The sequence below is a fragment of the Ranitomeya variabilis genome, chromosome 2 (assembly GCF_051348905.1).
Source record: "Ranitomeya variabilis isolate aRanVar5 chromosome 2, aRanVar5.hap1, whole genome shotgun sequence".
NCBI classification, from domain to species: Eukaryota; Metazoa; Chordata; class Amphibia; order Anura; family Dendrobatidae; genus Ranitomeya; species Ranitomeya variabilis.
In genome coordinates this window covers 631,458,698-631,602,876 of record NC_135233.1, presented here as the reverse complement: position 1 = coordinate 631,602,876, position 144,179 = coordinate 631,458,698, and positions in this window count along the sequence as shown.

Sequence of the window (144,179 nt, the reverse complement as noted above, 5' to 3'; positions counted from 1 at the left end):
TTGGGGAAGGGTCCTGTGACCAGAACATTAGTGTTCACTCTGCAGTATTGCAGCTCTGTGACGCAACAGAGGTTCGCCTTCTACATACCGGGTGAAGTTAACCTGTGTATGTTCACATTATACCGCCATATAGTCTGTCATTACTTAGCAGCAGGTTCCATCTCTGCACGGTGGACCCCAGGCTGCTATCGCACCTCATATTTCTCATTATATTATTTGATGCGTTCCGCCAGCTCTAACAGGGTCTGGTTAGTAATGGCGGACGAACAGCGACTGCAGCGGTACATCCGGCACCTGGAGGGCAGGTTGGCGGCTCACGAGCGCACAACCTCGGCAGTGGATGTTACCACAGTAGCTGTTCAGGCTGCTAGAGTGGCTGCAGCTAGTTTGTCCACTGCCACCCCTGTTCCAACCTTATCCCACCTCCCGCTGCCAGATAAGTACTCTGGCGATAGTAACTCATGCATGGGATTCGTGAACTAGTGTGCGATACACCTTGAGCTCCTGGCTGCATGTTTCCCCTCCCCGCAGGCTAAAGTGGGATTCATTATATCTCTCTTGTCAGACAGGGCGTTGGAGTGGGCTACGCTGCTGTGGGAGTGTGATGATCATGTGGTGCAGAGTGCTCTGCAGTTCCTGAGCACTCTGAAACAGGTCTTTTTAGGTCCTCAAGTCACCCATGATATGGAGGTCCAACTGCTGGCACTGACACAGGGCTCATCCTTGGTCAGCCATTTTTCCATCCACTTCCGGACTTTAGCATCTGACCTGGAGTGGCCGGATAAAGCCCTCATCCCTGTATTTTGGAGGGGGGCTGTGTGAAGGACGCTTTAGCCACTAGGAAGATTCCTGCCACACTGGAGGAGCTAATAGCTGTATCAACTCGCATTGACCTTCGTTTTAACGAGCGAAGGTTGGAGCGAGCCCAGTGTAGGCAGAGGTTTCGGCTGGCTCCCACCTTCGCCATAACTCTGGAATCTCCAGTCCAGGCATCCGAGCCACATGAGGCCATGGAGGTATCACGAGCGGGATCTAAGTCCTGGACCGCTCGTGCACTCAAGGTCTGTCATGTCTGCTGGAGGTCAGGACATCTGCATCCAGATGTCCCCAGCGGTCGGAAAAACGTCAGCGTCTAGTGGTTGTAGGAGGATGTACACTAGACAAGGCGACGTTTTACTCCAAACTGTCCTTCAAGGGGACAATTTCCATTGGCCTATCCACTCTTATGGTAGAGCTTTGCGTGGATTCCGGAGCGGAAGGCAATTTTATGTCATCTGCCTTCTCCCAACGGCAAGCAATACCCCTGGTGATGCTCGTCAAACCTGTGACCGTACGAGTGGTAAATGGGTCAACACTGCCCTCACAGATAACACACCAGACTATCCAATTTACTTTATCCATGTCTCCATCCCATCAGGAGATTATCTCCCTGCTAGTCATTCCCGAGGGAATTGATGAGGTCCTGTTAGGGATACTATGGCAATGGTTCTTCTTCGTGCAGAAGAAGAATTGAGAATTACGTACCTGCATAGCTGCAGGGGTCTTAACGCCATGACTGTTAAGAACAAATACCCTTTGCCTCTGATATCTGAGCTATTCGATAGGTTGCGGGGAGCGAGGGTATTTACTAAGCTTGATCTGCGGGGTGCTTACAACCTGATTCGCATCCATGAGGGGGACGAATGCAAGACGGCATTTAACACCAGGGACGGGCACTATGAATACCTGGTGATGCCCTTCGGGCTCCGTAATGCTCCTACCATTTTCCAAGACTTTGTGCATGAAATCTTACGGGATATGCTCACCATCTCGGTTGTAGTTTATCTGGATGATATTCTCATCTACTCTCCTGATATAGACTCCCTCTGGAGAGATGTTTGCAAAGTCTTCGACCTCCTACAGATAAACTCCCTCTATGCCAAGTTGGAGAAATGTGTGTTTGAGCAAGAGGCTATATCATCTCTGCCCAGGGATTGGCCATGGATCCTGCCAAGCTACAGGCTGTGATGGACTGGCAGGAACCCCATTCTCTTAAAGTGTTGCAGCGCTTTATGGGGTTCATTAATTATTATCGCCAGTTCATTCCCCACTTCTCAACTTTGGTAGCTCCCTTGGTTGCCCTCACCAAGAAGGGAGCAAATCCCAAATTGTGGTCAGAGGAGGTCTCCAAGGCCTTTCTCTCTATTAAGTCACACTTCACTAGTGCTCCCATTTTACATCGCCCCGATGTTGATAAACCATTTATCATGGAGGTTGATGCCTCTTCCGTCAGTGCTGGAGCAGTCCTCTTCCAGAAGGATGCTCAAGGTCGGAAGCATCCTTGTTTCTTCTTCTCCAAGACCTTCACACCAGTGGAGAGGAATTATTCCATCGGGGACAGGGTGTTGCTCACCATGAACTTGGCCTTCTCAGAGTAGAGACACCTCCTGGAGGGGGGTTGTTTTCCCTTCCAAGTTTACACTGACAACAAAAATTTGGTGTATCTACAGACTGCCCAGCAGGTAAATTCTCGCCCGGCTAGATGGTCCCTGTTATTCTCCCGGTTCCATTTCACCCTCCATTTTCTCTCCAGGGAGAAGAACATTCGTGCCGATGCTCTCTCCCGCTCCGTAGTGTCATCAGAGGAGAAGAAGCCTCGGCTTATTTTCCCTTCAGAGAGCTTGAGAACTGTGGCTCCAGTTTCGCTGGAGTCTGTGCCCCCAGGCAAGACTTTTGTTCCACCTAATTTGCGACCGGAGGTTCTCTCTTGGGCTCACTCATCTAGGGTGGGTGGATATTTTGAGACCAAGAGGACATCTGAGCTTCTAGTGAGGACATACTGGTAGCCGCATATGGCCCGTGACCTCAGGGACTATATTCGGGCATGTGTCTCCTGTGCCAAGAATCGGTCTCCTCTGCTATGGCCTGCTGGGTTACTTTACCCCCTGCCGGTGGCAGACAGGCCCTGGGAAATGGTTGGGACAGACTTCGTGGTGGGCTTACCCAAGTCTCGTAGCTGCATCGTTATCTGGGTAGTCACCGACCATTTTTCCAAAATGGTGCACTTGGTGCCTCTTTCATGGCTAACTTCTGCACGGGCCTTGGCGGTGTTGTTTATTATGCACGTTTTCCGCATACACGGTATGCCAGACAAAATACTGCACGTCTGTTTACAGCTGCCGCTCCAGGTTCAGCCTTTGTAACCAGTATTGATCAGCGGCGAGCAGTCGTTCCAGGGACTAAGTCCAGCTTTTCGTCTACTGAGCATGCCCGTGGGATGACCTCTCATTGGAGGTCGGAGGTCACATGCTCAGGTCCTGTTGCGGCTCAGATTGGACCACTAGGAAGGTCCCGGAAGGCTACATCTATAAAAGGCTCGCATGGCCGCTCGGCCATGCGCTAGTATAGAACTGTACTTGTGTGTGGATGTGTGACTGAATCTGGTGAAAGCTCCTAATCATACCCATTCCTAGCATTGTTGCATGTTGGATGAGTGAGCTATCTAGCGCCAGACTCTGCCATCCAGCTCTAGGCACGAGCATACTACGTCTTTCAGCAGTCACTGCCAGTGCGGCACCGTGCACAACTAGTGCGCTTTCATGGCCCATCGCCATGGTGGCATCTGCCAGAGTGGTGCTGTACGCACATAGTGCAGTAATTCTTTAGTAAGAGTAAAACACTGGGCAAAACCGTCAATGAAAAAGACCTGGGTGTATGGGTGGATGACAATCTCACATTTAGTGGCCAGTGTCAGGCAGCTGCTACAAAGGCAAATAAAATAATGGGATGTAGTAAAAGAGGCATAGATGCTCATGAGGAGAACATAATTTTACCTCTATACAAGTCACTAGTTCGACCACACTTAGAATGCTGTGTACAGTTCTGGTATCCGGTGTATATGAAACACATAGCTGAACTAGAGCGGGTGCAGAGAAGAGCGACCAAGGTTATTAGAGGACTGGGGGGTCTGCAATACCAAGATAGGTTATTACTAGTGTTGAGCATTCTGATACTGAAATATCGGGTATCGACCGATATTCGCTGTATCGGCATTCCGATACTGAGTTCCGATACTTTTAGAATATCGAATACCGCAATTGGAAGTTCCAATAATGCAATGAGCCAGTTTGATTTTATTCAGCCAATGAGGATCCTAAGAAGTGTGGGCACATCCTGTTAGGTATGTTAACTAATGGCATGTCTGTGATTGGCTGCTGAAATGATGTCATGATGCACTATAATGGAGTGTGGGCGATGTGTGGGCGGAGACTGCGTGTCTGTGTGTGCGGGCCTGCCGGGGGTCTGTGCGGGCTGCCGGGGGTCTGTGCGGGCCTGCCGGGGGTCTGTGCGGGCCTGCCAGGGGTCTTTGTGTGTGTGTGTGCAGGCATAGTCCGATGAGACTACAAGTCCCATTGGGCTATGCCTGCTGCAATGACAGTGATTGACACATTAGCCAATGATGGGACAGTAGTAGTCTCATCATCCGGCTAATGTGTTGAATGTAAAAAAAAAAAACCACAAACATACATACTACATACAACATACTACATACATACTACATACATACAACATACATACTACAGTTGTGGCCAAAAGTATTGACACCCCTGCAATTCTGTCAGATAATACTCTGTTTCTTCCTGAAAATGATTGCAATCACAATTTCTTTGGTATTATTATCTTCATTTAATTTGTCTTAAATGAAAAAACACAAAAGAGAATGAAGCAAAAAGCAAAAACATTGATCATTTCACACAAAACTCCAAAAATGGGCCAGACAAAAGTATTGGCACCCTCAGCCTAATACTTGGTTGCACAACCTTTAGCCAAAATAACTGCGACCAACCGCTTCCAGTAACCATCAATGAGTTTCTTACAATGCTCTGCTGGAAATTTAGACCATTCTTCTTTGGCAAACTGCTCCAGGTCCCTGATATTTGAAGGGTGCCTTCTCCAAACTGCCATTTTTAGATCTCTCCACAGGTGTTCTATGGGATTCAGGTCTGGACTCATTGCTGGCCACCTTAGAAGTCTCCAGTGCTTTCTCTCAAACTATTTTCTAGTGCTTTTTGAAGTGTGTTTTGGGTCATTGTCCTGCTGGAAGAACCATGACCTCTGAGGGAGACCCAGCTTTCTCACACTGGGCCCTACATTATGCTGCAAAATTTGTTGGTAGTCTTCAGACTTCATTATGCCATGCACACAGTCAAGCAGTCCAGTGCCAGAGGCAGCAAAGCAACCCCAAAACATCAGGGAACCTCCGCCATGTTTGACTGTAGGGACCGTGTTCTTTTCTTTGAATGCCTCTTTTTTTTTCTCCTGTAAACTCTGTGTTGATGCCTTTACCCAAAAAGCTCTGCTTTTATCTCATCTGACCAGATAACATTCTTCCAAAATGTTTTAGGCTTTTTCAGGTAAGTTTTGGCAAACTCCAGCCTGGCTTTTTTATGTCTCGGGGTAAGAAGTGGGGTCTTCCTGGGTCTCCTACCATACAGTCCCTTTTCATTCAGATGCCGACGGATAGTACGGGTTGACACTGTTGTACCCTCGGACTGCAGGGCAGCTTGAACTTGTTTGGATGTTAGTCGAGGTTCTTTATCCAGCATCTGAACAATCTTGCGTTGAAATCTCTTGTCAATTTTTCTTTTCCGTCCACATCTAGGAAGGTTAGCCACAGTGCCATGGGCTTAAACTTTTTGATGACACTGCGCACGGTAGATACAGGAACATTCAGGTCTTTGGAGATGGACTTATAGCCTTGAGATTGCTCATGCTTCCTCACAATTTGTTTTCTCAAGTCCTCAGACAGTTCTTTGGTTTTCTTTCTTTTCTCCATGCTCAATGTGGTACACACAAGGACACAGCACAGAGGTTGAGTCAACTTTAATCCATGTCAACTGGCTGCAAGTGTGATTTAGTTATTGCCAACACCTGTTAGGTGCCACAGGTAAGTTACGGGTGCTGTTAATTACACAAATTAGAGAAGCATCACATGATTTGTCGAACAGTTCCAATACTTTTGTCCACCCCCTATTTTATGTTTGGTGTGGAATTATATGCAATTTGGCTTTAGGACAATTCTTTTTGTGTTTTTTCATTTAAGACAAATTAAATGAGGATAATAATAACAAAGAATTTGTGTTTGCAATCATTTTCAGGAAGAAACTGAGTATTATCTGACAGAATTGCAGGGGTGTCAATACTTTTGGCCACAACTGTACATACATACAACATACATACAACAAACTACATACATACAACATACATAACATACTACATCCATACAACATACAAAACATACTACATCCATGCAACATACATACTACATCCATACAACATACATATAACATACATACAACATGCTACATACATACATACTACATACATACAACATACATCATACATACTACATACATACAACATACATACTACATACTACATGCATACAACATAATACATGCAACATACATACAACATACATACATACTACATACATACAACATACATACTACATCCATACATACTGTACATACTACATTCATACTACATACATACATTCAACATACATACTACATACATACATACTACATACATACTACATATATACAACATACTACATACATACAACATACATACTACATACAATACATTCATACATTACATACATATAGACATACAGGAGGGAGGTATCCTTCCACACTGTATTCCTCTGCCACTGTAAAAAATAGTCCCTAGTCTCACTTTTGACACTGCTGTGTGAGAAAGTTCCCACACAGCAATTGCCATAAAATGAGACCAGTGAACTACAGTAACCTCTCAGTGATGCACTGCAGGAGCCAATATCTCTGTAATAATTATAGGGGATAACTCAGGAGACTCTTTGCGCGGAACAAGACAACTACAGGACACAGTTTTATAAGTGGTAAAGTCTATATTATCACACGGTGATTCAAACAGGTGCAGAGAGAAACTCAAGTCCACAACACTTGGTGTAAATATTAAACGCAGCTTAGCAGTCTATAGGAAACTTCAGAGGAAAATGCAATCAAGCAGAAAGTCTATGAAGCACAGTTATTCTTGAGGATACTTGACACGAATAAGTCCTTGGTAGTTCAAAACACAGATAGATATGCTATAAGGCAGTTCAAATCATATCTTAGCTCAACCAGGGAGGCCTGGTTAATAGCCTCAGGTTATTTCAGAGCAGAAACAGCTTACATGTCCAGCAAATGCAGATGGAAGTAAACACGAGTAGCAGATGAAGGAGGATTACTGGAAACCAATGTATGCAGCAGGAACTCAGAAAAGAGTAGCAGGATCACCACACAGGTTCACAGGAGCAGGTATATAGCCAGGGAGTAATCAGAGGTCAGGAGCTGGATGCAAGGCAGAATACTCTAGCACAGACTGAAGACTGGGGTGGAGTTTTATAGCAGGAAGACACAGTGCACATGAGACCAAAGACGCCATCTTGGGAAAGGGCAGTAATGCACAAAAGGTAATAAAAAATGTTCAGAGTCCTGACAGTCTCCTGTCAGTGTGTCACTGGACGTCCTATAGTGCAGTGACATCACCCCTGTTCTATAGGGGAGATCGTCGTGGGACACTCGTTATTAATTGGACTGTGTCAGACAGGGAGTATACGGTTTATTATTTTACGTTTTTTGCAGGTGCTAAAGTATGGTAAGTATGGTTAAATTAAGAATAATAAAATACTTTTTTCTGGTTGTGTCTTTATTTTGTTTTTAACTCTTTCACTACTCTAGGATTAATAATGGATAGGTGTCTTATTGACACCTCTCCATTATTAACCCGGCTTAATGTCACCTTACAATAGCAAGGTGACATTAACCCCTTATTACCCCATATCCCACCACTACTCGGGAGTGGGAAGAGAGGGGCTAAGTGCCGGAATTGGAGCATCTTACAGATTGCGCCATTTCTGAGGCGGCTGCGGACTGGTATTTGTAGCCGAGGGGGTCAATATCCATGGCCCCTCTCTAGGCTATGAATATCAGCCCGCAGCTGTCTGCGTAGCCTTTCTGGCTATAAAATATAGGGGGACCCCACGTCATTTTTTTTGGGGGGGTCCCCTATTTTAATAGCCAGTAAAGGCTATGCAGACATCTGCGGGCTGATATTCATAGCCTGGGAGGGGCCATGGGTATTAACCCCTTCCCAGGCTACAAATATTGGCCCCGGCCGTCGGCTTTCTCCCTCTGGCGCAGAAAATTGCACGGGAACCTACGCCATTTTTTGTCGCGTTTTTTTCTTTATGTTCATTAATCAACATCGGCCTATCTATGTATATATCTATCTATAGATATATCTATAGATACATAGATGTTTCTATCCATATATCTATCTGGCTAATTTCACACATCAGGTTTTTGCCGTCAGGCACAATCCGGTGAGTTTTTAAAAAAAACTATCCTTTTTTTCTGCTGGATCCGTTTTTTCTCATAGAGTTGTACTAGCGCCAGATTGTGCCTGATGGCCACACGTTTCATCCACTTTTTGCTGGATCCGTCAAAAAAGCTGTTTCCGCCGGACGGAAAACACATACAGAGCAACAGTTTTTCTGTCCGGCGAAAAAACACACAGCGACGGATCTGGCGAAAAACGTATGAAACTGAGATGTGAAATGATGAATCCGGCCTCCGAGTCCGTTTTTTCATGCAAGTTTCCATTCAAATCATGCCCATTTTCTGTTTATTTATTTATTTCCAAAAACTGCATCAAAACTGCGCAAAAACCACACCAAAAACTGCATCAAAACTGCACCGGATCCGGCAAAAAACTGTAAGAGCAGTGAGACTATGGAACTCTCTGCCGTATGATGTTGTAAGGAGTGATTCATTACTAAAATTTAAGAGGGGAATGGATACCTTTCTTGAAAAGAATAATGTTACAAGTTATATATACTAGATTCTTTGATAGGGCGTTGATCCAGGGAACTAGTCTGATTGCTGTATGTGGAGTCGGGAAGGAATTTTTTTCCTCAATGTGGAGCTTACTCTTTGCCACATGGAGTCTTTTTGCCTTCCTCTGGATCAGCATGTTAGGGCATGTTAGGTTAGGCTATGGGTTGAACTAGATGGACTTAAAGTCTTCCTTCAGTCTTAACTAGTGTTGAGCGATACCTTCCGATATCGGAAAGTATCGGTATCGGATTGGATCGGCCGATATCAGCAAAATATCGGATCTCGCCGATACCGATACCCGATACCAATGCAAGTCAATGGGACGAAAATATCGGAATTAAAATAAACCCTTTCTTTCCTTGTAGGTTCATTCTACATGAAGGAAAACAACTAAGAATAAGGTAGGATGTATTGGGGGAGGTGGCGGAGACATTAAAGGCATAGAGGTTTAGCCCAATTCATCTTCTTCTTCATCTTCTACCTATTATTTTTTTTTGTTACATTCTTCATATTCTTTTTATTCAACTAGTATTCTTCTTCATTATCTACTTCTTCATCATATTCTTATTTGTGACAGGCATTCCTGTAGTTGTTATCTATAAAAGTTTGAAGATTACACCTTCCATTCTGCCTGTCACAAAAGAGTTACATTTGTCCGTGTTCAGTTTGGCCTGCAGCATCAGGCTTTATCCAGGGGCACCACGAGGAGGAACGGACTCACCCCCATACACTGCTTAGTCTTCTTCTGCTTATAATTTAGATAATATCTTTTGCTCTGATATTTAGTGTTATGCTTAATGTTCTTCTGCTCTTTGTTCTGCAGCCTCTTGTTCTTCTGCTTCTCGGTCTTCCATGTCGTCGTCTCCAGGGTCGTCGTCTCCGGGGTCGTCATCGTCGTCGTCATCTCAGTGGTTGTCGTCTCTGGTGTCGTCGTCATCTTAGGGGTGGTCTTCCGGGTCGTCGTCTTTAAGGTCTTGAACTTGGAAATGTAGCAGAAGGTACAAGAAGGCTGAGAAAATGCAGAGAACCAGCTGATGGAACTGGAACTCAGATGGCTAACCGAAGGTCCAAGAGCAAATGGAACTACCGAGGACCAGCTGACGTTACTGGAACCCGGTTACTAAGCAGGAGGTACCCGTGCCAGAAAGCACTACCAAGGACCACCTGACGTTGGTGGAACTCGGATACCCAGAAGGAGGCACCTAAGCCAAAGGCTCTGCCCGGAACCAGCTGACGGTACTGGAACCAGGATGGGGAGCAGAAGGTACAACAGCAAAAGACACTGCCAAGAACCAGCTGACGGTACTGGAACCCGGATGGGTAGCCGAAGGTCCAAGAGCCAATGGAACTACCGAGGACCAGCTGACATTACTGGAACCCGGTTACTAAGCAGGAGGTACCCGTGCCTGAAAGCACTGCCAAGGACCACCTGACGTTGGTGGAACTCGGATACCCAGAAGTAGGCACCTAAGCCAAAGGCTCTACCCGGAACCAGCTGACAGTACTGGAACCAGGATGGGGACCTATTCAAGATTGTCTTCCTAGAGCCCCAACTTGTGGTGTTGGAGCAAAGGGTCAGCAGGGGGAGCAGAGTGTAGGCCGAAGCCTGCACTGGAGGCAGCTTTGTGTCTGCGTGGCGTTTGCAGGACACGATGCCGGCTACACAGCAGGGGAACAGCTGGCGTTGCTGAACCCCACTGACACATTGGCTGGTGTTTTTCTCTGTGCAGCCGGCACTTCTGGGCACCAACTGGCGGTGTTAGAGCCCAGGGTCAGCAGGAGGAGCAGAGTGTAGGCCTCAGCCTGCACTGGCGGCAGCTTTGTGTCTGCGTGGCGTTTGCAGGACACGTTGCCGGCTACACAGCAGGGGAACAGCTGGCGTTGCTGAACCCCACTGACACATTGGCGGGTGTTTTTCTCTGTGCAACCAGCACTTCCGGGCACCAACTGGCGGTGTTAGAGCCCAGGGTCTGCAGGAGGAGCAGAGTGTAGGCCGAAGCCTAATTGAACCAATTTTAAAGGTAACCTTTAACCCCCCCTCAGGTGTTACAAACTAGAAGAGCCACCTTGTGCAGCAGTAATGCTGCACAAGTCAAAGGTTGCTCTTTTAATTTTGTTCCTTGCACACGCTGAATGAAACACGTATAAAATTTAGCCCCTTATACAGTCAAACTGTCTTGGAGGCGGGAGTTCCCTTCTTAATGAGATGCAGCACAGCTGTCAAAAATAACACCTTGGTGCTGGGCGCGGCCTCCTGAGCGTCACATTTTGCTGTACACGAGTCTGCGCTGTTGTGTTATCCCTTGGCCATGCGCTGTTAGCGCTGCCCGTCTTCTGACATCATTTGATGTCGGCCGGTGCAGTTCACGATGCCCATGAATCCCAGCCCCGCAGTGTCTTTTCATTTATTCACACTGCGGGGCTGGGATTCATGGCCTTGCGCAGTAAATATGTTCGCCTCTCCCTCGTGTCCTCACACCTGCTTCAGACTGTGCGGCGTCAGCTGATCCCTTATCGCATGCCACGGCCATGAAGCCGCACAGTCTGAAGAAGGCGGAAGGAGATGAGTGACAGGCGAAGATATGCACTGCTCATGCCCATCAATCACCCCCTCGCAGTCAAAATAAATAAGACACCGAGGGGCGTTGTGTCGGGCAGGGCGGCCGCAGAGGCGCAGCCAGCCAACCAATGATGTCAGAAGACGGGCAGCGCTACCAAGGGGGTTGCTGCGTGTCATTACAAAGGAATTTCACACCGCAGGGACGGTGTAATGGTCTCAGGGGACACATTTTATACGTGTTGAGTTCGACGTGTGCAAGGAGAATAACTTAATGAGCCACCTTGTACAAATGCAGCATTACTGCTGTACAAGGTGGCTGTTATACATACAAACACCTGGGGGGGGACAGGTTCCCTTCAATTTCAGTTGTTGTGTCTGCGTGGCGTTTGCAGGACACGATGCCGGCTACACAGCAGGGGAACAGCTGGCGTTGCTGAACCCCACTGACACATAGGCTGGTGTTTTTCTCTGTGCAGTTAGCACTTCCGGGCACCAACTGGCGGTGTTAGCCCAGGGTCAGCAGGAGGAGCAGAGGGAGCAGAGTGTAGGTCGAAGCCTGCACTGGAGGCAGTTTTAGGTCTGTTGTGTCTGCGTGGCGTTTGCAGGACACGTTGCCGGCTACACAGCAGGGGAACAGCTGGCGTTGCTGAACCCCACTGACACATTGGCTGGTGTTTTTCTCTGTGCAGCCAGCACTTCCGGGCACTAACTAGTGGTGTTAGAGCCCAGGGTCAGCAGGAGGAGCAGAGTGTAGGCTGAAGCCTGCACTGGCGGCAGCTTTGTGTCTGCGTGGCGTTTGCAGGACACGATGCCAGCTACATAGCAGGGGAACAGCTGGCGTTGCTGAACCCCACTGACACATTGGCTGGTGTTTTTCTCTGTTCAGCTAGCACTTCCGGGCACCAACTGGCGGTGTTAGAGCCCAGAGTCAGCAGGAGGAGCAGAGGGAGCAGAGTGTAGGCCGAAGCCTGCACTGGAGGCAGTTTTAGGTCTGATGTGTCTGCGTGGCGTTTGCAGGACACGTTGCCGGCTACACAGCAGGGGAACAGCTGGCGTTGCTGAAGGCCACTGACACAGTGGCGAGTGTTTTCTCTGTGCAGCCAGCACTTCCGGGCACCAACTGGCGGTGTTAGAGCCCAGGGACAGCAGGAGGAGCAGAGTGTAGGCCGAAGCCTGCACTGGAGCAAGTTGAAAGGGAACCTTTAACACCCCCCCAGGCGTTTGTTGCTGAAAGAACCATCTTGTACAGCACTAATGCTGCAAAAGGAAAAGGTGGCTCTTTTAATTATGCTCCTTGCAAACGCTGAACTAGACACTTATGAAATGTGTCCCCTCACACCATAAAACTGTCCCGGAGGTGGGACTTTCCTTCGTAATGGGACGCAACACAGCCATCATTCCTACCCCCTTGGTGCCGTGTGCCGCCTCCTCAGCGTTGTTTGATTCTGTCCCAGAGCCTGCGCTGTTATGTTATCCCTTGGCCAGGCGCACTTAGCGCTGCCCGTCTTCTGACATCATTTGGTGTCAGGCTGGCTGCGCCTGTACGGCCGCGCTGGCCGAGATCCCGCCTCGCAGTGTCGTCTAATGTAACCCCACTGTGGGCCTGGGATCCATGGGCATGCGCAGTGCATATCCTCGCCTCTCACTCCCCTCCCTTCTTCAGACTGTGTTGTGTCACGGCCGTGGCATGCTATTAGGGATCAGCTGACGGCGTACAGTCTGAAGAAGGCGGAGGGAGATGAGTGAGAGCCTGAGGTGAAGATATGCACTGCGCATGCCCATGGATCCCAGGCCCGCAGTGTGATTAAATCAGAAGACACTGTGAGGCGGGATCTCGGCCAGCATGGCCTTACAGGTGCACCCAGCCTGACACCAAATGATGTCAGAAGATGGGCGGCGCTAAGTGTGCATGGCCAAGGGATAACATAACAGCGCAGGCTCCGTGACAGAATCAAACAACGCTGAAGAGGCGGCGCACGGCGCCAAGGGGGTAGGAATGACGGCTGTGCTGCGTCACATTACAAAGGAAAGTCCCACCTCCGGGACGGTTTAATGGTGTGAGGAGACACATTTCATAAGTGTTAGGTTCAGCGTGTGCAAGGAGCGCAACGAAAATAGGCACCTTTTCCTTGTGCAGCATTACTGCTGCACAAGGTGGCTCTTTCAGTAACAAACGCCTGGGGGGGGACAGGTTCCCTTAAATTTTAGTTGTGCCAGCGTGGCGGGCGCATGACACGTTGCCGGATACACAGCAGGGGAGCAGCAGGCGTTACTGAACCCCACTAACACATTGGCGAGGTGTTTGGCTCTGTGCAAACAGCACTTGCGGGCAGCAACCTGCAGTGTTGGAGCCCAGGGACAGCAGAAGGAGCAGAGTGTAGGCCGAAGCCTGCACTGGAGGCATGTAAATGTCTGTTAGTGCGCCAGCGTGGCGGTCGCATGACACGTTGCCGGATATACAGCAGGGGAGCAGCTGACGTTACTCAACCCCAATAACAAGGCAGCAAGTGTTAACTGTGCTGCCAGCACTTCCAGGCACCAACTGGCGGTGTTAGAGCCCAGGGACAGCAGGAGGAGCAGATTGGAGGTATTGCCGCACACACAGCTGGGGAACAGCTGACGTTACTGAACCCCAATAACAGAGGAGCGACTGTTGACTGTGCGGACAGCACTTCCAGGCACCAACTGGCGGTGTTAGAGCCCAGGGACAGCAGGATGTCATGATCTCTGCAGGCAGAGATCATAGCAAGCCTATAGAGGGACAAGCTCTCGGAAGATGGAACTATACTGACCATGAACTAAGCCTGCCGCGCAACTAGAAATAGCCAGGTAGCATTTCCTAATTATCGCTAGATGCCCAGCTCTGGCCTAAGACCTAAATAGCTAGCAGAGGGAAAAATAAGACCTGGCTCACCTCTAGAGAAATATTCCAAAGAAGACAGTAGCCCCCCACATATAATGACGGTGAGTTCAGATGAAACAACAAACGCAGCAGGAAAATAGTCTTAGCAAATTTGAGGTCCGCTTACTAGATAGCAGAAGACAGATAGTATACTTTCATGGTCAGCAGAAAAACACTAACAAAACACCATCCAGAGATTACCTTAAACTCTGGCATTAACTCATAACGCCAGAGTAGCAATCCCTGATCAACGAGAGCTTTCCAGACACAGTAACAAAACTTCAGCTGTGAACTGGAACAAATAGGCAAAACAAAACATGGACAAAAGTCCAACTTATCTAGTAGTTGTCTAGAAGCAGGAACAAGCACTGAGAGGCATCAGATAACATTGTTGACCGGCAAGAAACCACCAGAGAAATGAGCTTAAATAGCGACACCCACTACTGATGGAACCAGGTGAAACAGGAAAGAGGATGACAAGTCCAATTCCACAAGCGGCCACCGGGGGAGCCCAGAATCCAAATTCACAACAGTACCCCCCCCTCAAGGAGGGGGCACCGAACCCTCACCAGATCCACCAGGGCGACCAGGATGAGCCCTATGGAAGGCACGAACAAGATCAGAAGCATGAACATCAGATGCATTGACCCAAGAATTATCCTCCTGGCCGTAACCCTTCCAGTTGACCAGATACTGGAGTCTCCGTCTGGAAACACGAGAGTCCAAAATTTTCTCCACAACGTACTCCAACTCACCCTCAACCAACACCGGAGCAGGAGGCTCAACTGAAGGTACAACAGGTACCTCATACCTGCGCAATAACGACCGATGAAAAACGTTATGAATGGAAAAGGACGCAGGGAGGTCCAAACGGAAAGAAACAGGATTAAGAATCTCCAATATTCTATAAGGGCCGATGAACCGAGGTTTAAACTTAGGAGAAGAGACCCTCATAGGGACAAAACGAGAAGACAACCACACCAAATCTCCAACACAAAGCCGAGAACCAACACGACGATGACGGTTGGCAAAACGCTGAGTCCTCTCCTGGGACAACTTCAAATTGTCCATAACCTGCCCCCAGATGTGATGCAATCTCTCCACCACCGCATCCACTCCAGGACAATCCGAGGATTCCACCTGACCGGAGGAAAATCGAGGGTGAAACCCCGAATTACAGAAAAACGGGGACACCAAGGTGGAAGAGCTGGCCCGATTATTGAGGGCAAACTCTGCCAATGGCAAAAAAGCAACCCAATCATCCTGGTCAGCAGAGACAAAACACCTCAGATATGTCTCAAGGGTCTGATTAGTCCGCTCGGTCTGGCCATTAGTCTGAGGGTGAAAAGCAGATGAAAAAGACAAATCTATGCCCATCCTAGCACAGAATGCCCGCCAAAATCTAGACACAAATTGGGTACCTCTGTCAGAAACAATATTCTCAGGAATACCGTGCAATCGGACAACATTCTGAAAAAACAGAGGAACCAACTCAGAAGAAGAAGGCAACTTGGGCAGAGGAACCAAATGGACCATTTTAGAGAAACGGTCACAGACCACCCAGATGACAGACATCTTCTGGGAAACAGGCAGATCTGAAATAAAATCCATCGAGATGTGTGTCCAAGGCCTCTTAGGAATAGGCAAGGGCAACAGCAGTCCGCTAGCCCGAGAACTACAAGACTTGGCCCGAGCACAAACGTCACATGACTGCACAAAGACTCGCACATCTCGTGACAGGGAAGGCCACCAGAAGGATCTTGCCAATGCAGAAGAATGTACCTCAGAGATGACTCTGCTGGTCCAATCATCCGGAACAAACAGTCTATCAGGCGGACAACGATCCGGTCTATCCGCCTGAAACTCTTGCAAGGACCGCCGCAGATCAGGAGAAACGGCCGACAAAATTACTCCCTCCCTAAGGATACCTGTGGGTTCAGAATTACCAGGAGAGTCCGGGTCAAAACTCCTAGAAAGGGCATCTGCCTTAACATTCTTAGAACCCGGTAGGTATGACACCACAAAATTAAAGCGAGAAAAAAATAAAGACCAGCGCGCCTGTCTAGGATTCAGGCGTCTGGCAGTCTCAAGATAAATCAAATTTTTGTGGTCAGTCAATACCACCACCTGATGCCTAGCCCCCTCGAGCCAGTGGCGCCACTCCTCAAACGCCCACTTCATGGCCAAAAGCTCCCGATTCCCAACATCATAATTCCGCTCTGCGGGCGAAAATTTGCGAGAAAAGAAGGCACAAGGCCTAATGACGGAGCAGTCGGAACCTTTCTGCGACAACACTGCCCCAGCTCCGATCTCCGAAGCGTCAACCTCAACCTGAAAAGGCAGATTCACATCAGGCTGACGCAACACAGGGGCAGAGGCAAAACGGCGCTTAAGCTCCTGAAAGGCCTCTACAGCATGAGGGGACCAATTAGCAACATCAGCGCCTTGTCTGGTCAAATCAGTCAGTGGTTTAACGACATCCGAAAAACCAGCAATAAATCGGCGGTAAAAGTTGGCAAAGCCCAAAAATCTCTGAAGACCCTTAAGAGAGGAGGGCTGAGTCCAGTCACAAATAGCTTGCACCTTGACGGGATCCATCTCAATGGAAGAGGGAGAAAAAATATACCCCAAAAAGGAAATTTTCTGGACCCCAAAAACGCACTTAGACCCCTTCACACATAAAGAATTAGACCGCAGAACCTGAAAAACTCTCCTGACCTGCTGGACATGAGAGTCCCAGTCATCAGAAAAAATCAGAATATCATCCAGATATATTATCATAAATTTATCCAGAAAATCGCGGAAAATATCATGCATAAAAGACTGGAAAACTGAAGGGGCATTAGAAAGACCAAAAGGCATGACCAAATACTCAAAGTGGCCCTCGGGCGTATTAAATGCGGTCTTCCACTCATCCCCCTGCCTGATCCGCACCAAATTATACGCCCCACGAAGATCAATTTTAGAGAACCACTTAGCACCCTCTATACGAGCAAACAAATCAGTAAGCAATGGCAATGGGTATTGATACTTAACAGTGATCTTATTCAGAAGCCGATAATCAATACATGGTCTCAAAGAGCCGTCTTTTTTTGAGACAAAGAAAAACCCAGCTCCCAAGGGAGAAGAAGATGGACGAATATGTCCCTTTTCCAAAGACTCCTTTATATATTCCCGCATAGCAGCATGTTCCGGCACAGACAGATTAAACAAACGACCCTTTGGATATTTACAACCCGGTATCAAATCTATGGCACAATCGCACTCACGGTGCGGAGGTAACGACCCAAGCTTGGGTTCGTCAAAGACGTCTTGATAATCAGAGAGGAACTCAGGGACTTCAGAGGGAATGGACGACGAAATAGAAACCAAAGGTAAGTCCCCATGAATACCCTTACATCCCCAGCTCAACACAGACATTGCTCTCCAGTCCAAGACTGGGTTGTGAGACTGCAACCATGGCAATCCCAGTACCAAATCGTCATGTAAATTATACAGCACCAGGAAACGAATAATCTCCTGGTGATCCGGATTGATACGCATGGTTACTTGTGTCCAGTATTGTGGTTTATTATTAGCCAATGGGGTGGAGTCAATCCCCTTCAGAGGAATAAGAGTCTCCAAAGGCTCTAAATCAAAACCACAACGATTGGCAAAGGACCAATCCATAAGACTCAGAGCGGCGCCAGAGTCAACATAGGCGTCCGTGGCAATGGATGACAAAGAGCAAATCAGGGTTACAGACAAAATAAACTTAGACTGAATGGTGCCAATGGAAACATATTTATCAAGCTTCTTTGTACGCCTAGAGCATGCTGATATAACATGAGTAGAATCCCCACAATAGAAACACAATCCATTCTTCCGTCTAAAATTCTGTCGCTCGCTCCTGGACAGAATTCTATCACACTGCATACTTTCTGGCGTCTTTTCCATAGACACCGCCAGATGGTGCACCGGTTTGCGCTCCCGCAGACGCCTATCAATCTGAATAGCCATTGTCATGGACTCATTCAGACCTGCAGGCACAGGGAACCCCACCATAACATCCTTAACGGCATCAGAGAGACCTTCTCTGAAAGTTGCCGCCAAGGCGCACTCATTCCACTGAGTAAGCACAGACCATTTACGGAATTTTTGGCAGAAAACTTCAGCTTCGTCTTGCCCCTGAGATAGTGCCATCAAAGTTTTTTCTGCCTGAAGTTCCAAATGAGGTTCCTCATAAAGCAAGCCCAAGGCCAGAAAAAACGCATCCACATCGCGTAACGCAGGATCCCCTGCTGGCAATGAGAAGGCCCAATCTTGAGGGTCACCCCTGAGCAAGGAAATCACAATCCTAACCTGCTGAGCAGGGTCTCCAGCTGAACGAGACTTCAGGGACAAATAAAGCTTACAATTATTTCGGAAATTCTGGAAGCTAGCTCTATTCCCTGTGAAGAACTCCGGCAAAGGAATTCTCGGCTCAGATACCGGAGCATGTACCACAAAATCTTGTAAATTTTGTACTTTCATGATGAGATTATTCAAACCCGCAGTTACACTCTGGAGATCCATTATTGTCAGGTGCACACAGAGCCATACAGAGATTAGGAGGAGAGAGAGAAAAAAGACTGCAGCAAGGCAGACTGGAGGAAAAAAAAAAAAAAAAAAAAAAAAAAAAAAAATTCCAGCAGACTTCTTATAACTCTCCTTTCTCAACCTGGGTCTTTAACACTTTATTGGCCGGTCAAACTGTCATGATCTCTGCAGGCAGAGATCATAGCAAGCCTATAGAGGGACAAGCTCTCGGAAGATGGAACTATACTGACCATGAACTAAGCCTGCCGCGCAACTAGAAATAGCCAGGTAGCATTTCCTAATTATCGCTAGATGCCCAGCTCTGGCCTAAGACCTAAATAGCTAGCAGAGGGAAAAATAAGACCTGGCTCACCTCTAGAGAAATATTCCAAAGAAGACAGTAGCCCCCCACATATAATGACGGTGAGTTCAGATGAAACAACAAACGCAGCAGGAAAATAGTCTTAGCAAATTTGAGGTCCGCTTACTAGATAGCAGAAGACAGATAGTATACTTTCATGGTCAGCAGAAAAACACTAACAAAACACCATCCAGAGATTACCTTAAACTCTGGCATTAACTCATAACGCCAGAGTAGCAATCCCTGATCAACGAGAGCTTTCCAGACACAGTAACAAAACTTCAGCTGTGAACTGGAACAAATAGGCAAAACAAAACATGGACAAAAGTCCAACTTATCTAGTAGTTGTCTAGAAGCAGGAACAAGCACTGAGAGGCATCAGATAACATTGTTGACCGGCAAGAAACCACCAGAGAAATGAGCTTAAATAGCGACACCCACTACTGATGGAACCAGGTGAAACAGGAAAGAGGATGACAAGTCCAATTCCACAAGCGGCCACCGGGGGAGCCCAGAATCCAAATTCACAACAGCAGGAGGAGCAGATTGGAGTTATTGCCGCACACACAGCTGGGGAACAGCTGACGTTACTGAACCCCGATAACAGAGGAGCGACTGTTGACTGTGCGGACAGCACTTCCAGGCACCAACTGGCGGTGTTAGAGCCCAGGGACAGCAGGAGGAGCTGATTGGAGGTATTGCCGCACACACAGCTGGGGAACAGCTGACGTTACTGAACCCCAATAACAGAGGAGCGACTGTTGACTGTGCAGACAGCACTTCCAGGCACCAACTGGCGGTGTTAGAGCCCAGGGACAGCAGGAGGAGCAGATTGGATGTATTGCCACACACACAGCTGGGGAACAGCTGACGTTACTGAACCCCAATAACAGAGGAGCGACTGTTGACTGTGCGGACAGCACTTCCAGGCACCAACTGGCGGTGTTAGAGCCCAGGGACAGCAGGAGGAGCAGTTTGGAGGTATTGCCGCACACACAGCTGGGGAACAGCTGACGTTACTGAACCCCAATAACAGAGGAGCGACTGTTGACTGTGCAGACAGCACTGTTATGATCCTAGTGGCAAATATTCAAACAGAACTTAGCTTATCCTGAAGAGGCAGAAAACGAGATAATCAGGAGTAATCAGAATAGCACTGAATACATTGACAGCCGGCAACAAGTGGAAGTGAAGCAGAGCTAAATAGGAGCCTCCCTGATGAATAACGAGGCAGCTGATCCAGCAGACCCGCAGGATAATAAACCAAACCACCAGGGGGAGCCAAAAAACCAAAGTCACACAATACCATCTGTGACCACAAGAGGGAGCCTGAAAACGGAGTTCACAACAGTACCCCCCCCTTGAGGAGGGGTCACCGAACCCTCATCAAAACCCCCAGGGCGATCAGGGTGAGCCACATGGAAGGCACGAACCAAATCGGCCGCATGAACATCAGAGGCGACAACCCAGGAATTATCCTCCTGACCATAGCCTTTCCACTTAACCAAATACTGAAGCCTCCGTCTAGAAATACGAGAATCCAAGATCTTCTCCACCACGTATTCCAATTCTCCCTCAACCAGCACAGGGGCAGGAGGCTCAACCAAAGGAACCACAGGCACCACATACCTCTGCAACAACGACCAATGGAACACATTATGAATAGCAAACGATGCCGGGAGGTCCAAACGAAATGACACAGGGTTAAGGACTTCCAAAATCTTATAAAAACCGATAAACCGAGGCTTAAACTTAGGAGAGGAGACCTTCATAGGAACAAAGCGAGAAGACAACCACACCAAATCCCCAACGCGAAGTCGGGGACCCACACAGCGACGGCGGTTGGCAAAGCGCTGAGCCTTCTCTTGTGACAGCTTCAAATTGTCCACCACATGATTCCAAATCTGATGCAACCTATCCACCACAACATCCACTCCAGGACAGTCAGAAGACTCCGCCTGACCCGAGGAAAAACGAGGATGAAACCCTGAATTACAAAAAAAAGGCGAAACTAAAGTAGCAGAACTAGCCCGATTATTAAGGGCAAACTCGGCCAATGGCAAAAAAGTCACCCAGTCGTCCTGATCAGCAGAAACAAAACATCTTAAATAGGTTTCCAAAGTCTGATTAGTGCGCTCGGTTTGGTCATTCGTCTGAGGATGGAAGGCCGACGAAAAAGACAAATTAATGCCCATCATCAGCACAAAAGGTCCGCCAAAATCTAGACACAAACTGGGATCCTCTGTCGTAAACAATACTTTCAGGGATCCCGTGCAAACGAACCACATTTTGAAAAAACAGAGGAACCAACTCGGAGGAGGAAGGCAACTTAGGCAAGGGCACCAAATGGACCATTTTAGAAAAACGATCACACACCACCCAAATGACCGACATTCTCTGAGAGACAGGGAGATCTGAAATAAAATCCATGGAAATGTGCGTCCAAGGCCTCTTCGGGACAGGCAAAGGCAACAACAAGCCACTGGCACGAGAACAGCAAGGCTTAGCCCGAGCACAAATTCCACAAGACTGCACAAAGGAACGCACATCCCGCGACAAGGAAGGCCACCAGAAGGACCTAGCCACCAAATCTCTGGTACCAAAAATCCCAGGATGGCCTGCCAACACCGAAGAATGAACCTCGGAAATAACTCTGCTGGTCCATCTATCCGGGACAAACAGTCTCTCCGGTGGACAACGGTCAGGTCTATCCGCCTGAAACTCCTGCAGCACTCGTCGCAAATCTGGGGAGATGGCAGACAAAATCACCCCTTCTCTGAGGATACCAGCTGGCTCTGAATCACCAGGAGAGTCAGGCACAAAACTCCTAGAAAGAGCATCAGCCTTCACATTCTTCGAACCAGGCAGGTATGAGACCACGAAATCAAAATGAGAGAAAAACAACGACCAACGAGCCTGTCTAGGATTCAGCCGCTTGGCCGACTCGAGATAAATCAAATTCTTGTGATCAGTCAAGACCACCACACGATGCTTAGCTCCCTCGAGCCAATGTCGCCACTCCTCAAATGCCCACTTCATAGCCAACAACTCCCGATTACCAACATCATAATTCCGCTCGGCAGGCGAAAACTTTCTTGAAAAGAAAGCACATGGCTTCATCACAGAGCCATCAGAGCTTCTCTGCGACAAAACAGCCCCCGCTCCAATCTCAGAAGCATCAACCTCGACCTGGAAAGGAAGGGAGACGTCTGGCTGACATAAGACCGGAGCCGAAGAAAACCGGCGCTTCAGCTCCCGAAAGGCCTCCACAGCCGCAGGAGACCAATTAGTAACATCAGAACCCTTCTTGGTCAAATCCGTCAATGGCTTAACAACACCAGAAAAATTAGCGATGAAGCGACGGTAAAAATTAGCAAAACCCAAGAACTTCTGAAGATTCTTAACAGATGTAGGCTGAGTCCAGTCATGAATAGCCTGAACCTTGACTGGGTCCATCTCAATAGCAGAAGGAGAAAAAATGAAACCCAAAAAAGAGACCTTCTGGACTCCAAAAAGACATTTTGAGCCCTTCACAAATAAAGCATTGGCACGCAGGACCTGAAACACCATCCTGACCTGCTTAACATGGGACTCCCAATCATCCGAAAAAAACAGAATATCATCCAGATACACAATCATAAATTTATCCAGATATTCGCGGAAGATGTCGTGCATAAAGGACTGAAAGACAGAAGGAGCGTTAGAAAGTCCAAAAGGCATCACCAAGTACTCAAAATGGCCTTCGGGCGTATTAAATGCAGTTTTCCATTCATCACCCTGCTTAATACGCAAAAGGTTATACGCACCACGAAGATCTATCTTGGTGAACCAACTAGACCCCTTAATGCGAGCAAACAGATCAGATAACAATGGCAAAGGATACTGAAATTTGACCGTGATTTTGTTTAGAAGGCGATAATCAATACAAGGTCTCAAGGAACCATCCTTCTTAGCCACAAAAAAGAACCCCGCACCAAGAGGGGAGGAGGAGGGGCGAATAAGTCCTTTCTCCAAAGACTCCTTTATATAACTCTGCATAGCAGCATGCTCCGGCACTGACAAATTGAAAAGTCGTCCCTTAGGAAACTTACTACCAGGAATCAAATTTATAGCACAATCACAATCCCTATGAGGAGGTAGAGAACTGAGTTTGGGCTCATCAAATACATCCTGGTAATCTGACAAAAACGCAGGGACCTCAGAAGGAGTGGATGAAGCAATTGACACCACAGGAGCGTCGCCATGAATTCCCTGACAACCCCAACTTGACACAGACATTGCTTTCCAATCCAGGACTGGATTATGAGTCTGCAACCATGGCAGGCCCAACACGACAACATCATGCAAATTATGCAATACAAGAAAGCGAATCACCTCCTGATGAACAGGAGTCATGCACATGGTCACTTGTGTCCAGTACTGAGGTTTATTCGTAGCCAATGGTGTAGCATCAATTCCCCTTAGTGGAATAGGGAATTTTAAAGGCTCCAAAACAAAACCACAGCGCCTGGCAAATGACAAATCCATCAGACTCAGGGCAGCACCTGAATCCACAAAAGCCATAACCGGGTAAGATGACAGGGAACAAATCAGGGTAACAGACAAAATAAACTTAGGCTGTAAAGTACCGATGGTGACAGATTTATCAATCTTTTTTGTACGCTTAGAGCATGCTGAGATAACATGAGCTGAGTCACCACAGTAAAAGCACAACCCATTTTGCCGTCTATAATTTTGCCGTTCACTTCTGGTCAGAATTCTATCACATTGCATAGACTCAGGTGTCTGTTCAGAAGACACCGCCAAATGGTGCGCAGGTTTGCGCTCCCGCAAACGCCGATCAATCTGAATGGCCAGAGTCATTGACTCATTCAGACCTGCAGGCGTAGGGAACCCCACCATGACATTCTTAATGGCTTCAGAAAGACCTTTTCTGAAATTTGCAGCCAGGGCACACTCATTCCATTGAGTAAGCACCGACCATTTCCGAAATTTCTGGCAGTACACCTCTGCATCATCTTGCCCCTGAGAGAGGGCCAACAACGCTTTTTCAGCCTGGTTCTCAAGATTAGGTTCCTCATAGAGCAATCCAAGGGCCAGAAAAAACGCATCCACACTGAACAACGCAGGATCCCCTGGAGCCAATGCGAAAGCCCAATCTTGAGGATCGCCACGCAAGAAAGAAATAATAATCTTAACTTGCTGAACAGAATCCCCAGAGGAACGAGGTTTCAAAGAAAGAAACAACTTACAATTGTTCTTAAAATTCAGGAACCTAGATCTATCTCCAGAAAACAACTCCGGAATAGGTATTCTAGGCTCTGACATAGGACTGTGCACAACAAAATCCTGAATACTTTGTACCCTTGCAGCAAGATGATCTACACTGGAGGCTAAACTCTGGATATCCATATCAGCAGCTGAACTCAGAGCCACACCAAGATTAAGAGGAGGAGAGAAGCCAGACACACAGCAGCTAGACACACGGCAGCAACAAAAAAAAAATATCTCCAAGCTTCTTTTCTCCTGCTTCTGCCATGCAATTAACACTTTAAAGGCCAGCTGTACTGTTATGATCCTAGTGGCAAGGATCGCAGGTCGGACTAGCTAAGTAACTGAACAGACTACTAGCTCTGGGGAAGTGGTAACTAGATTGACCGCAACCTGATCCTATCCGCAAACAACTATAGGCAGCCGTGGAACGTTACCTAAAAAATCCTAGACGTCTCGTCACGGCCTGAGAAACTGACTATTCCTGGAGGGAAAGTAAGTCCTCACTTGCCTCAGTGGAAGACCCCAAAGATATAGAATAGCCCCCCACAAATATTAACGGTGAGTTAAGGGGAAAGCACAAACGCAGAGATGAAATCAGATTTAGCAAATGAGGCCCGCTAATACTAGATAGCAGAAAATAGGAAGGAAACTGTGCGGTCAATAAAAAACCCTATTCAAAATATCCACGCAGAGATTGCTCGAGCCCCCGCACCAACTAACGGTGCGGGGGAAGCAACTCCGTACCCCAGAGCTTACCAGCAAAAAGAAATCACATGTTAGCAAGCTGGACTAGACTCATCATACACAGAAATCATATTGCAGGCAGATGAGCAAAAAATATTCAAACAGAACTTAGCTTATCCTGAAGAGGCAGAAAACGAGATAATCAGGAGTAATCAGAATAGCACTGAATACATTGACAGCCGGCAACAAGTGGAAGTGAAGCAGAGCTAAATAGGAGCCTCCCTGATGAATAACGAGGCAGCTGATCCAGCAGACCCGCAGGATAATAAACCAAACCACCAGGGGGAGCCAAAAAACCAAAGTCACACAATACCATCTGTGACTACAAGAGGGAGCCTGAAAACGGAGTTCACAACACAGCACTTCCAGGCACCAACTGGCGGTGTTGGAGCCCAGGGACAGCAGGAGGAGCAGAGGAACACAGTGTAGGCCGAAGCCTCATTGGAGCAAGTCGAAAGGGAACCTTTAACACCCCCCAAGGCTTTTGTAGCTGAAAGAGCCATCTTGTGCAGCACTAAGGATGCAAAAGGAAAAGGTGGCTCTTTTAATTACGCTCCTTGCAAACACAGAACAGGCATATCCTCGCCTCTAACTCCCCTCCCTCCGGCTTCTTCAGACTGTGTGGTGTCACGGCCGTGGCATGCTATTAGGGATCAGCTGACGGCGCACAGTCTGAAAAAGGCGGAGGGAGATGAGTGAGAGCCTGAGGTGAAGATATGCACTGTGCATGCCCATGGATCCCAGGCCCGCAGTGTGATTAAATCAGAAGACACTGCGAGGCGGGATCTCGGCCAGCACAGCCGCACAGGCGCAGTCAGCCTGACACCAAATGATGTTAGAAGACGGGCAGTGCTAAGTGTGCCTGGCCAAGGGATAACATAACAGCGCAGGCTCTGGGACAGAATCAAACAATGCTGAGGAGGCGGCGCACGGCACCAAGGGGGTAGGAATGACGGCTGTGCTGCGTCACATTACGAAGGAAAGTCCCACCTCCGGGACGGTTTTATGGTATCAGTGGACACATTTTATAAGTGTTAAGTTCTGCGTGTGCAAGGAGCTAAACTAAAATAGCTACCTTTTCGTTGTGCAGTATTACTGCTGCACAAGGTGGCTCTTTCAGTAACAAACGCCTGGGGGGGACAGGTTCCCTTCAATTTCAGTTGTGTTAGCGTGGCGGTCGCAGGACACATTGCTGGCTACACAGCTGGGGATCAGCTGACGTTACTGAAACCCAATAACACTGGGTCGTATGTTTTGACTGTGCAGACGGCACTTCTGAGCCTCAACTGGTGGTGTTGGAGCCCAGGAATTACAGTTCAGGTGGTAGAAAGATGAACACAACAGGAGACCTGGATACTGTAGACAGTCACCCAATTATTTAATCAGGAAGAGGAGTGGCAAATTCCTGCGAGATCCAGGCCTGGTTCATTTTCAGCAAAGTAAGCCGGTCAATGTTATCGGAGGATAGTCGCATGCGACGGTCTGTTAGTACACCACCTGCAGCACTAAAGACACGTTCCGATAATACACTGGCCGCAGGGCAAGCCAGCACCTCCAATGCATACTGGCTTAGCTCTGGCCATGTATCCAGCTTAGAGACCCAAAACTTGAAAGGGGAAGAGCCGTCTGGGAGTACAGTAAGAGGGCAATACATGTAGTCTGTCACCATCTGACGGAACCGTTGCCTCCTGCTGACTGGAGCCGCCTGTAATGGTGTAGACATTTGTGGCAGGCACAGAAAACTGTGCCACAGTTGGGCCATACTGGTCTTGCCTTGGGCAGAGGCACTGCTTCTGCTCCCTCTTTGTGCAGAGCCACCTCCACTGCCTGGATGCACTGAGCTGCTTTGTAAAGCACTAGCAGCACTTCTCTCAGTTGGACTGGAGAAGATGATGGAATTCACCAGTGTGTCTTGGTACTCCCGCATTTTACGCTCCCGGTTCAACGGTGTGATGAGGCTTTGTACGTTGTCCCGGTAGCGAGGATCGAGGAGGGTGTACACCCAATAATCAGCCATGTTGAGAATGTGGGCGATGCGGCGGTCGTTTCTCAGGCACTGCAGCATGTAATCAACCATGTGCTGCAGACTGCCAACTGGCCAAGAAACGCTGTCCCCTGCTTGAGGAGTGATCTCTGCCCGCTCTTCATCACCCCACCCTCGCTGTACACACTGACTACTGGACAATTGTGTAACTCCCTCCTCTGGACGGATGTCTTCCTCCTCCATTGACTCCTCCTCATCCTTGTCACAAAGTGTCCCCTGCCTACGCGTTTGTGAGGAACCACGTGGCGCTGACTGTCCAGAAGCTGATGGAAATGGTGAATCCTCATCCTCCACCTCTTCCACAACATCATCCCTTAGCGCTTGCAGTGTTTGTTGAAGCAGGCAGATAAGGGGGACAGTCATGCTGACTAGTGCATCATGTGCACTCGCCATCCATGTGGAATAATCGAAGGGACGCAAAACCTGGCACACATCTTTCATAGTGGCCCACTCTGTGGTTGTGAATAGGGTTGAGCGACTTTTATTTTTATAGGATCGGGTCGGGTTTCACGAAACCCGACTTTCTCAAAAGTCTGGTCAAGTGAAATCGGCCGATCCTATAAAAAAGTCGGGGTCGGGGTCGGCCGAAACACGAAACCCAATGCAGTGCAATGGGATACTATGGTTCCCAGGGTCTGAAGGAGAGGAAACTAAATGAAATAAAGAATCAAAATCAAAAATATTGATATACTCACCCTCGGACGCGCCCTGGTACTAACTGGCAGGCTTCCTTCCTAAGAATGAGCGCGTGAATGACCTGCGGTGACGTTGCGGCTTGTGATTGGTCGCGAGCGGTCACATGGACAAGCCGCGACGTCATCTAAGCTCCTTCACGCGCTCATTCTTAGGAAGGAAGGCTGCCGGAAAGAAGCAGGGCGCGTCCGAGGGTGAGTATATTCCTATTAGGTATATACTCACCCTCGGACGTGCCCTGCTTCTTTCCGGCAGCCTTCCTTCCTAAGAATGAGCGCGTGAAGGACCTTAGATGACGTCGCGGCTTGTCCATGTGACCGCTCGCGACCAATCACAAGCCGCAACGTCACCGCAGGTCATTCACGCGCTCATTCTTAGGAAGGAAGCCTGCCAGTTAGTACCAGGGCGCGTCCGAGGGTGAGTATATCAATATTTTTTATTTTGATTCTTTATTTAACACTTAAATATGGATTCCGATACCGATTCCCGATATCGCAAACATATCGGAACTCGGTATCGGAATTCCGATACCAGATTCAGAAGATCACCGACCTCATGGCCGACCCCACACAGGGGTCGGGTCGGGTTTCATGAAACCCGACTTTGCCAAAAGTCGGCGACTTCTGAAAATGGCCGACCCGTTTCGCTCAACCCTAGTTGTGAAGTCTGAACGGCGCGGAGTGCGACTTCTTTGCGCCTGATGCAGCTGGTACTCCATTACTGCTTGCTGCTGCTCACACAACCGCTCCAACATATGTAACGTGGAATTCCACCTGGTAGGTAGGTCACATATGATGCGATGTTCCGGAAGGTGGAATCGGCACTGCAGAGCTGCAATGCGCGATCTTGCCGTGCTGGAACGCCACAAGTGAGCACACTCTAGGCGGAACTTGTGCAGCAGTGCATCAAGATCCGGATAGTCCCTCAAAAAACTCTGCACGACCAAGTTGAGCACATGTGCCAGACATGGGATGTGAGTGAGGTTGCCGAGGCCCAGAGCTGCCACCAGATTTCAGCCATTGTCACACACTACCATGCCTGGCTGGAGATTCGCTGGCATAAACCACACATCGCTCTCCTGCTTGATGGCATTCCAGAGCTCCTGCGCTGTGTGGCTTCGATTCCCCAAAGAAATTAATTTCAAGATGGCCTGTTGGCGTTTGGCCACGGCTGTGCTCATGTCGGTCGTAACAGGTAAACGTTCACGGGTCCATGTGGAGGTGGACTGTGACGGCTGCTGCAGCGATGATTCTGAGGAACTTGTGTATGAGGAGGAGTCAATGCAGACAGACTGGATTCCTGCAATCCTTGGAGTAGGCAGGACACGTCCTGCGCCACTCGCACGATCTGTACCCGGCTCAACAACATTAACCCAATGGGCAGCGAGGGAAAGGTATCGCCCCTGTCCATGGTGACTGGTCCATGCATCGGTGGTGAGGTGGACCTTGCTACTGACGGCGTTCAGTAGCGTGTGTTTTATATGTCCCTCCACAAACTTGTGCAGGGCAGGGACGGCTTGCCTGCTGAAATAAAAGCTGCTGGGCACATTGTACTGTGGGACTGCCAATGCCATCAAGTCACGGAATCTGTCAGTCTCCACCAGCCTGAATGACAGCATTTCCAGTGACAGAAGTTTGGCAATGCCTGCATTCAGAGCCTGTGCTCGTGGGTGGTTTGCCGAGAATGGCCGCCTTTTCTCCCATGCCTGTACTACCGATGGCTGTAGACTGGGCTGGGAATGTGAGGAAGACTGGGAACGTGGTGCTGCTGGTGGAATTACAGTGGGTTTCTGGACAATAGTGCCAGAGATTCTTCCATGGCGATCCTGGGAGGAAGCCGAACCAGCTGTGTGTGAGCTGGAGGAAGAGGCAACATGAGCTGAAGAGGTGGTAGCTGCCGCTGTTGGTTGGCCTAGGTCTTCAGTGTGTTTTTGTAACTCCACCGCGTGCCTGGTCCGCACATGCTTCCACATATTTGAGGTATTGAGGTTGTTGACATTTCTCCCTCTTTTGATTTTCTGATGACACACCTTGCATTTGACAAAGCACATGTCATCTGCAACTGTGTCAAAAAAGGACCAGGCACTGCAAGTCTTGGGAGCGCCCTTTTTGACTTTTGGAAGAGACATGCTCCTAACGGGTGCCGAAGTGGAGGCTACAGGCTCCGCAGTCTTCCCCCTCCCTCTCCCTCTTTTGCCCGTTCGGGGAATCTCTTCCTCAGAGCTGCTCCCACCACCTTCCTGTTCCTCACGCCACGATGGGTCAAGGACCTCATCATCTACACTACCCGCTGCCACCAACTGCTCCTCCTGGGTAGTCTCGGCAGCACAGCACGCACCAGAAAGTGGCACCTGAGTGTCATCATCAGATGCGTACTGCGGTGTGGTGACCGGAGGCACTGGCCCACCCGCCTCTTCAGAGTCAGAGAGACAAAGCTGTTGCGCATCACTGCACACTGCCTCTTCTTCCATTTCTCCAATGCTGCTTGGCTGGACCTGTTTCCAAGCCAAGAGATTCAGAGAACAGAAGTAGAGACGGCTCCTGTCCTGGGCTCTCTGACTGCCTGGGCAATTTGGCAGGTGGTGAAGAGACAGATGGGTGCTCTCCAGTGCTCTGTGCCTGAGAGGATGTGGCACTAATTGAAGTCGATGCGTTAGCTGCCATCCATCCGACAACGGCTTCAATTTGGTCTTCACGCAGCAGCGGTGTACGGCGCTCTCCAACAAAGCTGCACATGAAGGACTGTTCCCTGCTGAAACTGGGTGATGATGAGTCACCGGTGCCCGCAGCAGGCACAGAATCCCCACATCCTCTCCCTGCTCCACGCCAACGCCCACATGCCTTACTCCCTGCCTTCTTCATCTTGGTTGACTGATAAAGATAAGCAGAAAAGTACTAAGGGCTTAGTGTGCTTATTCCTGAACGGCTCCTAACAGGTATAAGAAACACTAATTTTCTAAAGTGTGGACTAGACTTTAATATGAGCTACTGTGGCCTACACAACTGTATAGTGGTGTGTTTGATGAACTTTATTATTTATTTTTTTTTTTTTGGCAGAACTGACTACAGGGCGAGCTGCACTCACACGGAGACCGTGCAGACAGCCGTAAACGGCACTGCAAGGCCCAAAAAACCTCCTGTACGTTATCCTATGTAGTGTTTTTCCACAATTTAGCTGGATATGGGTGGAAAGCCACTAATAGGAATTATTTGAAAAAATGTGCAGCAGCCTGCACTATTTGCAAAAAAGGACAATGTATTTTACAGTATGAGGCAGTGACGCACCCTGAGCTGGATACAACCGGCTGTGGCTGCACACAGACTACAGGGCGAGCTGCACTCACACGGAGACCGTGCAGACAGCCGTAAACAGCGCTGCAAGGCCCAAAAAACCTTCTCTACATTATCATATGTAGTGTTTTTCCACAATTTAGCTGGATACGGGTGGAAAGCCACTAATAGGAATTATTTGAAAACATGTGCAGCAGGCTGCACTATTTGCAAAAAAGGACAATGGATAGAACAGTATGAGGCAGTGAACCACCCTGAGCTGAATACAACCGGCTATGGCTGCACACAGACTACAGAGTGGGCTGCACTCACACACACACACACACACACACAGACCTTGCAGATCACTGTGAAAACAGCGCTGCAAGGCAAAAGCAAGGTGATCACACAGCGGTTGCTAAATTAGCCTGGGAAAAGCACAATGAAGCAAATCGCTATCTCAAATGGCCCTCAGTCAGAACACAGCGTCCTATGCCTAACTGAATTCACAGCAGAGTGAGCCAGAAATGGCAGCAGCATTTTTTATAGTGCATCATGACATAATTTCAGCAGCCAATCACAGCCTTGTCAGTAGTTACATGCCCACCATGCTGAACAGGATGTGCCCACACTTGTAATCATTCCTCATTGGCTGAATTCGTGCAGTTTGAATTCTGGGAACTTCCGATTCCGGTATCCGATATGCGGTAAATATAAGAACTCGGTATCGGAATTCCGATACCGCAAATATCGGCCGATACCCAATACTTGCGGTATCGGAATGCTCAACACTAGTCTTAATCCCTTAATCCCATTGGACGTACTATCCCATCAAGGTGACCTGGGACTTAATTCCCAGGGACGGAATAGTACGTCATAGCGATCGGCCGCGCTCACGGGGAAAGCGCGGCTGGGTGTCAGCTGACTATCGCAGCTGACATCCGTCACTATGTGCCAGGAGCGGTCACGGACTGCCCCCGGCACATTAACCCCTGGCACACTGCGATCAAAGATGATCGCAGTGTTCCGGTGGTATAGGGAAGCATCGCGCTATGCTATGGCGATTAGAATACACAGATGTACCAATAAAAATTAAACCAATAATAATAGAAGTTAAAATTCAATAAAATATATATTGTGTATCGGTGCTCTGTGAAAAGTAGTGACTAAACACTCAAGTATGAAACAACCACCACAGTCAAGACATGGAATGCCAGAAAGAGTTGACCCACACAGGAAATAGATATAAAATAGTCTTTATTACAGTGAGTGGCAAAACAAGGGTTATATGTACATAAAATTTGTAATAAAATATACAATAAAAACAAGTACGCGATTTACTTTCAGGACAATAGAAAAAATATATATTTTAACAAAAAAATAAAAAAATATAATATATGGTGCCCTCCAATCTTGGTTAATACAGATAGAAACCAACTTAAAATATAAAATTAAAAATAAGCGGTGACCACCTAAAATTTCAACTCAATAAAAACGCATTAAAGTGCATAAGTGAAAAAATATATAAATACCATATGGTGGTAGTATGTGGGACTCCAAAAATATAAAGGCACACTATTCAATGTGTGCAAAACCACTCATGAAAGCAGCATGTAGCTGCAAAGTGAACACACCGAAAAAAGTGCTGAGTGCAAAGAAATTATTGGGGTATTCTATCTGTGAATTACCTGTGAGGAGGGACGCCAGGTCCTGACACCGCGCACCCCGACGCGCGTTTCGGAAAACACTTTCCTTCGTCAGGGGGTGGCGTTTGTATACTAGAGGGCCTTTTTATATCATATCCAATCTCGTTGTGATGATTCAGGTGAGGCCGGCGCATGCGCCGTCAGGTGGACCCAGAAGTCCGAGCGCCCGAGCCACGTGACAGCCCGCACAGGGACGGAGTACCCGGCGTTGCTAAGACACAGTGACTCGGACGCCAGGGCTCCAGGACGCAGACAGCGCAGGCGCACCACCGGGACCACCGCAAGGAAAACAGCAAAAAAACGAGGTGCTGCTAACACATGGGGAAAACTAATTGAGATAGAACGGAGGCAGATATGTAAATTTATATGTAAAAAAGGGAAGGAAAAAAGAAAAGAAGACAAAGTCTTCATATTGGGATAGAATATATGGTCTCGGAGATGGACTGAGACTCTAAATCTAAATATAGGCTACAAAAGTATAATAATAATCAGATTAGACACAAAAAAGATATATAAAAAGAAAAATGACAAAAAATAACCATAACTAATATGGATCAGACTATTATACAATCAAACCAAAAAGTATATAATAAATTATACAATATATAGTTGTACATAGAATACATGAATATAACAAAATTAAATATAAAAAATAAAAATAAAAAAATTAATATAAAAAAAAGGAAAACAGAAAATATAACAAAAAAAGATACATAAAGAAATTTCATAATAATATCAGTCCAATATCTCTCTTTCTCATTCATAGGAATTATATCCATCATAAACAGCGACGCAAACAAATATTTCGTCCCTTTTCATCTCAGTCAGAACTTTATCGATCCAATCCATATATCTGACATAAAGGTGAAGCCGGCGGTATTACGTAAGTATAATTAGGCTAAAAGGATAAATAAATAATTAGTAAAAAGCCACAGAAATATACAATATATGTTAAAAAATATAAAAAACAATAAAATTGCACATATAACAAACAAGTGGTGTAAAAGACATAAAAATGGAAATATAAAAATAAAGAGAACATTATAAAAAAGGAGCAAAGCTAAGATTTTCATTCAGTCCATGTGGGGACACTGAATTCAACGTCCATATCCATTTCGTTTCCCTCTGTGCTAGTGTCACACTTATTTTACCTCCCCTTTCATTGGGTGTAATCATATCTATACCCTTGACCCTCAGGAGTGATGCCTCACAGTTGTGTTTCAATTTAAAATGCTTGGGAATGGTTTTTAATAGGGATATGTCATCAATCTCTTTGGCTGCTTGGATCCCCAACACATGCTCACGAACCCTTATTTTTAGTTGACGAGTAGTCATGCCCACATAAATGAGTGAGCATGGACATGTGGCATAGTAAATAACGGCTGTAGTTGTACATGTTATGGCCTGTTTAATCTCATAATTCATCGTCCCCTCAGAGTTACAAAAAGTCTGTGCTCTATCAATGTTGGGACATGCCACACATCTTCCACATGATTTACAACCACTGGTGTGTTTAGTATTTGTTAAAAATGATGGTACAACTGGATTATGGGCATAATGACTCTTCACCAAATGATCTTTTAAACTCGAACATCTCCTATACGTAATATTAGGTCCCCTGCCAATATATCGAGCTAGAATGGGGTCGGCTTTAAGAATCCCCCATGACTTAGTTAAACAAGATCTCATTAAATCATTTTGTCCATGATATCTGGTGATGTATCTAACCATTTGATTCGATTTGGAAGTCTTTTGACCATACAACGCTTGATGTCTAGTAATATTCTTGGCACGATTATACCCCTTTTTAATAGAACGTCTACTGTATCCTCTTTCAATAAATCTTTCTTTAAGGTCCTGAGCTTGTTTTTCAAAATCAGTATCATTGGAGCAAATTCTCCTCAACCTCAAAAATTGCCCTATAGGGATAGAGCGTACCATTGCAGGGGGATGTGAGGAGGTACCGTGTAGAAGTGAATTCACTGCTGTAGACTTCCTATAGATATTAGTATTTAAACAGTCATCTTCACCCTTAAAAACACGTACATCAAGGAAGTCCAAAGACTTAGAGTTAAATTTATACGTTAAATGTATATTAGAGTTGTTCTGATTCAAATCTGACATAAAAGACTGTAGTGAAACCTCCGATCCTTGCCAAATAAAAAATACATCATCAATGAATCGCACCCATAATAGGATGCGATTCATCCATGTTTCAGACATGAAGAGGTCCCTCTCCCACAGCCCCAGGAATAGATTTGCATATGCGGGCGCAAATGAAGCCCCCATGGCTGTACCCTGGAGCTGTAGGTAGAGGGACCCCTTAAAAAGAAAAAAATTATGCGACAACGAAAACTCAAGTAACCGTATAGTGAACTGTCTCATGGAACTAGGCATGATTGATGACCCCATAAAGTGTGTGGCTGCACGAATCCCATCAGTATGGCGGATGTTTGTATATAAACTTTCCACGTCACAAGACACTAAAATTGTGTCATTACCTACATACAATCCATCAATTCTTTTGAGGAACTCATTAGTGTCTTTGATGTAGGATGGCAGTTCCTCAACAAGTGGCTTCAATCTGGAATCTACAAATTTATTTATATTTTCCAGAAAGTTCCCACACCCCGAGATTATGGGTCTGCCTGGTGGCGTGGTTTGGCTCTTGTGCACTTTGGGGAGTAAATAAAGTGTGGAAATCGTTGGTTCAGACACCTGAAGAGCCGTAAACAGGTCCTTATTAATTACACCTGCATCCAAGGCTTCCCGAAGGAGGCCCAATAATTCAGACTTAAACTTCACCAGAGGGTTAAACGTCATCTTTTTGTAGTAAATCCCATCTTTTAACTGGCGGAAGACTTCATTTTCATAGAGTTTCTTGGGCCAAATAACTATATTTCCCCCCTTGTCAGCTGGTTTAAATATCACATCAGGCAATTCTTTAAGCCTTTTAAGTGCCAGTTTTTCATATTTATTAAGATTTTCAAGATCCGGAAAGCGAGGAATTCTATCAAACTCCTTGCTTACAGTCTTAACAAAGACATCAATAGTCGAACAGCTTGACAAGGGGGGAAATTTTTTGGACTTGGGTCGAATGCATTCAGGGACCTTACCTCCTATTGGGTCATGGTGCTCTTGGGCCAATTCGTCCAGTATGCCTAGTGCCTCCTGCTCCGCCTCTGTAGGGAATAATTGTAATACAGTTTCATTATGGAAATGCCGTTTAAATAATAGCTTTCTTGCAAATAAATGCAAGTCCTTTACAGCCTCGAACTTATCAAAACTGGCTGTAGGGCAAAACATAAATCCCCTTTTTAGAACATCAATCTCAACATCAGATAAAATATGTGTACTAAGATTGATCACCTTTAAATTTGTTCTGGATTCCTCAGAGAAATTCACAAATCCACGTTTAGCTGATGCATATCGTGGTTCGCGCTTACGTTTCGGTGTAGATATAATAGAGGTTGAGGTGGAGGCGGAGGAGGAGGCACTAGAAACACTGCCCAAACCAGGATTTGAAGAGATGGAATCTGTCCTATTTCTTAGACCGTCCGTAGGGTTGGGTTTACGCCATCTATATACCCTTCCATTCGCAACATCCTTCTGGTCCCTTAACAACTTTTTTTCCACAATTTAGCTGGATACGGGTGGAAAGCCACTAATAGGAATTATTTGAAAACATGTGCAGCAGGCTGCACTATTTGCAAAAAAGGACAATGGATAGAACAGTATGAGGCAGTGAACCACCCTGAGCTGAATACAACCGGCTATGGCTGCACACAGACTACAGAGTGGGCTGCACTCACACACACACACACACACACACAGACCTTGCAGATCACTGTGAAAACAGCGCTGCAAGGCAAAAGCAAGGTGATCACACAGCGGTTGCTAAATTAGCCTGGGAAAAGCACAATGAAGCAAATCGCTATCTCAAATGGCCCTCAGTCAGAACACAGCGTCCTATGCCTAACTGAATTCACAGCAGAGTGAGCCAGAAATGGCAGCAGCATTTTTTATAGTGCATCATGACATAATTTCAGCAGCCAATCACAGCCTTGTCAGTAGTTACATGCCCACCATGCTGAACAGGTTGTGCCCACACTTGTAATCATTCCTCATTGGCTGAATTCGTGCAGTTTGAATTCTGGGAACTTCCGATTCCGGTATCCGATATGCGGTAAATATAAGAACTCGGTATCGGAATTCCGATACCGCAAATATCGGCCGATACCCAATACTTGCGGTATCGGAATGCTCAACACTAGTCTTAATCCCTTAATCCCATTGGACGTACTATCCCATCAAGGTGACCTGGGACTTAATTCCCAGGGACGGAATAGTACGTCATAGCGATCGGCCGCGCTCACGGGGAAAGCGCGGCTGGGTGTCAGCTGACTATCGCAGCTGACATCCGTCACTATGTGCCAGGAGCGGTCACGGACTGCCCCCGGCACATTAACCCCTGGCACACTGCGATCAAAGATGATCGCAGTGTTCCGGTGGTATAGGGAAGCATCGCGCTATGCTATGGCGATATGCTCACCTTGTACTGAGCATCTCCTCCCTGCTGGCCCCGGATCCAAAATGGCCTCGGGGCTGCATCCGGGTCCAGGTGGCTTATAAGTGCTTGCTCAGAACCGGCGCCTGTAAGCCTGGAGCCCTGCATGTCAGATCGCTGATCTGACACAGTGCTCTGCAAAGTGTCAGATCAGCGATCTGTCACTATAATGTGATGTCCCCCCCTGGGGCAATGTAAAAAAGTAAAAAAAAAAAATATTCACATGTGTAAAAAAAAAAAATGTAAAAAAAATTCCTAAATAAAGAAAAAAAAAAAAAATTTTTTCCCATAAATACATTCCTTTATCTAAATAAAAAAAATAACAATCAAAGTACAAATATCTAGTATTGCCGCTTCCGTAATGACCCGACCTATAAAACTGTCCCACTAGTTAACCCCTTCAGTGAACACTGTAAAAAAATTTTTAAAAAAACGCGGCAAAAAACAACCCTATAATTATCAAACCGCCGAACACAAAGTGGAATAGCACGCGATCAAAAAGACAGATATAAATAACCATGGTACCGCTGAAAACGGCATCTTGTCTTGCAAAAAACGAGCCGCCATACAGCGTGATCAGTGAAAAAATATAAAAGTTATAGTCCTCAGAATAAAACGATGCAAAAATAATTCTTTTTTCTGTAAAATAGTTTTTATTGTATAAAAGTGCCAAAACATAAAAAAAATCTAAATGAGGTATCACTGTAATCGTACTGACCCAAAGAATAAAACTGCTTTATCCATTTTACCAAACGCGGAACGGTATAAACACCCCCCCCACCAAAAGAAATTCATGAATAGCTGGTTTTTGGTCATACTGCCTCACAAAAATCGGAATAATAAGCTATCAAAAAATGTCATGTGCCCGAAAATGTTACCAATAAAAACGTCAACTCGTCCCGCAAAAAACAAGACCTTACATGACTCTGTGGACCAAAATATGGAAAAATTATAGCTCTCAAAATGTGGTAACGCAAAAAAATATTTTTTGTAATAAAAAGCGTCTTTTGGTGTGTGACAGCTGCCAATCATAAAAATCTGCTAAAAAACCTGCTATAAAAGTAAATCAAACCCCCCTTCATCACCCCCTTAGTTAGGGAAAAATAAAAAAATTAAAAAAATGTATTTATTTCCATTTTCCCTTTAGAGCTAGGGTTAGGGCTAGGGTTAGGGTTGGGGCTAGGGTTAGGGTTAGGGTTAAGGCTAGGGTTAGGGTTGAGGCTAGGGTTAGGGTTAGGGTTGGGGTTAGGGTTAGGGTTTAATTACATTTACGGTTGGGATTAGGGTTAGGTGTGTCAGGGTTAGGGGTGTTAGGGTTATGGTTGGGATTAGGGTTAAGGGTGTGATTGGGTTAGGGTTTCAGTTAGAATTGGGGGTTTCCACTGTTTAGGCACATCAGGGCTCTCCAAACACAACATGGCGTCCGATCTCAATTCCAGCCAATTCTGCGTTGAAAAAGTAAAACAGTGCTCTTTCCCTTCCAAGCTCTCCCGTGCGCCCAAACAGGGGTTTACCCCAACATATGGGGTATCAACTCATTACAAATTGATCAACAACTTCTGGGGTCCAATTTCTCTTGTTACCCTTTGGAAACTAAAAATTTGGGGGGCTAAAAAAACATTTTTGTAGGAAAAAAATGATTTTTTATTTTCACGGCTCTGCGTCATAAACTGTAGTGAAACACTTGGGGGTTCAAAGCTCTCACAACACATCTAGATAAGATCCTTAGGGGGTCTGCTTTCCAAAATGGTGTCAATGGTGGGGGGTTTCCATGTTTAGGCACATCAGGGGCTCTCCAAATGCAACATGGAGTCCCATCTTAATTCCAGCCAATTTTGCATTGAAAAGTCAAACAGCGCTCCCTCCCTTCCGAGCTCTGCTATGCACCCAAAACAGTGGTTTACCCCCACATATGGGATATCAGCGTACTCAGGACACATTGCACAACAATGTTTGTGGTACAATTTCTTCTGGTAACCTTGGGAAAATAAGAAATTGGGGGTGAAAAGTTAATTTTTGTGAAAAATTATTATTTTTTATTTTTACCGCTCTACATTATAAACTTCTGTGAAGCACTTTTTGGGTCAAAGTGCTCACCACACATCTAGATAAGTTCCTTAGGGGGTCTACTTTCCAAAATGGTGTCACTTCTGGTGGTTTCAATGTTTAGGCACATTAGTGGCTCTCCAAATGCAACATGGCGTCCCATCTCAATTCCAGCCAATTTTGCATTGAAAAGTCAAATGGTGCGCCTTCCCTTCCGAGCTCTGCCATGCGCCCAAACAGTGGTTTATCCACACATATGGGGTATCGGGGTACTCAGGACAAATTGTACAACAACTTTTGGGGTCCATTTTCTCCTGTTACCCTTGGTAAAATAAAACAAATTGTAGCTGAAGTAAATTGTTTGTGAAAAAAAATTATTATTTTTTTAAACATTCCAAAAATTCCTGTGAAGCACCAGAAGGGTTAATAAACTTCTTGAACGTGGTTTTGAGCACCTTGAGGGGTGCAGTTTTTAGAATGCTGTCACACTTGGTTATTTTCTATCATATAGACCCTCAAAATGACTTCAAATGTGATGTGGTCCCTAAAAAAAAATGGTGTTGTAAAAATGAGAAATTGCTGGTCAACTTTTAACCCTTATAACTCCCTAACAAAAAAAAATTTGTTTCCAAAATTGTGCTGATGTAGAGTAGACATGTGGGAAATGTTACTTATTAAGTATTTTGTGTGACATATCTCTGTGATTTAAAGGGAACCTGTCACCCCCAAAATGGCTGGTGAGGTAAGCTCACCGGCATCAGGGGCTTATATACAGCATTCTGTAATGCTGTAGATAAGCCCCCGATGTTACCTGAAAGAGGACGTTAGATTATACTCACCCAGGCACGGTCCCGGTGCGGTCTGGTCAAATGGGTGTCTCCGGTCCGCTCCGGCGCCTCCCATCTTCATTCCATGAAGTCCTCTTCGGGTCTTTACCCCGTGGCTCCGGCGCAGGCGTACTTTGTCTGCCCTGTTGAGGGCAGAGCAAAGTACTGCAGTGCGCAGGCGCCAGGCCTCTCTGACCTTTCCAGAGCCGCGGCATAAAGACCCGAAGAGGACGTCATGGAATGAAGATGGGAGGTGCCGGAGCGGACCGGAGACACCCATGCGACCTGACCGCACCGGGACCGCCCCTGGGTGAGTATAATCTAACGTCTTTTTCTCCTCTTTCAGGTTACATCGGGGGCTTATCTACAGCATTACAGAATGCTGTAGATAAGCCCCTGATGCCGGTGAGCTTACCTCACCAGCCATTTTGGGGGTGACAGGTTCCCTTTAAGGACATAAAAATTCAAAGTTGGAAAATTGTGAAATTTTCAAAATTTTTGATAAATTTCCATTTTTTTCACAAATAAACGCAGGTAATATCAAAGAAATTTTACCACTATCTTGAAGTACAATATATCTCGAGAAAGCAAAGTCAGAATCACCGGGATCCGTTGAAGCGTTCCAGAATTATAACCTCATAAAGAGACAGTGGTCAGAATTGTAAAAATTGGCCCAGTCATTAACGTGCAAACCACCCTCGGGGCTTAAGAGGTTAAGGAGAAAGCCCACATAGGAAATCAAAAATTCCTGTATAGCCAGAGTGTAGTCACTGTAATCCTGGAGATGTCTTCTCAGGATGGAGATAGTCAGATCATGCATCAGGGAAGGATACAGAGCCTCCACATCACAGGAGATGAATATACAGTCTCTAGACCATTCAGTTTTATCCAGGGAGAAAATAAAATGCTTTGTATCTTTTATGTAATCTGGTAGTTTAGAAACCAGTGGTTGCACATACATATCCACTCAGGTACTAAGATTTTCACCCATGCTTCCAATCCCTGCAACTATGGGTCTGAATGTAGGAGGAAAGACTTCCTTGTGGATCGTAGGCAGGGAATGGAAGATAGGGATTATAGGGTGTTCCACAAATAAATTCTCAGACAGTTTTTTATCCAGTGCTCCTATAGCAAAACCCTCAGAAAGCAGATCTTAGTTTTTTCTGTAATAATTCAGTGGGATCATGCTGTAGTCTCCTATAGGTGCTATTGTTATTCAGCATCAACATGTTCTGCTCTACATACTGTATAGACCTGCATTCAATAGAACCACAGCTCCTCCCTTGTCAGCTTTTCTGACTATGAGATCCGGGTTCCCTTTGATCTCCTCCAAAGCTTTCCTTTCTGTTTTACTCAGATTGGGTCTGTTGTGGTTACAAGAGGATTTATTCGTAAGTTCTATCAGGTCCTTCTCTATGCATTCCTGCATGCAATGAATTCCGGAGGGACTGAGAGGAAGTGAGCTGATCTTTGTTGCTTTTTTTCAACCATGGCGATCCTCTCGAGCTCAGTAATCCAACTGATGCATGGGAGAGGTGCCGCCCTTTTGTATCTGTAGGTTTCCTGTCGCTGAAGGGCAGATCCCCTCTCTTGTGGTTCAGTCATGGGCTTCGAAAAATATCGTTACTGGTAGGTAACTATGACTTTTATCCACAAAAATGATCTTTTCGCCCCCAAATTTTTATTTTCCCAAGGGTAACAGGAGAAATTAGACGCCCAAAGTTGTTGTGCAATTTGTCATGAGTACGCCGATACTCCTTATTCTGTTTGGTTACATGGCAGAGCTCGGAAGGGAAGGAGCGCCGTTTGACTTTTTCAATGCAGAATTGGCTGGAATTGAGATCGGACGCCATGTCGCGTTTGGAGAGACCCTGATATGCCTTAAAAGTGGAAACCCCCCACAAGTGACACCATTTTGGAAAATAGACCCCTTAAGTACCTTATCTAGATGTGTGGTGAGCACTTTGAACCCCCAATTGCTTCACAGAAGTTTATACCGCAGAGCCGTGAAAATAAAAAAATCATTTCTTTCCTCAAAAATTATTTTCTAGCCCGCAATTTTTTATTTTCACAAGTGTAGCAGGAAAAATTGGACCCCAAAAGATGTTGTCCAGCTTGTCCTGAGTACACTGGTACTCCATATGTGGGGGAAACCACTGTTTGGGCACACGTCGGGACTCGGAAGGGAAGTAGTGACGTTTAGGAATGCAGACTTTGATGGAATGGTCTGCGGACGTCATGTTGCGTTTGCAAAGCCCTTGATGTGCCTAAACAGTAGAAATCCCCCATGAGTGAACCCATTTTAGAAGCTAAAGCCCCCAAGGAGCTTATCTAGATGTGTGGTGAGCACTTTGAACCCCCAAGTGCTTCACAGAAGTTTTTAACGCAGAGCCTTGAAAATAAAAAATCATTTTTTTTCCACAACAAATGCAACAAATGATTTTTTAGCCCCCAATTTTTTATTTTCCCAAGGGTAGCAGGAGAAATTCGACCCCAAAAGTTGTCCAATTTGTCCTGAGTAAGCTCATGCCCCATATGTAGGGGTAAACCACTGTTTGGGCACACAGCATAGCTCAGGAGGGAGCACCATTTGATTTTTTTAACTCAAAATTGGCTGGAATTAATAGTGGCACCATGTCGCGTTTGGAGACCCCCTGATGTACCTAAACAGTGGAAACACCCCAATTCTAACTCTAAACCTAACCCCAACACACCCCTAACCCTAATTCCAACCCTAACCATAACCCTAATCACGACTCTAACACCAACACACCCCTAACCCTAATCCCAACCCTAACCATAGCCTTAACTACAACCCTAACACTAATCCCAACACTAACCATAACCCTAACCACAAACCTTATCCCAACACACCTCTAATCCTAATCCCAACTATAACCTAACCAAGACCCTAACCCTAATCCTAATCTCAACCCTAATCCCAACCCTATCCCTAATCCTAACCCTAACTTTAGCCCTAACCCTAACTTTAACCCCAACCCTAACTTTAGCCCAACTCACTTTAGCCCATCTCTAACCCTAATGGGAAAATGGAAATAAATACATTTTCTTTATTTTATTATTTTCCCTAACTAAGGAAGTGATAAAGGGGGGGTTGTTTTCTACTATTTTTTTTATTTTGATCACTGTGATAAGGTCTATCACAGTGACCAAAATTAACCAATAGGAAAAATCTCCCTATTATTGCCGGGTGCCAGCCGGCAGATTTCGGCGGGCGCACTGTGCATGCGTCCACCATTTTCTCCGAGAAGAAGAAGCCGGAGGCCCAGGGGACTTCAGGGAGCCATGCAGGGACAATGGAGGTTGTTGTGAATTCCGTTCTCGGGCTCCCTCCTGTGGTCATGAGTGGTACTGTGTGAGTTTGTTCTTGTGCTCCCTCTGGTGGCCTTTAGCGATATGGCTGGTCTTGGCTGGGCGCAGCTGTTTCATCTCCTGCTAGGCTGGGCCTATTTAACTCACCTGGACCTTTACTTGTCGCCTGCTGTCGGTGTATTCAGTCCTGATCCTGTGCTCTCCTGAATATTCCTTTTGACCAGTCTCCTGCTATGAGAAGCTAAGTTTGCTTGTTCAGTTTCTCATTATTTCCTTGAAAACACTTCTCATTATATAATGAGTTCTGCCCAGCTTGCTTTTATGTGATTTTTTTTTGCTTGCTGGTTAGTTCTGGGGTGCAGAGTGCGCCCCTCACATCGTGAGTCGGTGTGGGGGTTCTTGTATTCTCTGCGTGGTTTACTTTTGATAGTTTTTGTACTGACCGCACAGACACCTATCTATTTTCTGCCTATCTAGTATTAGCAGGCCTCATTTGCTAAATCTGTTTCATCTCTACGTTTGTGTTTTCCCCTTGACTCACCGTTATTATTTGTGGGGGGCTATCTAAAACTTTGGGGTACATTTCTCTGAGGCAAGTGAGGTCTTTGCTTTCTCTCTAGGGGTAGTCAGTTTCTCAGGCTGTGATGAGACGTCTAGGTTTTCAGGTAACGTTCCACAGCTGCCTTTAGTGTGTTTGGATAGGATCAGGATTGCGGTCAGTATAGCTTCCACATTCCCAGAACTTGTCCTATATACTCAGGGCATATTTGTCAGGTCAGTTTGAGATCCTACCACCAGGATCATAACAGTACAGCAGGCCCGAAAGTGTTAATGCAGCTAAAGAGGGAGAAGAGAAATCTTAAGGTCATTTTTTTTTTTTTCTGCACTGTGTTTTGCCTCTCTCCTCCCCTTAATCTCTGGGTGGTTCTGTATGCAGCTACTAATATGGACATTCAGAGTCTGTCTTCTAGTGTGGATCATCTCACTGCAAGGGTACAGGGCATTCAGGATTATGTAGTCCGCAGTCCTATGTCAGAGCCTAAAATACCTATTCCTGAGCTGTTTTCCGGAGATAGATCTAGGTTTTTGAACTTTAAGAATAATTGTAAGTTATTTCTTTCTCTGAGACCTCGCTCATCTGGCGACTCTGTTCAGCAAGTCAAAATTGTTATTTCTTTGTTGCGGGGTGACCCTCAAGATTGGGCATTCTCTTTGGCGCCAGGAGATCCGGCACTGCTAAATGTTGAGGCGTTTTTTTGGCGCCTGGAGTGCTTTATGAGGAACCAAATCTGGTAGACCAAGCAGAGAAGGTTTTGCTGGCTCTCTCTCAGGGTCGGGATGAAGCAGAGGTTTATTGTCAGAAGTTTAGGAAGTGGTCAGTGCTCACTCAGTGGAATGAGTGCGCCCTGGCGGCGATTTTCAGAAAGGGTCTTTCTGAAGCCCTTAAAGATGTTATGGTGGGGTTCCCCACGCCGGCGGGTCTGAATGAGTCAATGTCTTTGGCCATTCAGATTGATCAGCGTTTGTGGGAGCGCAAACCTGTGCACCCTCTGGCGGTATTTTCTGAGCAGAAACCCGAGCCTATGCAATGTGACAGGATTCTGACCAGAGTTGAACGGCAAAACCACAGACGTCAGAATGGGTTGTGCTTTTACTGTGGTGATTCTGCTCATGTTATCTCAGCATGCTCTAAGCGCACAAAAAGGGTTGCCAAGTTTGTCACCATTGGTACTGTACAACCTAAATTCATTTTGTCTGTTACTTTGATTTGCTCTCTGTCATCCTACCCAGTTATGGCTTTTGTGGATTCAGGTGCTGCCCTGAATTTGATGGATTTGTCATTTGCCAGGCGCTGTGGTTTTATCTTGGAGCCTTTACAATTCCCTATTCCGCTAAAGGGAATTGATGCTACACCATTGGCCAAGAATAAACCTCAGTACTGGACTCAATTGACCATGTGCATGGCTCCTGTACATCAGGAGGTAATTCGCTTTCTGGTGCTACATAATTTGCATGATGTTGTCGTGTTGGGTCTGCCATGGCTGCAGGCTCATAATCCAGTCCTGGATTGGAAAGCAATGTCTGTGTCAAGTTGGGGGTGCCAGGGGATTCATGGCGATGCTCCTTTGGTGTCAATTGCTTCTTCTACTCCTTCTGAAGTCCCTGAATTTTTGTCGGACTACCAGGATGTATTTGATGAGCCCAAATCCAGTGCCCTACCTCCTCATAGGGATTGTGATTGTGCCATAAATCTGATTCCTGGTAGTAAGTTCCCTAAGGAACGACTTTTTAATTTGTCTGTACCAGAACATACCGCTATGCGGAGTTATATAAAGGAGTCCTTGGAGAAGGGACATATTCGCCCGTCCTCGTCCCCTTTGGGTGCGGGGTTCTTTTTTGTGGCCAAGAAGGATGGTTCTCTGAGACCCTGTATAGATTATCGCCTTCTAAATAACATCACGGTCAAATTTCAGTATCCCTTGCCACTGTTGTCCGATCTGTTTGCCCGGATTAGGGGGGCTGTTGTGAATTAGACTTTTTTGGCTCCCTCTTGTGGTTACTAGTGATATGACTCTGGGATTTCCTTCCCTCAGTTTGCACCCAGCTGGGTCGTTACTTCAGGGGTGTTGCTATTTAACCTCCTGGAACCTTAGTCCAGTGCCTGGCATCGGTGTTATCAGACACATTCTGTTTGCTGGTCCTGGTTCGTGCTAAATTAAGCTAAGTCTTGCTTCTTTGTTTTTTGGGTTATTTGTTTGCTATCATTTTTGTCCAGCTTGTACCAAATGTGATTCCTTACCTTGCTGGAAGCTCTAGGGGGCTGGTGTTCTCCCCCAGGGCCGTTAGACGGTTCGGGGGTTCTTGAATTTCCAGTGTGGATATTTTTGATTTTGATGATTTTTTGGCTGACCATATAAGTTATCTTTCTATATTCTGCTATTAGCTAGTGGGCCTCTCTTTGCTAAATACCTAGCTCATTCTTATGTTTGTCTTTTCCTCTTACCTCACCGTTATTATTTGTGGGGGGCTTCTATCCAACTTTTTGGGGTATTTCCTCTGGAGGCAAGAAAGGTCTTTCTTCTCCCTTCTAGGGGTAGTTAGCTCTCCGGCTGGCGCGAGACGTCTAGGATCAACGTAGGAACGTTCCCCGGCTGCTGGTATTTGTGGTGCTAGGATTAGTTATATGGTCAGCCCAGTTACCACTGCCCTATGAGCTGGTTTTTTGTATTTACAGACTTAGCATTATTCCTGAGACCCTTTGCCATTGGGGTCATAACAGGGGGCCAGTTGATTCACCAAGATAGATCTTCGTGGAGCGTATAATCTTGTGCGCATAAAGCAGGGCGATGAATGGAAAACAGCATTTAATATGCCCGAAGGCCATTTTGAGTACTTGGTGATGCCTTTTGGGCATTCTAATGCCCCCTCTGTGTTTCAGTCTTTCATGCACGATATCTTCCGAGAGTACCTGGATAGATTTATGATTGTGTACCTGGATGATATTTTGGTCTTTTCTGATGATTGGGAGTCTCATGTGAAGCAGGTCAGGATGGTATTTCAGGTCCTGCGTGCCAATGCCTTGTTTGTGAAGGGCTCTAAATGTCTCTTCGGAGTCCAGAAGGTTTCCTTTTTGGGCTTTATTTTTTCTCCTTCTACTATCGAGATGGATCCAGTCAAGGTTCATGCTATTCATGACTGGACTCAACCTACATCTGTGAAGAGTCTTCAGAAGTTCTTGGGTTTTGCTAATTTTTACCGTCGCTTCATCACTAATTTTTCTAGTGTGGTGAAGCCTTTGACGGATTTGACCAAGAAGGGTTCTGATGTGACGAATTGGTCTCCTGTGGCCGTGGAGGCCTTTCAGGAGTTGAAACGTCGGTTTTCTTCAGCTCCTGTCTTGCTCCAGCCCGATGTCTCTCTTCCCTTTCAGGTCGAGGTTGATGCTTCAGAGATTGGAGCAGGGGCTGTTTTGTCGCAGAGAAGCTCTGATGGCTCTGTGATGAGACCATGTGCTTTCTTTTCAAGAAAGTTTTCACCTGCCGAGCGGAATTATGATGTTGGTAATCGACAGTTGTTGGCAATGAAGTGGGCATTTGAGGAGTGGCGACATTGGCTTGAGGGAGCCAAGCATCGTGTGGTGGTCTTGACGAATCACAAGAATTTGACTTATCTCGAGTCTGCCAAACGGTTGAATCCGAGACAGGCTCGATGGTCGCTGTTTTTCTCTCGTTTCAATTTCGTGGTTTCATATCTTCCGGGTTCGAAAAACGTGAAGGCTGATGCCCTTTCTAGGAGTTTTGTACCTGACTCCCCGGAAGTTTCTGAACCGATTGGTGTTCTCAAAGAGGGGGTGATTTTGTCTGCTATCTCTCCTGATCTGCGACGGGTGTTGCAGGAGTTTCAGGCCAATAGACCTGACCGTTGTCCACCGGAGAGACTGTTTGTCCCAGACAGATGGACCAGTAGAGTTATTTCCGAGGTTCATTCTTCGGTGTTGGTGGGTCATCCTGGGATTTTTGGTACCAGGGATTTGGTGGCGAGATCCTTTTGGTGGCCTTCCTTGTCGCGGGATGTGCGTTCCTTTGTGCAGTCCTGTGGGATTTGTGCTCAGGCCAAGCCTTGCTGTTCTCGTGCCAGTGGATTGCTTTTGCCTTTGCCTGTCCCAAAGAGGCCTTGGACGCATATTTCCATGGATTTTATTTCGGATCTTCCTGTCTCTCAGAAGATGTCTGTCATCTGGGTGGTTTGTGATCGTTTTTCCAAAATGGTCCATTTGGTACCCTTGCCTAAGTTGCCTTCCTCCTCCGATTTGGTGCCATTGTTTTTTCAGAATGTGGTTTGTTTACATGGTATTCCGGAGAACATTGTGTCTGACAGAGGATCCCAGTTTGTGTCCAGATTTTGGCGATCCTTTTGTGCTAAGATGGGCATTGAATTGTCTTTTTCGTCAGCCTTCCATCCTCAGACGAATGGTCAAACCGAACGAACTAATCAGACCTTGGAAACTTATTTGAGATGTTTTGTTTCTGCTGACCAGGATGATTGGGTGACCTTTTTGCCATTGGCTGTTCGCCCTCAATAATCAGGCTAGTTCTGCTACTTTGGTTTCACCTTTCTTTTGCAATTCTGGTTTTCATCCTCGTTTCTCCTCGGGTCAGGTTGAGTCTTCTGACTGTCCTGGGGTGGATTCTGTGGTGGATAGGTTGCAGCAGATTTGGAACCATGTGGTGGACAATTTGACTTTGTCCCAAGAGAAGGCTCAGCGCTTTGCTAACCGCCGTCGCTGTGTGGGTCCCCGACTTCGTGTGGGGGATAACGTATGGTTGTCTTCTCGTTATGTCCCAATGAAGGTTTCCTCTCCTAAGTTCAAGCCTCGTTTCATCGGTCCTTATAAGATTTTGGAAATCCTCAACCCTGTGTCTTTTCGTTTGGACCTCCCAACATCGTTTGCCATTCATAATGTGTTCCATAGGTCATTGTTGCGGAGATATGTGGTGCCTGTGGTCCCTTCTGTTGATCCTCCTGCTCCGGTCTTGGTTGAGGGGGAGTTGGAATATGTGGTGGAGAAGATCTTGGATTCTCGTATTTCGAGACGGAGGCTTCAGTACTTAGTGAAATGGAAGGGTTATGGTCAGGAGGATAATTCCTGGGTTGTCGCCTCCGATGTCCATGCGGCCGATTTGGTTCGTGCCTTTCATTTGGCTCGTCCTGATCGGCCTGGGAGCTCTGTTGAGGGTTCGGTGACCCCTCCTCAAGGGGGGGTACTGTTGTGAATTCCGTTCTCGGGCTCCCTCCTGTGGTCATGAGTGGTACTGTGTGAGTTTGTTCTTGGGCTCCCTCTGGTGGCCTTTAGCGATATGGCTGGTCTTGGCTGGGCTCAGCTGTTTCATCTCCTGCTAGGCTGGGCCTATTTAACTCACCTGGACCTTTACTTGTCGCCTGCTGTCGGTGTATTCAGTCCTGATCCTGTGCTCTCCTGAATATTCCTTGTGACTAGTCTCCTGCTATGAGAAGCTAAGTTTGCTTGTTCAGTTTCTCATTATTTCCTTGAAAACGTTTCTCATTATAAAATGAGTTCTGCCCAGCTTGCTTTTATGTGATTTTTTTTTGCTTGCTGGTTAGTTCTGGGGTGCAGAGTGCGCCCCTCACATCGTGAGTCGGTGTGGGGGTTCTTGTATTCTCTGCGTGGTTTACTTTTGATAGTTTTTGTACTGACTTCACAGACACCTATCTATTTTCTGAAGAAAAAGATGGGTAACCAGCGGCAAACAATATTTAAAGTATATCATCTGGAAAAAATTATATGTAAATGGTATATTAAATAATAATACCTTCCAGATAAAATTATTTTTGCCCTACTAATGGATCAAGACAGTTATCCTAAACATCATAGAAGGGGGGGGGAGAGGAAATAAATCCAAAAAAGATAACCTAATGTCTTTAAGTAAAAATGCTTTATTAAAGTGCAAGGCATGGGAACAATGGTGACAACACAGTCACCCAACAAGCATTAAAAACAAGTAGCACACACAAGACACCGGGAGAAAGCCACTGCAAACACCTATTAAACTATTGTTATTATAGCAAGCAGCCTATGGTAACATATCGGGTTAAATAGCTCAAAGCCAGCAAGGCTATATAGCCAGAAAAAGGGCGGCCTGCCTAGAAAGATCACCACATTCCATGAGGAGCAGTGTCACAATTAGCCATACAGTTTATCATACCATGCTGAAAAATACAAGGAGAGGCGATACTAGGCGGTAAAAGTAATTAAATAATACATCACCCGAAGATATAGTGCGCAGCAGATGCAGAGTCCCGGTGTCCGCCCCAACGCGCGTTTCGGAAACCCTTCGTCAGGGGGCGCATGACGAAGGGTTTCCGAAACGCGCGTTGGGGCGGACACCGGGACTCTGCATCTGCTGCGCACTATATCTTCGGGTGATGTATTATTTAATTACTTTTACCGCCTAGTATCGCCTCTCCTTGTATTTTTCAGCATGGTATGATAAACTGTATGGCTAATTGTGACACTGCTCCTCATGGAATGTGGTGATCTTTCTAGGCAGGCCGCCCTTTTTCTGGCTATATAGCCTTGCTGGCTTTGAGCTATTTAACCCGATATGTTACCATAGGCTGCTTGCTATAATAACAATAGTTTAATAGGTGTTTGCAGTGGCTTTCTCCCGGTGTCTTGTGTGTGCTACTTGTTTTTAATGCTTGTTGGGTGACTGTGTTGTCACCATTGTTCCCATGCCTTGCACTTTAATAAAGCATTTTTACTTAAAGACATTAGGTTATCTTTTTTGGATTTATTTCCTCTCCCCCCACCTATCTATTTTCTGCCTATCTAGTATTAGCGGGCCTCATTTGCTAAATCTGTTTCATCTCTACGTTTGTGTTTTCCCCTTGACTCACCGTTATTATTTGTGGGGGGCTATCTAAAACTTTGGGGTACATTTCTCTGAGGCAAGTGAGGTCTTTGCTTTCTCTCTAGGGGTAATCAGTTTCTCAGGCTGTGACGAGACGTCTAGGTTTTCAGGTAACGTTCCACAGCTGCCTTTAGTGTGTTTGGATAGGATCAGGATTGCGGTCAGTATAGCTTCCACATTCCCAGAACTTGTCCTATATACTCAGGGTATATTTGTCAGGTCAGTTTGAGATCCTACCACCAGGATCATAACAGGAGGTATCGGGGGGATGATCAGGGACTCTATTTCTCTTTCCTCTGATGTGCGATCACATCAGAGGAGAGAGAAATTAAACGGCAAATCAGTTTGTTTTTCTTTGTGGTCGCTGTTATACAGTAAATAACGGCAATTTCAACCCCGGGGGTCGGTAAAAACCATCCTGAATCATGTTCTCTGGGGTCTCGGCTACCCCCGACATCCGAGACCCCAGAGAAATTCTGACTCTGGGGTGCGCTATACACTTTTTCCTCAGCGCTGTAGTTTAAGTACCCCAAACTACCGCCTTAAAAGGCGTATCGGTAGTAGTCAAGGGGTTAAATTAAGGTCTGTATTAATAGCAAAAGAAATCCAAACCTATAGGGCACTGTGTGAAATAGAAGTTCTGGAACAAATGAGAAACAAAGTAATTGAGATCTATCAGTCTGGTAAAGGTTATAAAGTCATTTGTAAAGCTTTGGGACTCAGGCAAATCAGTGAGAGTCATTATCCACAAATAGCAAAAACATGGAACAGTGGTGAACCTTCCAAGGCTTGGCCGGCCAACCAAAATTACCCCAAGAGTGCAGCGACAACTCATCCAAGAAGTCCCAATAGACCCCACAACAACATCGAAAGAACTGCAGGCCTCATCACTTGCCTCAGTTAAGGTGAGTGTTCATGACTACACCATAAAAAAGAGACTGGGCAAAAACGGCCTGCAATGCAGAGTTCGATGAAAACCACTGCTGAGTAATAAAAACATAAAGGCTCATCTCAGTTTTGCCCCGATCTTTATGATCTCCAAGACTTTTAGGAGAATACTCTCTTGACTGATGAGACAAAAGTTGAAATATATGGAAGGTGTGTGTCACATTACATCTGGCGTAGAAGCAACACAGCATTTCCGAAAAGGAACATATACTAACAGTAAAATGTGGTGGTAGTGTGATGGTCTGCAGCTGTTTTGCTGCTTCAGGACCTGGAAGACTTGATGTGGTAAATGGAATCATGAATGTTGCGGTCTACCAAAACATCCTGAATAATAATGTCCAGACATCAGTTCGTGACTTCATTCTGAAGTGCACTTGGGTTATGCAGCAGGAAAATGATTCAAAATACACCAGCAAGTCCACCTTTGATTGGCTTAACAAAAACAAAATTAAGACTTTTGAGTGGCCTAGTCAAAGTCCTGACCTTAATCCAATTGAGATGCTGAGGCATGACCTTAAAAGGGCTGTTCATGCTTGGAATCTCTCCAATGTGGCTGAATTACAACAATTCTGCAAAGATGAATGGGCCAAAATTCCAAAGCATTGTAAAAGACTCCTTGCCTGTTAACACTTGATTACAGTTGTTGCTGCTAGTAGTGGCCCAACCAATTATTAGATTTAGGGGGCAATCACTTTCTGACAGAGGGCCCTGTAGGTTTGGATTTTTTTCCCTTTAATAAAGACCTTAATTTAAAAACTGCATTTTGTGTTTATTTCTGTTCAGAGATGAGCAAACCTTTCAAAGATCGGTTTGGTTCCGATTGGCGAACTCCCGATGTTCGAACGTATCTGGACCCCATTTAATTCAATGGGGGGGGGGGGCAAAACCAAACGCATAGACAACACCTTCGGGGGGGGGGGGGTGCAAAAAGCTTCTAAAGCAGCTCAAATTAGAGGCAGACACCAGGAAAAGTGGCATCAATTGATCCAGAGTACAAATAGTATAATTGTGCATCACGGATGCACGGGACAGGGCCTGAGACAAGGCTTGGACCAGCATTTCCAGCTTAAACATTGATCAGTAACAGGTGGATGAGTCACGGGTGTAGGCCTGGAGCTCTGACAGCCGTGACAAATTCAGGCAACACACATGAAGGAGGCTCAACTTGGAGCCCAAACATTTCCAAAAATTGGGAGCAGACGCCAGGAAAAGTGGCATCAATTGACACACAGTAGAAATCTGATCATGGCATAGCAGCAGAGTCAGGCATGGGCCATACATAAGGTAGCAGGGTCTGGGCCAGGATTTAGAGCTTTGAACTTAAGTTTAAATTAAGATGCGGTGAGTGAGGGACCAGTGTAAGCCTGTTGTGCTGGTAGCCCTGATACCTCATGAAGCAGCTCAAACAGTTTTTTTTGCTCAGCCACACTCAGGTGGCACAAATATCAGCTTGGTAGATGACTAATGTGAGGGATAGTAAGGGCTCATTCTCACTTGCAATGAAATTGGACGAATGCAATTTGATTAAAAATGTATCTGTTATTATATCATTGTGTGTTCATCTGTGATTTTTTTTTCCAGCCTGAATCGGATCACGATTGGACTGGAAAAACAATCACAGCATTCTATGATTGTAATTGGAAATCGGATCACATTTGGCAATTGGTGCAAGAAAAAATAAAAATAAAAAAATTGCACAGTACTCAGGCCATGCGTGTGCCATCAGATTTTTTTTCTACACACCGATGTCCTTTGAAAAGTCATTCATCTGCCGTGTACAGTAAAATCACAGAAGACAATAGATATAAAGATGTAGGTCACATATATGTATAATTATTACAGTGATTGTGTAACTTCCTGTATATGTTTTTTTTTTTTAAGAAAAATTATTTTCTGAAAAAAAATGACATGTGATACCTGACAATTTATTAACCAATAGGGGGAAAGCAGACAGATGGGGGCTGATGTTTATGGCCTGGGAAGGAGGTAATACCCATGGAGCTTCCGAGGTTATTCATTTCAGCGCACAGCTTTCCTGAACGACACAAACATTAAGTGTTGCAAGGGGCTAATAGCCAATTTGAAAAAGAGCTTTTTTTTTAATGAACAACCATAGAGGGGGTGGGAGGTTGTCCACCTTATCTCCGCTCCAGTGTGTGGTCTGGGACTTAAATATCTGGCCGCCAGACGCAGTCAGGGTTCTGGAGGGCTGTACAGAGGAACTCCAGCAGTTTGTGTCCTGAGGAGAAATGACTGAACCTGTGCTATCCCTGTGTTTCTCCATAGCGGTCAGCTCTCAACAGATGTATGGACTAACTTTCAAAGAGAAGAAAGAATGTCAGTACACACCCAGTCTGCAGATAAATCAGTCCATTTTTATTTTCTTAACATCCAGAACATTAAAATAAAGTGTTAGAACTGGCGGAACGCACCAAATAATAATATTAGAGAATAAGAGGTGCGTTCGCAGTCCGGGGTCCACCGTGCAGAGATGACACCTGCTGCTGAGTAATGGCGGATGGACACTGGCTCACATGTGGGTTAGACCTCACCCAGTGTGAATGGAAGCGAACTCTGTTGCTTCACAGAGTCGCCATAAATACGCTGTGCCCTGTTAGCAGTCACAGGGTGCAGCTGAAAGACACTAGTGAGATCCCTATGAATCACCCCCACTAAACTGGTGATTGGACTCGCTCTGACCCTAGATGGCTTTTGAGCCCGCGCCTGAGGATGCTCTGAGTCAGATGCTGAGTCCAAGCAGGAGTTCCCACCCTACACTGACCGGCTGTCAGGAAAGCGCACTGATTGAGCATGGTGCTGTACAGGTGGGCACGGCAAATAGATGCTATAACGCGTGATAAGTGTGCAGGTAGCACTGTCGGCCGCTAGGTAGCTTCCACCATTGTCGAGCAGTCATCAACACAAGGAATGGGAATGATTAAGGAGCTTTCATCCATCGACAGACATTCATCTACACACACACACGTTATCAAGTTTATACTAGCATATGGCCGCGCGGCCACGCAAACCTTTTATAGCTGTAGCTCTCAAGGACCTTCCTAGTGGTCCAATAGGAGCTGCTACAGGACCTGAGCGTGTGACCCCCGACCTCCAATGGGAGGTCGTCCTGTGGGCATGCTCAGTATGGGCAAAGCAGGACTTAGTCCCTGAAATGCCTGCTCGCTGCTGATCAGTACTGGCTACAAAGGCAGAGCCTGGAAAGGCAGCAGTAATCAAGCGCACAGTATCAACTTGAGCCAAACACTGGGCCTTACGTCTCCGCTGAGCAGGCTCCACTGTGGCTGGAGGAGAATGGGAGACCGCAGAGGACATAATTCGAGATTCCCCCTGTTCAGCGGCGGGAACTTGACCCCTAACATAAAGTGCGGTAGTGCTAATATTGCAATGCAGGTGCAGGGATTTCAGAAAAAAAGAGAGACATGTCTCAATGATCAATTGACCCACATTAGAAATTTGGTAATGGCACAGCAGTCAGCTATGAGCCATGCATGAGGTACAGGGTCTTGGCCAGCATTTAGAGCTTTGAATTTGCTTAAATTAAGATGAGTGAGGGACCGATGTAAGCCTACAGTGCTGGGAGCTATGATACTTCATGCAATAGTTCAAACTACTTTTCTTCTCAGCCACACTCAGGTGGCATAAGTATAAGCTACTATTGTTAGAAATAGGGTTGAGCGAAACGGATCGGACAAATGCAAAAATCGCCGACTTTCGGCAAAGTCGGGTTTCATGAAACCCGACCCTAGTGTGGGATCGGCCATGCGGTCGGCGATCTTCGTGCCAAAGTCGCGTATCATATGACGCGTTCAGCGCCATTTTTCAGCCAATGAAGGAGGACGAAGCGTGTGGGCAGCGTGATGACATAGGTCTCGGTCCCCACCATCTTAGAGAAGGGCATGACAGTGATTGGCTTGCTTTCTGCGGCATCACAGGGGGTATAAAGGGGCGTGCACGCCGACCGCCATCTTACTTCTGCCGATCTTAGCATAGGGAGAGGTTGCTGCAGCTTCGTCAGAAGAAGGGATATAGTTAGGGAGAGAAGATTAACCCCCAAACCGCTTGTGCTGTAGCGATTTCCACTGTCCAACACCACCTTTTTTTTGCAGGGACAGTGGAGGCTATATTTTTGTGCATCAGCTCTGTAGCTTATTAGGCTGCCTTATAAGGCTCCGATAGCTGCATTGCTGTTTGTACGCTGCTGTGCAAACCAACTGCTTTTTTAAAAGCAAAAATCCTGTTGCTCCTTTCTGCACAGTTATCTTGTTTATTTGTCCACACTTTTGTGTGCAGCAGTCCTTTGTATTACTGCCATACTTGTCCTGAGATCATTGTAGGGAGATTGAAATTGTACTACAGTCCTTGTATTTTTTCATATATCTTCCAGCCACTTTCTGCCACTTACATTGTGTTGTGTTATACACTGGGCCTGAGTTTTGGTGCAGTCTCCCCCTCAAAAAAGGGAGATTCAAATTGTCACAAAGTGGATATACGTCAGTTCTGTTAGTTTGTCGTATATCAGCCAGCCACGTTCTGCCACTTACATTGTGTTGTGTTATACACTGGGCCTGAGTTTTGGTGCAGTCTCCCCCCCAAAAAAGGGAGATTCAGATTGTCACTAAGTGGATATACGTCAGTTCTGTTAGTTTGTCGTATATCAGCCAGCCACGTTCTGCCACTTACATTGTGTTGTGTTATACACTGGGCCTGAGTTTTGGTGCAGTCTCCCCCCAAAAAAGGGAGATTCAAATTGTCACAAAGTGGATATACGTCAGTTCTGTTAGTTTGTCATATATATGTAAGCCAGCCACGTTCTGCCACTTACATTGTGTTGTGTTATACACTGGGCCTGAGTTTTGGTGCAGTCTCCCCCCCAAAAAAGGGAGATTCAAATTGTCACAAAGTGGATATACGTCAGTTCTGTTAGTTTGTCGTATATCAGCCAGCCACGTTCTGCCACTTACATTGTGTGGTGTTATACACTGGGCCTGAGTTTTGGTGCAGTCTCCCAGAAAAAAAAAAGGGAGATTTAAATTCTCAACAAGTTTATATACACCTTCTACCTTGTTTTACAGTACCATATAACGGTTGTTATTTTGGTTAGATTTTCCCAAAAATGAGGAAGTCTGGTGGAAGAGGCCGTGGACGGTCATTGCCAGCTGGTACTGATGGTGGTGGTGGTGGTGGAGCATCTGGTGGTAGTGGGAAAAGCAAAATAGCACCTAAGGCTGGAGTTGTTGAGCCAGCGTCATCGTCTGGCTACACAAGGCCTCAAAGGCTCCCTTATCTAGGAGCAGGAAAACCGCTTTTAAAGCCGGAGCAGCAGGAAAAAGTTTTGGCTTTCCTTGCTGACTCAGCCTCTAGTTCTTTTGCCTCCTCTTCAGAAAGTTCAAAATATAAAAGCAGCGAGTCGTCAGTGGATGCTCCCGGTCAGGAACAAGGCGTTTCCTTGTGTCCTTCACCCAAACCAAAAGTGAAGGATGCGTCAGGCGACACTAGAGGTTACTCCATGGAGCCCTTTACACATACCGTGCCTGGGTTAGAAAGGGAAATTGTTAACTGCCCATTACAAGATGAATCGGACATGGAGTGCAGTGCACTGATGCACAGCCACAGCTAGATTATTATGCTGTTCCATTGACTCAGATCACTACATTGCCCTCGCAGTGTACTCAGCCAGAATCTGACCCTGATGAGACTATGGTGCCCCGTCCCGAACGCTATAGCACCTTACACGGTGACACAGAGGAAGGTGCACAGGACATTGAAGAGGAGGTGATAGATGACCCAGTTGTTGACCCAGATTGGCAGCCATTGGGGGAAGAGGGTGCCGCTGCCAGTAGCTCAGAAGCAAAGGTGGATGATCCGCAGCAGCCATCTACATCACAACAGCTGTCATCTGGCAGGCCCGTATCAGGCCAAAAACGTGTGTCAAAAACAAAAACAGTTTTAGGACAGCGTGGCCATCCGGTGAAAGTAGCACAGCGTGCAATGCCTGGAAAGGTATTCGATAGTAGGAAGAGTGCAGTGTGGCAATTTTTTAACCAAGATCCGAATGATCAGTCAAAAGTTATCTGTAAGAAATGCTCAAAGACCTTTAGCAGAGGGAATAATCTTCAAAATTTAAATACAACGTGCATGCGTAGACATTTAACCAGCATGCACTTGCAAGCCTGGACTAACTACCAAAGGTCACGTACCGTTGGTGCACCTGCTCAGAATGAAGGTAGTCAGCAACGCTACATTGCTTCCCTCATTGTAAGCCCACCGGTTAGGACACCACCAGCAGTAAATGTGGAGGTATCGTCGCAAGGCCAAAGCAGTCAGGGAATCACAAGGTTATTGGTAGGAAACACTGTATGTAGGCCAACATCAAGAATACCATCACCAACCCTCTCTCAATCCACCATGTCCACCCCCACCTCCAGTTCCACCATATGCAGCTCTCCAGTCCAGCTCACCCTAGAAGAGACTCTCGTTAGGAAAAGAAAGTACTCATTCTCTCATCCGCATACACAGGGTTTGAACGCACACATTGCTAGACTAATCTCGTTAGAGATAATGCCCTACCGGTTGATTGAAAGCAAAGCTTTCAAAGACCTGATGGCCTACGCAGTACCACGCTATGACCTACCCAGTCGGCACTTCTTTGCGAGAAAAGCCATCCCAGCCCTCCACCAGCATGTCAAAGACCGCATTGTCCATGCACTGAGGCAATCAGTCAGTGGAAAGGTGCACCTCACAACAGATGCATGGAGCAGTAGGCATGGCCAGGGAAGTAACGTGTCCATCACGGCGCATTGGGTTAATGTGGTGGATGCAGGGTCCACAGGGGACAGACTGTTATGATCCGGTGGTAGAATCACCAAACTGACCTGATAGGTAAACCTGAATAGTAGGACAAGCTCCGGGAATGTGGGAACTATACCGACCGCAAACCTGATCCTATCCACACACACTAAAGGCAGCCGTGGAGCGTTACCTAAAAACCTAGACGCCTCTTCACAGCCTGAGAAACTAGCTACCCCTAGAGAGAAAGCAAAGCCTCACTTGCCTCAGAGAAATGACCCCAAAGTTTAGACAGCCCCCCACAAATAATAACGGTGAGTTAAGGGGAAAATACAAACGTAGGAATGAAAAACAGGTTTAAGCAAATGAGGCCCGCTAACACTAAATAGACAGAAGATAGCAGGGATCTGTGCGGTCGGTACAAAAACTATCCACGTAGAAAGTACAAGAACCCCCACACCGACTCACGATATGAGGGGCGCACTTCTGCTCCCCAGAGCTACCAGCAAGCGAAAAATCACATATAAGCAAGCTGGACTGAACACATCATATACTGAGAAACATATTCAAGGAAACAATGAGCAAAAAGAACTAGCAAGACTTAGCTTCTCAGAAATAGACAGGTCACCAGGAAAATCCAGGAGAGGTCAGAACCAGTACTGAATACAACGACAGCAGGCAACAAGTAAAGGTCCAGGTGGAATTAAATAGGAACCAGCATAGCAGGAAATGAGGCAGCTGAGCCCAGCTCCAGACCCGCAGTATCGCTAAAGGCCACCAGAGGGAGCCCAGACGGAATTCACAACAGTACCCCCCCCTTGAGGAGGGGTCACCGAACCCTCACCAGAGCCCCCAGGCCGATCAGGACGAGCCGAATGAAAGCCACGAACCAAATCGGCCACATGGACATCAGAGGCGACAACCCAGGAATTATCCTCCTGACCATAGCCTTTCCACTTAACCAAGTACTGAAGCTTTCGTCTCGAAACACGAGAATCCAAGATCTTCTCCACCACATACTCCAATTCTCCCTCGACCAAGACCGGAGCAGGAGGATCAACAGAAGGAACCACAGGCACCACATATCTCCGCAACAATGACCTATGGAACACATTGTGAATAGCAAATGATGCTGGAAGGTCCAAACGAAATGACACAGGGTTGAGGATTTCCAAAATCTTATAAGGACCCATGAAATGAGGCTTGAACTTAGGAGAGGAAACCTTCATCGGAACATAACGAGAAGACAACCATACCAAATCCCCCACACGAAGTCGGGGACCCACACAGCGCCGGCGGTTAGCAAAGCGCTGAGCCTTCTCTTGTGACAACGTCAAATTATCAACCACGTGGTTCCAAATCTGCTGCAACCTATCCACCACAGAATCCACCCCAGGACAGTCAGAAGGCTCAACCTGACCTGAGGAAAAACGAGGATGAAAACCAGAATTGCAAAAAAAAAAGGCGAAACCAAAGTAGCAGAACTAGCCCGATTATTGAGGGCGAACTCAGCCAATGGCAAAAAGGTCACCCAATCATCCTGATCAGCAGAAACAAAACATCTCAGATAAGTCTCCAAGGTCTGATTAGTTCGTTTGGTTTGGCCATTCGTCTGAGGATGGAAGGCCGATGAAAAAGATAATTCAATGCCCATCTTAGCACAAAAGGACCGCCAAAATCTGGACACAAAATGGGATCCTCTATCAGACACAATATTCTCAGGAATACCATACAAACGAACCACATTCTGAAAAAACAGTGGAACCAAATCGGAGGAGGAAGGTAGCTTAGGCAAGAGCACCAAATGGACCATTTTAGAAAAACGATCACAAACCACCCAGATAACAGACATCTTCTGAGAGACTGGAAGATCCGAAATAAAATCCAAGGAAATATGCATCCAGGGCCTCTTCGGGACAGGTAAAGGCAAAAGCAGTCCACTGGCACGAGAACAGCAAGGCTTGGCTCGAGCACAAATCCCACAGGACTGCACAAAGGAACGCACATCCCGCGACAAGGAAGGCCACCAAAAGGACCTAGCCACCAAATCCCTGGTACCAAAAATCCCAGGATGACCCGCCAACACCGAAGAATGAACCTCGGAAATGACTCTACTGGTCCATCTATCCGGGACAAACAGTCTCTCCGGTGGACAACGGTCAGGTCTATTGGCCTGAAATTCCTGTAGTACCCGTTGTAAATCAGGGGAGATGGCAGACAAAATCACCCCCTCTCTGAGGACACCAGCCGGTTCAGAAACTCCCGGAGAGTCAGGCACAAAGCTCCTAGAAAGAGCATCAGCCTTAACGTTCTTCGAACCCGGAAGGTATGAAACCACGAAATCGAAACGGAAGAAAAACAGCGACCATCGAGCCTGTCTAGGATTTAGCCGTTTAGCAGACTCGAGATAAGTCAAATTCTTGTGATCCGTCAAGACCACCACACGATGTTTGGCTCCCTCTAGCCAATGTCGCCACTCCTCAAATGCCCATTTCATTGCCAACAACTCCCGATTACCAACATCATAATTCTGCTCGGCAGGCGAAAACTTTCTTGAAAAGAAAGCACATGGCCTCATCACAGAGCCATCAGAGCTTCTCTGTGACAAGACAGCCCCAGCTCCAATCTCAGAAGCATCAACCTCGACCTGGAATGGCAGAGAGACATCCGGCTGACGCAAGACAGGAGCCAAAGAGAACCGACGTTTGAGCTCCTGAAAGGCCTCCACGGCCGCAGGAGACCAATTCACCACATCAGAACCCTTCTTGGTCAAATCCGTCAAAGGCTTAACCACACTGGAAAAATTAGTGATGAAGCGATGGTAAAAATTAGCAAAACCCAAGAACTTCTGAAGACTCTTTACCGATGTAGGCTGAGTGCAGTCATAAATAGCCTGGACCTTGACTGGATCCATCTCAATGGTAGAAGGAGAAAAAATAAAGCCCAAAAAGGAAACCTTCTGGACTCCGAAGAGACATTTAGAGCCCTTCACAAACAAGGCATTGGCTCGCAGGACCTGAAATACCATCCTGACCTGCTTCACATGAGACTCCCAATCATCAGAAAAGACCAAAATATCATCCAGGTACACAATCATAAACCTATCCAGATATTCTCGGAAGATGTCGTGCATGAAGGACTGGAACACAGAAGGGGCATTAGAAAGCCCAAAAGGCATCACCAAGTACTCAAAATGGCCTTTGGGCGTATTGAATACTGTTTTCCATTCATCGCCCTGCTTTATACGCACAAGATTATACGCTCCACGAAGATCTATCTTGGTGAACCAACTGGCCCCCCTAATCCGAGCAAACAGATCGGACAACAGTGGCAAAGGATACTGAAATTTGACCGTGATGTTATTTAGAAGGCGATAATCTATACAGGGTCTCAGAGAACCATCCTTCTTGGCCACAAAAAAGAACCCCGCACCCAAAGGGGATGAGGACGGGCGAATATGCCCCTTCTCCAAAGACTCCTTGATATAACTCCGCATAGCGGCATGTTCTGGTACAGACAAATTAAAAAGTCGTCCCTTAGGGAACTTACTACCAGGAATCAAATTTATGGCGCAATCACAATCCCTATGAGGAGGTAGGGCACTGGATTTGGGCTCATCAAATACATCCTGGTAGTCCGACAAAAATTCAGGGACTTCAGAAGGAGTAGAAGAAGCAATAGACACCAAAAGAGCATCGCCATGAATCCCCTGGCAACCCCAACTTGACACAGACATTGCTTTCCAATCCAGGACTGGATTATGAGCCTGCAGCCATGGCAGACCTAACACGACAACATCATGCAAATTATGTAACACAAGAAAGCGAATCACCTCCTGATGTGCAGGAGTCATGCACATGGTCACTTGAGCCCAGTACTGAGGTTTATTCTTGGCCAATGGCGTGGCATCAATTCCTTTTAGTGGAATAGGGAATTGCAAAGGCTCCAAGATAAAACCACAGCGCCTGGCAAAAGACAAATCCATCAAATTCAGGGCAGCACCTGAATCCACAAAAGCCATAACTGAGTAGGATGACAGAGAGCAAATCAAAGTAACAGACAAAATGAATTTAGGCTGTACAGTACCAATGGTGACAGACTTAGCGAAGTTTTTTATGCGCTTAGAACAATCTGAGATAATATGAGCAGAATCACCACAGTAAAAGCACAACCCATTCTGACGTCTGTGATTTTGCCGTTCAATTCTGGTCAGAATCCTGTCACATTGCATAGACTCAGGCTTCTGCTCAGAAAATACCGCCAGATGGTGCACTGGTTTGCGCTCCCGTAAGCGCCGATCAATCTGAATGGCCAAAGACATTGACTCATTCAGACCCGCAGGCGTGGGGAACCCCACCATAACATCCTTAATGGCTTCAGAAAGACCCTTTCTGAAAATCGCTGCCAGGGCACACTCATTCCATTGAGTGAGCACAGACCATTTCCTAAACTTCTGACAGAAAACCTCTGCTTCATCCTGACCCTGGGAGAGAGCCAGCAAAACCTTTTCTGCTTGGTCTACCAGATTAGGTTCCTCAAAAAGCACCCAGAGCGCCAGAAAAAACGCATCCACATTTTGCAATGCAGGATCTCCCGGCGCCAGAGAGAATGCCCAATCTTGAGGGTCACCACGCAACAAAGAAATAATAATTTTAACTTGCTGAACTGGATCACCAGAGAAACGAGGTCTCAGAGAAAGGAATAATTTGCAATTATTTTTAAAGTTCAAAAACCTAGATCTGTCTCCAGAAAACAGCTCAGGAATAGGTATCTTAGGCTCTGACATAGGACTGCGGACTACATAATCCTGAATGCCTTGTACCCTAGCAGTGAGATGATCCACACTAGAAGACAGACTCTGAAGGTCCATAGCTGCAGCTGAATTCTGAACCACCCAGAGATTAAGGGGAGGAGAGAGGCTAGACACACTGCAGAGGAAAAAAAAATGAACTCAGGATTTCTCTTATCCCTCTTTTGCGATGCATTAACTCTTTACTGGCCTGCTGTACTGTTATGATCCGGTGGTAGGATCACCAAACTGACCTGATAGGTAAACCTGAATAGTAGGACAAGCTTCGGGAATGTGGGAACTATACTGACCGCAAACCTGATCCTATCGACACACACTAAAGGCAGCCGTGGAGCGTTACCTAAAAACCTAGATGCCTCTTCACAGCCTGAGAAACTAGCTACCCCTAGAGAGAAAGCAAAGCCTCACTTGCCTCAGAGAAATGACCCCAAAGTTTAGACAGCCCCCCACAAATAATAACGGTGAGTTAAGGGGAAAATACAAACGTAGGAATGAAAAACAGGTTTAAGCAAATGAGGCCCGCTAACACTAAATAGACAGAAGATAGCAGGGATCTGTGCGGTCGGTACAAAAACTATCAAAAACTATCCACGCAGAAAGTACAAGAACCCCCACACCGACTCACGATGTGAGGGGCGCACTTCTGCTCCCCAGAGCTACCAACAAGCGAAAAATCACATATAAGCAAGCTGGACTGAACACATCATATACTGAGAAACATATTCAAGGAAACAATGAGCAAAAAGAACTAGCAAGACTTAGCTTCTCAGAAATAGACAGGTCACCAGGAAAATCCAGGAGAGGTCAGAACCAGTACTGAATACGACAGCAGGCAACAAGTAAAGGTCCAGGTGGAATTAAATAGGAACCAGCATAGCAGGAAATGAGGCAGCTGAGCCCAGCTCCAGACCCGCAGTATCGCTAAAGGCCACCAGAGGGAGCCCAGACGGAATTCACAACACAGCCATAGTGGGACAGTTCTGCCTAGCTCACGGTCTAGGAAACAGTTGGCTGTAGTTGTTCGCCACCCTTCCTCCTCCTCCTCCTCGTACAGAAGCGAAAGCTCGTTCACAGAGTGCAGTAGCATGACCACTCCATCCGCAGCTGCCAGTGTTTCACACGAGATGTCCCATTATCAAACAGCTAGTGGTAAGCGTCAGCAGGCTGTGTTACAAATGAAGTGTTTGGGCGACAACAGACACACCGCTGAAGTACTGGCCGAGTACTTGCAGCAACAAACGCAGTCATGGCTGGGCAGTGTACATGTTGAGGCAGGCAAGGTAGTCAGTGATAACGGAAGGAATTTTATGGCTGCCATAGCCCTTTCAGAACTGAAACACATACCTTGCCTGGCTCACACCTTGAACCTAGTGGTGCAGTGCTTCCTCAAAAATTATCCGGGGTTACCAGCCCTGCTCCTGAAGGTGCGAAGACTTTGGTCGCATATCCGCCAGTCGCCCGTACACTCCAGCCGTATGCTGAACCATCAACGATCTCTGAATCTTCCCAAGCACCGCCTAATAATCGACGTTGCAACAAGGTGGAACTCCACACTGCACATGCTTCAGAGGCTGTGCGAACAGAGGCGTGCTGTAATTAATTTGTGGGAGGATACACATACACGGGCAGGCACTTGGATGGCAGACATGGAGTTGTCTGGTGTGCAGTGGTCGAAGCTACAAGACCTCTGTCAAGTCCTTCAGTGTATTGAGGAATGCACACGGCTGGTAAGTGCAGACAACACCATCATAAGCATGAGCATCCCACTAATGCGTCTGCTTATGCAAAGTTTGACGCACATTAAGGAGCAGGCGTCTGCAGCCGAGGAGGAGGGAAGCCTTGATGACAGTCAGCCATTGTCTGCTCAGGGAACTCTCCTGGACGAGGTGGTGGACGAAGAGGAGGAGGATGGGGATGAATATTTATGGGAGGAGAATGCTTCTCAGGGGGCAATAGAAACTGGTGGCATTGCAAGGTCAGGTACAGGGTTTTTGCGGGACACAAGTGATGTTGATTTGCAAGAAAGTGCTCCTCAACCCAGCAGAAGCAGTGAATTGACACCTGGAACATTGGCCCACATGGCTGAGTATGCCTTGCGTATCCTAAAAAGGGACCCCCGCATTATCAAAATGATGACCGATGATGATTACTGGTTGGCCTGCCTCCTGGATCCACTATACAAAGGAAAATTACAAAATATCATGCCACATGAGAACCTTGAGCAAATATTGGCTACCAAACAAGCTACTCTTGTAGACTGTTTGGTTCAGGCATTCCCAGCACACAGCGGCGGTGATGGTTCTGACACGAGCCGTAGGGGGCAACATGGCAGAGGTGTTAGAGGTGCACAAATCCGAAGTGGCGTTGGACAGAGGGGTTTTATGACCAGGTTGTGGAGTGATTTCGCAATGACTGCTGACACAACAGGTACTGCTGCATCGATTCAAAGTTACAGGAGACAGCATTTCTCCAGTATGGTTACAAACTACTTTTCCTCCCTTATCGATGTTCTCCCTCACAGGTCATTCCCCTTTGATTACTGGGCATCTAAAATAGACACCTGGCCTGAATTGGCAGAATATGCATTACAGGAGCTCGCTTGCCCTGCTGCTAGTGTGCTATCAGAAAGAGTCTTCAGTGCTGCTGGTTCAATACTGACCGAAAAAAGGACACGTCTGGCTACCCGAAATGTTGATGATCTAACCTTCATTAAAATGAACCAATCATGGATTTCAAATTATTTTGCCCCACCTTCCCCTGCTGACATGTAGCTTGCCTGAAAAATGTCTTGCTTTTGGCCTCCTCTTACTGACTGCTCCAATTCCTCCATTTGCAGCTGCTGAATGTCCACCATAGGCCATTTTTATACCTCCCTAAATTGGCTGACTCCCCCCACAGGGCCGTGGTCACCACCTGGCGCAAGCACCCGTGCGAGTGCCGTTTGCCTGGACAGGTGGGTGTTCCCACTCTTGGGCAACGGCACTGGCACAGGGTCCCTCAGTACAATGAAATGTCTCTGACGGCGGTGGTGCACAACCAACGTCAGACACACCGTCGTAATATGAGGGGCCCTGTGCCAGTACCGCCGCCCACGAGAGAGTGTTCCCCCAGCTCAAACAGTGCTCTACCACTTGCAATACTTACCTCTCCCTGCTCCACCACTGTGTAGTCTGGGCTGTTAAATCCTTCAATGGCACTGCCAATACAAATTTGTTGAAATGATAGATGATAGTTAAAATATACAGGGGCCCTGGCCTCCATTTAGACCAGTTAATACTTTGCGCCTACTACCACTGTCTGCTACTCAGCAGAGGAGCCCACCCCTGTGCCTAGCTATGCCACCTGTTTATTTATGAACAATTTTTTAGCAGACATTTAGCCTACTTAATTATTTGGGCCTACTAACTGTCTGCCACTCCTTACAGTTGTCCTCCGCTGAACAAAGCAATGCCGCCTGTTTAGTCCTGTTAACAATTTTGAACTGCATTTAGCCTACTTTATTATTTGGGCCTACTAACTGTGTCTGCCCCTCATTACAGTTGTCCTCCACTGAACAAAGCAATGCCGCCAGTTTAGTCCTGTTACCAATTTTGAACTGCATTTAGCCTACTTTATTATTTGGGCCTACTAACTGTGTCTGCCCCTCATTACAGTTGTCCTCCACTGAACAAAGCAATGCTGCCTGTTTAGTCCTGTTACCAATTTTGAACTGCATTTAGCCTACTTTATTATTTGTGCCTACTGTGTTTCCTCCTCTTCCTGCCCATTGCCCAGCCACTGCTAGATGAGTCTGCTGGTACATTGACCCAGACCACTACATTCCCCTTGTACTCTACACAGCCAGAATCTGACCCTGCTGAAAGTCAGGTTCCCCTTCCCGCATACTATACCACCTTACCCGGGGACAAAGAGGAAGGTGCAGATGAAAGTGCAGGTTCCTTCATCAGGTGGGGGGCATACTCATTGGCGACATCACTGGCACAGGGCCCCTCATAGTACACAAAAGTGTCTCTGCTCTTGGGAGGCGCCACCTACCGTCAAACACACCGCCATACTATGAGGGGCAATGTGCCAGTGCCAATGCCAATGAGTGGGCCCCCCTGCTTGCTCAGGATCACAGCACTTGCAAAGTTGAAATACTTACCTCTCTCTGCTCCACCGCCGTGACCTACTCCGCGTTTCCTGGGCCCACGAAAATCTTGAGCCAGCCCTATCCCCCCACAACTTTAGCCAAATGACCCCCAGTTTTCAATGCCTAACTATTATTATAAAGTAAATTAAGATTGACAAGCTTCAGTAATAAGAATTGATGTTTTTGGCATTAAAATGGGCACTGTAGGTGTTTTCCTGTCCTCCACTCACTGCTGACTTTGATTCCCCATTGACTTGCATTGGGTTTCGTGTTTCTGTCGGCCCCCGACTTTACGCAATAATCAGCCGATTTCAGCAGACCCGACTTTTGACAAAGTCGGGTTTCGCGAAACCCAACTCGATCCTAAAAAAGTAAAAGTCGCTCAACTCTAGTTAGAAACATTTACGTATAGTAACACAGGTAGTTGACAAAGTAAGTGCGAGTAAGAAGCACCTTTTTAGACTTGATTCATGTTTAGATGTGATGGTAATTTTTTTTTTATGACAAAGTATGTGCAAACCTGCCGCTCGGGAAGCCCTACTGCTGCAGGCAACACACATGAAGGAGACTCAAGTTGAAGTCCAAACGCTTAAAAAATTATTGCCACGCACCACTAAAGTGGTATCAATTTCTCCAGAGTAGAAATGGTATAATAGGGCTTCACACCCCCTCCACTACAGGCAACCCACCAGATGGAGACCCAGCTTGGAGGCTCCACATTTAAAAAAATTGTTTGTAACATCAGCAGCAGTAGCAATAGCAGGTACAGAAGCCATGGCAAAGGTGACAGACTGCAATGACGCAAGATCAATACAGCACACCAAAAACTACCCCATCGCCTAGTCTGCCAAGTCTGCAACTTGGGTGCAAAAGTCATTGGAGATCCATGACTTGATGAAAGTTAGGTGGCCTACATTTTCAGGAGACAGCCCTATGCACTTATCCATCATGACACCACCAGCAACACTGAAGACACATTCTGATATAACGCTGCCTACCTGGCATGGCAAAATCTGAAAGGTGTGACAGGCGAGCTCAGGTAACTCTTCCATTTTTTTGAAGACCAAAATGCAAAAGGTCCAAATCCCCCCGATGGCACTGATTTTGAGCTCAAGATTCTCCTGCACCATCCTCTCCAGTTGTTCACAACGTGTCAGACTTGCACTCTGTTCTGCTGGTACACGGGCTGGTCTAAAAAAATGTGTGAAACGACTCACAGAAATTGCTTATGCCACTTACACTACTGCTTCTGCTGCTAATGTTTTTGCATTGATGACTTGATGTTCCTGAGGTTGGAAGTCTATAACTGCGATGCACACTGTGTGCCTCACTGCTGTCTTGGGAAAAACCACTATTAAGATAGTCTACAACATCGATACTCCAGCATGCACGTGTCCCCCGAGGGGGGGTACATCTGGCAAAATTTACTTTTGTACCGTGGATCTAATAGAGTGGCAACCCAATAGTCAGCACTGTTTCTAACCCTAAGAAGACGGGCATCATGTTGCAGATAGTGCAGCAAGAAGGCGTTCATGTGTTGGATTCTTCCATGAGGTCCACGTCCATGGTGTGTTGGTGGCAAGGTAACACTCAAGCTTGCTTCCTCCATCCTCTCCCGTCAATAACAGACAATAGATAGCGGATCATTATCCTCTTCATCTCCTGACTGTTGTGCGCCCAACACCTCTTCCTCCTCTATTTGTTCCTCGGCTCCTGTATTTTCACAATCAGTTTGTGTGGTACCATGGGCCCCCATCGATCGCTGTAATTCACTCTACCATGGCACCTACCTGTGCGACGACAGTCCAAAATTTCATGATATTGTTGTCCCCTCCACATCCTCCTCTGCTTCCATCTCTTCCTCTGTGACCACTACCTCCTCCCGCAGATTATTCAAAGTGTGCTTCCATGTATAGAAGAGTGCAGAGGTCCTTCATCTGTGCCCACTCTGCAAACTTGATTTGCACCTCATCCGTAATGCGTTGGCTCAAGCTATGCAAAAGGTCATACGGCACCAGGGCTCGTCGGAGCTGCCACAGTAGCTGCAACATGTGCAGAGTGGAATTCCACTGTTTTGGCACACCGTATATCAACTGGTTAACTGGTAGGTCGAAAGACCTCTGTAGTGATGCATGTCAATGACCTACCCGGTGCGACAGGTGGAACTGAGAACACAGCGACTGTGCTTTCTGCAGCTGCACATGCAGGCCGGGATAGTGGCAAAAAAATTGCTGTACCACTAGGTTGAGGAGATGAGTCATGCAAGGCATGTGTATAAGGTTGCCACGGCGTAGGGCGGCCATCAGATTCGCACCGTTATCACACATGGCCTTCTCTGGCTTCAGTGGAGACAGCCATTGCTCAAACTCGGCCTGGATAACTGTCCACAACTATTGAACTGTGTGACTGCGATCTCCAAGGCATATTAATTTAAAGATTACCTGATTACGGTGAGCCATGGCAACACAGTATGGAGGTGATGTGGATTCTCTCCGCACTGTTGGAACGCATGCCTCATTAAGAAGAGGTTGAGGGCGCAGGTGGAGGCTCTAGAGGAGGTGGAAGAGGTAGAAGCAGTGGAGGAAGTGTTAGATACAGAGGTTTGTCCTGCAAGCCTTGTGAATTCCAAGACTTGAGCAGCCCTTGCCCACCTGCCCCCACAGCTATAGATTACTAATATTGTTATTTAACATATTTTTAATATGCATAACATAAAAACCTGATTTAAACAGTATGTCGTTTTTTGATTACATGTTTCTGCCTTTTACTGCCTTTTTATTGAGATTGAACAAAATACACCTTATGTGCGGAGCTCAGGAGCCAGGAATATACAGGTTCTGCCTGAGCGGGCACACAGTCCGCAGAGTGTGGATTTAAAAGAAAGCCAATACCAGGTATCCTTGTTTATCCCTCCAAAGACAGACAGAGCGCTTCTCGTAAAAATCAGTGCATTTTGTAAGGGTCAGAAATCATATTTCCACAAAAAAACTAAATAATGCATGTCAAAAATGATGTCACACAGAACCTAAATACAGCCCCAAAAGAATGTTTCAGTATATTTTTGGATCAGTCATTATAGAATCATATGGAAAATGATTTTTGTCCATTAAGTTACACTGCAGCTGTGCAGAATTTTAATTAATTGTATTAATAAAATGGCTGCTAATGAACTGTCATTAAAGGTTCTGCCTTAGAATACAGGATTTTGCAGGCAATTGGTCCAATCATGTATCCTCCCATCCCCTCTTGCCTGGACTGTATATCATCTGTCAGAGCCCAGGTTACAGCTCATTCTCAGGCCTTATTCTGACATCAGTGATTTTTCTCATATGCAAAAAAAAAGTACGGATTTTCATTAGTGTTCTGGCTCAGATTTTCATCATTGTATTGTGTCCATTTTTGCCAACAGAGCCATCAAAGATGGCAATATTTAGAACAGAAGAAAAATTCAGAATGCTTTCTTCCATTCTTCAGTGACACTAAATGTAATGTGCAAATGGGAGGGTGAACTTAGCCTTACAACTAACAATGAAGACCTCCGTTTGATTATATTTTTATTATATTATACTCTCATTTGAGGTTAGTATGCTATACCAATTTTTAAGTATTATTATATGAATCTAAACAATATCAGCTACTAAACTAGCTACTGTAGGGATTCAGGAATACAGTTTTATATTCTTTTTTTTTTAGTTTAAACTAGCAATAAATAACCAAAAATGAATACATTTCTAAGTTTTGTGTGGTTAATGGAAGTGCAATGACAGAATGCATCCCCTAGATGAAGCTCTTGCTTCACATCATGCAACAGTTTTCGCCATGGTTTGATTTATTATCAGGAACACAGATATTTCAATTTTTTTTTGTAGACATTTTTGGCAGCTGCAGTAATTATGGTTAATAATTGTATCAAATTAATAAACTTCCTTTTGGCAATTTATTTTTTGGGGTTTAAAAAAACGACAATCTGCTCTGTGTGATATGAAGAAATAATTTCAAGGCTAGAATACTGACCAGGTAAAAAGGTAAAAATATTTAATCCATATTTTATGCATCTATCTTATTAAGAAGCAAATAATGTATTAAAGTTATTTAACCCCTTAAGCCCCGAGGGTGGTTTGCACGTTAATGACCGGGCCAATTTTTACAATTCTGACCACTGTCCCTTTATGAGGTTATAACTCTGGAACGCTTCAACAGATCTTGGCGATTCTGACATTGTTTTCTCGTGACATATTGTACTTCATGTTAGTGGTAAAATTTCTTCGATATAACTTGCGTTTATTTGTGAAAAAAACGAATATTTGGCGAAAATTTTGAAAATTTCGCAATTTTCCAACTTTGAATTTTTATGCCCTTAAATCACAGACATATGTCACACAAAATACTTAATAAATAACATTTCCCACATGTCTACTTTACATCAGCACAATTTTGGAACCAAAATTTTTTTTTGTGACGGAGTTATAAGGGTTAAAAGTTGACCAGCAATTTCTCATTTTTACAACACCATTTTTTTTTAGGGACCACATCTCATTTGAAGTCATTTTGACAGGTCTATATGATAGAAAATACCCAAGTGTGACACCATTCTAAAAACTGCACCCCTCAAGGTACTCAAAACCACTTTCAAGAAGTTTATTAACCCTTCATTTGTTTCACAGGAATTTTTGGAATGTTTAAATAAAAATGAACATTTAACTTTTTTTCACACAAAATTTATTTCAGCTCCAATTTGCTTTATTTTACCAAGGGTAACAGGAGAAAATAGACCCCAAAAGTTGTTGTACAATTTGTCCTGAGTACGCTGATACCCCATATGTGGGGGTAAACCACAGTTTGGGCGCATGGCAGAGCTTGGAAGCAAAGGAGCGCCATTTGACTTTTCAATGCAAAATTGACTGGAATTGAGATGGGACGCCATGTTGCATTTGGAGAGCCCCTGATGTGCCTAAACATTGAAACCCCTAACAAGTGACACCATTTTGGAAAGTAGACCCCCTAAGGAACTTATCTAGATGTGTGGTGAGCACTTTGACCCAACAAGTGCTTTACAGAAGTTTATAATGCAGAGCCGTAAAAATAAAAAATCATATTTTTTCACAAAAATGATCTTTTCACCCCCAATTTTTTATTTTCCCAAGGGTAAGAGAAGAAATTGGACCCCAAAAATTGTTGTGCAATTTGTCCTGAGTACACTGATACCCCATATGTGGGTGTAAACCATTGTTTGGGCGCAGGGCAGAGCTCAGAAGGGAAGGAGCGCCATTTGACTTTTCAATGCAAAATTGACTGGAATTGAGATGGGACGCCATGTTGCGTTTGGAGAGCCCCTAATGTGCCTAAACATTGAAACCCCCCACGAGTGACACCATTTTGGAAAGTAGACCCCTTAAGGAACTTATCTAGATGTGTGTTGAGCACTTTGACCCAACAAGTGCTTCACAGAAGTTTATAATGCAGAGCCGTAAAAATAAAAAATCATATTTTTTCACAAAAATGATCTTTTCACCCCCATTTTTTTATTTCCCCAAGGGTAAGAGAAGAAATTAGACCACAAAAGTTGTTGTGCAATTTGTCCTGAGTACGACGATACCCCATATGTGGGTGTAAACCATTGTTTGGGCGCATAGCAGAGCTCAGAAGGGAAGAAGCGCTATTTTACTTTTCAATGCAAAATTGACTGGAATTAAGATGGGATGCCATGTTGCGTTTGGAGAGCCCCTGATGTGCCTAAACATTAAACCCCCCCACAAGTGACACCATTTTGGAAAGTAGACCCCCTAAGGAACTTATCTAGATGTGTTTTGAGAGCTTTGAACCCCCAAGTGTTTCACTACAGTTTATAACGCAGAGCCGTGAAAATAAAAATTATTTTTTTTTTTCACAAAAATTATTTTTTAGCCCCCAGTTTTGTATTTTCACAAGGGTATCAGGATAAATTGGACCCCAAAAGTTGTTGTCCAATTTGTCTGGAGTACGCTGATACCCCATTTGTGGGGAGGGACCACTGTTTGGGCGCATGACAGAGCTCGGAAGGGAAGGAGCGCCATTTGGAATGCAGACTTAAATGGATTGGTCTGCAGGCGTAACGTTGCATTTGCAGAGCCCCTGATGTACCCAAACAGTACAAACCCCCCACAAGTGACCCCATATTGGAAACTAGACCCCCCAAGGAACTTATCTAGATGTGTTGTGAGAACTTTGAACCCCCAAGTGTTTCACTACAGTTTATAACGCAGAGCCGTGAAAATAATTTTTTTTTTTTTTTTTCACAAAAATGAAATTTAGCCCCCAGTTTTGTATTTTCACAAGGGTATCAGGATAAATTGGACCCTAAAAGTTGTTGTCCAATTTGTCCTGAGTACGCTGATACCCCCTATGTGGGGGGGAACCACTGTTTGGGCGCATGACAGAGCTCGGAAGGGAAGGAGCGCCATTTGGAATTCAGACTTAAATGGATTGGTCTGCAGGCGTCACGTTGCATTTGCAGAGCCCCTGATGTACCCAAACAGTACAAACCCCCCACAAGTGACCCCATATTGGAAACTAGACCCCCCAAGGAACTTATCTAGATGTGTTGTGAGAACTTTGAACCCCCAAGTGTTTCACTACAGTTTATAACGCAGAGCCGTGAAAATAAAAATTATTTTTCTTTTTCACAAAAATGATTTTTTAGCCCCCAGTTTTGTATTTTCACAAGGGTATCAGGATAAATTGGACCCTAAAAGTTGTTGTCCAATTTGTCCTGAGTACGCTGATACCCCCTATGTGGGGGGGAATCACTGTTTGGGCGCATGACAGAGCTCGGAAGGGAAGGAGCGCCATTTGGAATGCAGACTTAAATGGATTGGTCTGCAGGCGTCACGTTGCATTTGCAGAGCCCCTGATGTACCCAAATAGTACAAACCCCCCACAAGTGACCCCATATTGGAAACTAGACCTCCCAAGGAACTTATCTAGATGTGTTGTGAGAACTTTGAACCCCCAAGTGTTTCACTACAGTTTACAACGCAGAGCCGTGAAAATAAAACATATTTTTTTTCCCACAAAAATGATTTTTAGCCCCCCAAATTTTTATTTTCCCAAGGATAACAAGAGAACTTGGACCCCAGAAGTTGTTGTTCAATTTGTCCCTAGTACGCTGATACCCCATATGTTGGGGTAAACCCCTTTTTGGACGCACGGGAGAGCTCGGAAGGGAAGGAGCACTGTTTTACTTTTTCAACGCAGAATTGGCTGGAATTGAGATTGGACGCCATGTCGCGTTTGGAGAGCCCCTGATGTGCCTGAACAGTGGAAACTCCCCAATCCTACCTGAAACCCTACCCCTAACCGTTTACTGAACATTTTCTGACAGTCATAAGTGCCACGTATATAAGTGCCACGTATATAAGTGCCATGTATATAAGTGCCACGTATTTAAGTGCCACGTATTTAAGTGCCACGTATTTAAGTGCCACGATATTTCAGTGCCACGATATTTCAGTGCCACGTATTTCAGTGCCACGTATTTCAGTGCCACGTATTTCAGGCACTGAAAAATACGTGGCACGTAAATACTTCAGTGCCACGATATTTCAGTGCCACGATATTTCAGTGCCACGTATTTCAGTGCCACGTATTTCAGGCACTGAAAAATACGTGGCACGTAAATACGTGGCACGTAAATACGTGGCAGTTAAATACGTGGCACTTAAATACGTGGCACTTAAATACGTGGCACTTAAATACGTGGCACTTAAATACGTGGCACTTATATACGTGGCCACTGAAATATCGTGGCACTTATATACGTATATACGTATATAAACGTATATTTCAGTGCCACGTATTTCAGTGCCACGTATTTCAGGTTAGGGGTAGGGTTAGTGGTAGGGTTAGGGTTTTTTGTTTTTTTCTTGTTTTCTTGTGTTTTTCTATAAAAACGCATGCGTTTTACCGCGTTTACATGCATTTTTTCACACATGCGGTTTTTTTAAAAAACGCATGCAGATAAAAACGCAAGTGTGAAACCAGACTAAAAGACGCTTTTTATAGCAAAAAAGTTTTTGCGTCTCCACATTTTGAGACCTATAATTTTTCAACATTTTGGTCCACAGAGTCATGTGAGGTCTTGTTTTTTGCGGGACGAGTTGACGTTTTTATTGGTAACATTTTCGGACACGTGACCATTTTTTATCACTTTTTATTCCGATTTTTGTGAGGCAGAATAACCAAAAACCAGCTATTCATGAATTTCTTTTGGGAGAGGCGTTTATACCGTTCTGCGCTTGGTAAAATTGATAAAGCAGTTTTATTCGTCGGGTCAGTACGATTACAGCGATACCTCATTTATATCATTTTTTTATGTTTTGACGCTTTTATACGATAAAAACTATTTTATAGAAAAAATAATTATTTTGGCATCGCTTTATTCTGAGGACTATAACTTTTTTATTTTTTTGCTGATGATGCTGTATGGCGGCTCGTTTTTTGCGGGACAAGATGACGTTTTCAGCGGTAACATGGTTATTTATATCCGTCTTTTTGATCGCGTGTTATTCCACTTTTTGTTCGGCGGTATGGTAATAAAGCGTTGTTTTTTGCCTCGTTTTTTTTTTTTTTTTCTTACGGTGTTTACTGAAGGGGTTAACTAGTGGGCCAGTTTTATAGGTTGGGTCGTTACGGACGCGGCGATACTAAATATGTGTACTTTTATTGTTTTTGTTTGTTTTTTTTAGATAAAGAAATGTATTTATGGGAATAATATTTTTTTTTTTATTATTATTTATTTAGGAATTATTTTTTTTTTTTTTACACATGTGGAAATTTTTTTTTTTACTTTTTTACTTTGTCCCAGGGGGGGACATCACAGATCGCAGATCTGATAGTGTGCACAGCACTCTATCAGATCTGCGATCATACTTTCATCGGAGCAGGCTGCAGCTTTCATCTGCAGCCTGCTCCGACCCGGAAGTGCTCCCTGCAGGACCCGGATACAGCCCCTCGGCCATTTTGGATCCGGGGCCTGCAGGGAGAAGACGTTCGGTACGAGGTGAGTACATCACCTTGTACCGATCGTCTCAGGGAAGCCCGCAGGGAGCCCCCTCCCTGCGCGATGCTTCCCTGTACCGCCGGTACACCGCGATCATGTTTGATCGCTGTGTGCCGGGGGTTAATGTGCCGGGGGTGGTCCGTGACCGCTCCTGGCACATAGTGCCGGATGTCAGCTGCGATATGCAGCCGACACCCGGCCGCGATCGGCCGCGCTCCCCCCGTGAGCGCGGCCGATCGCGTATGACGTACTATCCCGTCACCGGGAATTAAGGCCCACCCCACCTCAACGGTATAGTACGTCATATGGGATTAAGGGGTTAATTATATTATTTTCACAACTACTATTTTAACTACTTGCTGACCACCCAATGTCTTAAAACATAGGAGCTGTCTGCATATAACAGTGCAAAGATGTTAAAGTCAATGCAGAAGTTGGGAACTAGCTGTGACAATGTATAGAGAAGGTGAAGAGAGACAGTTTGTCACCATCACGCTCTTCCTGACCGCTTTATACGCAGTGCGGAACGAGCCCATTGTGAATAACTTTACTACTTGACAGTATGACACTAAGGCTATGTGCACACGTTGCGGATTTGCCTCTGGAATTTTTTGTGCGGATTCTGCATCTCTTGGCAGAAAACGCAGGTGCGGATTTGATGCTTTTTTAATGCGGATTTTGTGTGGATTTGCTGCGGATTTCTTGAGTTTTTACCGCTGCAGATTTCTATAATGGAATGGGTACAAAAATGCTGCAGATCCGCACAAATAAATGACATGCTCTTTCTTTTAATCCGCAGCGTTTCCGCGTGGAATTTTCCGCACCATTAGCACAGCATTTTTTTTCCCATTGATTTACATTGTACTGTAAATCACTTGTGGATCTGCAGCGTTTCTGCATGGAAAAAAACGCTGGAAATCCGCAACGTGTGCACATATCCTTACATGTAAAAGTTTGGGCACCCCTGGTCAAAACTACTGTTATTGTGAACAGTTAAGCAAGTTGAAAATGAAATGATTTCAAAAAGTACACACATGAAGTATATGTGTTATAATTAATTTTAGCCATTTTAGAGATTATTTCATCTTCAACTTGCTTAGCTGATCACAATAACAGTAATTTTGACCATGGGTGCCCAAACTTTTACATGCCACTGTATAATTCTTCAATGTTCCACCATAATTGTAGGCGTTACTATTGAGTAATCATAATGGTAGTCCATCCCTGTTGTGGGCTAATAGACCCTATTTAATATTGATAATGACTAGTGTTGAGCGATACCGTCCGATACTTGAAAGTATCGGTATCGGATAGTATCGGCCGATACCCGAAAAGTATCGGATATCGCCGATACCGATACCCGATACCAATACAAGTCAATGGGACACCAAGTATCGGAAGATATCCTGGATGGTTCCCAGGGTCTGAAGGAGAGGAAACTCTCCTTCAGGCCCTGGGATCCATATTACTGTGTAAAATAAAGAATTAAAATAAAAAATATTGATATACTCACCTCTCCGGAGGCCCCTGGACATCACCGCTGGTAACCGGCAGCCTTCTTTGCGTTAAATGAGCGCGTTTAGGGCCTTCCATGACGTCACGGCTTCTGATTGGTTGCGTGCGCTCATGTGACCGCCACGCGACCAATCACAAGCCGTGACGTCATTCTCAGGTCCTAAATTCCGAATTCTAGGAATTTAGGACCTGAGAATGACGTCACGGCTTGTGATTGGTCGCGTGGCGGTCACATGAGCGGCACGCGACCAATCAGAAGCCGTGACGTCATGGAAGGTGCTGAACGCGCTCATTTTAAGCAAAGCAGGCTGCCGGTTACCAGCGGTGATGTCCAGGGGCCTCCGGAGAGGTGAGTATATCAATATTTTTTATTTTAATTCTTTATTTTTTACATGGATATGGATCCCAGGGCCTGAAGGAGAGTTTCCTCTCCTTCAGACCCTGGGAACCATACACTGGGAACTTCCGATTCCGATTCCCGATACCACAAAAGTATCGGATCTCGGTATCGGAATTCCGATACCGCAAGTATCGGCCGATACCCGATACTTGCGGTATCGGAATGCTCAACACTAATAATGACCATTCTACAAGTGAGTATTTTGGTTGTTTATGAATGCTTTTCTATGAGTTTTATTCTGAGTGGCTATTTTTGCACAAGTATTTGTACATATACCTGGATTTATAGATGAACATTATTTATTATGGTTTGATATGTTTTAGATCTGTAATCGTATTCTTATAAAACCTCTGTTTCTACTAAAATGAACAATGTGCAAGCTGCTATATACAGTCTGGCAAAAATTAAGAGACTGCTGCAAAATGTTCAGTTTGTATGATTTTTCTCTTTATAAGTATATTTTTGAGTAAAATGTAAATTATTCTTCTATTCTATAAACTTCTGACAACATGCATCCTAATTTCCAAGCAATAAATTTTGTATTTTTTTTCTGAAAAGGAAAAATGGTCAAAATTGCAGAAAAAAACCCAGTGCTTTCAGATCTCAAATAATGCAGAGAAAACAAGTTCATAATCATTTAGAAACAACAATACTAATGTTTTAACTCAGGAAGAGTTCAGAAATCAATATTTTGTGGAATAACGATTATTTTTAATCACAGCTTTCATGCGTTTTGGCATGCTTTCCACCAGTCTTCACACTGCTTCTGGTGAAAAAAATGTAAGCAGTTTTTCTTTGTTTGATGGCTTGTGAATATCCATCATCCTCTTGATTACATTCCAGAGGTTTTCAATGGGGTTCAGGTCTGGAGATTGGGCTGCCCATGACAGAGTTTTGATGTGGTAGTCTCTTAATTGTTGCTACAGCTGTATAAATTTATACATACAGCATCCCTTTATTTTAGTCAATATCTGAACACAAGAACAGTTTCCAAATTTTTGACAAGACTGAGTTTCAATGAGCATTTTTAACCCCTAACGTGAAAGTAAGGTTATTAATATATAACTTTCATTACAAAGTCTTCAGAAAACTGCTACATCTCATATTTTATATTACCTCAATGCATTCCCAAGGTGCCAAACCAGCAGAACCCCACCCCACCTCCCCCCACAGGTGACCACATTTTGGAAACTGCTCCAAAGGAATTTGTAGACAGGTGGTTTCAGCATGTTAAACCCACAGGTTGAAAACAATAGAATATAAAAAAAATGAATGTTGCTTTAGCCCCAAATGTTTCGTTTTCACAAGGTAATTGTGATAATAGTCACTTCTTATGGCCTAGCCATGAGTCAGGATAGTCGAGGAGTCCAAGGCCTGAAGCCAGGAGGGTATGTCATAAACAGAAGGCAGAGACAAAAGCATAGTAACGTTTCGAGGTCAGAATACCAGGAGATAGCAGATCAGAGCACGAGGGGTTAAACAAACGGATGGGCAGAACGAGGTCCAAGGTCAGGCAAAGAAAGATCAACATACAAAACGCAAGGCACAGAGGAAACAAACCACACTTCGCTGAATATATGTTTGGCAGAGAACTGAGAGAAACAGCTTTGTTAAGTACAAATTGCAAAAATAGTCCCAAACGCATTTTTATATATCAATAGGGTAAATTCATTCCCTAGCAAAAGTTTGCTTACACATGCTACATTGCATGTTGTGAAAACAGAAAAAAACGACTCAATAACATATTAAACCATGGAGGACAAAGAGTCAATTCTGATATATAGAAAAGTGAAAAGCTTTATTAACATTGATTGATCACACGTATAAAATATTTAAACAGAGAGCACAAAGAACAACACAGCCTATATACAAGTGTAGTCATGCGAGGTATTTTAAAGACAAATCCAAGCTAAGTGCCAATGCAAAAGTACCAGAACAAGAGGTATAGCATATACCAGTGACAATGACGGGTAACTAACATCTCTATAGCATATGCTGTCACTTTAGCTCTATTTATGCTACCATGTGTTTTTGTTGAGCAGAGTCGTTTGGGCTCATTCCCTGGCTGTATCTTATTGTATTAGTGAGGTATTTTCCATTGATGATGTCTGATGTCCACTGGGACGTATACTAGCCTGGGATTATATTGAGTCACTCAATCTAGCTCCATATCTTTGGTTGGCATGAGATATTAGATATACCAGCGTATATGCTATATAGTACCCTCTTGTTCTGGTACTTTTGCATTGGCACTCAGCTTGGATTTGTCTTTAAAATACCTCGCATGAATACACTTGTATATGCGCTGTGTTGTTCTTTGTGCTCTCTGTTTTAAATATTTTATGTGTGATCAATCAATGTTAATAAAGCTTTTCACTTTTCTATATATCAGAATTGACTCTTTGTCCTCCATGGTTTAACAGCTTTGTTGAGTAGCCTAGCAATCGCCGAGAATAATGAACACCTGGAGACAGTTAACGCCTCCCAGTCTCAAATTGGACAGCCGAGCTATCAATCAACAGACTGACAGCTTAGCACGCTCCTTCACCAGATTGGATGGCTGAGCTGTCAGGTAACTGTATCTCACACACACTGAAGGTGGAACTGTGACAGCACCTCCTCTTCTACGGGATCCACCAGACCCCAAGGCTTCCCAGGATATTTTAGATGGAAGGCCCTCACTAACTGATTGGCCTTCACCTCTCGCGCTCGGACCCAGGATCTATTCTCTTGTCCATATCGCCTCCAGTTTATGAGGTATTGGAATGAATTACGGACCCTCTGAGAATCCACAAGACTGTGAACCTCACATGCTAGGCCACTTTCTGCTGAAACCAGAGGAGGAGGGAATGAGGGAGACAATGCAGAAGGAATAAACTCCTTTAAAAGGGATCTCTCCTCAGGACCAAATCCCTTCCAATCAATTAAAAATAAAGTCCTCCCCCTAACTGTCTTTTTGGCTATAATAACCTCAACCTCAAATATACCATCAGAAATGCTGGGTTGAGGGGAGTGAGACGGAAAAGAGTGAAAGTGATTAAAGACTGCGGGTTTAAGGAGCAAATTACCATTAATTTGCTGAGGCTGGAGATGAAACGAGCTGGTGAATAATTTGTGATATATCCTGAGAGATTTCTCTGACACCAAGTTGAAGTTGGGAGGAATGCAAAGGAGTTGGTCATATGAGAAGGAAACACCGTACAGCACCTGACCCATGACTGTGGAGTCACACGATCTTTAGACAAGACCATCCCTGACGAAGGAGACCGTGTTCTCCGAAACGCGTTGGAATTGGTCCTCATCACGCCTCTTACTCCGCCAGTCACGTAACTGCTTATGTCACGCAAGGTCCTACTCCTATGGACTACAAGCAGGAGCATCTCTATGTTCCTACGCCGGCGGTTAGCAGGCTCAGGGAGCATGTGTCACCGGCCGGGACCGCGCTCCTGTAAGGTATTTTTTTCCTTCCTTCCTTCTTCTTTTTTTTTTTTTTTTTGGCTGCTATAAAGAAGAATTTGTGAATACGGACTCCAGCATCTCGAGAGGTAACCCTTTATGAGGGACTCTATGCATCAGTCATTTTAACTGCACACATTGTGAAGCCATTTAGCTTACTCCTGGGACTCGTCTTGCATTTATTTATGTGATTTTTTTTGTGGACTATATATCAGTTGCTCTATTTTTACATTTTGTGGAGCCATCTATCTCACTCCTGGAACTTGCTTCGTATTTTATCTATGCGATTTTCACTCTGCTTAATTTATTAATTAATTTATTATTAAGAACTTAGCTATAAAATCATATCAAGATGATATAAAACACCTGACATATTGAATAAAATAGACAGCTCAATCTCCCCTCTTTGTTGGAGATGCACCAAAGAGAAGGGTTCTCTATCTCATATTTGGTTGGAATGCACAAAAATTAAAAGTTTCTGGGAGAGAGTTAGAGAGAAAATAAAGAAAACCTTAAACATAGACATTCCATTAATGTCAAGTTTCATTCTATTCAATCTGGATCCTTCAAATTTACACTTTGAAAAAGGCTCACTGATACCTTACCTGCTCAAAGCAGCTAAAATAACTATCACAAGACATTGGAAAGATGTAGAGACCCCTACTTGCAAAGAATGGATAAAAGAATCCAACCAAATCGCTATATATGAGAAAATTTTCAGGATCTAAAAACCTAAAGACTCTAAACGTATGGATAGCCTGGTTGAACATCTTAAGTAATCCTTAATTTCTGTCTCTCTACAAATTTCTTTTGTTATTCCCTTTTTCTCTTTTTTCTTTATATATAGTCTGTTCTGTAATGTTGATGCCTTGATTTGAGTTTGATCTCCCAAATCGCTTAGTTAATCTCTATATTTTAAGCAGGACTTTCTGACTCCCTACCCTTCCCTTTCCTTCCCGTGTCCCTCCCCCACCACTGCCCCTTGTTTTTTAAATTCTTCTTACAACCATTTTGATTCACAAATCCGCAGCCTTGTAGCGTTATCGTTGTGGTTTATTACGATTGTATTTTCGTTTGTTTGTTTTTCTACATTTTTACTATTTCTGGAAAATATTTACCCTTTTTCCTTTCCTGTTATATTATTGAAATTTTCTAAATAAAGAATACATACAAAAAAAAGAAAACTAAATCTCCGAGCACTAAAAAATACTCGGAGGACACCTGAGCATGCTCGAGAAATCTTGAGTAACGAGTATATTCGCTCATCACTAGTGCCTACATGAAACACTCTTTTAATCTTTCAAAAGCCTTCATAGCATTCGGCGACCAAACCTTGAGATTCTACCCCTTTACGTGTAAGGTCAGTAAATCTAAGATCAAGTTTAGAAAACACCCTGGCCCCCAGAAGCTGATTATACAGGTCGGGGATGAGTGGAAGAGGGTAAGTATTTCTAACCGTGATTTTGTTTAGTTCTCATAAATCAAAGCAAGGACAGAAACTCCCATCTTTCTGTTTAACAAAGAAAAATCTAGCAGATTTGTGGGAGGAGGAAGGATGGATATGACCATTCCGTAAACTTTCGTTAACATTATTTCATGGTGTTCCATTCAGGCCCTGACAAATTGTATAGGCAAGCATTAGGCAATTTGGTGCTAGGAATATGATCAATTACACAATCATAGGAATGGTGGGGATGTAGTATATCCGCCTCTCCAGGGACCCTAGAAGACACTTCTGACTAGTGGAGCATATTTGTACATTTTTTAGACATTTTTTGCAACAATTTGGGCTCCATTTCATATTATCCTTCTGACACCAATCGATGACAGCATTGTGAATATTCAACCATGGAAACCTCAGTACCATCTCAGCAGATAAATTATCCAACACAAATCAGGAAATGGATTCACAATGGAGTGGTCCAACTTGGAAAGAGAAATCCACCATTGCTCTCTTGACCAAATTATGAGCTAACGGTGTCTCGTCAAGGGCGATGATTTGAATGGGTCTTTCTAAACTAACTGTCCCTAACTCCAACTTCATAACCAGTCCCAAATCAATAAAATTAGCAGCAGATCCACAGTCAATGAACGCCAATGTTGACAACACAATTCTCGGAGGATAACATTGTATTTATCAGTGCTTTATCAGAGGAAGAAAAAGGTATCTGGGAGTCTGGGTGACCACCTCGGCCGTCAACCAGACTCAAGATGTTTTCCCAATGGTTTGCGAGCTCGATGATGATTTGGGCAATACTTAAGAAAATATCCATAGAGACCACAGTATAGACAGAGTCTGAGAGCTTGTTTATGTATTCTCTTCGCAACACGAAAACTGGCTAATCTAAACTTCAATGGGTCCACCTCCAGATAAATGGACCTCCTCCAAGGAAGTATAGCAAGTAGCCTGCCGATCACAACATCTCTCATGGATTATGCGGTCCATTCATATGGCCTGAGTCTTAGCCTCCACCAGAAAACAAGGGGCATCATGAAGGACCAGAGCATCCTTGAGGGTTTCAGAAAGCTCTTTTTAGAACTGGCACCTGAGAGCAGCTTTGTTCTATAAAACTTCAGTGGACTACTGCCCAAACTCAGTAAAGTAGTCTTCAGCTGTGTGACCCCTCTGTCCCTAGCTCATTATCTTAGCCTCAGCAACCTGGACCTTTTCAGGTTCGTCATATGTCAGACCTAAATTGTCAAACAAACATCAACAGAAAACTGTTCTGGGGCTTGTAGAGGCAAAGAAATGCCCAGGTCTGATGACCCCGCTCGCAGTATTGACAAGATTATTCCCATACGCTAGTACTCCTCCCCTGACGACCAGGGTCGCAGGGTAAAAAATAGTCTACAGCTCTCCCTGAATATCCTAAAGTGGTCTTTTTTACAAAAATGTATCAGGGAGGGCCATTACAGGTTCGGGAGAGGAAAACTGTACATCATATGGTACTGACATCACAGCCACTGCTGGTAGTGTAAAGCTATAGGGGGTCATCATCAAATTATTTACCTGACCCTGTACTAATATTGCAATGACTTCAGACTCTGGCAATCCTTAGCCAGATCCTGAGTCATCTGCGTCAAACTCGACACCTGATCACAGAGCGTGTGAACAGGATCCACACTGGCGAAAAAGAAAAACACATTGGGCCAGACATAATGTGATGCTAGTCACTTCTCATGACCAAGCTGTGAGTCAGGATAGTCGAGGAGTCCAAGATCAGAAGCCAGGAGGTTACATAATAAATAGAAGGAAGCGCTAAACGCATAGTCAGGTAACGTTCCGAGATCAGATAGTGGATCAGAGCAGAAGGGGTTAAACAGATGGATGGTCAGAATGAGGTCCAAGGTCAGGCAACAAAAGATCAACATATAAAATGCAAGGTAGAGAGGAAACATAACACCACTTAATTGAATGTACGTCTGACAGAGGTCTGGGAGAAACAGCTTAGTTTATTATCCTGACCTTCACCTGGGATAATGAACACTTGGAGACAGTTAACACCTCCCAGTCTCAGATTGGACAGCCAAGCTGTCAATCAACACACAGACAGCTCAACACGCCCTTACACCAGATTGGATGGCTGAGCTGTCAGTAACTGTATCCCAGGCACAATGAGGGGTTGAAATGTGAAAATAATAGGAGAAAATGGACCACGTAATTTGTTGTGCAATTTCTCTTGAGTACACTGATACCCCATATATGTAGGAAAACTTCTATTTGGGTGCACGGTAGGGCTCGGAAGGGAAAGAGCGCTATTGAACTTTTGAGCACAAGTTTCACAGGGATAGACTACGGATGCCAGGTCGATTTGAAGAGCCGCTAAAGTGTCAAAACAGCAGAAACTCACCATAAGTGGGAAACTACAACTCATGAGGAATTCATCTAGGGGTGTATTGAGCATTTTAATCTCACAGGTGATTCACAGAATAGTGTTATATTGGGCTGTGGAAATGAAAAATAATTATTTTACTAAAATGTTGTTTGTGGCACCTCTGAAGCTCCTGATGCCACAGATGTACTGCATCTCAGCCAGAGATGTGGTATCCCAACTCTCTGGTTAGAAGGGAACTTTGTACAGAACTCTAACACTTGCACCCAACAGACACCAGTTTAGATAGGAAAGGGTGTTGGGGAGTGGGTGGAGAAGGTAGGAAAAAGGGGAGGAGCTAATCAGGCGGGGAAGAGTGTGTGAGAGAAGTTGGTCCTGAGAGACCAAAGTGGAAGGAAGTCTGAGGCGGAGGGGAAAAGAGGAGTTTGTAAGGAAACATCAGCTTAGGCGGAGTTGGTATGAGAGGAGTGCAGCTGAGCAGACGTGAGAGTCTGCAGCTCCAGACAGACTGAGAGAAAGAGCAAGAATTGAAGGGGAGGAGAAGAGAATCCCAGTAGAAGGGGTTCCAGGAACACGGGAAGTGCGGAGGCCACCCTTGGGATCCATATCCAGGCTGACTAGCAACAGTGGAGGAACCAGGCCGCAGTAGGGGATCCAGCCCCTGAATTAGTGGGAACATTCCAGGCTCCAGCTAAGAATCCGAAGGCTGCTGTGATTGCAGGTGCAGCAGCCACATTTGCACCTACTCGCCAAAAAGGTGAACACATAGGGTCCAGGGGACAAAGAGTACATTGCCCGACAATACCCGCATTCACTGGCTTGGGACACTGAGTGGCAAGCGCCGAGGCAGAAGAGGCGATAGCCAGCGCAGAAAGATGGCCAGGAGAGGCATACATATAAGTGGAGTTCTGGACAGATGCCCGACTTGCTGGAGAGTTCTCTGGACTTCTTACCTGGAGGACACAGCACCCCGGCTGTGAAAAACTGCAACCTGCTGTGTCCTTCCATTTCTTATCGGCATTCACCACCCTTACCAACACATATTGGGAGCCCTGGGGACCCGGCTTTACCTGTGGGAAGCATCACCACCTGGCCGCCATACCATCACCCCAGAGGACCCCCTTAAGTAGAGTCGGTCCCTACTGACCGAAAACCACAGGTGGCGTCACGGCAGACTTTACCACAATTCCCCTTAAAATACCTTTCCCCTTTAATTGGAAGCCCAGGGCCACGGACCGGGTCGCAGCCACCGTGACATCCCCTTTAAGAGTGACGGTACCCAGTACTGAGTACCCCACGGCCCAGGCGGGGCACACCATGTTTTAGCCCAAAGTTTTTAATTTTCAAAAGGGCTATTAAGAGAAAATTGGACCATACAATTTGTTACACAATTTTTCCTGAGCACGCCAATTCCCTACATGTGGTCAGAAACTACTTTTCAGGCACAGTGCAGAACTCAGAAGGGAAGGAGCATGGCGCTAAGTGAAGATTTTGCTGGAATGGTTTTCGAATACCTGGTAATATTGTCAGTCTTTAACCCCTTAACCCCCAAGGGTGGTTTGCACGTTAAGGCCGGGCCAATTTTTACAATTCTGACCACTGTTCATTTATGAGGTTATAACTCTGGAACACTTCAAAGGATCCTGATGATTCTGAGACTGTTTTCTCGAGACATATTGTACTTCATGATAGTGGTAAAATATCTTTGATATTACCTGCGTTTATTTGTGAAAAAAACAGAAATTTGGCAAAAATTTTGAAAATTACGCAATTTTCCAACTTTGAATTTTTATGCTCTTAAATCACAGAGATATGTCACACAAAATACTTAATAAGTAACATTTCCCACATGTCTACATCTATTTTACATCAGCACAATTTTGGAACCAAAATTTTTTTTTGTTAGGGAGTTATAAAGGTTAAAAAGTTGACCAGAAATTTCTCATTTTTACAACACCATTTTTTTTTAGGGACTACATCACATTTGAAGTCACTTTGAGGGGTCTATATGACAGAAAATACCCAAGTGTGACACCATTCTAAAAACTGCACCCCTCAAGTTGCTCAAAACCACATTCAAGAAGTTTATTAACCCTTCAGGTATTTCACAGGAATTTTTGGAATGTTTAAAAAAAATGAACATTTAACTTTTTTCACAAAAAATTTACTTCAGCTCCAATTTGTTTTATTTTACCAAGGGTAACAAGAGAAATTGGACCCCAAAATTTGTTGTGCAATTAGTCCTGAGTACGCTGATACCCCATATGTGGGGGCAAACCACTGTTTGGGCTCATGGCAGAGCTCGGAAGGGAAGCAGTGCCGTTTGACTTTTCAATGCAAAATTGACTGGAATTGAGATGGGATGCCTTGTCGCGTTTGGAGAACCCCTGATGCACCTAAACATTGAAACCCCCCACAAGTGACACCATTTTGGAAAGTAGACCGCCTAACGAACTTATCTAGATGTGTGGTGAGCACTTTGACCCACCAAGTGCTTCACAGAAATTTAATGTAGAGCCGTAAAAATAAAAAATCATATTTTTCCACAAAAATTATTTTTTAGCCCCCAGTTTTGTATTTTCCCAAGGGTAATAGGAGAAATTGGACCCTAAAAGTTGTTGTGCAATTTGTCCTGAGTACGCTGATACCCAATATGTTGGGGTAAACCCCTGTTTTGGTGCATGGGAGAGCTTGGAAGGGAACTGTTAAACTGTAGGCAAAGATCGTATATTGCAAGATGGTGGACGTTAAACAAGGCATGGTTCCAAAAGATTTTCTTCAAATGTCAGAAAAGTGCGTTCCTCCCCTACCAAATCTATTTTTCAATGTTCAAATAAAAAATCACACAGAGTTAAGGAGAACTGACTGATACGGCTTTAAGGCTATGTGCACACGTTGCGGATTGGGGTGTAACATTTTCTGCACAAAATCTGCATCTCCTGGCAGAAAACGCAGGTGTGGATTTTATGCGTTTTTGTGTGGATTTACTGCGTTTTTTACCCCTGCGGATTTCTATAATGGAAGGGTGTTTCATGAGCAATTTTCCACATCATTAGCACAGCATTTTTTTTCCCATTGATTTACATTGTACTGTAAATCACTTTGCGGATCTGCAGCGTTTCTGCGGGGGAAAAAGCGCTGCGGAACTGCCGTAAATCCGCATCGTGTGCACATAGCCTAAAGAAGGCTAATACTTGCAATACAACGCAATTTTATTTCAAAGTACAAAATTCAAGGAATAGTATGTGTGCGTACACTTTTGTATATGTTAACATATAAAGGTTAAGTACATCTAAGGATTAAATACATATAATGATTAAGTATATATAAAGATTAACTACATACAGTATACTTACATCATCATCAAGAGGTTTTTAAACATCATCTTTCTGGAATATCAGAGAAGCAACACCAAGACAGAGAACCCCTGGGAGATTACCTACACTGCATGGGCGTCCCCAATTATGCAGGTATGATCACACTGTACATGTCAAGGTACACCAGTTTTGGCATCTGTCTTAGTCATGTTTGTCTGTTCTTATATAGTGATTTACACTATGTAGTAACTCTAGTTTCACCCAGCCCTTCAAGTGGCCAGCTTTCAAGGTCGGATGAAACTGAGATATCATGGAGTCATCAGACGAGGGGCCATAAACCCTTAGAATATAAAAGCCACAAGGATTTAGATAAAACCACCACAGGCAGAGGTTCAGTAAACCTTAATGTTTTACAATGCCAAATAACAGACACATAGAAGCTTAGAACTGTTTGTGAAGTGAATAAACAAGAATAAAGAATTCTCAAGATTGTGTCACGATGAGCATTGTCTGTCACATATGTAAATGTTTTACAAGAAACATTCTGTCTGAATGTATTCGGTATATTTCAATCTGGATTCAAAATCGCCATTTGTATATTCGCACTACACTATTAACAGCAAACAGCCTTTCTACAACAACTTAAGCTTAACCCACTGAGTACTCTGGGTAATCATGAAAATCTTTTTGACCAGTATAAGTCTATAAGTAAGTAATGTTAAAAATAGCAGCTACTATGTATTCCGGAAATAAAAGTGAGAACTGCAAGAATGTTAATATGTTCTAAAAAATAACTGTGACCATGCTAAATTTTCCATAACTGTTCCGTTCGGCTGTGTAGTAAATATTGGAGAAACAATAGATGATCTGACATCCTTTCAAATAATTACTTTACAGATAAAAAGAGCATTTATTATTATTCCTGTATATTATCCTAGAAAGAAAGACGGAACATGCTGTCTCCCTGATACAAGTATCTCAGCCAAAATGTATTAAGTCCTCTGCATCTACAAGCATTCAGCCATCACTTTTTTGTATTGAACTCTTACCATTTGATGCAGTCAAAGTTATGGCTCTCAAGAAGAGAAACTGGCGTATAGCAAATGTGGTGCCAATATTCAAAAAAGGGGCAAAAACTGAACTCGGTAATTATAGGCCAGTAAGCTTAACCTCTACTGTGGGTAAAATCCTGGAGGGCATTCTAAGGGATACTATATTAGAGTATCTGAAGAGGAATAACCTTATGACCCAGTATCAGCACGGGTTTACTAGGGACCGTTCATGTCAGACTAATTTGATCAGCTTCTATGAAGAGGTAAGTTCCGGACTGGACCAAGGGAACCCAGTGAACGTAGTGTATATGGACTTTTCCAAAGCTTTTGATACGGTGCCACACAAAAGGTTGTTACATAAAATGAGAGTAATGGGGATAGGGGAAAATATGTGTAAGTGGGTTGAGAGCTGGCTCAGGGATAGGAAACAAAGGGTGGTTATTAATGGAGCACACTCGGACTGGGTTGCGGTTAGCAGTGGGGTACCACAGGGGTCAGTATTGGGCCCTCTTCTTGTTAACATATTTATTAATGACCTTGTAGGGGGCATTCAGAGTAGAATTTCAATATTTGCAGATGACACTAAACTCTGCAGGGTAATCAATACAGGGGAGGACAATTTTATATTACAGGATGATTTATGTAAACTAGAAGCTTGGGCTGATAAATGGCAAATGAGCTTTAATGGGGATAAATGTAAGGTCATGCACTTGGGTAGAAGTAATAAGATGTATAACTATGTGCTTAATTCTAAAACTCTGGGCAAAACCGTCAATGAAAAAGACCTGGGTATATGGGTGGATGACAAACTCAAATTCAGTGGCCAGTGTCAGGCAGCTGCTACAAAGGCAAATAAAATAATGGGATGTATTAAAAGAGGCATAGATGCTCATGAGGAGAACATAATTTTACCTCTATACAAGTCACTAGTTCGACCACACTTAGAATACTGTGCACAGTTCTGGTCTCCGGTGTATAAGAAAGACATAGCTGAACTGGAGCGGGTGCAGAGAAGAGCGACCAAGGTTATTAGAGGACTGGGGGGTCTCCAATAGCAAGATAAGTTATTACACTTGGGGCTATTTAGTTTGGAAAAACGAAGACTAAGGGGTGATCTTATTTTAATGTATAAATATATGAGGGGACAGTACAAAGACCTTTCTGATGATCTTTTTAATCATAGACCTGAGACAGGGACAAGGGGGCATCCTGTCATGATTCCCAATGGCAGGGAAACATCAAAACACAAAGATAACGGACGAGCTCTGGGTGATGGAATCTCGAGCTGACCGTGAGCTAAATCTACCACACAACTAATAGTAGCCAGGGAGCATACCTGATTAACCCTAGATGCCACGCGCCAGCCGGAGGACTAACTACCCCTGGTAGAGGAAGGAACAGACCTGGCTTACCTCTAGGGAAATACCCCAAAAGATGATAGCAGCCCCCCACATGTAATGACGGTGAGTTTAGAGGAAAAGACATACACAGTATGAAGGTAGATTTAGCAAAGAGAGGTCCACTTACTAGATAGCAGAAGGATACAAAAGAGGACTTCACGGTCAACTGAAAACCCTATCAAAAAACCATCCTGAAATTACTTTAAGACTCCTGTGTCAACTCATGACACAGGAGTGGCAATTTCAGCCCACAAGAGCTTCCAGCTACAGAGAATAACAAAACTGCAAACTGGACAAAAGATACAAAACAAAAGGACAAAGTCCACTTAGCTGATCAGCAGACTAGTAGCAGGAACATGCAACCGAAGGCTCTGGTTACAATGATGACCGGCAAGGAAATGACTGGAGAGCAAGGCTAAATAGGAAACTCCCAAACACTGATGGGAGCAGGTGAACTGAGACAGCAAAGACACACAAGTCACCAGTACCACCAGCAACCACCAGGGGAGCCCAAAAGCGGATTCACAACAGTACCCCCCCCTTAAGGAGGGGGCACCGAACCCTCACGAGAACCACCAGGACGATCTGGATGAGCCCTATGAAAGGCACGAACCAAATCCGAGGCATGAACATCAGAGGCAGTTACCCAAGAATTATCTTCTTGACCATAGCCCTTCCATTTAACCAGATACTGAAGTCTCCGTCTGGAAATACGGGAGTCCAGGATCTTCTCCACAACGTACTCCAATTCACCCCCTACCAGCACAGGAGCAGGAGGTTCAGTAGAAGGAACCACCGGTACCTCATACCTCCGCAACAACAACCGATGGAATACATTATGGATAGCGAAAGATGCCGGGAGGTCCAAACGAAAGGACACAGGGTTAAGAATCTCCAAAATCCTATAAGGACCGATGAACCGGGGCTTAAACTTAGGAGAAGAAACCCTCATAGGGACAAAACGGGAAGACAACCACACCAAGTCCCCAACACGAAGGCGAGGACCAACACGACGCCGGCGGTTAGCAAACTGCTGAGTCCTCTCCTGGGACAACTTCAAATTGTCCACCACTTGTCCCCAAATCCGATGCAACCGATCCACCTCAGCATCAACTCCCGGACAATCCGAAGATTCCACCTGACCAGATGAAAAACGAGGGTGAAACCCTGAATTGCAAAAGAAAGGGGAAACCAAAGTGGCAGAACTAGCCCGATTATTAAGAGCAAACTCTGCCAATGGCAAAAAGGCAACCCAGTCATCCTGATCCACAGACACAAAACACCTCAAATAAGTCTCCAAAGTTTGATTAGCTCGCTCCGTCTGGCCATTAGTCTGAGGATGGAATGCAGACAAAAAAGACAAATCAATTCCCAACCTGGAACAGAATGTCCGCCAAAATCTAGACACGAACTGGGTTCCCCTGTCAGAAACGATGTTTTCCGGAATCCCATGCAGGCGAACCACATTTTGAAAAAACAGAGGGACCAATTCAGATGAGGAAGGCAACTTAGGCAATGGCACCAAATGGACCATTTTAGAAAAACGGTCACACACCACCCAGATGACAGACATCTTCTGAGAAACAGGGAGATCAGAAATAAAGTCCATAGAGATGTGCGTCCAAGGCCTCTTCGGAATAGGCAAGGGCAACAATAACCCACTAGCCCTAGAACAACAAGGCTTGGCCCGAGCACAAACATCACAAGACTGCACAAAAACACGCACATCTCGAGACTGGGAAGGCCACCAGAAGGACCTAGCCACCAAATCTCTAGTACCAAAAATTCCAGGATTACCTGCCAGAGTAGAAGAATGAACTTCCGAGATGACTCTACTGGTCCAATCATCAGGAACAAACAGTCTACCAGGTGGACAACGATCAGGTCTATCTGCCTGAAATTCTTGCAAAGCACGTCGCAAGTCTGGGGAGACAGCAGACAAAACCACCCCATCCTTAAGGATACCAGCAGGTTCAGAATCCCCAGGAGAGTCAGGCTCAAAACTCCTAGAAAGAGCATCTGCCTTCACATTTTTAGAACCCGGTAAGTATGAGACCACAAAATTAAACCGAGAAAAAAACAACGACCAGCGTGCCTGTCTAGGATTCAGGCGCCTGGCAGACTCCAGATAAATCAGATTCTTGTGATCAGTCAAAACCACCACCTGATGTCTGGCACCCTCAAGCCAATGACGCCACTCCTCAAACGCCCACTTCATGGCCAAAAGCTCCCGATTACCAACATCATAGTTTCGCTCGGCGGCCGAAAATTTACGAGAAAAGAACGCACAAGGTCTCATCACTGAGCAATCGGAACTTTTCTGCGACAAAACCGCCCCTGCTCCGATCTCGGAAGCATCGACCTCAACCTGAAAGGGAAGAGAAACATCAGGCTGGCGCAACACAGGAGCAGACGAAAAGCGGCGCTTAAGCTCCCGAAAGGCCTCCACAGCAGCAGGGGACCAATCGGCAACATCAGCACCCTTTCTAGTCAAATCAGTCAAAGGTTTAGCAACGCCAGAAAACCCAGTTATAAATCGACGATAGAAATTAGCAAAGCCCAAGAATTTCTGAAGACTCTTAAGAGAAGTAGGCTGCGTCCAGTCACAAATAGCCCGAACCTTAACAGGGTCCATCTCAACAGAAGAAGGGGAAAAAATGTACCCCAAAAAATAAATCTTTTGAACCCCAAAAACACACTTTGAACCCTTTACACACAAAGAACTAGTCCGCAAAACCTGAAAAACCCTCCTGACCTGTTGAACATGAGACTCCCAGTCATCAGAAAAAATCAAAATATCGTCCAAATACACAATCATAAATTTATCCAAATATTCACGGAAAATATCATGCATAAAAGACTGAAAGACCGAAGGTGCATTTGAAAGGCCGAAAGGCATTACTAAATACTCAAAATGGCCCTCAGGCGTATTAAATGCGGTTTTCCACTCATCCCCCTGCTTAATTCGCACCAAATTATACGCCCCACGAAGATCAATCTTAGAGAACCACTTAGCCCCTCTTATGCGAGCAAACAAATCAGTCAACAAAGGCAACGGATACTGATATTTGACTGTAATTTTATTCAGGAGTCGATAATCAATACAAGGCCTCAGAGAGCCATCCTTCTTAGACACAAAGAAAAAACCAGCTCCTAAAGAAGATGAAGAAGGACGAATATGTCCCTTTTCCAGGGACTCCTTAATATACTCTCGCATAGCAGCATGTTCAGGCACAGATAAATTAAACAAACGACCCTTTGGAAATTTACTGCCAGGAATCAGATCTATGGCGCAATCACAATCTCTGTGGGGAGGGAGAGAACCAATCTTAGGCTCTTCAAAAACATCACGATAATCAGACAAAAATGCTGGAATCTCAGAGGGAGTAGATGACGAAATGGAAACCAAAGGTACATCCCCATGAGCCCCCCGACATCCCCAGCTTATCACAGACATTGTTTTCCAGTCAACGACTGGGTTATGAGATTGTAACCATGGTAATGCAAGCACTAAAACATCATGTAAATTGTACAACACAAGGAAGCGAATCACCTCCTGATGGTCTGGAGTCATACGCATAGTCACTTGCGTCCAGAATTGTGGTTTATTACTAGCCAAAGGGGTAGAATCAATACCCTTCAGAGGTATAGGGACTTCCAGTGGCTCTAAATCAAACCCACAGCGCCTGGCAAAGGACCAATCCATAAGACTCAGGGCGGCGCCAGAGTCCACATAGGCATCCACAGTAATAACTGATAATGAACAAATCAAGGTTACAGACAGAATAAATTTAGACTGTAAAGTGCAAATAGACTTGTCAGCCTTCTTTGTGCGTTTAGAGCATGCTGATATAACATGAGCAGAATCACCACAATAGAAACATAACCCATTTTTACGCCTGTAATTCTGCCGCTCGCTTCTGGACAGAGTTCTGTCACATTGCATATTCTCTGGTGACTTTTCAGAAGATACCGCCAAATGGTGCACAGGCTTGCGCTCCCGCAAACGCCGATCAATCTGAATAGCCATTGTCATGGACTCATTCAGACCTGTAGGCGCAGGAAACCCGACCATAACATCCTTAACGGCATCAGAGAGGCCCTCTCTGAAATTTGCCGCTAGGGCGCACTCATTCCACTGAGTAAGCACAGACCATTTTACGAAATTTTTGGCAGTATATCTCAGCTTCATCTTGCCCTTGAGATAGGGCTATCAAAGCTTTTTCAGCTTGAATCTCCAAATTAGGTTCCTCATAAAGCAAGCCTAAAGCCAGAAAAAAGGCATCCACATTGAGCAACGCAGGATCCCCTGGTGTCAATGAAAATGCCCAGTTTTGAGGGTCACCTCGCAGCAAAGAAATCACAATCTTAACCTGCTGGACAGGATCTCCAGAGGAGTGAGGTCTGAGAGAAAGGAATAATTTACAATTATATTTGAAATTCAGAAACCGAGATCTATCTCCGGAAAACACCTCTGGTGTAGGAATCTTAGGTTCAGACATCGGAGTATGTATAACAAATTCTTGTAAATTTTGAACCTTAGTAGCAAGATTATTTAAACCTGCAGCCAAGCTCTGAGGATCCATCTTTAAACAGGTGAGATCAGAGCCATTCAAGGATTAGAAGGAGAGAAAGGCAAAGGCTGTAATTAGAGCTGAAATACAACTGATCCAACTATGGAACAAACATAGGAAAAAAAAAAAAAAACTCTACAGACTTCTTTTTCTCTCCTTTCTTCTGCCAGTAACTTTAACACTGGCCGGTCATACTGTCATGATTCCCAATGGCAGGGAAACATCAAAACACAAAGATAACGGACGAGCTCTGGGTGATGGAATCTCGAGCTGACCGTGAGCTAAATCTACCACACAACTAATAGTAGCCAGGGAGCATACCTGATTAACCCTAGATGCCACGCGCCAGCCGGAGGACTAACTACCCCTGGTAGAGGAAGGAACAGACCTGGCTTACCTCTAGGGAAATACCCCAAAAGATGATAGCAGCCCCCCACATGTAATGACGGTGAGTTTAGAGGAAAAGACATACACAGTATGAAGGTAGATTTAGCAAAGAGAGGTCCACTTACTAGATAGCAGAAGGATACAAAAGAGGACTTCACGGTCAACTGAAAACCCTATCAAAAAACCATCCTGAAATTACTTTAAGACTCCTGTGTCAACTCATGACACAGGAGTGGCAATTTCAGCCCACAAGAGCTTCCAGCTACAGAGAATAACAAAACTGCAAACTGGACAAAAGATACAAAACAAAAGGACAAAGTCCACTTAGCTGATCAGCAGACTAGTAGCAGGAACATGCAACCGAAGGCTCTGGTTACAATGATGACCGGCAAGGAAATGACTGGAGAGCAAGGCTAAATAGGAAACTCCCAAACACTGATGGGAGCAGGTGAACTGAGACAGCAAAGACACACAAGTCACCAGTACCACCAGCAACCACCAGGGGAGCCCAAAAGCGGATTCACAACAGCATCCTCTACGTCTGGAGGAAAGAAGGTTTAAGCATAATAACAGACGCGGATTCTTTACTGTAAGAGCAGTGAGACTATGGAACTCTCTGCCGTATGATGTTGTAATGAGTGATTCATTAATTAAATTTAAGAGGGGACTGGATACCTTTCTGGAAAAGTATAATGTTACAGGGTATATACACTAGATTCCTTGATAAGGCGTTGATCCAGGGAACTAGTCTGATTGCCGTATGTGGAGTCGGGAAGGAATTTTTTTCCCCATGGTGGAGTTACTCTTTGCCACATGGGTTTTTTTTGCCTTCCTCTGGATCAACATGTTAGGGCATGTTAGGTTAGGCTATGGGTTGAACTAGATGGACTTACAGTCTTCCTTCAACCTTAATAACTATGTAACTATGTAATATAGTGGACAAAGAAATATTTGTAATAAACTATTGAGCCAAACTAACAGCATTGCTTTATCAAATTTATAGGAAGTGTATGGTGTCCAATGTGAGCAATCAGGCAACACAAAAAGGAGCTTTTCAAGTGAGCTTTTTAAGGTTCACAAATGTTATGAAGACTTTGCCAACAAGGATGTGGTTTCACCAATGGGGGACCTTTTTTAAAAATATACTATTGCCATCACAGCCCCCTTTGGCCAAAATTCACCGGCCTATAACAGTACAGAGCACGTTCGCCCTGGTCATCCCAGTGGCAGGTAAGGAAGAGACATTGCAGGAAATCGAGTTAATAAGTAGGCCCAATGTAGGGGTGTGGGTGTCTGAGACTTGTAATGGAGTGCATGAGCTGACCAACAATTCCCCAATGGGGGGTACTTTTTATCCATATATACTATTGCCATCACAGCCCCCAATGCCCAAAATTCAGTGGCCTATAACAGTACAGAACACGTTCACCCAGGACATGTAGTCGGAGATAAGGAAACGACATTGCAGGAAACCGAGTTAAGAAGTAGGCCCAATGTAGGGGTGTGGGTCTCTTAGACTTGTAATGGAGTGCATGGCCTGACAAGCATTTGCCCATGGGGGGGTAAATTTAAAAAAAATATTTCATGGGTTTCATAGACACTCTTGCCAAAAAATTGACTGTCTGTAGCAGCAAAGAAGACGTTAAGCCTGGTGATCTAGTGGTGGAGAATGAGGAGACATTGCTGAAGGCCTCATTACAAACTAGGCCCAATTTAAAGGAGCGGGTCTCCTAGACTTGTAATGCACATACACTAAGTGTATGGGCTGACAAACATTCCTCCATATGGGGTACATTTTTTTAAAATATACTATGGGCATCATAGACACCCTTGCCCAAAAATTGACTGTCTGTAGCAGCACAGAAGACGTTAAGCTTGGTGATCTAGTGGTGGAGAATGAGGAGACATAAGGATAAATCATAATGAAATAATACAAATACATAAAAAATGTGAATCCACCGATGAAAGTAAATAACAAAAGGGAGATGCAAACACAGGTTCATAGATATGAAGTCAGAATGTGTCCAACGAGATATGTTTGTCCCTAGCAACAGTTCAGAGACAGGGCTATAAATAAAAATACAATATAAAAGTCTTTGAATTATCTTCTATTGTAGAGGTATACACTACCTCATTAGAGGACTGTCCAGAGATAGGGAAAATGGAAAATGTAAGAATACATGGGAATAATAGGACGTACATCTCTTTTTTATGACATTTCCCCCTGTGGGAGTAACATTTGTTTTGGTTTCCAATTTGTAATGTGCATCATTAAAACACCCTTGCACAAAAAAAATGTGACTTTGGCATCACGGAATCCGTCCACCCTGGTGTTCTACTGGTTGTGCATGATGAGAATGAGGATAAGGAGGAGGATAACAACAAAGAGACCAAATCTGGAAGCGTATACCCATGTGTGGTTGTGAAGAGGTGGAAGAGAATACACCTCCCCAAAAAAGAGAATGTATTAGAGGTTAGGTTTTGCTGTTTTCACTTAGTGGTTTACAGAAGTCTTTCCCAATCCAGCCCTTTTTCATTTTTATAAGAATCAGCCTGTCAGCATTTTCAGCTGACAGGCGGATGCGCTTATCTGTTATAATTCCACCAGTGGTACTAAAAACCCGCTCTGACAGAAGTCTAGCAGCAAGGCAGGCCAGGACCTCCAAGACGTAGAGAGCCAGTTCATGCCACATATCCAGCTTCAATACCCAATAATTAAAAGGCACAGAGGAATCCTGGAGGACATTTGTACGATCTGCAAGGTACTCCCTCAGCATCTTCCCAAACATTGCACTTCTTGTGACAGCACCCCTTGCCTCTGTCCCGGCATGATGGGAGGGTGTGAGAAAACTGTCCCAGAGCTTGGCCATTATTACCCTGCCTGAGCTGGATTGTACTTCTGTCTCTCTCCCTTGGACTCCTTGGTTGTACAACAAACTCTGACATCTGCTGCCAGCGTTCTCACATGGAAATTTTCTAAGTAATTCCACTACAAGGGCCCTCTGGTACTGAAACATTTTAGTACCCCTCTCTCCCTCTGGCAGAAGAGATTGAAAGTTCTCCTTGTAGCATTGGTCTAGATGTGTCACCAACCAATAATGAGTGTCATCAAAAATTTTTAGAATGAGAGGGTCATATGAAACGCAGCTCAACAGAAAGTCAGCCATGCGTGCCAGACAGGTAACAGGCAAAACTTTCGTGTCCTCACAAACAGGAAGACTGACCATGCGACCGTCCTCCTCATCCCTGTCCTCAGGCCATCCCCACTGAACAGACAATATGACAGCTGTGCTTGTAGTACCATCTATAGCGCATGAAAGTAGTTCCTGTTCTTCCTCCTCATTGCCTACCAATCCACTTAGAGAAGACATGAGGCTGGGCTCAGTGTAATCCCCCTGTATGGTTTTTTTGATCCATGTCCTCGTGCTCTGCCTGCAATGCATCCTCTTTAACCCCTTAAGCCCCGAGGGTGGTTTGCACATTAATGACCGGGCCAATTTTTACAATTCTGACCACTGTCCCTTTATGAGGCTATAACTCTGGAACACTTTGACGGATCTTGGCGATACTGACATTGTTTTCTCGTGACATATTGTACTTCATGTTAGTGGTAAAATTTATTCGATATAACTTGCGTTTATTTGTGAAAAAAATGGAAATTTGGCGAACATTTTGAAAATTTCGCAATTTTCCAACTTTGAATTTTTATGCCCTTAAATCACAGACATATGTCACGCAAAATACTTAATAAGTAACATTTTCCACATGTCTACTTTACATCAGCACAATTTTGGAACCAAAATTTTTTTTTGTGACGGAGTTATAAGGGTTAAAAGTTGACCAGCAATTTCTCATTTTTACAACACCATTTTTTTTTAGGGACCACATCTCATTTGAAGTCATTTTGAGGGGTCTATATGATAGAAAATACCCAAGTGTGACACCATTCTAAAAACTGCTCCTCTCAAGGTGCTCAAAACCACATTCAAGAAGTTTATTAACCCTTCAGGTGTTTCACAGGAATTTTTGGAATGTTTAAATAAAAATGAACATTTAACTTTTTTTCACACAAAATTTATTTCAGCTCCAATTTGTTTTATTTTACCAAGGTTAACAGGAGAAAATGGACCCCCAAAGTTGTTGTACAATTTGTCCTGAGTACGCTGATACCCCATATGTGGGGGTAAACCACTGTTTGGGCGCATGGCAGAGCTCGGAAGGAAAGGAGCGCCATTTGACTTTTCAATGCAAAATTGACTGGAATTGAGATGGGACGCCATGTTGCGTTTGGAGAGCCCCTGATGTGCCTAAACATTGAAACCCCCTACAAGTGACACTATTTTGGAAAGTAGACCCCCTAAGGAACTTATCTAGATGTATGGTGAGCACTTTGACCCACCAAGTGCTTCACAGAAGTTTATAATGCAGAGCCGTAAAAATAAAAAATCATATTTTTTCACAAAAATTATCTTTTCGCCCCCAATTTTTTATTTTTCCAAGGGTAAGAGAAGAAATTGGACCCCAAAAAATGTTGTGCAATTTGTCCTGAGTACGCTGATACCCCATATGTGGGTGTAAACCATTGTTTGGGCGCATAGCAGAGCTTGGAAGGGAAGGAGCGTCATTTGACTTTTCAATGCAAAATTGACTGGAATTGAGATGAGAGCCATGTTGCGTTTGGAGAGTCTCTGATGTGCCTAAACACTGAAACCCCCTACAAGTGACACTATTTTGGAAAGTAGACCCCCTAAGGAACTTATCTAGATGTATGGTGAGCACTTTGACCCACCAAGTGCTTCACAGAAGTTTATAATGCAGAGCCGTAAAAATAAAAAATCATATTTTTTCACAAAAATGATCTTTTCGCCCCCAATTATTTATTTTCCCAAGGGTAAGAGAAGAAATTGGACCCCAAAAAATGTTGTGCAATTTGTCCTGAGTACGCTGATACCCCATATGTGGGTGTAAACCATTGTTTGGGCGCATGGCAGAGCTTGGAAGGGAAGGAGCGCCATTTGACTTTTCAATGCAAAATTGACTGGAATTGAGATGGGACGCCATGTTGCGTTTGGACAGCCACTGATGTGCCTAAACATTGAAACCCCCCACAAGTGACACCATTTTGGAAAGTAGACCCCCTAAGGAACTTATCTAGATGTGTTTTGAGAGCTTTGAACCCCCAAGTGTTTCACTACAGATTATAACGCAGAGCCGTAAAAATATATATATATATTTTTTTCACAAAAATGATTTTTTAGCCCCCAGCTTTGTATTTTTACAAGGGTAACAGAATAAATTGGACCCCAAAATTTGTTGTCCAATTTGTCCTGAGTACGCTGATACCCCATATGTGGGGGGGAACCACTGTTTGGGCGCATGACAGAGCTCGGAAGGGAAGGAGCGCCATTTGGAATGCAGACTTAAATGGATTAGTCTGCAGCCGTCACGTTGCATTTGCAGAGCCCCTGATGTACCCAAACAGTAACAACCCCCCACAAGTGACCCCATATTGGAAACTAGTCCTCCCAAGGAACTTATCTAGATGTGTTGTGAGAACTTTGAACCCCCAAGTGTTTCACTACACTTTATAACGCAAAGCCGTGAAAATAATTTTTTTTTTTTTCACTGAAATGATTTATTAGCCCCCAGTTTTGTATTTTCACATAGGTAACAGGATAAATTAGACCCCAAAGGTAGTTGTCCAATTTGTCCTGAGTATGCTGATACCCCATATGTAGGGGGGAACCACTGTTTGGGCGCATGACAGAGCTCGGAAGGGAAGGAGCGCCATTTGGAATGCAGACTTAAATGGATTGGTCTGCAGGCGTCATGTTGCATTTGCAGAGCCCCTGATGTACCCAAACAGTACAAACCCCCCACAGGTGACCCCATATTGGAAACTAGACCTCCCAAGGAACTTATCTAGATGTGTTGAGAACTTTGAACCCCCAAGTGTTTCACTACAGTTTATAACACAAAGCCGTGAAAATAAAAATTCTTTTTTTTTTCACAAAAATGATTTTTTCGCCCCCAGTTTTGTATTTTCACAAGGGTAACAGGATAAATTAGACCCCAAAAGTTGTTGTGCAATTTGTCCTGAGTATGCTGATACCCCATATGTGGGGGGGAACCACTGTTTGGGCGCATGACAGAGCTCGGAAGGGAAGGAGCGCCATTTGGAATGCAGACTTAAATGGATTGGTCTGCAGGCGTCACGTTGCATTTGCAGAGCCCCTGATGTACCCAAACAGTACAAACCCCCCACAAGTGACCCCATATTGGAAACTAAACCTCCAAAGGAACTTATCTAGATGTGTTGTTGGAACTTTGAACCCCCAAGTGTTTCACAAAAGTTTATAGCGCAAAGCCGTGAAAATAAAAATTCTTTTTTTTTTTTCACAAAAATGATTTTTTAGCCCCCAGTTTTGTATTTTCACAAGGTAACAGGATAAATTAGACCCCAAAAGTTGTTGTCCAATTTGTCCTGAGTACGCTGATACCCCATATGTGGGGGGGAACCACTGTTTGGGCGCATGACAGAGCTCGGAAGGGAAGGAGCGCCATTTGGAATGCAGACTTAAATGGATTGGTCTGCAGGCGTCACGTTGCATTTGCAGAGCCCCTGATGTACCCAAACAGTACAAACGCCCCACAAGTGACCCCATATTGGAAACTAGACCTCCCAAGGAACTTATCTAGATGTGTTGTGAGAACTTTGAACCCCCAAGTGTTTCACTACAGTTTATAACGCAGAGCCGTGAAAATAAAACATCTTTTTTTTTCTCACAAAAATGATTTTTAGCCCCCCAAATTTTTAATTTTCCCAAGGATAACAAGAGAACTTGGACCCCAGAAGTTGTTGTTCAATTTGTCCCGAGTACGCCGATAACCCATATGTTGGGGTAAACCCCTTTTTGAGCACACGGGAGAGCTCGGAAGGGAAGGAGCACTGTTTTACTTTTTCAACTCAGAATTGGCTGGAATTGAGATTGGACGCCATGTCACGTTTGGAGAGCCCTGATGTGCCTAAACAGTGGAAACTCCCCAATTGTACCTGAAACCCTAACCCAAACACACCCCTAACCCTAATCCCAACGGTAACCCTAACCACACCCCTAGCCCTGACACACCCATAATTCTAATTCCAACCCTAATCCAAACCGTAAATGTAATTCAAACCCTAACCCTAACTTTAGCCCCAACCCTAACCCTAACTTTACCTCCAACCCTAGCCCTAACCCTAACCCTAGCCCTAACCCTAACTTTAGCCCCAACCCGAACCCTAGCCCTAACCCTAACTCTAGCCCTAACCCTAACCCTAGCCCTAATGGGAAAATGGAAATAAATAATTTTTTTTAATTTTATTATTTTTCCCTAACTAAGGGGGTGATGAAGGAGGGTTTGATTTACTTTTATAGCGTTTTTTATATCGGATTTTTATGATTGGCAGCTGTCACACACTAAAAGACGCTTTTTATAGCAAAAAAGTTTTTGCGTTTCCACATTTTGAGACCTATAATTTTTCCACATTTTGCTCCACAGAGTCATGTGAGGTCTTGTTTTTTGCGGGACGAGTTGACGTTTTTATTGGTAACATTTTCGGACACGTGACCATTTTTGATCACTTTTTATTCCGATTTTTGTGAGGCAGAATGACCAAAAACCTGCTATTCATGAATTTCTTTTGGGAGAGGCGTTTATACCGTTCCACGTTTGGTAAAATTGATAAAGCAGTTTTATTCTTCGGGTCAGTATGATTACAGTGATACCTCATTTATTTCATTTTTTTATGTTTTGGCGCTTTTATACGATAAAAACTATTTTATAGAAAAAATAATTATTTTGGTATCGCTTTATTCTCAGGACTATAACTTTTTTATTTTTTTGCTGATGATGCTGTATTGCGGCTTGTTTTTTGCGGGACAAGATGACGTTTTCAGCGGTACCATGATTATTTATATCAGTCTTTTTGATCGCGTGTTATTCCACTTTTTGTTCGGCGGTATGGTAATAAAGCGTTGTTTTTTGCCTCGTTTTTTTTTTTTTTTCTTACGGTGTTTACTGAAGGGGTTAACTAGTGGGGCAGTTTTATAGGTTGGGTCGTTACGGACGCGGCGATACTAAATATGTGTACTTTTATTGTTTTGTTTTTTTTATTTAGATAAAGAAATGTATTTATGGGAATAATATATTTTTTTTTATTATTATTTATTTAGGAATTTTTTTTTTTTTACACATGTGCAAAAAAATTTGTTCAACTTTTTTACTTTGTCCCAGGGGGGGACATCACAGATCGATGATCTGATAGTGTGCACAGCACTCTGTCAGATCACCGATCTCACCGACAGGGCTGCAGGCTTACCAGCGTCTGCACTGAGCAGGCACTCGGTAAGCCACCTCCTTCCCTGAAGGACCAGGATGCCGCGGCCATCTTGGATCCGGGACCTGCAGGGAGGAAGGAGGTAGGAGACCCTCGGAGCAACGCGATCACATCGCGTTGCTCCGGGGGTCTCAGGGAAGCCCGCAGGGAGCCCCCTCCCTGCGCGATGCTTCCCTATACCGCCTGCACATCGCGATCATGTTTGATCGCGGTGTGCCGGGGGTTAATGTGCCGGGGGCGGTCCGTGACCACTCCTGGCACATAGTGCCGGATATCAGCTGCGATAGGCAGCTGACACCCGGCCGCGATCGGTCGCGCTCCCCCCGTGAGCGCGGCCGATCGCGTATGACGTACTATCCCGTCACCGGGAATTAAGTCCCAGGTCACCTTGACGGGATAGTATGTCATACGGGATTAAGGGGTTAATTGTGAGCAGAGAGGTTTTCAGAATGCTGAGAAGCAGGATGGTGATGCTAATTATGGAGTCATCGCCGCTCACCATCTTGGTGCAGTCCTCAAAGTTTTGGAGGATGGTACATATGTCGGACATTAATGTCCACTCCTGAGGTCTTATGTGTGGAGTCTGAACTGAATATTGACGGCCTTCTTGATGTTGGTAGTCAACAACTGCCCTCTTCTGCTCACAAATCCTTTCCAACATACCCAGCGTAGAGTTCCAGTGCGTGGGGACATCACACACTAGTCGGTGAGCCAGAAGCTGCAAACACTGCTGAAGCACGGCAAGGGCGACTGAAGCTGTAGCTGACATTCTAAAGTGGGCAGACAGATGGTGTACTTTCACTAGCAGATCCCGCAGCTCCGGGTAGCTTTTCAGAAATCGTTGAACCACGAGGTTAAGTACATGGGCCTAGCAAGGTACGAGTGTGAGCTCACCTTGCCTTAGAGCCGCCACCAGGTTCCGGCCACTGCCACACATGACCACACCTGGCTGTAGGTTCAGCGGTGTCATCCAAATATCTGACTGCTCTTTCAGCGCTGTCCACAACTCCAGCATTATGCGGTTTGTCACCTATGCAGATTAGCTTCTGCACAGCCTGTTGCCACTTGGCTGAGGCAGTGCTGCAGTGCTTCAAGCTTCTGACTGATGTGTTGATTTCAGAGATGGAGGCTGAAGAGGAGGAGGAGGAGGTGGTGGTGCAGGAGCTGTAGACTGTGGGGGCAACCCTGATTGCCATAGGGCCCACAATCCTTGGAATGAGGAGGATATGCTCAATCCCAAGGTCTGACTGGGTCCCGGCTTCCACTATGTTAACCCAGTGTGCCGTCAGTGAGATGTACCGTCCCTGGCCACAAGCACTTGTCCACGTGTCCGTGGTTAGGTGAACTTTCCCAGTAACAGCATTACTGATGGCACGGGTAATGTTGTGGGACACGTGCTGGTGTAATGCCGGTACGGCACACTTGGAAAAATAGTGGCGACTGGGGACCGAATACCTTTGGACGGCCGCTGCCAAGCTTCCATCTCAACGAACCTAAAAGGCAACATTTCGAGTGCAAGCAGAAGAGAAATGTTAGAATTTAGTACTGTGGCCTGTGGGGCGTTGGCTGGGTATTTCCGCTTGCGTTCCAATGACTGGGGTACAGACAACTGAAGGCTGTGCTGGGACATGGACGGGCTTGATGATGGTTCTGCTTGACTGTTGGCAACAACAGGTGCAGGGCTAGAGGCATCTTCACATGTACGGTGGACTGGGGATTGGCTTCTAGGCAAAACAGATAATTTTTTTAACAAAAAAAAAAAAATTGGAACAAGGCTAGCAGACAGAACTATGAAAGTTGTGGCTACGAAGCTATGATTTTTCCACCACAGATACAACAGGCCTCAGCCTGACATAACAGACTGTATAATTTTTTGGGAGGGTTTTGGAGAATTTTTAAAATAACAAAAAAACTGTGGAACAAGGCTAGCAGACAGAACTATGAAACTTATGCCTGCGAAGCTACGATTTTTCCACCACAGATACAACAGGCCTCTGCCTGACATAACAGACTGTATCATTTTCTTTTGGGGGGGGTTTAGATAATTTTTAAAATAACAAAAAATTGTGGAACAAGGCTAGCAGACAGAACTATGAAAATTGTGCCTGCGAAGCTATGATTTTTCCATCACAGATACACCAGGCCTCAGCGTGACACAAAAGACTGTATAATTTTTTTTTTTGGATAATAAAAAAAAATAAAAAACTGGAGCAAGGCTAGCATACAGAAATATGAAACTTATGCCTGCGAAGTTATGATTTTTCCACCACCGATACAACAGCCGTCAGCCTCAGATAACAGACTGATGCAAATGTGGCCTTGATTTTTTTGGGCACAACTAAATTGTCTCAACAACTTGGCTATGACACAAAAAAAAAAAAATAAATAAAAAAAATATTTTTTGGCACACTCACATCTGGTGTCTGGGACAAAAAAGAGAAAAAGTAATTTGCACGTTCTTAGATTTCAGTAACCTGGCTGTAGTAGAGAGTGTGAACAAGCAAATAAATGTTAAAATAAGGGGTGAAGAAAAAAAGCCACAGAAAAATGCATCTAGATATATGTTAAATAAGCAGCAGCAGCAGACAGTAATGGAGCTTTTGGAGGTATGCAGTGAGAGCTATGTACTCGCATACAGTGCCTGCAGGCCTTGCACTGATGTGGATATGCGCAGATAGACTCCCCTTGCCTACCTAGCGCTGCAATCTAGGGACCCCCGAATTAGCCCTAAAAAGGACTGTTGGTTTCTCAGGAGTTGTGGACTGAACAGTTGCAGACCTACACTAAGGGCTCATACTCACGTGCGAGAAACTCGGATGAGTCTCGCACGTCAATACCCGGTACTGCACCTGGCACTCAGATCGGAGCGTGCGGCCGCATAGCAATGCATGCAGCCGCACACTCCACTCCTTAGTGCCAGGTGCAGTGCTGGGTATTGACGTGCGAGTCTAATCCGAGTTTCTCACAAGTGAGTATGAGCACTTACTCTGAAAAGCATTCTGACCCTATGTCAGCAGCAGCTCTCCCTACACTCGCTAAGTCCGGAGCAGAATGTGGCGGTGTCAGGTCTCTTATAAACCTGATGACACTGTGCGGCCAGCCAATCACTGTAATACCACAACAAAGATTGCGGTGGCATTACAGTGCATGGCAGACAATCCCTGCACTGTCATTGGCTCTCTAAAGAGCGCCAGAATTGCAGGGCGTAGACTCGAGCTCCTGCTGAATAAACCCTGAAATACTTGGTGCTCACCAAGTACACCAAGCATAGTGATACTCGGGCGAGTACCAAGTAGTGGTGAGCACGTTCGCTCATCACTACTCACGTCAGGTCTGCAGTGCTGCAGCCAGTTGGTGAGCTCATTGACTATGGGCGATTCATGGCGTCAACCAGGGCCGGACTGGCCATCGGGCACTTCTGGCAAATGCCAGAACGGCCGGTCCCTCTAATGGGCCGCTCGATCACCTCCACTCCCTCTTCAGCGTGCATTTCTGGCAGGCGCAGCATTAGCTTGCCTGCACACACAATCACGCTGCACTGGTGAAACCAGCAGGACCAGGAAAGGGGCGGCATTGTGCTGTTCTGTGCTGCTCCTTGGCTCTGCTGATTTCAATTCTGCAGCGCGATCATGCACACAAGCAGGGGGCGCTGTGCAGGTCTGCCCCGTGCAGAAGTTTTAGGCCTCCCGGCACTGTACTGTACCATCAAGTTGTACAAGTGCCGGCCCGGCCATCCCAGGATTGCAGACACACCACATGATGTGAGGGTGGACGTCACCTGCGAGCCGGCCGGGCTGAGAGGAGCTTCAGTAATGAGGTCAGCAGAGAAGGGGGCCGGGTCAGGAGGTCTCTGACAGAGTCGGATCTTGTCTTGCCATGGTGACTGCAGTCAAGCTGAGGCCGGTGAGATGATTTATTGTCCAGCTTGAAGCTTCACACAGATGGGGTCGCGCTGTCAGTGGGGTCACCAGCTCCAGTGTGTCCTGATCTGTGTGCAGGAACAAGCTGCAGCAATAACTCCCAGCAGACAGCTGTATACAGGATCAGGATCATAGGCTGACTGCTCCTGAGCCTGGCTGCAGGACATCATACACTGTATATATATATATGTATATATATATATAGCCACTGTATATTATATCATGTATGTCCTGTGGCCCGGTCCAGGAGCAATCGGTCAATGCATGTGTCATAATATACAATACACAGTGCACATAGTACACATAGTGTACAGGAGAATATGTCACTCATATCCTATACTATGTGCTATGTGCACAGACATCTGATCTTATATACAGGAGAATATGTGATGATATAAGATCTGATGTCTGTACTCATAGTGTAATATACAACATGAAATATAATCCTGTATATAGCATCTGATGTCTGGACACATAGCATAGGATATATCAGGGATATGATATAAGTGGTGCACAGATATCGGAAGTTATATACAGGGAACTATGTGACTGGTGTAACGTCTTATGTCTGTAGCCACAGTATACAGCAGCGCAGCTACCAGGGTGCAGAGTGGACGGTTACCCTGGGCCTCAGGGGGCGCACCCAAAGCTGCACTACCCTTAATTAATCAGCATGTATAATGTGCATATACAGTTGAGCCCTGCAGTAGATCTCCCTGCACTACCGCTCTCTGTTCTGTAGACCGCAGATCACTTTATGCCTCAGGTCTACAGAACCACCGAGGCGCCGACGCACGCTGGGGACATCAGAGTCCTGGCGCATGCTACAAAGCGTTGCCTTGCCACTGGACTTGTCAGGATCCTGGGTTAGATGAGTATATGATTTTTTTTTTAATTAAAGCTTGTGATGTGATGTGGGGGCATCATAAACAATGGGAGACCCTTCCACGTAGTGTGTGGGACTCTGAAACTTTGTGGGGGGCCCTCATACAATTCAGGGACTAATTCAGCATCTGTTATACAGCTTGTGGACTAATGCAAGGGTCACTATACAGCTTGAGGACTAATGCGGGGGCCATTATACAGCTTGGGGACTAATGCAGGGACCATTATACAGTTTGGGAGCTAATGTGGAGGAGCATTATAGTGTACAGTTTGTGAGCTAATGTGCGGGGGCCATTATGCAGTTTGGTGACTAATTTGGAGGCCATTATATAGTCTGAGGGCTACTGTGGTAGTCAGTATTTTGAGGGAGCAGTGGGGACATCATACTCTGTATAGCGGAGCTGTGGGCCCAATATACTGTGTATAGGGGAGCTGTGGGACCACCATACTGTGCATTGAGAAGCTGTGGGCCCACCATACTGTGTATTGGAGAGCTGTGGGCCCACCATACTGTGCATTGAGAAGCTGTGGGCCCACCATACTGTGTATTGGGGAGCTGTGGGTCCACCACACTATGTATAGTGGAGTTTAAGGCCCATAATGCTGTGTAGAGGGCAGTTGTGGGAACATCATATTGTGTATAGAGTAACTCTGGGTGTATTATACTGTATATAGGGGAGCTGTTTGCCCATCATAATGTATATAAAGGAGTTGTACATTGGGGACTCAGGGGACTTTAGTAGATGTTAACTGGGCACTTAAGAAGCATCTTTGTTATAGGGGCACTCAGAGTATTATGGCAGTCATGTGCACAAGGGGCATTATTACTTTCTAGGGGAAAAATGTGGATACTGTTTTCAAGTGCATTTGCACAGTGCATTAATATTTTCTAGTGGGGGCAATTTTACCATATAGAGGCACAAAGGCATTATTACTATTTAAAGGGCACAGTGGTGGCATTATTATGTAGGGCAGTAAAAGGAGTGCTGTTTTTGTACCACACAGCAGGTGCTGTAATAGGTACACATATGGCAGCAGACGCTCAGTATTGGGGTATCAGGCGCAGTAATAGGGACACATACGGCAGCAGAGGCTCAGTATTGGGGTATCAGGTGCAGTAATAGGGACACACGGCAGCAGAGGCTCAGTATTGGGGTATCAGGTGCAGTAATAGGGACACATACGGCAGCAGCGGCTCAGTATTGGGGTATCAGGGGCAGTAATAGGGACACATACGGCAGCAGAGGCTCAGTATTGGGGTATCAGGGGCAGTAATAGGGTCACATATGTGTTGTGAATTCCGTTCTCGGGCTCCCTCCTGTGGTCGTGAGTGGTACTTTGTGAGTTCTGTTCATGGGCTCCCTCTGGTGGCTTTGAGTGTTACGGCTGGTCTGTAGCTGGACTCCAGCTGCCTCGTTTCCTGCTAGGCCTGCTGCCTATTTAACTCCACCTGGACCTTTACTTGTCGCCTGCTGTCGTTGTATTCAGTACTGGTTCAGATCTCTCTGGGACTTCCCTTGTGACCTGTCTCCCCGTGGAGAAGCTAAGTTTATGCTAGTCTATTTTTGCTCATTGCTATTTGAAAATGTTTCTCAGTATATGATGAGTTCAGTCCAGCTTGCTTATATGCTATTTGATTGCTAGCTGGAAGCTCTGGGGTGCGGAGTTGCGCCCCTCACATCGTGAGTCTGTGTGGGGGTCTTTTTGTATTCTCTGCGTGGATAATTTTTGTAGCATTTTATACTGACCGCACAGATTCCTTGCTATCCTCTGACTATTTAGTTATTAGCGGGCCTCATTTGCTAAAACCTATTTTCATTTCTATGTTTGTGTTTTCCTCTTAACTCACCGTCATTATTTGTGGGGGCTGCTCTCACTTTGGGGAAAATTTCTCTGAGGCAAGTGAGGCTTTGTTTCTCTCTAGGGGTAGCTAGTTTCTCAGGCTGTGCAGAGGCGTCTAGGCCGAGTTAGGAACGCTCCACGGCTGCCTATAGTGTGTGTTGATAGGATCAGGATTGCGGTCAGTAAAGTTCCCACATTCCCAGAGCTTGTCCTATTTTTTGGTTTACCCATCAGGTCAGTTCATGTGTTCTTACCACCAGAACCATAACACATATGGCAGCAGCGGCTCAGTATTGGGGTATCAGGCGCAGTAATAGGGACACATACGGCAGCAGCGGCTCAGTATTGGGGTATCAGGGGCAGTAATAGGGACACATACGGCAGCAGAGGCTCAGTATTGGGGTATCAGGTGCAGTAATAGGGACACATACGGCAGCAGAGGCTCAGTATTGGGGTATCAGGTGCAGTAATACGGACACATATGGCAGCAGTGGCTCAGTATTGGGGTATCAGGTGCAGTAATAGGGACACATACGGCAGCAGCGGCTCAGTATTGGGGTATCAGGGGCAGTAATAGGGACACATATGGCAGCAGAGGCTCAGTATTGGGGTATCAGCAGGATGAGGAGTTTGTGCAGGTTGGGAATAGATGGTGATGATGATGAGGCTGGAATATGAGAAGTGAAATTTGTCTTTGTTGTATTCTCTGCAGACGAGTTGTGGCTGGAGAAGTTGTCATGTCGGTCTAGGCCAGATGAAAAAGATGGGAAAAGTGAACGAGTCAATCAGAAAGAAAGTAATCTGTAAGTCATTATCTGTAACTGTGCTATGATCTCTTATATGTTATGCAGAGCTGATATCTACTGCTATATGGTAACGATATGGTGTCAATACAGATCTTGGCCTTTGTAGAGATTTTTGGTGGCTCAGTGGTTAGCACTGTTGCTTTGCAGCGCTGGGGTCGTGAGTTCAAATCCCACCAATGACAACATCTGCAAGGAGTTTGTATGTTCTCCCCGTGTTTGTGTGGGTTTCCTCCGGTTCTCTGGTTTCCTCCCACATTCCAAAGACTCATAGGGAATGTAGATTGTGAGCCCCAATGGGGACAGTGATGATAACGTCTGTAAAGACCTGTGGTGCTATATCAGTGAGTGAAATAAATACATAAATATTAGCTCATTGGTATCTGACCCTTTGCATTACTGTCCATCAGCTACTGTGGGGTAGCACGGTGGCGCAGTGGATAGCACAGCAGCCTTGCAGTGCTGGCGTCCTGGGTTCAAGCCCCACTAAGGACAACATCTGCAAAGAGTTTGTATGTTCTCTCCGTGTTTGCGTGGGTTTCCTCCGGGCACCCCGGCTTCCTCCCACATTCCAAAGACATACTGATAGGGAATTTAGATTGTGAGCCCCAACGGGGACAGCAATGACAATGTGTGCAACCTGTAAAGCGCTGCGGAATATGTTAGCCCTATATAAAAATAAAGATTATTATTATTATTACTGTGTATGAAGAGGCCGCAGCACCATGTAGAGTGCAGCATCATCTTCATTATCTATGAGACCCCCTCTGTGTGTAAAATAGCAGTTTTGCCCGCTCCTGCACCTAAGAGCAATATATAGGACTGAGCTACAGCTACTGCTACCCAGTAATACTGGGCACAGCTGTGACTATATGTTATATAGTCGTGTTACACTCCCCTCACTTCTTGTGACCTACAGGCGCACAAAGATATTATACAGTCACCATGTGACAAGTGGGCCTGTGTACCTTCAAATGCCAGGGCTGAATTTTAGTCCCAGTCCGGCCCTGGCGTCAACCCATGTGAAGCCGCTGAGCTCAGGTATTGGATCCAGTGGTGTCGACATGACGTCAGTTGTGCAAACAATAACCGGCAATGGAATCAGCGGCTGAACCTGGGAAAGGCGAGTAAGAGCTCATTCAGACATACGTTTTATTCATGTATGAGAAGATCAGTCCTTGTTTCATCAGTGATTCTGTTCAGCGTTTCATCAGATCTTCCACAATGTCAACATTTCATTTGAGTTTGGTCTGTGTTTCATGAGTTTTTCCAATGAGAAAAAAATAGGTTTCTCAACCTTTTCCTATCAATCAGCCGATGGCATCTCAGTGCTGTTCGATATTTTTTTTTTCCTCACAGACTTGCATTGCTGAGTTTGATAAGACACAATACCGGAGCAATACCACACATGAGTCTGTAATTTTGCAAAGACCTCTCAGTCTGCAAAAATAAAAATAAAAATTGGACATGTGAACAGGCCCCACAGATGATACTAGGTATGAGTGCTGTCTGTGAAAAACAAGGATAGAACTTGTACGTGAAAAACTGATGTATGATTAAGCCCTAAAGCAGTTAGGCCGGCGTCACACTCAGCATAAGGAAATACGGTCCGTATTTTACAGGCGTAATATGCAGAAATAATCCCAAAACAGTGTTCCGTATGTCATCCATAGGCAGGGTATGTCTGCATATTTTACGCATGTTATCCTCTGTGTGTAATCCGTATGGCATCCATACTGCGTTGTGCGTAATACATGTGTTCAAATATGGGACAAACTACATGAACTTGTGATGCCGGAGCCCAAAATGGAGGATTGGCTGAAAATAGCCTGCGGATTTTCTGACTGTTGTCAATTTCCGCACTGTATTGGAGCACTGGATGGGAAACATATCAAGGGTGCGTAAGCCGCCGAAGTCTGCCACCTAATTCTATAATTATAAGCAGTTTTTCTCTGTAGTTAGTTAGTTGTAGTTCATAGTAACTACAGGTTTATAATTATGGGTCGGCGGCTATGTGAAAACCTGTTGGACCTCCCACCACTACGACAACTCCCAGGCTCCAATGCTGAAGCAGTCCCATGTGTACTTGTGGCAGATGAGGCCTTCCAATTGACCAGGCATGTCATGAGGCCTTATCACTGGCGCAACCTTGACCACCGGAGGCGTGTGTTTAATGTCAGACTTTCATGGGCATGGCGACTGGTGGGGTGCACTTTTGGCATTATGGCATCCAAATGGCGCGTTCTCCAGTCTGCCATTCAGCTGAGTGAGGCAAATGTAAATGAAGTCATAAAAGCTTGTGTTGTTTTACACAACTTCACAAGAATTCATGAGTGTTCCTCAGCTGACAGTGTTCAAGGCTTGTTGGCTAATGTGGGTAGGCCTACAACACAAGTCCTTCCTCCGCGGCGTCCCCTTTCTGGCATAAAAGGTAGGGATATTTTTACAAATTATTTTGTTTCTCCTCAGGGAGCTACTCCCTGGCATGTTAATGCTGTTTCTTTGTTGTAATTTTTTCATATATATCTATATATATTTTTTGAAAAAATGCATAAATTACTTAAATTACTTAACTATGTGTGTTTCATTGACTTATGTAACCAATGTTTATCAACTGGGTAATTGAGTATGATGTTGTGATGATTTGTCCAACAAACTGAAATTGACTTTTGACTATATTTTTCTATTATAGCAAAATACTTTTTTGTTTTTTAAACACCATATTAATATCATATGGTTTTTTCTTCCAGAAAACATGACATAACCCATTGTGTTGGAAAAATATAACAAAGTGCTATCACAGCAGAGTCAAAGAAAAACATGTTTAGAACAAAAAAAAAAAAGAATCATCATAAAACAATTCTCATTACAGATTTCTGTAAGTTGGTGGAAGTGATGGTGGAAGCTCAGGGTCCTGGTCAGGTGGCCTTTGTTGTGCCAATTGTCCATCATCCTGTGTGTATGATGTCTGTCCCTGCTCAAAATGATGCCCTTGCTCATATTGTTCAGCTGTGTATTGGCTATAATAAGGGTTTTGAGTATTGCCCCGCAGTGTGGCCATGTCATCCAAAACCAGGTTGGGACCAGCCTCCAGCATTGGGTCTGGACAAGTGGCCATTTTGGGAACATTGATGGTATGATGGCATATGGTAATGTGCTGGTCTTGGTGGGTTTTGGGTGGGAACGGGTAGAGGTGTAGGCACACGTGGAGGGGGTGCTTCAAATACTTGTTGAGCATGCACCTGTTGAGATGATGGAAGGTGCAGGACGTTACATGCTGACAGCAGCCACCTCTCAATGAACTCAAATAATTCATAGGGTTCATTTGGTGGGGTACATGCATCAATAAGTATTTGAAAACACCCTCTCACATGCAGCCTCACCTCACAGGGTATGGGACGGAGGTACCGGGCCAGGCTCCTCGAATAGGCCTCCTCACCATCATCCCGTGCAGCCCTGGCCAAATAATTAAGGACCCCAATGTCCACATTCCTGTGAGTTTCTTGCAGCTCTCTCCTTCTGCGGCCACGGCAGGAAATGACAGCAGGCTGTGGGGATGTCTCCAGTGGAACAGTAGGGCTGCTACTGTTTCCTGGATCATCCTAACTTCCTGGATGTGGTGCTGCTGTGGGTGGTGGAGCAGCTTCTTGGCCAGTTGTTGCCGGATCTTGTGGTGCAACTGAAGTTGTTGCAGGAGTGATGTCACTGAAAGGATGTGAAGATGGGCCAGCCACCTCTTCTTCCTCCCCAACCGATTCTATCAGGGCCTCTGAGTCTGAGCCGGTCTCCCTCTCAGTGAGGTTTGACTGTGTTCTGTTTGTTAAGTATGAGAATGATTAATGAAAAATTAAAATTTTTCTTTTATAAAACATGTGTAATTTTTATTTATGTTTCTACTTATGGTCTCAGATCCATACTGGGATCTAAAAAGGAGAGTTGGTCATAATAAATATATTTTCTTTTTTTTGCAGGCGCTGCTGCCCCACTCCTGGCCCGCTGCTGCCTTTCTCTCTTATATTGGTCGCGTATGCTGCGCCATCGTCTTATAACATCTTCCACTGCAATGAAAGAGAAAAAAATAATGTATAAGGCCATTGTGCACAGTGGTAACACAATGTGTCAGTGATATAACAGATTTTAATGTGGCCTAGTTACCTGCATTTCTTAAAAAATATCATCAACATAAATATTGTAAACACAAACAGCACAATACGATATAATGGAAAATACATAGAATTTCAGGCCATAAGGACAGGGTCCTCTCCCCTCTGTAGCAGTATGTCATTGTAAATATGTTTAATGTAAACGACATCTATAAAACTCTGTAAGTAACCCCTTTCTCATGTCCAGCACCATGCAATTAATGGTGCTATATAAATAAATGAGATTAATGTTAATCAAAATATCAAAAGGCCCAAATTCATGTAGGTAGTGCAGTTTGCAATATTATTCATAGAGAAACATGAGTGTACTTACTTATCTGCCTCTGGACCTCACGTGGCCACTGCTCATATTCTGGGAAAAGGATCCCACATATGCTTCTCCATGCCGCCTCTTTTCTGGCCCAGTTGGAATAATGGGCATCTCGCTGATCCCATATTTCTGGCCTCTCTTGCACCAGGACCAGCAGCATTTCAACATTAATAATATTGGCCGTGATGCAGGAGACTCCATGGAGGCGTGCGGCAGACTTCCTTGATGTCTGTCTGGCTTTTTCAGCTAATTTGCATGTCTGAGCTTCCTAATTGAGGGCTTGGCACATTTCCTGTCACCTGCTGAACTCTTGCGTATTTTACGCAAGTCACACTGTTGGTCCGTGTGTAATCTGTATTTTTCTCGCCCCGTAGACTTTCATTGGTTGATTTTTTGCGCAATACGCTGACAAACGTAGCATGCTGCAATTTTCTACGCCCGTAAAATAAGGATGCGTAATATACGCCAAATAGGAGCTGCCCCATAGAGATTCATTGGTCCGTGTGCAATGTGTTGTTTTTGTGCCTCGCATACGTCCGTAAAACTCTCTAGTGTGACGCCAGCCTTATTTTTTTTTGTTAAGTTACACTCGGGGAACAGTGGGGTTTTCTGAATCTGGAAAACTCCTTTAAGAAAAAAAAATTGAGGGCATTCCAAAAATGAATTGCTCACCACTAGTGTTGAGCGATACCGTCCGATACTTGAAAGTACCAATACAAGTCAATGGGACACCAAGTATCGGAAGGTATCCTGATGGTTCCCAGGGTCTGAAGGAGAGGAAACTCCCCTTCAGGCCCTGGGATCCATATTAATGTGTAAAATAAAGAATAAAAATAAAAAATATTGATATACTCATCCTCTGACGCTGGTTGTAACCGCCAGCCTCCGTTCATAAGAATGAGCGCTTGAAAGTCCTTAGATGACGTCGCGGCCTGTGATTGGTCGTGGAGCGGTCACGTGACCGCAACGCGACCAATCACAAGCCGTGACGTCATCTAAGGTCTTTCAAGCGCTTGAAAGTCCTTAGATGACGTCGCGGCCTGTGATTGGTCGCGGAGCAGTCACGTGACCGCAACGCGACCAATCACAGGCCGCGACGTCATCTAAGGACTTTCAAGCGCTCATTCTTATGAACGGAGGCTGGCGGTTACAACCAGCGTCAGAGGGTGAGTATATCAATATTTTTTATTTTTATTCTTTATTTTACACATTAATATCGATCCTGATACCGATTCCCGATATCACAAAAGTATCGGATCTCAGTATCGGAATTTCGATACAGCAAATATCGGCCGATACCCGATACTTGCGGTATCGGAATGCTCAACACTACTCACCACTCATGTGGGGAGAAAGTGACAATCGTTAAGAAGTCTTCCTTTCAGTCCATGGAGTGGAGAAGAGACAGATACACACAGACACAGACACACACAGACCAGCCACGGGAGTACATGGAACACACAGCACCAAGAAGTATAGGCAGGCACCACCGTCAGGGATCACCTCTAGCATACTACGGAAGAGCACATTAGAAAAAACAAAGAAAAGGGTAGTATGCAAACAAAAAGGGATCACCAGGATAATTTACCAAAAAATAACACTTTTATTAAACCACAATCATTAGATACACTACAGCATAATTATTAAAAACACTTAAAATATTGCATAACAAAGCAAGTCATGTAAACTAGACCTGTAATAAGGTCAAGCCACAATGCCACCCTACAAAGTACCTGCAGAGTCAAATAGAGAGTACCCCCATGGCTACCAAGCAGTCAAATCCAAGGATGTACCATACTACCTGATAGAAAATGCCAGGCCTCGCAGGTGGCCTCCCACTAGAGCATATCAAGGCAATAGAACAGGGGGGGAAAGAAAAGGGCAGGTGGCACCGGGCAAGGATGCCCAACGCATGTCGCCAGTAGTGTTGAGCATTCCGATGCTGCAAGTATCGGGTATCGGCCGATACTTGCTGTATCGGAATTCCGATACCGGGATTCCGATACTCTTGTGGTATCGGGTATCGGAACAACATTAATGTTAAAATGTGTAAAAGAGAGAATTAAAATAAAAAATATCGCTATCCTCACCTCTCCGACGCAGCCGGGACTTCAGCGAGGGAACCGGCAGCGTTGTTTGTTTAAAATTCGCGCTATTACTTGGTTACGTGAATTCCCGGCTTGTGATTGGTCAGGTCGGCCACGTTGCCGGGACGCGGACCAATCACAGCAAGCCGTGACGAAATTACGTCACGGCTTGCTGTGATTGGTCCGCGTCCCGGCAATATGGCCGCCCTGACCAATCACAAGCTGTGACGTCACGGGAGGCTGGACACGCGCCCATTTTAAAATGAGCGCGTCCAGCCTCCCGGCTTGTGATTGGTTGACCGCGGCGCAACCAATCACAAGCCGTGACGTCACGGGAGGCTGGACACGCGCCCATTTGAAAATGAGCGCGTCCAGCCTCCCGGCTTGTGATTGGTTGACCGCGGCGCAACCAATCACAAGCCGTGACGTCACGGGAGGCTGGACACGCGCCCATTTGAAAATGAGCGCGTCCAGCCTCCCGGCTTGTGATTGGTTGACCGCGGCGCAACCAATCACAAGCCGTGACGTCACGGGAGGCTGGACACGCGCCCATTTTAAAATGAGCGCGTGTCCAGCCTCCCGTGACGTCACGGCTTGTGATTGGTCAGGGCGGCCATATTGCCGGGACGCGGACCAATCACAGCAAGCCGTGACGTAATTTCGTCACGGCTTGCTGTGATTGGTCCGCGTCCCGGCAACATGGCCGACCTGACCAATCACAAGCCGGGAATTCACGTAACCAAGTAATAGCGCGAATTTTAAACAAACAACGCTGCCGGTTCCCTCGCTGAAGTCCCGGCCGCGTCGGACAGGTGAGTATAGCAATATTTTTTATTTTAATTCTTTCTTTTACACATTTATATGGTTCCCAGGGCCTGAAGGAGAGTTTCCTCTCCTTCAGACCCTGGGAACCATCAGGAATACCGTCCGATACTTGAGTCCCATTGACTTGTATTGGTATCGGGTATCGGTATCGGATTGGATCCGATACTTTGCCGGTATCGGCCGATACTTTCCGATACCGATACTTTCAAGTATCGGACGGTATCGCTCAACACTAGTCGCCAGCGAACTGGCTTCCTCAGGGGCGATGGCAGAAGTGTCCCTAGACTGTGGTTAAATACCTGTAGAATAATTGTCAGAGTAGGGTCAGCTGGGAACCGGAGGTGTCCGGGCTTTAGATTAAACCTGTGCACATACGATCAGGACCGGATGTGGCCCACAAACGCCGGCGGCTGCGCAGTAGAGGTAAAGTGCTGATAATAGATCATGTGCCGGGGCGCAAGTGCGCATGCGCTGGAGTGCGCACGCGCAATATACACCAGGCGGGCATGGAGGGACGGGAGATATAAGGACAGGCGCCGTAGAATAGGCGCATGCGTGGTAAGGCACCTAAGGTAATAGTACCCTGTCCCAAGATGCCCGCCCCGGGCCCCGTGCACGCGCGCAAAAGGGCGCACGCGCAGAGGGCCAGGAGCGGACAACCGAGGGGCAGGGAGGTGGGAAATACAGGAAAAAAGGAGCCAAGGTAGCCACCTCAAATAAGAGGACGGTGTATGGTAAATGGAGGGGCAGAAGGATAGAGGGGGAGGCATCCCAAATAAATCCTAGAAGGATGTAAATTACACGAATTTTTTAATGAGGAATTAATCTTAAAACGGGCGGACATACAAACAGCCTGAAAGAATGAGATAAAGAATCTCAAAGAAAGGAATGTTTACTAAATGATGGAAAAATGTCAACATAAAAGACAAAAACAAAAGCACATAAATGGTCAAAAAATCCCCGCTTAGGTCTCTAGATAAGTGATGACATAGCAAAATAACTGAAAAGAATACAAAAACGAGAAAAGAAGACTTGATGCTACATACATATTCATATATAAACATATAAAGACATAGTGCTAAAGATTGAGAAATACTATGTCTGTACAAGTCTGATGGCTGCCAAATCCTGACATAATAATAGATGTAACAAAAAAGTTTTTTTATATATATATATATATATATATATATATATATATATATATATATAGATATTAGATGGAGCTCATATATATAGGGTTCCCAGCTGACCCTACTCTGACAATTATTCTACAGGTATTTAACCACAGTCTAGGGACACTTCTGCCATCGCCCCTGAGGAAGCCAGTTCGCTGGCGACACGCGTTGGGCATCCTTGCCCGGTGCCACCTGCCCTTTTCTTTCCCCCCCTGTTCTATTGCCTTGATATGCTCTAGTGGGAGGCCACCTGCGAGGCCTGGCATTTTCTATCAGGTAGTATGGTACATCCTTGGATTTGACTGCTTGGTAGCCATGGGGGAACTCTCTATTTGACTCTGCAGGAACTTTGTAGGGTGGCATTGTGGCTTGACCTTATTACAGGTCTAGTTTACATGACTTGCTTTGTTATGCAATATTTTAAGTGTTTTTAATAATTATGCTGTAGTGTATCTAATGATTGTGGTTTAATAAAAGTGTTATTTTTTGGTAAATTATCCTGATGATACCTTTTTGTTTGCATACTACCCTTTTCTTTGTTTTTTCTTACATGGAACACACACACGCGTGCATGCATACAGACACACACACACAGACCAGCCACCAGAGTACATGGGGGCGGAACACACACAGACACACACACAGACCAGCCACCAGAGTACATGGGGCACACACAGACAGACACACAAACGTGCACGCATACAAACACACACACCGACGTATACACACACACCAGCCACCAGAGTACATGCGGTGCACTCCGGCACACACCAGCCACCAGAGTACTTGGGGCACACATGGGCACGTACACTGACACACACGCACCCACAGACACACACAGACCAGTCACCAGAGTACATGGGCCACACAAAAAGAAGAGAAGTTTGGGAAGCATATTTCATTACTGAAGGTTAGAGGAAGGGGGTGCACACAGAATGTGAGATTTCCAGGCTGAATCTTGTGAGGATGAGGGTGCTCTTCCCTTTTGGACACAGCATACTTGGCCCAAGTGTTTTATCTTGTATCATCCTGATCCTTGAGCTGCTAGAAGTTGCAGGGGAGGGAGGGAATGGTGCAGCAGTTAAAAATTAGCTGCTCTCCCTCCAGTTTGATTTCAAGCTGTGATCCAGCAGTTGTGGGGTTAAAAGGACACAGCTCTGCTGGTCTTCATTTACACAGTACAAACCCAACACAACTGCCTCCTAGTTCTAATCTCAAACATCCCCCCTCCACTTACAATGTGACTAATTACCAGGTAGTATGAGCAGAAGCTGCTTTGCACTGCAGTCAGGACTTCTCAGGGATGCTACATCAGCAGCCAGTGCTGCTCTGTGTGAGTTATCTCAGCAGCTCCTCACTTCCTCCGGCAGAAGCCGCTTCACCAATAATAATAATACTAAATGTGCATGAAGAAATAGTTTGCCAAATAGACACTCTCAAGAGATACAACAACAATATCCATAAGGTGCAATTGCCCACAGACAATGAGTGATGCAGGCCAAGAAATTAAAAATTAATTTTTATTGTAATTCATTTAAAACCTTGAACAATAAACAGGGCTAAGAAACCTCCAAAAGGAGGGACAAGTTACACAGGTACAATACTACAGTCAACTACAGTCAACTGTGGGGTATATAAATACTGACAGCCAATTATTATCCTTGCATTATATATCTTAAAAATAGGGTGGCATATCACTAATTGTCCATGTATTAACCCATGTGGAGGGCAGGCGGATGTGATTAGGTATTTAATATATCAAACATATCCACAAGGCCTCCTACTGTGGCTTAAATCAAAGCCATATCCCGGTATTTAAATAAATAAATAAATAAATAGATTAACCGTATTGGACCATCATTATCATATATAAAGAGAGTAAATGTGCAAAAAATGCAAAAGTGCAACAAATGCCAGTGCCGATAATGAGGGCCTGATATATCCAGGATGCTTACCGCAAGACTGTGACCTGTGTCTTTCCCTCCCGCCCAACGGGCGCCGTTTTGCTGCTCGCTTCTTCCGGGGGCGTGTGCCTCCTTATGGAGGTTTCTTAACCCTGTTTATTGTTTTGGTTTTAAATGAATTACAATAAAAATTAATTTTTAATTTCTTGGCCTGCATCACTCATTATCTGTGGGCAATTGCACCTTATGGATATTGTTGTTCACCAATAATAAGGCTGGTTTCACATTTGTGGTCGGGAGGGCTGCAGATGGCAGTGTACTTCCTCCCTTCTTCCTCCTTGAAGCCCTGCCTATGCTCCGCTTACTGATCCATGTATCCTGCGTTGCTCTGCGTATCTATCTTTAACATTGGGTACGCAGGGACGTGCGTTGTATGCAGGATGCTTACATAAGTAGGCGGAGCATAGGCGGCGCTTCAGGGAGGAAGAAAGGAGGAAGTAGGCAGCCATCCGCAGCCCTCCCGACTACAAATGTGAAACCAGCCTAAGACAGCAGGGTGGGGCTAATACCAAGCTGTGAGCTCACATGTGAGTTCCTGCCCTTTCGGTGTTTCTGTCTGCGGGCCGGACAGGAACAACCAAAGGGCCGGATGTGGCCCGCGGGCCACCATTTGCCCACATCAGCCTTAAGCCCTTAAGCCCCGAGGGTGGTTTGCACGTTAATGACCGGGCCAATTTTTACAATTCTGACCACTGTCCCTTTATGAGGCTATAACTCTGGAACGCTTTGACGGATCTTGGCGATTCTGACATTGTTTTCTCGTGACATATTGTACTTCATGCTAGTGGTAAAATGTATTCGATATAACTTGCGTTTATTTGTGAAAAAAATGGAAATTTGGCGAAAATTTTGAAAATTTTGCAATTTTCCAACTTTGAATTTTTATGCCCTTAAATCACAGACATATGTCACGCAAAATACTTAATAAGTAACATTTCCCACATGTCTACTTTACATCAGTACAATTTTGGAACCAAAATTTTTTTTTGTGACGGAGTTATAAGGGTTAAAAGTTGACCAGCAATTTCTCATTTTTACAACACCATTTTTTTTTTAGGAACCACATCTCATTTGAAGTCATTTTGAGGGGTCTATATGATAGAAAATACCCAAGTGTGACACCATTCTAAAAACTGCACCCCTCAAGGTGCTCAAAACCACATTCAAGAAGTTTATTAACCCTTCAGGTGTTTCACAGGAATTTTTGGAATGTTTAAATAAAAATGAACATTTAACTTTTTTTCACACAAAATTTATTTCAGCTCCAATTTGTTTTATTTTACCAAGGGTAACAGGAGAAAATGGACCCCCAAAGTTGTTGTACAATTTGTCCTGAGTACGCTGATACCCCATATGTGGGGGTAAACCACTGTTTGGGCGCATGGCAGAGCTCGGAAGGAAAGGAGCGCCATTTGACTTTTCAATGCAAAATTGACTGGAATTGAGATGGGACGCCATGTTGCGTTTGGAGAGCCCCTGATGTGCCTAAACACTGAAACCCCCTACAAGTGACACCATTTTGGAAAGTAGACCCCCTAAGGAACTTATCTTGATGTGTGGTGAGCACTTTGACCCATCAAGTGCTTCACAGAAGTTTATAATGCAGAGCCGTAAAAAAAAAAAATCATATTTTTTCACAAAAATGATCTTTTCGCCCCCAATTTTTTATTTTCCCAAGGGTAAGAGAAGAAATTGGACCCCAAAAAATGTTGTGCAATTTGTCCTGAGTACGCTGATACCCCATATGTGGGTGTAAACCATTGTTTGGGCGCATGGCAGAGCTTGGAAGGGAAGGAGCGCCATTTGACTTTTCAATGCAAAATTGACTGGAATTGAGATGGGACGCCATGTTGCGTTTGGAGAGCCCCTAATGTGCCTAAACATTGAAACCCCCTACAAGTGACACCATTTTGGAAAGTAGACCCCCTAAGGAACTTATCTAGATGTGTGGTGAGCACTTTGACCCACCAAGTGCTTCACAGAAGTTTATAAAGCAGAGCCGTAAAAATAAAAAATCATATTTTTTCACAAAAATGATCTTTTCACCCCCAATTTTTTATTTTCCCAAGGGTAAGAGAAGAAATTGGACCCCAAAAAATGTTGTGCAATTTGTCCTGAGTACGCTGATACCCCATATGTGGGTGTAAACCATTGTTTGGGCGCATGGCAGAGCTTGGAAGGGAAGGAGCGCCATTTGACTTTTCAATGCAAAATTGACTGGAATTGAGATGGGACGCCATGTTGCGTTTGGAGAGCCCCTGATGTGCCTAAAGATTGAAACTCCCTACAAGTGACACCATTTTGGAAAGTAGACCCCCTAAGGAACTTATCTAGATGTGTGGTGAGCACTTTGACCCACCAAGTGCTTCACAGAAGTTTATAATGCAGAGCCGTAAAAATAAAAAATCATATTTTTTCACAAAAATGATCTTTTCGCCCCCAATTTTTTATTTTCCCAAGGGTAAGAGAAGAAATTGGACCCCAAAAAATGTTGTGCAATTTGTGCTGAGTACGCTGATACCCCATATGTGGGTGTAAACCATTGTTTGGGCGCATGGCAGAGCTTGGAAGGGAAGGAGCGCCATTTGACTTTTCAATGCAAAATTGACTGGAATTGAGATGGGACGCCATGTTGCGTTTGGAGAGCCCCTGATGTGCCTAAACATTGAAACCCCCCACAAGTGACACCATTTTGGAAAGTAGACCCCCTAAGGAACTTATCTAGATGTGTTTTGAGAGCTTTGAACCCCCAAGTGTTTCACTACAGATTATAACGCAGAGCCGTGAAAATAATTTTTTTTTTTCTCAAAAATGATTTTTTAGCCCCCAGCTTTGTATTTTTACAAGGGTAACAGAATAAATTGGACCCCAAAATTTGTTTTCCAATTTGTCCTGAGTACGCTGATACCCCATATGTGGGGGGGAACCACTGTTTGGGCGCATGACAGAGCTCGGAAGGGAAGGAGCGCCATTTGGAATGCAGACTTAAATGGATTGGTCAGCAGCCGTCACGTTGCATTTGCAGAGCCCCTGATGTACCCAAACAGTACAAACCCCCCACAAGTGACCCCATATTGGAAACTAGACCTCCCAAGGAACTTATCTAGATGTGTTTTGAGAACTTTGAACCCCCAAGTGTTTCACTAAAGTTTATAGCGCAAAGCCGTGAAAATAAAAATTCTTTTTTTTTTCACAAAAATGATTTTTTAGCCCCCAGTTTTGTATTTTCACAAGGGTAACAGGATAAATTAGACCCCAAAAGTTGTTGTCCAATTTGTCCTGAGTACGCTGATACCCCATATGTGGGGGGGAACCACTGTTTGGGCGCATGACAGAGCTCGGGAGGGAAGGAGCGCCATTTGGAATGCAGCCTTAAATGGATTGGTCTGCAGGCGTCACGTTGCATTTGCAGAGCCCCTGATTTACCCAAACAGTACAAACCCCCCACAAGTGACCCTATATTGGAAACTAGACCTCCCAAGGAACTTATCTAGATGTGTTGTGAGAACTTTGAACCCCCAAGTGTTTCACTACAGTTTACAACGCAGAGCCGTGAAAATAAAACATCTTTTTTTTCCCACAAAAATGATTTTTAGCCCCCCAAATTTTTATTTTCCTAAGGATAACAAGAGAACTTGGACCCCAGAAGTTGTTGTTCAATTTGTCCCGAGTACGCTGATAACACATATGTTGGGGTAAACCCCTTTTTGGGCGCACGGGAGAGCTCGGAAGGGAAGGAGCACTGTTTTACTTTTTCAACGCAGAATTGGCTGGAATTGAGATTGGACGCCATGTCGCGCTTGGAGAGCCCCTGATGTGCCTGGACAGTGGAAACTCGCCAATTCTACCTGAAACCCTAACCCAAACACACCCCTAACCCTAATCCCAACGGTAACCCTAACCACACCCCTAGCCCTGACACACCCATAATTCTAATCCCAACCCTAATCCAAACCGTAAATGTAATCCAAACCCTAACTTTAGCCCCAACCCTAACCCTAACTTTACCTCCAACCCTAGCCCTAACCCTAGCCCTAACCCTAACCCTAACCCTACCCCTAACCGTGACTGAAATACGTGGCACTGAAATACGTGGCACTGAAATACGTGGCACTTAAATACGTGGCACTGAAATACGTGATACGTGGCACTTAAATACGTGGCACTGAAACACGTGGCACTGAAATACGTGATACGTGGCACTGAAATACGTGGCATTGAAATACGTGGCACTGAAATACGTGGCACTGAAATACGTGCAACTGAAATACGTGGCACTTAAATATGTGGCACTGAAATACGTGATACGTGGCACTGAAATACGTGATACGTGGCACTTAAATACGTGGCACTGAAACACATGGCACTGAAATACGTGATACGTGGCACTTAAATACGTGGCACTGAAACACGTGGCACTGGAATACGTGATACGTGGCACTGAAATACGTGGCACTGAAATACGTGGCACTGAAATACGTGGCACTGAAATACGTGCAACTGAAATACGTGCAACTGAAATACGTGCAACTGAAATACGTGCAACTGAAATACGTGGCACTTAAATACGTGGCACTGAAATACGTGATACGTGGCACTGAAATACGTGATACGTGGCACTTAAATACGTGGCACTGAAACACGTGGCACTGAAATGCGTGATACGTGGCACTGAAATAGGTGGCACTGAAATACGTGGCACTGAAATACGTGGCACTGAAATACGTGGCACTATGACTGTCAGAAAATGTTCATTAAACGGTTAGGGGTGAGGTTAGGGGTAGAGTTAGGGTTAGGGTTTGGATCTCTTTATCACCTTGATGGTGGTGGGTGGCTTTTCAGTGTGTTTTCTGTTTTTTTTTTCCGATAAAAACGCATGCGTTTTTAACGCAAACGCATGTGCTTAAAAACGCAAGAAAATACTGCAGGTTGTATTTCTGAAAATGAACGCATGCAGAAAAAAAACGCATGCGTTTGAAAATGCGACCAAACCCGTACAAAAAAACGCATGCGTTTTCAATGTTAAATATAGGGAAAAAACGCATGCGTTTTTTTGTGCAAAAAACGCTGCAGACAAAAACGCAAGTGTGAAACCAGCGACGCTTTTTATAGCAAAAAAGTTTTTGCGTCTCCACATTTTGAGACCTATAATTTTTCCACATTTTGCTCCACAGAGTCATGTGAGGTCTTGTTTTTTGCGGGAGGAGTTGACGTTTTTATTGGTAACATTTTCGGACACGTGACCATTTTTGATCACTTTTTATTCCGATTTTTGTGAGGCAGAATGACCAAAAACCTGCTATTCATGAATTTCTTTTGGGAGAGGCGTTTATACCGTTCCGCGTTTGGTAAAATTGATAAAGCAGTTTTATTCTTCGGGTCAGTACGATTACAGCGATATCTCATTTATATCATTTTTTTATGTTTTGGCGCTTTTATACGATAAAAACTATTTTATAGAAAAAATAATTATTTTGGTATCGCTTTATTCTCAGGACTATAACTTTTTTATTTTTTTGCTGATGATGCTGTATGGCGGCTTGTTTTTTGCGGGACAAGATGATGTTTTCAGCGGTACCATGGATATTTATATCAGTCTTTTTGATCGCGTGTTATTCCACTTTTTGTTCGGCGGTATGGTAATAAAGCGTTGTTTTTTGCCTCGGTTTTTTTTTTTTTCTTACGGTGTTTACTGAAGGGGTTAACTAGTGGGGCAGTTTTATAGGTTAGGTCGTTACGGACGCGGCGATACTAAATATGTGTACTTTTATTGTTTTGTTTTTTTTACTTAGATAAAGAAATGTATTTATGGGAATAATATATATATTTTTTTTATTATTTATTTAGGAATTTTTTTTTTTTTTTTTACACATGTGTAAAAAATTTTTTTTTACTTTTTTACTTTGTCCCAGGGGGGACATCACAGATCGATGATCTGATAGTGTGCACAGCACTCTATCAGATCACCGATCTCACTTACATCGGTGCAGGCTTACCAGCGTCTGCTCTGAGCAGACACTCGGTAAGCCACCTCCTTCCCTGCAGGACCCGGATGCCGCGGCCATCTTGGATCCGGGACCTGCAGCCAGGAAGGAGGTAGGAGACCCTCGCAGCAACGCGATCACATCGCGTTGCTCCGGGGGTCTCAGGGAAGCCCGCAGGGAGCCCCCTCCCTGCGCGATGCTTCCCTATACCGCCGGTACACCGCGATCATGTTTGATCGCGGTGTGCCGGGGGTTAATGTGCCGGGGGCGGTCCGTGACCGCTCCTGGCACATAGTGCCGGATGTCAGCTGCGATAGGCAGCTGACACCCGGCCGCGATCGGCCGCGCTCCCCCCGTGAGCGCGGCCGATCGCGTATGACGTACTATCCCGTCACCCGGAATTAAGTCCCAGGTCACCTTGACGGGATAGTACGTCATACGGGATTAAGGGGTTAAGGGGTGACAAAAAGCTTCCCAAACATCTAAAATTAGGGGCAGACACCATGAAAAGTGGCATCAATTGACCCACAGTAGAAATTTGCAAATTACACTGCAGCAGTCCGCTATGACCCATGCAGGGTCTGGCTCAGCATTTACAGCTTGGAATTGAAGTTTCAATGAGGACTTTGTGGTCAAGGGAATGGTGTAAGCCTTCTTAGCTGAGAGACCTGATACTTCATGCAACACCTCTATTTTTTTTTATTCCATCCACACTCTGATGGCACAAACATCAGTTTCATACAGTACTATTCATAGAAAAATGTAAGGAACGTGACACAGGTAGTTAACTGATCACTTGACGTCTGGGGTACACTTGACTCACCAGCGCCTCCGATACTATCCCCTTATTCCCAAATTCTTATCCATACCGCCCCCACCCTATAGTAACATCAGTTGTAATACCCAAAAAGAATGACATTACACCTGTTTTGGATTAAATGGCCACAGCAGCCTTTTATTAACAAACAAATAAAAAACCCAAACTAGGAAGAGGTGGTCCTCGAAGCCACAAAATTAAGGATTTTCAATGTTCCTATTTTATATATTCCTTTTGGCCTCCAGGCTTAGTCTTGCCCCCAGCCGCAAAGCACCAGCTCAGAGGCAGCTAATGACCAGCCCGGCCAAAACCAACCAATACCAATTCCCCAAAATTATCCATTCCACCGACTGATCGACCACATTTCCTCGTAAACTACTCCGGGGGAGTCCAGGACCAATAGAGATTCCCCCCCCCTGCAATCCGCCATCGCCCTTTCCACCAACTGCGAGGACCTCCCTCCCCCGCCTTACTGCTATGACAGAAAATTAACACTCACTATTTAACATAAGCATAAATACCGTTAACAAACTTAACAAATCAAATCCCGATTTCGAAAATTAAGGGAGGGTGGGTGGGAGCTTCGCTTGCTGGCAGACCGCAGGTAATTACGTGCTCCAGCCGAATGCTGACTCGTCCTTGGCAGTTTTCCAATAACTGCCCTGCAGTCTCTCAGCCCAAAGCCCCTTCACTCCGCCCCTCTGGGTCCCCCCCCCTCACCAATTCAAATAACTCCCCGCAGCCCACTTAACCCTGTAACTGCCCATTAACCCCTTGTGGCCCTGATTTTGCATGTGACCCCGTCATGTCGGCCTCCCCTGATGGCCCTAGGGGCCAGTACGGCCTTTCTTGACATCTGGGGTACACTTGACTCACCAGCGCCTCCGATACTATCCCCTTATTCCCAAATTCTTATCCATACCGCCCCCACCCTATAGTAACATCAGTTGTAATACCCAAAAAGAATGACATTACACCTGTTTTGGATTAAATGGCCACAGCAGCCTTTTTTTAACAAACAATTACACAATTAAATAAAAAACCCAAACTAGGAAGAGGTGGTCCTCGAAGCCACAAAATTAAGGATTTTCAATGTTCCTATTTTATATATTCCTTTTGGCCTCCAGGCTTAGTCTTGCCCCCAGCCGCAAAGCACCAGCTCGGAGGCAGCTAATGACCAGCCCGGCCAAAACCAACCAATACCAATTCCCCAAAATTATCCATTCCACCGACTGATCGACCACATTTCCTCGTAAACTACTCCGGGGGAGTCCATGACCAATAGAGATCTACCCCCCTGCAATCCGCGATCGCCCATTCCACCAACTTCGAGGACCTCCCTCCACCCGCCACCAGCATAAATGTTCTAACACCTCAAACATTTATGTCCCTCCAAACCCTGAGGCCGGTTTCAATGCCCTCTTGTATGGCCAGACACCACATGTCCGTCCCTACTGCATTTAAGTGAACCCCGTCTGACCTCCAATATTCCCCTGTTCCCGATTCTAAATTAACGTGCCGTACAACCACAGCTCCATTTCGTGACATGAAGCGCGAAATCGCCCTGTTCACCTTGATTCTTGCCTTATTTATTCCTTCCACTGACCTCGCCCCCGCCACACTTTTCGAGGAACAATGTCAGACCACACCACCAACAACTTCGGGAATGACGCCCACAACTGCCGCATGTCAAATTTTATGTCCTTTATCAGCTCCCGCCATGGCCTTTTTCCCAAGTCGTTCCCGCCCAAGTGAACCACCACCACATCTGGGGCTCGATCTAAGCGCACGAATTGGTGAAATTCCGGCAAGAATTGACTCCAAACCATCCCGCGCTTCCAGATCCATCGCAACGTCGCGGAATCTCTCTGGAACCCCAGCTGACGCCCATCCGGCCGAACTTCTGCCCTTAGCGCCGCCCAGAACACGAATGAATGGCCTAAAATCCAGACCAAACGGGATGTACCGCCTGAAATAAATAACAAAAACCGTAAGTAAGAAAAACTTTATGAAGCCCACGAAAACTAATCCCCCAAATTCGGGCGGATGTAAGCTCTGAATCTAATCGAATCCCATCGACCAATTCTCTTAACCATTTCTTCACCTAATCCTCTTCTTGCCGCCTCCGTCGCCGCACCAATCCTAAACGAGTGTCCACTGTAGTACTTAGGCGAAACACCCCCAGCTGCCAAACACCGTTTGAACACCGCGATAAACTGGAATCGCGATAAGAAAGACCCATCTTCGTGTATCAAAAAGGGGTTGGATAACGCACCACCGTGTCTAATGAAATTATTCGCGCACGACACTGGACACATGAATGAACCCGGAACTGCAAACAATGTTATTTTGCAACCCTTACCGCAGACATCGGCCTTAGAGGACCTCAGTAATATCTCGACTCTGTCGCCAAACACATTAATATCTTCCCTCCGTACACCCCCTTTCTTCAGTTTGGAGGGGCTAACCAATTCCCCAAGGCGAAAAGCACCAAAAAAGGCTAAAGCGAATGCTACTCTAAAAAGATCGATCTCCCATTGTGATCCACAAACCGTCGACAACTGTGCACCTAACACCAACAACACCTCGTACGAAACCAGGCGCCTTAAATCCTGAACTTTCCAACCCTTTCTCCATCCTTTTACCGCTTGGCCCACCAAAAACGATTTTGTAACATCTTTTGAACCACGGGCCTTAAAACCAAAAGCTAACCCTGCTAACAGCTTGTTCAATTTAGAAACAGACCGACCTTTTTCTTTTAGGTGACTGATCAACAAAAGCAATCTGGGTTCATCTTGTAAACGCTCCCCTAAACAACCTTTCCACTCCTCCCACACTCCCCATGCATGATCGTACTGCTTCCAGGACCTATTGGATAAGGAGTTCACTAACAAACCCTCTAAAGCCCGCCAGGAAGATTCCACAAATCCGCTGGACACTCCGTGCCTGTTGAGTCCGCTTGAGGCACCAGCTCTCGAAAACGGTCCTCCTGAAGATGAGAAAGAGCGACAACGACTGAGTTACACTCCATTGACCTGACTTCGGCCACAATCCACAAGTTATACGATAAACCCAAGAAAACCAGACGTTGCAAAATTTTTACCACTAACGGGGAATCCGCTGACAATGAACTCATCACCCTCGCCTCGCTTTGTGACCTGCATGGAAAACGTATCTTTTTGTTCATGATAACCTTACCCCATAACAACAAGGCCACCAAAATGGGAAACAGGTACGTCAACACCCGATTCGCTGTCCAACCTTGCTCCTTCCAAAATTCAGGCCATTCTGCCAACAACCAAGCTCCCTGAAAAATCAGACCGAAACCGCGTCCGTCTACCACTGCGACAAAAAGCCCCAAAGCATCCGCGTCTATCACTGGTTCAATCCAAATGGACTTACCATTATAATCCTTCAAAAATCTCGCCCAAACTGCCAGATCATCCCGTAACTCTTTTTTCAATCTAATAAAATGAACTGGAGATTTTACACCTGCTGTTGACAATGAAAGCCTCCTGCAAAATGCTCGGCCCATCGGCATGATCCGACAAGCGAAGTTCAACTTTCCCAACAACGACTGCACTTCACGTAGTCTCAGTTTTTTCGCCCTGTGCGCCTTAAATACTTCCTCTCGCAGCGCGCCTACTTTCTCCTCTGGTAATCTGCAAACCATTTCCATCGTGTCAATTTCAATACCTAAAAAACTTAAAACAGTAACTGGGCCCATTGTCTTATCTGCTAATGGGACCCCAAAACTCTTAGCAATCTTCTCCATTGAATGCAATAATATTGAACAGTCAGCAGTCTGAGCCGCCCCTATGAACAAAAAATCATCAAGATAGTGTATACATGCATTTAAACCTGACACGTCTTTTATCACCCATTCCAAAAAGGTGCTGAATGCTTCAAAATATGCACAGGATAGGGAGCATCCCATGTGAAGACAGCGGTCGACAAAATAACCTCCATTCCAATAGCAACCCAACAAATGCATACTATCAGGATGGACAGGTAACAGCCTGAACGCTGCTTCAATATCAGTCTTTGCTAACTTGGCACCCTGTCCGCACACCCGCACCCAATGCATGGCTGCATCAAAAGAAGTATACACCACTGACCACAATTGCGGATCAATGCCATCATTTACAGACGACCCCCTGGGAAATGACAGATGATGTATCATTCTAATTTTATTGGGTTCCTTCTTAGGGACTATACCTAATGGCGATACCCTTAAGTTCCGCAAAGGAGGACAAGCAAACGGACCTGCCATCCTACCCAAACTGACTTCCTTCTCTAACTTCTCCGACACAACCTCAGGAAATTGCCGCGCTGACTTTAAATTTTTTTGGGATAAATTTACTTCCGTATCAACTGACGGGATTCCAAAACCATCCCTGAAACCATCTTCCAACAACCTGGCTACCATCCTATCTGGGTACCTATTTAGGTAATGTACCATCTCTCCCAGCTGAATTGGCGTCACCCCTTTCTTCAGATCCCTCCGCTCCTCTCTGTCTGTTTCCCCTGAAACATTTAGCTGATCCGTGTGCTCCTCCACAGATTGTACACTCATGCTTAAACTTGCATTTTGCGCCAAATCTACACGCCCCCTCGTTGAATGCGAAGCACAAACCCTTTTGTATGGCCGTTGAATGTCCTGGCTGACTATAGCCCCCTGCGCTCCCGGGAAAGGACTGAGTGCTAAGCGCCGCTCTGGATGGGACCATCACCCGCATCCACAGAGCGATAGCCTTATGATCCCACCGAATGTTAGGCCTAACTGCCTTCCTCTGACGAAATTGCTCGTCATATCTCAGCCACCCCTGACCCCCGTAAACGCGATAAGCCTCCCCTATGGCGTCCATATAACAGAATAATCCTGAACAATTTTCGGGAGCCTTTTCTCCTATAACACTGGCCAAAATGGCAAATGCCTGCAGCCAATTTGTAAAAGTTCTCTGAATCAATCTGTACCTCCTCCTTTCCTCGTTCTCTTTTTTAGAGTCATCTCTCCTCACTCTATCTAAATTAAACCGTTCTAGGGGCAATAAAGCAAAAATTTCCACATACTCCCCTTTCCATATTCTTTCCCTAGTCTCGTTTTTTAGGTGAGCTCCTAAAGGGCCCTCAAAACAGACGTATACCTCTCCACGTGCTGTATCGTCTAACCTCACTGTATCCTCCTTCTCCTTTTCCTTGTCTCCTACCTGACTGGCCACTGATACTGTAGCGGAAGAAACGGCTGCACCGTCCCCTCCGCTCTGGTTCCTTAAATTCTCTGCCAATGGATCCCTAGCCTGCACATTGGATAGCTCACCAAACATGCCCCCTTGCCCAGCGCTCCTACCTGTACACCCCAGCCATGCAGTAGATGGTGGAGCAGCAGTCTGCCCAGCCCCCCACAGAAGAGCTAAGTCTCTTAAACCGTGCATAAGAATATTTAATCCCCCACTAACCCCCCCTGGGACCCCCTCATGACTACCCCTACCAGACGAGGTTAACAAAGGGGGATAAGGTAAAAAAGGGATGTTCTCACCAAGCTGCCCGAGCGCTGTGGACCCGGCAGCCGACGGTCCGGTAGCCTGATGCTGCCTCTCCTCCTCCGTCCTCCTGTCATGGTCTGGTGCACCATGATCCATTCGGGAGTTGCTCGGTGACGCTCTCCTTGGCGTTATCGGAAGAGCCGCGGAAGTCTGTGCTGTGGACTGGGAGCCCGCGTCATCCGTGAACTGTCGCCGCTGGTGGTCCCTGCGCGCTGGAGTGGGGGATGGGGCCTGCGCAGCGCCGATCATTGGCCCAAGGACTCGCGCCATGCTCGACCCCCTGCTGCTCTGCGCTGTGCCTGGTAAGGCGGCGCTGCTAGGGCCAGCTGTTAGCCGCCCGCGTTGCACCCCCCGCTGAGGCGCCTGTGGATCAGGCCCCCGTATATGGTCTCGCCTGCCTGTCACATGCTGAGCCGGCTCACCTGCCCTGGTGGCTCCGGCCGTTCCTGCTCCCAACACCCTGCGTGGTCTGGATGTTGAGGAGGAGGCCGCCGCCTCCCCCTGTTGCAGGCCCCGCCGCGTGACTGGATTCGTCCCAGCTCACCCTCGGGACCCAGCAGTCCCGCGGCGCGCGCCATCAGCTGGAGGGTCCCCGGAGGGGCTCCTAACTCGGTGTCGGGCCCGGGAAGGACATCGGGGCTTAAGCGTGCCGGCGGCCGGGACCGCCGCAGCCGGCGCCCTCCTGTGGGGACCTGGGGAGATTCGCTCGCCACCCCCTGGAGAAGGCTGCTTACATTTTGCTGCAGCCATGCTGTCCCCTGCGTGCTGGCTGCGTCTCTGAGGCTCTGCAGGAGCGCTTCCACATCCATGCTGTTGGCAGGCTGGAGCTTCGCTTGCTGGCAGACCGCAGGTAATTACGTGCTCCAGCCGAATGCTGACTCGTCCTTGGCAGTTTTCCAATAACTGCCCTGCAGTCTCTCAGCCCAAAGCCCCTTCACTCCGCCCCTCTGGGTCCCTCCCCCCTCACCAATTCAAATAACTCCCCGCAGCGTCATGTCGGCCTCCCCTGATGGCCCTAGGGGCCAGTACGGCCTTTCTTGATTCTCAGTAGAACTTTTTATAAGGGCACACAAGCAGTCAGACATGGGCCATGCATGAGATATCAGGGTCTGTCCCAGCATTTACTGCTTGCATTTGAAGTTTCAATGAGCACCTGGTGGATAAGAAAGCAGTGTAAGCCTTCTTAGCTGGGACCTCATGCAACACCTCCAATTTTTTTTTTTTTATTCCAGCTGCACTCAGATGGCACAAACATCAGTTTCATACAGTAATATTGGTAGTAGAAAAATGTAAGGAAAGTAACACAGGTAGTTGACTGAAAGTAAGTGCAGGCCTGTCTCTCTGGGAGCCCTACTTGCACAGGCAACCCACCAGATGAAGGCCTAACTTGGAGTCTCCACATTTAAAAAAAATTCATCACACACCACTAAAGTGTAACGAATGGAAACAGGGGCACAGATGGTGAAGTTCACATTCATTTTTATTGAAATTAAACGTGAAACCTGTGGACCACGGTCCGGGGGGCTCCAAAGGGGGCGTGACTATGTGAGCCCAAGACACCCGTAGTAAGACCCCTCAAACAGGGTCAGAATTGGATAACTGGGGGACACGGGTGCTACCTCCAGTTAGACCCCGGACTAGTGGTAGCTGACCAAGCGGGACAGATGGACAAGCAGGGTTAGTGGGTGCCATAGAGCTAACCGGTGGATACTGGGGGTATGGGTAGAAGCTGGTTTCAGCGGTACTGACATTATCCTGAGGTTCAGGTAACAGAATGGTGGGATGAGACGGAACTGGAGTAAGCAAATTTTAGATTGTCCAGGAGAGCCAGATAGCGGGTAGCAGATAGTCTGTGGAGACAAACAGTGTAAGCGGAGCACTGACAGAGAACTTCAGAAACAGAAGCACATGCTAGCAGGAACCGGAACTTAGCAACTGAGGATACTTGTTGCTCCGGCGCCCTCCCTATGGTGGAGGGGCCAGAAATAGTAATCATTAACACGCCATTGTACAGAAGCACTTTTTGGAAAATGCACACTGTCTCTTTAAGAGACCGGGAGCAAGCGACCTAAGCTAAGCACACAGCCCAAGGACCTGCTGGCTGCATGCCAGGAAGCAGAGGAGAAAGGGAGAAAGGGAAAGCAGAGGCCTTGTCAGGACAGCATGGAGCCAGCACAGAGCGGGAGTCCCGACAGGGACCCCGCAAAGGTAAAGGGACCACACCGGGTGTAACATAAAGTAGCTTCAATTTCCACAGGGTGGAAACATTATAATACACCTTTGACACACCTTCTACTACAGGCAACCCACCAGATGAAGACCCAACTTGGAGTCTCCACATTTCAAAAAATTGTTTGTAACAGCAGCAGTAGCAACAGGAGACACAGAAGACACCTCAAAGATGGCACAGACTGCAATAGCGTGAGATCAATGCATGATGCTAAAAACGACACCATAGCCTAGTCTGCCCAGTATGGGACTAGGGTGCAAAAGTCATTGAAGATCTATGACTTATTCATTTTGATGAAAGTTAGGTGATCTACACTTTCAGAGGACAGCCGGATGCACTTACCATCAGGACACCTCCGGCAGCGCTGAAGACACATTCTGAGAGAACGTTGGCTGATGGGCATGACAAAACCTCAAAGACGTGACAGGCAAGCTCAGGCTAGGCTTCAAGTTTTATAGACCAAAATGTAAAAGTGTCCAAACCCCCTGTTGGCATTGATATTGAGCTCCAGATTCTTCTGCACCATCCTCTCCAGTCATTCACAATGTGTCAGACTGGTGCTGTGTTCTGCCGGTGCACGGACTGTTCTAAAAATGTTTGAAACGACTTACAGAAATTGCTTATGCCACTTACACTGCTGCTCCTGCAAATATTTTTGCGATAACACCTTGACGTTCCCAGGGTTGGACATCTAGAACTGGGATGCTCACTGTGTGCCTCACTGCTGTCTTGGAGAAAACCACTCTTAAGATTGTGTAAAGCAGAGGTCTCAAACTGCATTCCTTGAGGGCTGCAAACAGGTCATGTTTGCGGGATTTACTTGTATTGCACAGGTGATAATTGAATCACCTGCAGAGAATGATTCCAGCACCTTCTGCGATGCTAAGGAAATCTTGAAAACACGCATGGTTTGAAGCCCTCGAGGAATGCAGTTTGAGACCCCTGGTCTAAAGTGTGTTTTGATACTCTAGCATGTGCGCATCGCTATCCAGGGGGGGAAGCATCTGACAAAATTTACTCTTGTACCTTGCATCTAACAGAGAGGCAACCCAGTAGTCAGCACTAGTGTTGAGCGATACCGTCCGATACTTGAAAGTATCGGTATCGGATAGTATCGGCCGATACCCGAAAAGTATCGGATATCGCCGATACCGATTCCCGATACCAATACAAGTCAATGGGACACCAAGTATCGGAAGGTATCCTGATGGTTCCCAGGGTCTGAAGGAGAGGAAACTCTCCTTCAGGCCCTGGGATCCATATTACTGTGTAAAATAAAGAATTAAAATAAAAAATATTGATATACTCACCTCTCCGGAGGCCCCTGGACATCACCGCTGGTAACCGGCAGCCTTCTTTGCTTAAAATGAGCGCATTTAGGGCCTTCCATGACGTCACGGCTTCTGATTGGTTGTGTGCCGCTCATGTGACCGCCACGCGACCAATCACAAGCCGTGAAGTCATTCTCAGGTCCTAAATTCCGAATTCTAGGAATTTAGGACCTGAGAATTACGTCATGGCTTGTGATTTGTCGCGTGGCGGTCACATGAGCGGCACGCGACCAATCAGAAGCCGTGACGTCATAGAAGGTGCTGAATGCGCTCATTTTAAGCAAAGCAGGCTGCCGGTTACCAGCGGTGATGTCCAGGGGCCTCCGGAGAGGTGAGTATACCAATATTTTTTATTTTAATTCTTTATTTTTTACATGGATATGGATCCCAGGGCCTGAAGGAGAGTTTCCTCTCCTTCAGACCCTGGGAACCATACACTGGGAACTTCCGATTCCGATTCCCGATACCACAAAAGTATCGGATCTCGGTATCGGAATTCCGATACCGCAAGTATCGGCCGATACCCGATACTTGTGGTATCGGAATGCTGAACACTAGTCAGCACTATTTCTAACCCTAAGAATACGGGCATCATGTTGAAGATTGTGCAGCAAGAATTTGCTCATGTGTTGGGAACTTCGATGAGGTCGAAGTCCATGGTGTGTTGGTGATGGGGTAACACTCAAAGTTGCTTCTTCCATCCCCTCCTGCCAACCATGGACAAAAGAGAGGAGATCATTATATTCTTTATCTGTATGCACGTCCATCAACTAGTCCTCCTCCATTTGTTCCTTGGCTCCTGCACCTTCATTAACAGTTTGTCTGGTACCATGAGCCTCCAATCGATCACTTTAAGCCACCCTTACATGGCACTCGCCTGTGCGACGACAGTCCAGAAAATTCCACCTTTCCTCTGGGACCACCACTTCATCACATAGACTATTCAAAGTGTGCTCCAGCATGTAGATGACTGGAATAGTTATGCTGATGCATCAGCCATTTCAAAACTGTGTAGAAGAGTGCAAAGGTCCTTCATCTGTGCCCACTCCACAAGCGTGATTTGCAACATGTCTCAACTGCTTTGGCCCAGGCTATACAAAAGAACGTACTGCACCAGGGCTCGTCGCTGCTGCCACAGTCACTGCAACATATGCAGAGTGGAATTCCACCTTGTCGGAACATTGCAAATCAAAGGGTTAACCGGTAGGCCAGTGGACTTCTGTAGCAATGCAAGTTGATGACCCGCGGAGTGCGATCGCTGGAAATGAGCACACAGTGACCGTACATTCTGCAGCAGCACATCCAGGCCGGGATATTGGCAGAGAATTTTCCGTACCACCAGGCATGTGTGTGAGGCTGCCCTGGTGTAGGGCCGCCACCAGGTTTACACTGTTGTTGCACACGGCCTTCCCTGGTTCCAGTTTCAGAGGAGACAGCCATTGATCTAACTCGGCCTGGATAGCTATCCACAACTCTTGAGCTTTCGACTGTGTTCCCCGAGGCATATTAATTTGAACACTGCATGATTGTGGTGAGCCATGGCTGTGCAGTACGGAGGTGGGGGGATTCTATCTGCACTGTTGGAACGCGTGTTGATTAAGGGAGAGGTTGAGGGCACAGGTGGAGGCCCTAGAGGTGGTGTAGGAGCCAGAAGCAGTGCAGGAAGTGTTAGATACAGGGGTTTGTGTTATGATCCTTAGTGGTTGAGGATCACAAATTACTCCAGCTAAGTAACAAACATAGGACAAGCTCTAGGGAGGTGGCAAACTGGACTGACCGCAAATCTGAACCTATCCAAACACACTAGAAGTAGCCGGTGAATGTGCCTAAAAATCCTAGACGTCTCGAGCCAGCCTGAGGAACTAACTACCCCTAGAGAGAAAGAAAGACCTCTCTTGCCTCCAGAGAAATAATCCCCAAAGATATAGAAGCCCCCAACAAATAATAACGGCGAGGTAAGAGGAAGGCACATACACAGGGGTGAAAGCAGATTCAGCAAATGAGGCCCACTAATACTAGATAGCAGAAAATAGAAAAGGGAATCTATGCGGTCAGTAAAAAACCCTTACAAAATATCCACTCTGAGATTTCAAGAACCCCCACACCAACTAACGGTGTGGGGGGAGAAACTCAGTCCCCTAGAGCAACCAGCAAGCGAGGAAATCACATTTTAGCGAGCTGGACTAAAAACATAATGAACGCTGATAATCAAAAAATGATCAAACAAAAACTTAGCTTGTCTTGGAGAGACTTGGAGCAAGGTAGAGACAAGGAATCTGAAGAGCACTGAATACATTGATAGCAGGCAAGGAACTGAATATCCAGGTGGGCTAAATAGGAAACCAACCAAGGATAACGAACCAGCTGATGCTGCAACCTGCAGAAAGACAACACTACACAGTACCGCTTGTGACCACTAGAGGGAGCCCAAAAATAGAGTTCACAACAGGTTTGTCCCTCAAGCCTTGGGGATTCAAAGAGTTGTGGAGCAGCCCGTGCCCACCTGCCCCCCCAGCCACCAGAGTCACTCAGTGCCTAGTCAGTGAGATGGAACTCCCCTGCCCATGTTTGCTCATCTTGGTCTCAGTGGTGAAATGCACCCTGACAGATATAGATTTTTTAAGGGAATGGGTGATGTTGTTGGCAACATGCTAGTGCAGGCACAGCTTTCTTACAGAAGTAATGCCAACTGGGCAGCTGGTACTGGGGGACTGTGACGGCCATCAACTTTTTGAAACCGTCTGTATCCACCAGGCACAAAGGCAGCATTTACGTGGCCAACAGATTGGAATTGATGGAGTTTAAGCTCTTAGCTTTCGCATGTGTAGGTAGAAACATTCTTTTACGTGATCACAACTGTGGGACAGGGGGGCTGGCTGCTGTGCTGAGAAAGGGTGGAGTATGTATAAAAGGACAAATTGCTGGACTGTGAGTGAGATGCAGGCGGAGATATAATGGTGGACTGAGAAAATGTGTTGTGCTAGGTGACACAAAAGCAGCAGTTATGTCCACTTCCGTAACAGCTGACGGGCTGTCACTCTCCCTGACTGTAGGGGGTAAAAAAGTGGAGTTTCTTTGGCTGGAAACCTATGCGAGAAGACTTGGCATGGTGACGGGGGAGGAATAAGTAATAGAGGGGGTTGATGGGAAGGCCAGTGATTGGCAATTCTGCTAGTCCACATTTTAGTGCAGTGAGATTCCCACATGCATGTGTCGGTTCATGCATGTAGTTGTCAAATTATTGCAACTATTGCCTCTACTGAGTTTTTTTTTGCAAATTTGGCAGATAACATGTGTGGCATCATCCTTTGCAGTCTCAAAACAGGTCCAGGCTAGTCAACCCTTACCACCCCTGCTAATTGCACACTCGCGACCACTGCCAGAGATGGGGTTGAGTATGCAGTGTGTCACACCCGTAGATTCTTACCTGTCCGGCCGGCGCGCTCCCGACGTCCCTCCTCGCTGCGTTCTACCCGGCTTCTCTGGCTTTTGGCGTTTCAGTGGTGCGTGCATGCGCCGTAGCTTTTCTTCCGCCTCCAGGGATTCTGGGAGGTCATGACCCGGAGGCTCCGCCCCAATATTGTGGCGCCCACTGGGTATTTCTGTTCGGCGCTTTCCCCGGTAAGGTGCCTGCGAATCTTCATCGTTGTGACGCCCGCTTCTCTTGGGTGTCTCTCGTTGTTCCCCAGGTCCCTGCCCTGCCTGCCTACTCGATAGCCCAGAGTCTATTCCTGCTCTGCTAGCCAGTTACCAGTCCTATTTCCTATTGTCTGCTGTCCGTCTTTCCCCTGTCTCCTCCGGTCCCTGCCCTATTGTCCTCCTCAGTTCCACTTGTCCTCAGTATTGCCTCCACTTATTACTTTGTGTCTTTTCCAGCTCTCTGCCTGCAGTCATCTTTGGAGCCTGTGTCTGCCTATCGTCCTGCACCTTTGCTTTCTCCCGCTTTGACCCAGTCGTCCCTTTGGCTCCGGCAGTTGCAGTTCCATCCTCCTCGGGCCTGCTCCTATCACTCCCTGTATAGGGGGTGCATCCATCAGGTTTGCTCGCCCTTGGGGGCTCTGGGGCCGCGACCCAGAGGGTCCACTCTCGGGTTCTCCTTCCCTCCGACTCACTCCCGGGAAACATAATACAGTGGTTGCATCACTTAATGTCTGTGTGGGGAGATGCAACGTAACCTCCTCGTCTTCCTCCTGTTCCACCTCCTCTGATGAGCTACTCAGCTGTATACCTCTGGGTTCACACAAAGTGGGATCCACAACTTCATCGTAAGCCTCTTTGTTTGGTAAAATATTCGAAGGGTTTCTGAGTGATGTTATTCTGGATAATCTCAATGAGAATAACTGTTTAACTACTGTAAGGTTGCACTTACTGAGTGTATTGGGGGACACGCGCTTTGCACACAGGCACGTTTTTTCACACAAAACAGTCCATGCAGTTTATTATGGCGTCATAAACCGGGTATGCACAGTTCATCATATACATTTCTTAGAACACAATAGGCACCAATTGGTGATATTAACTTGCAGCTTTATCTTGTACACTTCATATATGGCTTTGTCTCACAGACACTAAACATGCTAGACCTCTCACTCCTTCCAATTACCATGGATGTCCGTACGCCGAACAGTTCACCAATGTCCCAAGTCACAAACAGCGCATATGACACTGGGTCACGGTCTCTAGACACGCCAAACCTCACTCCGTTCAGTCACCATGGGAGACCACACAGTCCATATCACAAGCACCAACAGACTGTGGAGGTACCTTACGGGAGCTCCTGCTCCACCTGCTGACTCCTTGTCAGTCCTCTCTTCTGGGAAAGCTGCCTCACAGGAATCACCAACTTGCCTTTGCGGCATATCTTAGTCAGTCCAGACCCACCGAAGGATGGTAGCTTCCCCACACAGTAGCTGTCACTGGCTCTGCAAATCCCGGTCCTCACCTCGTGCTGTTCAGGGATCCGGTCCTACTCCCAGGACCTCCCAACACCCAGGTTACACAGGATCACACAGGTGGCCAGTCCGGGTACT